General features: G+C 38.1%; 4 protein-coding genes and 1 long non-coding RNA gene across 6 annotated transcripts; all 5 read right to left on the reverse strand.

Moving 5' to 3' along the window:
• Nucleotides 1-1318: 1318 nt before the first annotated feature.
• On the reverse strand, nucleotides 1319-36478 carry LOC124160441 (protein MMS22-like). Of its 2 annotated transcripts, XM_046536295.1 has the most exons (22): nucleotides 36101-36477; nucleotides 35790-36011; nucleotides 35408-35554; nucleotides 35199-35331; nucleotides 32320-32550; nucleotides 29318-29431; nucleotides 29020-29238; nucleotides 23257-23510; nucleotides 22083-22186; nucleotides 21797-21996; nucleotides 19137-19491; nucleotides 17929-18123; nucleotides 16812-17013; nucleotides 16599-16706; nucleotides 14655-14844; nucleotides 13860-14030; nucleotides 10050-10172; nucleotides 9533-9682; nucleotides 6033-6149; nucleotides 5380-5606; nucleotides 2890-3183; nucleotides 1319-2634 (listed from the first exon to the last, which is right to left on the reverse strand). In XM_046536295.1, exons 2-22 carry the CDS (start codon nucleotides 36008-36010, stop codon nucleotides 2571-2573), a joined length of 3819 nt encoding a protein of 1272 aa, XP_046392251.1. In that variant the 5' UTR covers nucleotide 36011; nucleotides 36101-36477; the 3' UTR covers nucleotides 1319-2570. The 2 variants fall into 2 exon arrangements, with proteins under 2 accessions (XP_046392251.1, XP_046392252.1); XM_046536296.1 differs by having other exon boundaries at nucleotides 35790-36478.
• Nucleotides 36479-45167: 8689 nt separating this feature from the next.
• Nucleotides 45168-51528, reverse strand: LOC124160709. The gene is made up of 3 exons (XR_006865229.1): nucleotides 51438-51528; nucleotides 46094-46409; nucleotides 45168-45344 (listed from the first exon to the last, which is right to left on the reverse strand). It is a non-coding gene; the product is annotated as an uncharacterized LOC124160709 (long non-coding RNA).
• An 11765-nt stretch (nucleotides 51529-63293) lies between these two features.
• Nucleotides 63294-83577, reverse strand: LOC124160354 (phospholipase B1, membrane-associated-like). Its single transcript, XM_046536195.1, has 7 exons — nucleotides 83402-83577; nucleotides 80317-80584; nucleotides 79094-79320; nucleotides 78050-78209; nucleotides 77539-77693; nucleotides 65129-65315; nucleotides 63294-63521 (listed from the first exon to the last, which is right to left on the reverse strand). The coding sequence occupies exons 1-7, from the start codon at nucleotides 83528-83530 to the stop codon at nucleotides 63361-63363; spliced, it is 1287 nt and encodes a 428-aa protein (XP_046392151.1). The 5' UTR covers nucleotides 83531-83577; the 3' UTR covers nucleotides 63294-63360.
• Nucleotides 83578-102506: 18929 nt separating this feature from the next.
• Nucleotides 102507-114709, reverse strand: LOC124160355 (phospholipase B1, membrane-associated-like). The gene is made up of 7 exons (XM_046536197.1): nucleotides 114544-114709; nucleotides 111343-111610; nucleotides 108098-108324; nucleotides 107284-107443; nucleotides 106567-106721; nucleotides 104003-104189; nucleotides 102507-102734 (listed from the first exon to the last, which is right to left on the reverse strand). Exons 1-7 carry the CDS (start codon nucleotides 114604-114606, stop codon nucleotides 102574-102576), a joined length of 1221 nt encoding a protein of 406 aa, XP_046392153.1. The 5' UTR covers nucleotides 114607-114709; the 3' UTR covers nucleotides 102507-102573.
• Nucleotides 114710-121607: 6898 nt separating this feature from the next.
• LOC124160555 (phospholipase B1, membrane-associated-like) lies at nucleotides 121608-140573 on the reverse strand. The gene is made up of 7 exons (XM_046536420.1): nucleotides 140211-140573; nucleotides 129180-129450; nucleotides 126647-126873; nucleotides 124190-124349; nucleotides 123831-123985; nucleotides 122883-123069; nucleotides 121608-122744 (listed from the first exon to the last, which is right to left on the reverse strand). Exons 1-7 carry the CDS (start codon nucleotides 140397-140399, stop codon nucleotides 122584-122586), a joined length of 1350 nt encoding a protein of 449 aa, XP_046392376.1. The 5' UTR covers nucleotides 140400-140573; the 3' UTR covers nucleotides 121608-122583.
• Nucleotides 140574-143391: the final 2818 nt, after the last annotated feature.

Consider the following 143391-nt stretch of genomic DNA (forward strand, 5'->3'; position numbering starts at 1 on the left):
GACTATCAATAAGCCTCAATATCACGTTTGTTTACATCGAGATTCAATATGGCAGCCCCCAGTTCATTTGCTCAGAAAAACAGGCTACACCAGCGCCTCTATGTTGGGTAGGCCGTTGGACCACTGGGGCTCCGGAAAAATCGTATCGAAAGAGGTTTTCTATACGATATATCGCAGTTCTGTCGCCCCCTTGCTAATATGACTGGCTCGAATTCACCTCTTTCCTTTTAAAAACGCTCGGGCATGGTCGTTGGCGATGCTCTTTTTTTTAGGCGCCGGGGAATTCGAAAGGGAAGGCTTGGAGGTTTCTATGTGATCAATTTCTGCCAGATCCTCGTTTAGTATTTGAATGAGTGTTTTATCACAAAAATATCCTCGTGTATCCAAAATACCATTTTATTTTTATGGAGGGAGTAAATCAAATTTATTCTATTTGATATTTCTATTGGCTAGGGAGTTTTTTGATAATATATTGTGTCTTATGCAGCAAGATTTCTATAAAAGATATATGGCGCGTCAACAAGAACGTACGTCACGTAGGACTCATTCAGGTCCTTTTAACATTAATTAATGAAATACCTATTGGCAACATCTTTTATATAAAAAACAAGATTGATACGAACAAAAAATTGCATATGTGTATGTGTTGACAAACTCTTAAGAACTAAACTTTTTATAAATGGGGGTTTTTAAACTAAGTTATCCCTAATGCGCCCCGAGTAATACAGTTTGTTAATAGAAACTCTTAAAGGTTTGTCTTCTGGAGGCCAGAACTTTTCATTTCCAAATCCAAGGATATATAATCTATTGAAAAGCCAAATTAAATTAAAAAGAACTTTGTGCTTTCACATTAATATTTATTCACAAAGTTCTTCTTTTTAATTTAATTATGAATCGCTTTCACCAATGCCATTAACTCTTCATAAACTCAATAACTTACCCTTTAGCTGCTTGCATTCAATCCTAGGCATTTCCAGTTGTGTAGTATAAGGAATGAGTTGTTGAACATTTGAGAGTAATAATCTAAGAAATGTATCTCATGTGTTCTCCTGGTCCTTTATGTAGTCTTTCATTTTCACACCTCAATTTTCAAAAGGCATATATATAAGATTCTTGTTCTTGCATTACAAAAACTATATCTTCCACTAAGTATCTGCATTCCATAAAATCATATAGTATTCAATGTAAATTATGCTCAAGCATTTTCAAATTTAGCTTATGTTCAGATTCAAAGCTTCAGATACAGGTAGAAACAACCCATCCTAGAGGCCCAACGGATATAGAAATAAAAACGTAGATTGGGCATGCAACATAAAAATTCAACTTTCAAAATAATTTATTACAGAAATATCATTTACACAGATTTTGATGGACACACTTAAAATAATTGCATTTATGTGTTTCAGTTTTATCATTCTACACAAAACTGTAGGTATAAAAATGAGGAAGCCAAATGGTAACAATACAGTGAGAGAAATTAAAAATGGTCATTTTTCACTTTTATTATCTTTAATTTATGAATAACAGAAGAAAGTAAAAAAATATTTACAAGTGATGTCCGTATTACTAACTTCTATGAACCTAATTTATCATAAGTCTTGGGGATTAAAAATTTACATTTTGGAATATATAACAACAAACAATGAAACATCTGCTAGGAAATCTAAAACTTGTATAAAATGTGATAAGCAGCAGCGGCTCTTCATTGTACTTTTTATTAAAAAAATAGTTTTTTACTTTTCAGTTAACTTTCAATCTTTCCTCGAGTGATTGGTTAAGGCAGTATTGATGCTGTCATCAAGAGGGCCGAAAATCCCTAAGTCACATGATGTATCTATAAATAATAATGGGTGCACCATTGTCATTCTCTTCAACCACAAAATAGAAGAAACATTTTAGAGAGATCAAGGTTACTGTCAAAAATGTGGCAGAAGAGAATAATTTACCATTTGAATTCGAGATTCCTACCATTACAGAGAGAATTAAATGTAACATAGCACCAAAATAAAAACAAAGTCCTTGCACCACTATTATAAAAAAAGGATATTGTTGGAGTTAAGGAGAATCAGTATCCTGCAGCAGGAATTATTCCAGCAGTGCATGACATGGAAACTAAACTACAGGATATACAGGAAGCATCTATACATCTTAATCCTTCATGAGGAGCAACGGCAAAGGAGAATTATAAGCTCCATGACTGTTTTCGGAAGACATATTTTATGGATATTAAATTAATGGACAGATACAATAAATCATTGCAACAAAGATATTGAAAAGAAATGTGCTCTTGCTACAGGGACTTCGTTACATCTGGGGACATGGGGACAACTAATCTTTATAATACATTTAAAAAATTGCTATTCAATATTCTGTTCACTTTCAGTCTTTCCTGAATCCATTTCTTAAGGCAGCTTGAATCAATGTGACTAAGTAATCATGAGGAGGCACACATTGATCATTTTCTACAACCACAAAATAGAAGAAATATTACCAAGAGATCAATTGATTTCCAGAAGAATTAAATGTTTATCAAAGAATGTGACCAACTGAAATATAAAACAACACAATATTCATCTCAAAATACTGCTTTTCTTCACTGCTTCCAACGATGTCTGTAGTTTTTGCAAACATGACCTGAAAATGGAAAGTTGGAATTGATTAAGTAACTAAGAGTTTCACTGAAAATGCTTCTCCAAATATGTACTAAATTTATACACCAGCAAAATGCCACATTAATAAAAATATGTATAGCCAGATGTAGTGGATTTGAATAAATTATTCAGGTAATTATGACTAAGAAAAAACTTTTCCTCCCAAATATGTTAGAAGCATATGTGTATAGGCTCCGTGAAATCTGTTACACTTCCGAATGAAAATCATTGTTTTTACCTAATTAAAGGGTCATTTCCTGAGCCTCTCACTCTCTCCACCTCCTTAGCTTCATACATTAAATGCTTATGTGCCAACATCACTACACATGGATTAGATCGAATAAAATGGTGCATTATTCGAAAAAGGGCAGATGTAGAAAAAGCCATATTCTGCTTGCATAGCCTTTGGGTGGCAGCAGAGATCACTTCAGCCCAATGGTCACCACAACTGGATCTTATATCTTCACCGAAACTGTCAACTTTTGCACAACTTTCTGCATAACCATTGTCTGATAACAAAGGGTCATTGGCACTGAAAATAGACAAAATTAATTAATTCAAATGCAAGCTACACAATTCAGGAGTAATCAACAAAAATACATAAGAACTTGAATTTTCATCTCGTAAAAATACAATTACATATAAATGATAACTAAAAGTATTTTCAGGAGAACCCCCTTTATATCTTTCCAGATTTTACATATTTTTGCAGTTTCTCAAGTTTGCATCAGAATTATCTCTCATTTTACTTTCCTCATATTTTCATCTACATTTAGTTATTTTGTATGTGTGCTTTCTTTCTCTCCCTAAATCAAGAATAATAATTATAGCTCTTGCCGACTCAGTAGCCCTTTCTACATTTTGAGGCTCACTATATTATCTATTGAGGCATATATACTGCCGTGAACAACTTCACTCCCACAATAATGGGAATCGACCCATGGGTGAACAACTTCACTCCCACAATAATGGGAATCGATAGTGCGACCCATGGTGTGACAAGGGGAGATGCGACTAGCATTGGGTTAACATAAGGTCTCCTCTTTACTCTACTGATTTTTCAGGTCTCTGGCTAGCTGCTTCAATGGCTTTCCCGTTGCAATTATGGCTATTACTGACTCCTCCTGTGGGAATTGTTTCTTAGGGAATCATAAGGGTGGTGACCAAGTACACCTGCTTCCATATAATCTTTGCATTGCAGCATTTTATCTCCAAAATAATTTACTTGTACGTACAAAATCTATCAGAAAAGGGTAGAATTTAAAAATCGACATTTGAATAAAAAATGAAAAATCTAGTGATCTGTGACCAACACTATTTGTGCTATCAATATGAAACTCTTGTACTTCTTGGGGGCATGTGTAATCCCTATTAGTTCTTTGAGAGAGGTACAATAAGTGATTTCAGCATCCCTCAGGCTTATACATACTTGCAAACAACTTATTTCTCCCCTTCATCTGTCAACTATTAGAGGAAACTTCAAAGGACAAACCCACAGGCAGGGTCTGAATCTAATTGGTTTTGTTTGGATCTGGATGATGTCACATGACTGACTGATAGAATTCCTTCTTTATTTCTGAGCATGCCATCTTGTGAAAGTGAGTTCATTCCCAATTCTGGTCCTTCCTCATCACGTCATATAGGATTGTAGTCAACTGTGTGAGCCTGAGGTGGAATTTCAAATATAAATTAATCATCACCAAGAGAGATTTAATTTGTTTTTTGCTCTTTGGATGGGTATTATCTTTTATTTACTCATACTTTTCCTGCACACCTTCGAGTACCCGCTTTGATATTGTGTATCCTATGAATTCTATCCTTTTCTGGCCAGAAAACTGATTTCTTGAAGTTGATTGTTGTACCTGAATCCTACAGTCTCCCAATTACTATCACTAAGTATTGTACATGCTCCTCAAAGGTAATCAAGATAATTAGGAGGTTGTCCACAACATGAAGACAATATTCTTCCACTTTGTATCTAAAAACATGTTCAAGTGTGTCACTAATGCACTGCTGCTGATCAGCATCCCAATGGAATGAGTTAGAATTCAGCTTTGCAAACTGATTCATGCACAAGCATGAATTGAATTCATTCAAAGAAATAATTGGGCCAAATTTACAGCATTACATACATTTATGCATCAACAGATCGAAATATTCACGGATAATTGGACAAGAATGGAGAAAAATTACATATTTAAATTTTTTAAACAAAATTTCTCAGTTCTTTTTTGAACTTATTGTGATCTGGAATCATGTATGTATTGACATGGATGTTCTTGATAGCCTCAGGATCTCCTTTCTCAAAGCCGAGCCGGAGCTTGCCCTCATAACTGCTTTCCTACTGCACCTTTTGTTTATACTCTAACACCACCAACCTTTTTTCCTCAATTTTACCTTTGGCTACCATTTCTCTTTCTCATCTCCCATTCTCTTTCTCTTAACTTGTACTTCTTTTCCGTCTCCTGTTCTGTAGAGCATAAAATCTTTCCCTTTTTGTTTTTCCTTCCTCTATTCTTGCTTATTGCTTAGCCAGCTGTAATGCTTACTTACTGGTGTTTAACATGTTCCAACTGCCAGTTGTTACCAAACATATGATAACACCATACTTTCCTTCTTATCACTTTTTTTTAGGGACCTCAGAAAAAATGCAGCAGTTATCGTGTGGCAAACTATCTATGTAAATGTAAATGAACAACAGTTAAAAAATTTGAAGACCAAGAAATACCTTTGATGAAAAGATTCCTTTGAGCCTCCAGCCTCCTTCAGCACCATAATGAGAGAGTTTGTGGTGTTGAATGCTAGTTTCCATTCTGGAGCATCTTCGCTGACATTTATAAGGAATTCCATGAGGGGAAAGAGAACTGCAGAAGCAACCTGAATGATGAGTTTTTTACTCCTATTTTTAGGCTTCCTTCGAGCTATTTCTGAGATTTGTTGTAATAAACCCAAACACTGAAAATAATTTAAAGTAATTTCTGATTCATTAAGAAATACCATTTCACAATAAAGAGGCAAAGAGAATACATTAAAAATATCAGTAATTTATACAGAATTTAAGTCACTTAGTTTTACATGCACCAAGGGGGTAAGGTTATTGTGACAGGTCTACAAAAATTTCACAAGAATATCTCCTTCTATTCTACAATTAACATTCTAATTCTACAAATAACACTCCTTAAATGATACACTTGATGTAAAATCTACATCACTTGAACTTAATTCACACCTTGAAGAGTGCTGACCAAGAATTCTCACAAATTTCAAGAAAATTGGAAAATTATTATGTAATTGAATCCTTGATATGATAAAAATTAAGGACTCTTAACATTCCCAACCTGAGAAGAGTACACTATCTAAACATATATGCCCATTGCTTACCTTAACAGCCAGTATGTTTATCTGTCGTCCCCTTGTTGACTGGAGGACAGATGCTATTATTTCAACAATTATATTGCGCAAAAAGTCATTCTGATCATCTGAGTTTTCAAAGCTTTCCTGTAAATAGAAACATAATAAAGCAATTTGAAATTAAATCCGAAGCAGGCTTGTTAATAGTCAACAGCGAGAATTGGTTCAGGAGCAAAAAAATGCTTTCCAAATCATAACTAGAATATACAAAGCAACAAATATTCCATCAATTACCTACAGAAAATTATCAATTATCAAATTGTATTTATACACTATGCGCCAGCAGGGTTATTCCACTAATCGTATGGCCGGGCCATAAGTCGAAATCGACCATAACTACGGCCTTGAGACATACGTATGGCTTCAAGCGATTCTACTCTGAGCGAAAGGCCATAAGTCAAGCGGTAGTTATGGCCTAAAGGCCGTAATACTATGGCCTGCCTAGGAGGCCGTCATAACACGGGCCACACGAAATAACATTTCTAGCCTAAGGAGTTATAAAAGAAACTTACGAAGTGTCATCGATTACATAGCGATTGTTTCAAGAAATATATGAATATTGTGGGGGAGCACATACGGATTCAATGGGCATTGGCTAGATATATGAAAGAAAGACGTTGATTTCATAAGGAGGATATGGGATAGGTGTAGGTAATCGGTTCGCATACGATGATGATATTTTCATTAAATATTTCCGTGCGTCAAAAGTTGTTACTTACTTTTTAAGTAGATATAGTGGATGAACTAAAAGTTCGCATGTAGTTAAAAAGTTAGAAATACATTTTTAATGGATGCTCTGTTAAAGTGAACGGAGGAACGGGCTTTTATTTGCTTTCTGTGCTACATTTGCTAGCAGATTTCTTACTTGTTTTGAAAAGCTGTGGGTAGCTTGAAATACCCGCTATTAAATGTTTTATACTTTAAGATTCACGTAGCATTACGGTTCATGAGGGAGGATATCCAAGAAACATAGGGCAAGACATTTTTTATGGCAGTAAGGCAATCTTCAGTAAGTCGATGCATGACGGACAAATGTCGTCCACAAATCAAGGAAAGAATGATAGTCTCATATTGATGTTTTAATTTTATACAGCTACCTAAACATAAGCCTGTGATAATAAAATTAATGAAACTTAAAGTTTCAATTTCATCTTTAGATTTCGTGCATTGGCTGGATTTCTAAGGCTTTTGGGGGCAAATTATTGCAGCCATGAGACAAGAGTTAACCATTGGAAGGAGAGGAAGGGGATTAGAACTACAATAGGATGTCATGTTCTGACTCTATCCATTACATGCACTATTCACGAATATTATAATACTGTACGGTACAAACCGTGTACAAATTTCTTCTGCTTCTTCTCGTCCGTGATTTGCATTCTTCACTTTTTTTTTAAGATCTCCAGCGTCTGCCGCCAGATCAGTGTTTAAAGAAAATCCAAATTTATCCTTTAATAAGAGTCGATTTCGGTTAAGGAACATAGAATTAATTTTTTATTCACGTTGGAACAAACTTCCTTCTCAAAAAATGACTAGTGTTTAAAAAAGTGAACCCAACTTATCGTAACAATTACGATTCTCATACTTGCCTGCAGAAAGGGCATTAAGACTTTTGGCCGGGACGTATGATATGGCCCCCTGAGAGTGGAATCGGTATAGGCCGTAATTTCGGGTCTGGCCATAAGATACTTAAGTCTGGCCTTACGTATGGCCCCGTTTAGTAGAATAGCCCTGCAGGATGCAAAGCTCAATATATGTTTTTTACATTTTACAGATGTTGCTGTTTAAGTGGGGTGTATGCAAGTTATCAAAATCCAGACTTTTAGGGCATGCGTAAAACCACACGCGTTCTGTCTAATACCATAGACCCTCATCCATGAATACAGAGAGTAGATTACCGTCTTGGTAATAAAAGGAATAAAAACATAATAGTGGGGGTCTACGTGAGGATAAGACTGGTAAATACATACTACAAAGTAAAACATTTTACACAATATGCATGAGACATTGGCAAACTATAACAGGAGTGGGTGGACAATGGATTAGGGGGCATCCATTAACTACGCGAGGTGTTTAGTAGGGGGATGGGGTCAAGCCCATTCTTACCCAATCTCACACTATGGAGAGGGGGGGATCTTGGTAAGTATCATTAATTTATTTCCGCAAGAAACAGTGTAAAATTGCGATCTTAGTAATGTTAAATACTAGTCTTAACCAATCTTAAATAAAAATAACCAACCAAATTGTTTACTATTTTAACAATCCAATGCAATGAAGCATAGATTAGCATATTCACTAGTTTTAAAGTATACCAGGACTAGCCGCGGTGATAACTTTTACGGGAGTCACCCGCAATGCACAATCGTGCGAAAGATCCACAGAGAAAAAAATTATTCGCCTTGACCGGGATTCGAACCCGGATCAAGTGCTTTAGCCAGCTCGACAGGAAATCGGGGGATCTGGGTTCGAATCCCGATCAAGGCGAATGATTTTTTTCTCTGTGGATCTTTTAGCATATTCACACTGAAAATACGCATTTTGAACAATCTCACGTGAGATTAAAGGGAGATGGCTGAGCTAAATCCCACAATATCTCACTCCAGGGGAGGGGGAGTAAAAAAAAAAGTCAAAATAATTAAATAGAGATTAATGGACATGATTGTGGTGATAGGTCAGTTGTGACTGCTTTTTTGATTCTTGTTTATGAAGTATGTTTATAAATTACCAAGTAGAAAATTTGTAAGATATATGCAATCATTATTTTTAGTCTATAAATATTTATTAGACTCAATGCATCTGCAGTTTCTTCAGGTTTCCCTGAATGCACAAGTAAAATCTGTGTGTGTTTAGATTCAGAAAAAAAGACTTACTATACAAACAAAATTTATGAAAATAACTGCTAACATAATGAGTTACTAGGCATACACTTTTACGAAAGGGTGTTCTGGAACTCATTAAGCACTTAAGATGTTCCTCAATGCCAATAACAGTATCACAAGCTATGAATTGCAAATATTCACCACATTGGGATGACAGTAAATTTGCATTGTGTACCCACTTGTGTTACAGAAGAGGATATGTCAGGATGAAGATTAACATGAGTTTGCCCACAACTTCAAGCTTATGCACCAGTTGGAGTGTGAAGTTGCTAGTAACTAGTTTAAAGTATTGCTACTAACAAGGTAGATTGGAATGCCTGTAATTGCTTCATTATCACACTCACATTGGTTACTAATCATCAAATGAAATAATCATACGTGACATAATTACCAAAATGCAGTGACTAACTTTGGCTTAAGCAATAAAAACATAAGCACATTTAAATCAACGATAAATTGTGGTATCATGGCACCACAAAAGACTATATTTAAAAAGGAGAACATAAGACTAATTAATCGTGCAGAAATAAGGACACCATTTCAAGCAAACCAAGTTCTGTTTATGCATAACTCAAAAATTAGCATTCAGCTTACCAAAATGGGATGAAATGTGATGTGAGACATAGATGTAGTACCAGGATTCTTTTCATACAGCCGAGGAATATAATGTTTGATTACATCCTGGATGCATCTCTTGATGTAGGGGTTACTATTAGGAGAAAGTTTGGAGAGTCCACGAAGATACTGCAAAAAGAATGAGAAACAATAAATAATGTAATCAAATTTTAATTTAAAATATAGAAATAATCAAGGTAAAATAACAAAATTTTAAATGAAGTGGATCAGAATATAAAGTAGCTAAAAATGTAACACAGATCAAAAAGACAGGCAATGACTATACATACTGCATTTACACAGCACATACATACTACATTTGAACCACCAAAATAAACTCTAAGGGGAATATTAAAACTGCTTATCCAGGATGGATTTTAAAAATCTATCTATGAGCCTCATCAGAATATTTCATTCTGAAAAATTTAATACAAGCCAAGAGATAAAGCAAGAAATAAGATGTACATAATACCATGAAAAGAGTAATCATAATTACCAAATTGATGCTCCTTTTAACTGCGCTTAAGAGGTACTTGTGTATGCTAGCTTCAGGGTTGTATATGTGAGGCGGCAATAAAAGAAGGCTAATAATTGACGGCAGAAGACAATTAGGTTTTCCCTGAAGAATAAGAAAGAAGAAATTACAAATGAAAGCACAAAAATGAAAATGCTTATGTGACAATATATTTTATTACATATTACCATTTTCCTCCGAATAGAGTCCCCCCCCCCCCCTTAATTTTTAGCCCTGAGTTTCGGGAAAAAAATTTAAAAAATGGGTTTCAGTATAGCCCCCCTTAACTTTTATCACAGGCATTTTGGGAAAAAAGGTGGGACTATATTCAGACAAATACGGTATTTGTTTCTTGAAGCATTCTACCTGGAAAGATGGAGCATTTTGCCATTCACCCCAGCCTGTCTCCCCTACCAACATGTAGATCCCCCTTCAATACAAGAAAGGAACCACTGCATTTCATCCTATCAAAAATCCTATTTTCTTCCTTCCCCTCCTTCAGTTACCCAACATTCTCCTTTTCAACTCTGTTTTCAACATCCTCTTAGTACATACTCGCTCAGTCCAAAATCTTTGTCTCCACCGTATCTAATCAAGAAGCTTCCTATCCTCACCCACCATGTCCAGCACTTGTCAGTCCCATTCCTCTTAAACCAATTTACCTTATCTATTCCTCTCCACACTCACATCTTGAATGCCTTCAGCCTTCTCTCCTTCTCTTTCCCAAGTGTCAATGTTCAGCATTGCAAAGCACTTCACCGCACATCCTTCACAAGCCTTTTCTTTAAATCCTTGTATAACAATCCTTTCACCAGCTCCCTCCTGTTCACACACACCTCCTTTGAATCCACAATTCTCTTCCTGGAGTCCTTTCTTCTGAATCCTTTCTCCTCTAATGTGCCACCAAAGCAGTTGAATTACTCTAACTGCTCAAGTTTTTTGGCACCAACTTTTATCTTCAGCTTCACATTCCTTGCTTGCAGTACTTCACAAAACCCCATAACCTTGGTCTTCTTATGATTAATCCTCATGCTATATTCTTCACAACTCTTATCTAAAGGCCATTTTACATGGGATACATCATTGTGCAAGTTAGCACCACAAACATGTTGAAATTGCGAGAATGTGAGCTTGGAATTAGAGCAGGGGATATTTTGCCATCTCGCATTCACACATTTTCACATGTGCTTTAGCAATTCACCACATTGCACAATGCAATTTCAACTGCGCCTTTGTACATATATGTCAGATTGCGAAATGATATCACCTGTTAAAATGGCCTCAGCACATTCACTAGAGCCTGCAGCCGTCTAACCAACTAGCAAATCAACGCTTGATCATCCATGAACCTCAATAATTTCAACATCATTCCACCCATTTTTCCTTCTACATACTTCCAACTCTTCCCACGTCTCTCTCACCATCTCCTCAGAGTACATGGTAAAAAGCAATGGTGACAGATGGTGATAGTGGACAGCCTTGCCTCACTCCTCGGCCAATGCTAGTCAATCATGATTCTCCATATCGATGGCAAAGTTCTAACAACTCGTATCTCAAATATAGCAACTTTTCAGGAGAGAGAAAAAACAATTATTTTTTTACTTGTAAACTGAAATTAAAAACCAAAAGCTCATAAAACTGAAAAAGAAGCATTCATTTGCAAACAAAGAGTTGTTTTTTTATGTATTTTATTTTTTAAATTTTATTTCACTTTGTTGAGGATACCTGTCTCAAACCGGCCGAATTTGAGATACATGTTGTTATAACTTAGCCATCGACATGCTACCCTCAATTGTCTAGTCTGGGCCAGATAAATATTACAAATTAATCACCTATCCTTTCAACCCATGCCTACATTATTAAGAACATCAATTAATTTTACTCAGTTCACTAGATCAAATGCTTTTTCAAAATTCAAGAAGCAGGTACCTATGTATGTATACAGGTCCTCTTCACAAGGGTCCTCATAGCTGCTATCACGTCACCACATTGATTTTCCTTTTCTGAAACCAAACTGATAGCACTAACTGACTACAGCACCATTTGCCACATGAGATATTTGACAAATTGTGCTGTAGTCCCCCCATTTCTGCTTTTTAGGTAGAGGAATGAGAAACATTTTCGCAAAATCCTCTGGCCAAGACCCTTCCTCATAGATCATGCAGACTAATTCGGAAAACCTTCTCCTACAAACCACCTCTAGATTATTCAGATGCTCACTTGGCATATTGCCCTCACCCACCAATCTTTTAATCTTTATTTCATAAAGAGCTCTATAGATTTCCAATCCTGGCCGAAGATTATTCTCCTCCACTACATTGTCCTCTTTTGTGACCCATCGTTCTGGACTGTTCTAGTAGTCATGCATACTTTCACAAGTAATGACGCAAGTACAGGTGAGAGTGAGGAGGAATCAGGAGACGTCGATGAGGTGGATTTATTAGTAATTTATGCCATTAAAATGATGGATGTGAGGGGATCTCTGGCATTGAAGCCACGGATTCTCACTTATGTGGAAAATGTGATAGGGAGTTACAGTAAACTAATGTTCTTAAGCCATTTCAAATATTGTGATTGATAAGTCTGATCTTTTTTAAAATAATAAATCAATTGTGTGGCGGGCAATGCAGCTACCGTCCATGACGTGCGGGTGTTAAAAAATTCACGACTCTCTTACTTTTTGAGCCATCAAGAGGAATTCTTTCCCAATGATACCCACATCATTGCAGTCTCTGTTTATGGAATCAATGAACATTAGATGGTACCATTCAGAGAGAACAGGTCTTTATGCGAAACGAAGAGATGAACTACACTATGGGATGACTATTTTTAATGAACTCCTCGATTATTACATCGACTCGTCTCTTCTTTAGCATTGCTTGGAAAAAATTAATGGATAGAGATTACCACAGGAAATAATGTTGCTCTAGGGACGTCTAAGCTAATTAATTCAATAAACTAAAGTATCGTCACAGTAAACACACTATTAAAAGGAAACATAATCAATCACTACAACGCTTAAGTCATTAATATCGCTTGAAATAATTCAGCGTTTGCATTCACTTACTTTATGCAGATTGTGACGGCCCTTCTCGGCACCGCAGCTTCCTTTAACCGATTGGGCATGCACATTGAATAATAATTTTCTCTCAATTGCTTTGGATTTTTAACCAAAACCTTTTCTCAACTACGAGGGTATTGTCTTCTATTCCACAGTTTTATTTATTTATCTCACCAGTGCATAGTAACCGTGATAATATCATAGGAAATTGGCACAATTTCTCGAATGATTGCAAACGATATATCGCATTCGCTCCAAACACTTCACGTAAATGCTAGGGCATTTGGAGCTATCAAACTTGATAATTTACGCTCGCTCCCGGGCCCCACCTTATGTGCTTCAGAGCCCTCCAAAGCGTGAAACGGACCGGCCTGAGGCGCTTGAAGTGGCTTGAAGCATGAAACGGACCGCGACCCTACTTTGACCTCGGGTTGCTCAGTTACCATCCCTTTAGCCTTAATTTTTGACATGACTTGCCCTCTCCTGCCAGATGATAGGGACTTTAGCTTAGCATACAGGAAGCCCACTTCTCCTTCCTCCTGAAACTTTTCCATGTCCTGACACTGTCTATTCTACCAAGCTTCCCTTGCCCTCATGGTTACCCAACAAAATCAATATCAACACAAGATAAAATTTTCATGCAGGATAATCAATGATTTACTAAATTATAAATAAAATAAAATATATAAATTAAATGTCCATATTAAAAATTAATGGCTTATTATATTTACCTTTATGTAAATTATGTTGCCACAATGTAACACCAACAAGCCACAACAATGGTATATACTTTTTATGACATCTTCTGATGATGGTGTTCGCACAGCTGGTCCAATTATTTTATCTAATTTATTGAAAAACACAGAACAGCTTTCTCTGAAGGTGGATTTCTCCATTATAGACTACAGAAAAGATGATACAAAAATCATAAAACAATTAAAGAAATTTATAAAGAATTTAATAATCAAGTCAAATCAAAAAAGTTTAAAAAAATGAATGGTTTATTCCACAAAAGTAGTGTTCAGTGCAATCACTTTATGAGCTAACAATGCCAAAATGCATTTAGAAGATTCTTATAGCATTTTCCCAAAATTGCAACCATGAATGTTTAGTTTGGTAAATATTTAGTTTGGTTTTACAAGGGAAATTTGAACAAATCAAGATCAAACCATGCGATCATTTAAAGAATGACTCATATGATACCCAAAATACTATAATTAAATCATTATTCTCCGAGAAAACTAACGCTTTCTGCAACCTTACAACATTTCTTTAGAAGAGGGTAGCGGAGGGGGGATGGCATGCCTTGCCTATCAAGCTACTTCATGAGCTACTAAAATGGGTAGAAATTTATCCAAACAGTAAATTCCAAGGGTAGAAGAAGGAAGGGCACAACACTTACAATATCAAGTTTTCTAAAAGGATTAGAGGATTATCAATAGAAAACAATTAAGAGCCCTAATCTATCATAATGCTTGAACATGAAGGCATTTTAATAAATTCAAAAAGAAATGAAAATCACTTACAGGCAATGATTCATATTTTTCACCAATAGCCTTTAAAAATTGCTCTAAAGATTTGATTTGCACTGGACGGCTATTTGACGAACTAATCTGGCTACTCAGCAGGTGTGAAATCTTGGACATTTTGGAGACATATCCTGCCAGTTCTTCTAATTCCCCAAAAGCAGATTCCTCAACTGATAGCAGTGAAGTCCTGAAAAGGGAATATGTTGAAGCCATGTCAATATAAACAATTATATTCATACAAGGCTTCACTAAATAGAAAGAAGCATTAAATTAAAAATGATGATTCAATGGCAAAGAAAAAAACAGCATTACAATTTTGCAAAATATGAACAGAAGTACCTCTAATCAGGAGATTTAGCCAGTTCAATGCTTGCCATGATTTTGGGCAATGAAGAACCAATATTACATGTACTCAAACAACAGAATGTAACTACAGTAGGCTCTCTTTACTGCGAACAACTTTATTACGAAGTTCTCGTTTTCACATCGCTAATCGTTGGTCCCAACAAAAATGCTAATTCAATCAACAGTAAAAGAAATTACAATTATTAAGAAATTTTCCTTATTATGAATCTCAGTTCCGGTCCTGGGGGTTATAAAGTGAAATTTATTACTAAGTTTCACAGATAAGCAACGGCATTTATACACTAACTAAAGGTGTTTTATAACATACTAATAGCGTTTTCAAAGGTAGATACAAACTGCGCTACGTTTAAGTTCTCTTCGTGCAATGTGCCCACGAGCTTCAATTACAGTTCTTTCTTCAGTAGGAGAAACATCAGTATCCACGCAACATCATGATATAAGGTTCATTGCTGTGGAATCATGGTGATCCACTGATAACTGCTCATAAATTACGATCAGTATGTCCCCTTCTTCCGAACATTCGATTTACCAACTTTACAAGACACGAACATTAAAAAAATTGAAGCGTGCCTAAAGTTTCAAATTTGGTGCCTTTGGAGTAGCCCGATGCAATGCAGCTCGGCATAAAGGAACTTGCACTTGGGGCACTGTCTGAATGAAGTGTCAATTAAATCTGTTGCGAAGTCAGTAACTGTTCAGCATTTTGCCCATTCTTCCATCCTGCAGACAGCGCATTCCACTAAATCTGTGTCGCACTCGCAGCTATATCAGTTCGTCACAATCGTGAGTTAACTCACCATTGTGATGCAGTGCTGCATTCTGCAAGATAGCAACATTTTTCGAAGCCTTGCATAGGTTTATCAACTTATCAATAAGCTCTCGGGACGCATCTTGTTCATATGTCGAAGCCTTACTATATTTGTACGTAATTTAATCGCGTATATCACACTCTGAAGCTATTCTGCAGACCAAGCATAAGTACAGGAGATTGAAGAACCAAGGAATTTTGGCAAGGTATTTTTTTTTTAATAATTCCTGAAAGAAATGCTTTTATGAAGTTCATTATTACGAACTTCTAACTTTTCGCTCCCATGAACTTCGTAGTAATAAGACATTTTATAAGGGACAAACTTTTGCATAGCGATCCTCTCAGAAGCTCCTTCCTGTTCATGAACACCTCTTTTGCTATTGAAATTCGCTTCCTGATGTCCTTGCTACTGTGTCCGTTTTCCTCTAATGTGCTGCCCAAATAGTTGAATTGCTCTACTTGCTCAAGTTTTTCCCCAACTACTTTCATCTTGAGTCTCACATTCCTTGCTCGCGATGCTTTACAAAACCGCATTACCTTAGTCTTCTTGTGATAAATCCTCATCCCATACTCCTCGCACCGCTCGTCTAAAGAATTGAAATGATGCCAAAAAAAAAACAGCCAAAGAAGGTAGAGATAGTTTGAAAAAAAATTAGCATCCTAACGAAGAAAGACTGATAAACTTTCTCACTAATTGAAAAGTGGCAATGGAATAATTAGAGATAGGCAGAGGGGTCTAGTAAAAGAGAAAGAAGTAAACCACAAACCTTATCCAAGCCTGAATAATTAAATCCTGGAAGCCATTGAGTTTCTGGCTCATGGCATCCATAAACCTTTGGTGGGACATTATTTGACACAAATATCTTCGGCTTATCCTGGAAAGATTTGGTAAAGACACAAATATATATCGTGATTAAAAAAATACATTTAAATGAGAATAAAGCAATTTTAATAACAGAGAAATGAAAAAAATGTCCCACCTATGGTTGACTGTATCAGACCCGACAAAGAATAGGAAGAGCTGAGTGTAACTATCCCCATCACCACTGAAGGCAGACAGAGTGAATGAAACAGCCAAGTCAGCAGCTTGAAATGGAGGGTTTGTCCCAAGACAATGGTTTCGGACGGATGGTAAAACATGCTCTGTTAATGCTGCATCCATTTTATTCCACTGTTCTTTCACTGCAAGAAAGAATTTTTCTCACTGAATAAAAAGCAAGTGTCATAAAAAATAGATTTTAAAAATACCCTTTTCAAAGTAATCAATCAACAGTCCACAATTTATATCGTGCACTGCTCTTACTGCAAACAAATAATTTCTCTTGGGTAACAAACATTGCATTCATTGGTAAAGAGTTCTCGGGATCGCCACCGGGTCAGGAACTCCATATCTGCCAACGTTTCGATGTCCGACTCGGTCATCGTCCTCAGGGCTGTGAAGCCAAGCAATGAATTCTAGAGAAAATGGATTCCTCAACAGATACATACTTAGATATGGTTATCTCATTTCTTAAAGCCAAGGGCAAATCTGATTTGGTTAAGCATGACAAAGTTTATGTCACATTTGATAAAGTTCCATCATACCTATTAAAGAAAATTCTGAGAGCGCCAACCGGGAACTTAATTCCATAATGTCATTCAATCCTTCCGTGAAAAGAGAGAGAAGCTTGCGAATTCCTTCAGTGTTCTGTGATTCCATTTCACAGCCCTGAGGACGATGACCGAGTCGGACATCGAAACGTTGGCAGATATGGAGTTCCTGACCCGGTGGCGATCCCGAGAACTCTTTACCAAGTCCATTCGCCGGGAAAGCACGAAATCTTTCTTCATTGCATTCATTGGAAAACTAAAAACATTTTGATACCACTTCAGGACAGACAGGATATGAAAAATTGGTTCATCAATACTTCATAAAAATCGAACACAAAATAATCTAGCGAAAATTACCAAAATATAATGGATTGAGAACCAAACTATATAAAACCTCAGCAATTTCAACAATATGCAGTGGCTTCATAAATTTCACACACGGAGGCAGTTAAAAGACCTTCCTCAAAACAATCAAAGCTGTTCTTGGTCATCTAAAAGCACACTTACATGAAATATTCTCTCCACCATCGTAAAACACATCCAAGTCATCCGAATCTCCCCATAGATCATTTAGGCTATCACTCTGATTTGTCAAACTTTGCCTCAATTTTCTCAATTTGTCCACAACAGCAAGAAGAGTATCCATCAATCTACGGGCGGCAGATAATGAGCAAAGACTAAACCACTGTGGTAACCAAGGACCTTAAAAAAGAAAACCAAGTTCATCATGCACATTAAAGGCTTATCTGCACTAGTGTCATATGACTGAAAATGAAGTAAAACTAGGCATTTTTCATCAATTTTATGATTAACTAATAAGCTGGTAATTAAAGATAATGCACACACCAAGTGGAGACTTATGCTAAAATTATAGCTGTGAAAATGAATAGTGAGGGTAAATTTCTGCATTCATCTAGAGGAAAAAACAGACACCAAACTTGTCAAGTGATTGTAAGATATGTATTCATCTTTCCAACTTTCTGAGTAAAAAGGATTCATCCAACTACCAGAAGAAAAATGCTCTAATTTTGCACCAATAAGATAAGTTACTATGGAATATTGAAAATCAATTCACATGGATGCAATCACTATATTTTTAAGACAAAGACAATTTTAAGCTAAGTAACTCTAACATGCTTAGTAATTTACTGACTAAATCATTTTTTAGATAAAGCGTCAGTCCAAAAAACAAGCAGAAATTATCTTATTCCATTGCAGGGTACCAAGATAACTAAGTAGTTATATTAGGAACTAAATTTGGATTGGATTCACCTTAAGACTATGAAAACACATAGTTAACCTTTTCTTGATTGAAGCTTTTGTGGCTCATGGTGATTTAAGAGAGACAAATGGGTGCATGCCGTGTGGTGTATTGGAATTGCCCCGACGTTTCCCGACCGACTGCTGGCCACTTCTTCAAGGAAATGGTGCTGAAGTTGGGGTTCTGCTGCCTTTTTATGGCTACCATCGGGTCACCGGGGAAAAGTCGGGGCAACTCCGATACATCATGAGGCATGCACCCATATGTCTCCCTTTAATCACATTTTTAACCTTTTAAAAAAATAAAAAAAGCCAAGCAATAAATTCTAGAGAAAATGGATTCCTCAATAAATACATACTTAGATTTGGTTATCTCATTTCTTAAAGCCAAGGGCAAATCTGATTTGGTTAAGCATGACAAAGTTTATGTCACATTTGATAAAGTTCCATCATACCTATTAAAGAAAATTCTGAGAGCGCCAACCGGGAACTTAATTCCATAATGTCATTCAATCCTTCCGTGAAAAGAGAGAGAAGCTTGCGAATTCCTTCAGTGTTCTGTGATTCCATTTTCCATGAATCCAAAGATGAAGAGCTAGAATTTGATTTTGACAGTCTGCCTAATTCATTGCAAGCTGCTTGAACATCTTCCATTAGTGGGCCAGCAATTTGGGCTATGTCCAGTTCACGCTCAACATGTAAGCAGATAAGGCATATGTAAGCTTGCCACACTAATTCTCTTTTTGGAAAATCGCGACCAGATGGATCCCATGGACGCAACATGCCTAACATATCCAGCATCTTCTTCCCCTAAATATGAAAAAAAAAATAATGAGAACAACAGAAAAATAAGGAATAAAAATTCACTATAAATTCTTAAGGGTAGCTCACAAATAATCAAAGAGGGCAATCACTGGCCGAGGAATGAGACGACTTTCAGCTGTGCCCTAGCAGTTTAACAAATATGAAGTGGAAATGGTATGGGAGGAATAGGAAGAGTTAAGGAAAAAGTAAAATTGATGCTTAATGCTTAAATCAGTAAGGTTTGCGGGTGATCAGGCTAAGTTTAGCCAGTTTCAAAAGCAGTTGCAGGCACTGGTTGTGTCAATTCTTGTTGAAAACATGAGAGAACAATGAGTTACGTCATGAAGGACAAAAATTCTTGTAGAGGAGGCAAAAAAATGGGAGTCATATAATGGTGACTAATAGTGTTTGATTGTACGCGCTGCCGCTCCTGATTTCTCTTCATGAGGACTTATTCAGGACAATTGTGTTTCTGATTTGTGTCAACTTGATTTGCGAAGAAAAGGTGTAATATTTCATGGTTGATGCATCAGGTAGACAGAGTGAACAATTTGGCATGAAGATGAATTACAAGTAAACTAGAGTAAAGCAATTTTGTAGGCCATTGAGAGCAAAGAATGTGAGGGTTAGCATAAAAGTAAATGCACACAAACTTGGGAAAGTGAAGCAATTGACATAATAATTTCTGTAGCAATTTTCAAGAAAATAGACATGGTAGTAAACACAATAAGAAAAGAATTGCATTAGTAAAGGAGGTTTCATGAATCGGAAAGATCTGATGTGAGGATTGTTGTACATGAAAGTAAGGGAAAGCCTAGTACAGAGTCAGATCTGGAGTAGAAAGCTTCACAGTGCAGCAATGTGAACACTTAGGAAAGAGAATGAGAGTAAGAGTAGAGGCCCTATAGATATGGGCAAGGGAAAATAGATAAAAAGGAAAAAAGAAGAAACTTCTAAGGATGTGGAGGAGACTAAGGTTAAGAATAGAGTGAGTACTACAATCGAGACGGCCTCAGCTATCCCATGATAGAAGGTAGGAGATAGAGAAAACTAGTGACTCCACATGTTGCTTGGCCAATCACTATCAGTGGCAGAGTTCTATCTGGGGTCGAATTACACACTAGATAAAATCCAAATTTTTGAGGTTGCCTTTTTAGTACAAAAGTTTAGTTTTAGTAGTATTTTCGATACATTTAACTCCTTTAATGAATTGAAATACAAATTACCTCTAAACTTAGGGCCTATTTTACATGCTTTTGGTACGTTAAAATACAGAGTCAAATCCAAAGATGGCCGAGAGAGGGTTATAGCCCTCTCCTTCGTTATCCAATATACATTAGATAGAATGGTAATTTTGTTCGGATTCCCACTACTGCTGGGAGCTTACCACTCCTTAGTCCCCCCTTGTCTCCATCCTGCATCCGCCACTGATCACTACCACTTGTTTACAATCTACACCCTCATGCCATCCTACATAACTCCATCACTCGGACACGAAACATCAGGAATACCTGAGACAACCAATTCTTTCATAATCTTTCATTAGCGTGTACCTTTCTGGGCAGAAAATTTTTATTTCTGATGGAGCATTTTCCTTTCTTACAAGGAAACATTGACCCACCCCTCCCTGAACTATTCTGCCTGTCAAGGGATAACTATAGCTGGTTTGACAGTAAGCAGTGAAGCGACTGGTTTAAACCATAAGAGAGGGAAAATGTAGAGAAAAAGGGGAGGGGAGGAAGAGAATAGATTTTCTAGAAATAATATAAAGGAATTTGATAGGAAATCAATGAGGAAGGGGGGACAGGCTAGGATCGTTAGCAAAATGATTCAAACATAACTACTCTTATAGGGCAAAATACCTTTTTAAATGATTTTCAAAGATCACAGACATACTCAACAGCAATTCATGATATAATGACAGCAGAAATGAAATACAACGATTACCTAGGGTAGGGAAGATTTCAAATGTGTTTAACTGACTGTTATAGAATATTTTTAATGCCATTCTCATTTAATTTAGCTTTATAAAATATGTTAATAAAAATTACATCAATCAAACTTATTAGCACTCAGGCAGAATAAGGCATCACTTAATATGTCACAAATTGAATATTACTACAATACTATTCTATCAACAAATACACTCAATACGCACACTAGCACCAGCAACTAAGCACATCATGATAGGCAAACAAGATGATAAAAACTAGAGTCAGTAAGAGAGGTACATAATCCATAACATGACTTATGAGACAATAGGCTCATTAAGTCTTTCATCTAATAAGAAACTACCTACAAATATACTAACCACTTCTTTCACATCAGCCGTCATGCTCAGCATTAAGAATAAATTAATTAGCCGGTAAAGTCCAATATGAGACAATGCTTTGACTTTGGCTGGCCCTAGTTTAGAATATATTCGTCCTCGTATTTGCTGCCATTGACGGAAAATGCCTGAATCATCCTCCAGGGTATTTTCTTCCTCTTTGCAGCGAATCAAATAAATTCCTGAAATATGATTTAGATTAAAATTAACTACAATGTTAAAATATTTCATGTATTACCATAACAAGCCGTTTGCAACAGGTACTTACCTAAAAATTTCATGAAGAAAAAGAAACTGTCAAAATTACTATCACTACCACTTTCAGAGGATAAACTTTTCCGTATCCTTTCCAGCATGCCAACAGACGATTTGCTAAATGTAAAAAATAAATAGTATAATAAAAAAGCCCGACAAAAGGTAAATATCATGCGAGTTCATAATGAAAAAATTACATTTTATTTTTTAAATTATGAGAATAGATACACAATATTGGTGTAATAAATTTCATTTCTAGCAGTAGAGCATAAGCAATAATTTGAAATGGTGATTTTATTTAAAAATTTGAATTTGCTAGTGTATGAAGATAATCCTCCAGCATTAATGACACCATTTAATTCATCATAAAATGCATCAAGAAGGCTAAAGGCTAAAGCAACTCATGAAATGAAGTCATAAAAATTTCAACCACACATACTTCCTTCAGGAGATTTTGGTTGGACAAAACATTAGACTTCAACATCTCACACAGTTTTTGGAATTCAAATGAAGTTGCTTTGACATTGTACATTTGATGTATGGTACATGATGCAGTGCTGCTCAGTCATACGAGAGACAATTTCAAGTTACATTATTCCTCATTATTTCATGCTTACAATCATGGAGTTTCAATTAGCAATCGAATTTCCTAAAATTTTCCATTAACATTAATTAATAAGAGTTAAACACAAAAAATTCCTGGTTTAAAGATAAAGTTCCAGGATTATTCCAAGTTTTGAAGGAATTCCTGAAGGCATACATCATGAATATGGTAAATGAGAATTTATTTATGATGCATTTTCAAAAGGGCCAATAATCAAATTGGATTGATTTCGAGTTTCATTTCTGACAAAGGACAGTGATACCATATGGCAATTTAGGAACTATCTCTAACAGAGGAGTCATCTACTGGTCGTTGCCACATTAAAAAAAAAAAGAGCATGAATTTCAAATAGAAACCATAGTACCAAAGTTATGACATACTTAATACATTACTACAAATAACTGCTAGCTTTCTCCTCTGTTGGAGGTAGCTCGTACATTATCATAAGAGACTATTGTCCTTTGTCATCAAGTGAACTCAAAATCAAGTTAACTTTATTATTGGTGCTTATGAAAATGCCGATGGAAACTATTATTTAACAAAGAACAAGTAAAGACTCCCACAACTGCCACCAATGCACTACCTCATGATTGGAAGTGCAGCAGGACTTGTTCCAGGGATCAACAGAGATGCACTGAGCCTCCGATGAAAGTACTCCCAGAAGATCATGACCGGCTCCCCCCTCATTGGTTCCCACCACCTTCCTAAGCAAATTTCGGATGCCAATAATATATACAGCCTCATCTGGCGCTCCACTTGTGATTCACTGCTGTTCTGAGCTGCAAGACTTACAGCACTCGAAAGTATCTTTTCCAGATAAATGAAGTTATTCTTCACCTGCAAAGAAATAATTCGTAAAATGCACCATTGACACACATGAAATACTGCTTGTAATAAAAAATCGCGAAGAGGAAGATCATGAATGCGGCTAAACTTTGATAATCCATCCAAAGAGAAATTTTTCGAAAACCTTTGGTAGAAGGTGGGACAAGATTGAGAACTCAATTCCGATTATCCGGCTGCGGTATATCCGTGTTGCGGATTATCCGTGCATGATTTTCACTCTCGCTCAATATTTTCCGCGATCCTTATAAAAAAATAAAATTGGATGCAAAATCATCGGAATTAATGCTAGGATACACAGGGCTTATTATTTCCAAAAGAATCCCCTTCATAAAACGGAAGCGATTTTGCAATAGCTGTATTCACGGGAGCATCGTGTTCCTATTTTACAAGCCTCGCAGTGCGCAACTGCACTCTGTGATCACGGATACACGTCCTTCAGCTGTTGAATCCCGGCCAACTTCCAAAGAGAAATTTCTTAGAAGGATACAACACGCCGGAGCCAGGACACAGTAACTTAACTGATATGCCCATGCTACTGGGGAGGGAAGTGGAATGGGAAGGAAAAAGGATGGAGGCGCCGCCGTGATAGGAGCCCGTCGAGGCCTCTGGGGTAGGGATACGGTTGGAAGGGTGGGATAGGGTAATACCCTCACTGCTATGAAGATGGGACAGCTTAAATGACCACATCATGAGACACCATGGTCAGGTGAAAATTACCTTTGAAGGACAGGTGGAAGGGAAGATCAACAGAGGAAAGCTTGAATGCGATAAATACAGCTGGTGATAAATAATGTAGAGCAGAAGAATTATACAAGTGTTCAAATATAAGCTCATAGAATTCAGTCGAGAGCTATGTCAAACCAATCCTTGGATTTATGATAACGAATGGATGGATACATTACCCTGTAGAGGGAGATCAATTGCATTGTTAGGTGTCCCGCCACTTGGACTGTAGTGCCAACCCAACATTCTGCCTGCCACTTTCTGATAGCAGACAAAAAAATTAGCAACACGGTTAAAGTATGATATGAATAATCACCCATCCAACCTTATTCCGCACCCAACAGCACTCATTAGAAGAGACCGATACAATCCATGAGATCATTTCTTAACAATGTTCTCTTTGGTTCAAGTACCATGCTTGATCTGCATTTTACGTGCACATTCCATTGAAAGATAGCGGTTTTAAGGCGGAGAAGGATATGAAATGAGGAATAAAGGAGGTTAGAAAAGGGACAGTATGAGAGTGTTTAGAGGGACCAGTAGGGGAAGTGATATGTAGATAATCCAACCAACGGCAAATCCTTTGAGTGCCAACCAATTTTCTAGGTACAGTAGAATCTTGATTTAAGGTTTTTCAGGGGGGACAAAATTTAAAACACTAAATGCGGACAAACACTAAATGAGGACTTGCCATTTCTTTCAGGTTTTAGGGTATGTAATGATTGGAATAGGTTTTTATGAATTAAAAAATATTATTTTAAGTAACTGAAAGGTGCTGCATGCAGCAAAAATTCATTGATTAAATATTCTCTGCCCAATGAAGGTTGGATAATACTTTTCAGGAATCAGCTAAAAAAATGGATAGTAAAAATAAGTAATGAGAGGATGACGGTTGTTTTAATGAAATATTTTAAGAAAATTATAATATACAACAACTTAAAAGCATTCCCACACGGAATATTATTATGGACATTAGTGATTCCATTTTTATGCATATTTCAGAGGTCTTGATGAAACTTTAAAAATTTTTATGTAAAAGTGACATGTAGGTGACTCTAGCATTTCTAATATAATAAGAAAAGGTGTAAGTAGGTACTCGAAAAATCATTGCATTAATAAAGATGAGTGAAATAAAGAGACAGCAGAAGATTGCTAATCCCGAAATCTAAACTACCGAATATCTAGTAAAAGGGAGGTTTTCTGGGATTTTGGCAAGTTAACGTTTTTTGTTGCCTCGGCGAAACGAGGGATTTATGAGCCTTTAAAAAGCCTCCTGTGCGCACATTTTGGATTTCGAGGTCATCCAAAAAAGGAGAATCTTAATTCTGGTATGCCTACAAGTCGATGGTGATTCAACTCGACGATAACACCAGATTTGTTGTTATATATCCGCGGCCTCATGCAGGTCGAATTGAGCCGGGAGAAGTTGCTTACTTGGCGAGCTGATCACCTTAACTCCGACTCACCTTGTTTCTCGGCAGCTTTTAATAAAATTTGGTTGGACCTTGAATAGTGATTAGCTAAACTCTGTTAAGTGAAAAGGTTTAATCCTCAACAGAACTGGATTTCATCTGACAAATTGTCAGTGCCTCTGGAGTTTGGCAACTTCGTCCGAGTTATGATGTCGAAGTCAACCACCAAGGGATACCTGGTGGATTTTTGCATTTTTATCTTTTTTACCGTGATTATGCGGTGATTTTTTTCCAGCATGAGCGATTTATTTAGAGTTACCGACCGTGATAGTTCGTCAAAACTCCGATTGTCATTCTCTTTTGACATATAATAGCCCCAGATAAATATCTTTGAATCGACAGCGATGTCAACCAACCGCACGTCGGTAAATGGGCTCCGGGATATCTAAATTACGATGTAAAACAATGTTGTTCCGTAGGGAAAGAATGCTCTCACTCACCATCATGAAAGGGGAAATGCTTCCTCGGTTCTTTCGCTGTTCCTCCGTGGAAACTGACCTTGGAATGGATTATAGAAAGAATCATCAGGTGAACTGCGCAACTGATAATGGGCCTCCTCTTTTGAAAAGAGAAAGTAGCCGACTGTAAAAATATTGGGCTAACAATGGACTTCCCATGGAGAGTAGAGTTGAAAGGGGCATAAGCCATCAAGTGAAAGCATTACGAGAAAACCGTTATTGTAGCGGCCCTCGGAGAATAACTCGTGTCATCAGTGGTCACGTATCATCGAAGTCAAGTTCAAGAAGAGAAGGATATGGTAGTTAGAGGATATTAAGGGATGACTTAGCTCCATTAGATCGCACCTGACACAAAAAGTGCCTGGTGTCTGGATCAGAAGGGGAGCGAATATTACGAGAAGACAAATCACCTAGCTTCCGAGTTGAAGGTCCCAACGCTGCACTCGCGGAAGAAAGCAGTTGAAGAAACGTTCCCCGGTTGATTCTATTGACTCTTGGTAAACTTTTATGGGACTCTTCTTGTTGACGAGCAGAAATTTGAAGATTTGGATAATCTTTTGAATGAACCATCATGAAAAACTTTAAATCGGGCAAAAAATCTTGTGCGGGAAAATTTTTTACGACCATAAATGCGGAAAAACGCAAAACGTGGAAACACTATATGCGGATTATTTTTACATTATTCTAATAGGGAATGAATCGGGACCCCAAAAAATAAACGCTAAATGCGGAAAAACGTTAAATGCGAAGACCTTAAATCCGGATCCGACTGTACCTACTATGCTGAGAGTGCTGAGGCATAATTTCTGATTTTGAAGTAGTTTACGGAAAAAAAATTAGACATCAAAAACAATTAAAGGTTTATATTCAAAAGCTTTAGGAAATCTTAATACTTAATTTTAAAATAAAATGAATATTGACTATTGAATGATTAGTGAACTATCAGCATCTAAAAGTGACACTGCTGGGGGAGTGCTATCTTGCTCCTGGCACTTTTTGCGAGACAAAGGAGGAGCACGAAAGCACTCCCCTGCACTCTAAGGCTTAATCAAATACAGTACACTGCCAATTATCCAGGCTAATGATGGGGAGAGATGGCACGAATGATCAGAAAACACTGATAACCCGAACTTTCACTTTAATATCTTGCAATGTTCATAATTTACATAAAACAAGCAGTATATTTTTATTTATGCCATTATTCTGTTATTTAAGAGTGCTTCCCGGACTCGATGAGAGCTTTCCTTGCCAGTTCACAATCTTTTTGTTGGCGATAACATTGTTGTAATCGTATTATTAATGCTCCATGTGAGGCCTGGTTTCGAAAACCACATATCCATGGCTGTGTGATCACGGATATGGAAAAGTGGTACAAAAAACGTCGGAAACTGCACTGTCAGGCACTACATCAAGTAGTCGCATCTCACACAAGTTGCCCGGGTTTCAACTGCTGAGGGACGTGTATCCGTGATCACAGAGTGCAGTCGCGCGATGCGAGGCTTGGAAAACAGGAATACGGTGCCTCCGTGAATACAACTATCGCACGATCGCTTCTATCTTATGAAGGGGATTCCAACAGAAATAATAAGCCCCGTATATCCTAGCATTAATGCAGTAATTCCGATGATTTTGCGTCCAATTTTATTTTTAAAAATATAGATCGCGGAAAATATTGAGCGAGAGTGAAAATCATGCACGGATAATCCGCAACATGGATATAACGCAGCCAGATAATCTGGAGTCGGCTGTACATCAAATGATGGATTAGTGAAATTGAAGTACAGGCAGTCCCCGACTTTCGTACACAATGCGTTCCCGAAAACTTGTACGAAAGTCGAATGTACGAAAGTCGAACCATTGACTTCCATACTAATTAGGGGTTACGTTCCAAAAGAGCGGAATATACGTACTAAAACTTTTTTTTTCACGGAATTCATTTCAATTGACTTAATTTTAATAATATGTTAATAAAACTCCTCAAATCATCTAATTTCTTTCGAAAATAGGCAGAAAGTGCAAATAAAAGTTTAAAAAACAAGAACTCCGTTGGCTATCGAGTGAAACTTCCTCTTGGCGTCTAAGTTGACATTCCACTTATTACGTCCACTATAAATAAAAGGACATATCAAGAAGCATAACAAAATGTATTTGTTGAACCCGCACTCTGGATACCTTTTAATTTTTACACCAAAATTCGATATTTGGCAGGTGACATTCGTGATCGCGTATATTCCGCATGTGATTCAAAAAAGACAAACGGAATTCGGGTGATATTTCGTGCAATATCGTTGCTGAAGGTTTACATGAATTAAACAGCACTCAAACGAAAAAACACAATTAGAAAGGTCTTACTAGTTTTATTGAAAGCTATTCGATGATGTCTAGTCAACTTCTTTTGAAAAATATCTTCAATGAAGGCTTTCTTCTTCTCTTGATAAAGGAGCCTATAGCAGGCAGTCTCTCTCCCAAATAAATCACCTAGATTAGAGTCTATTACCAACAATTCCCTTCATTATATACGTTCGTATTGTTCGTATATACTGCCGATACTGACATTTGAAACAATTGAATGTTGGGATGCGCAATAAACATCGCGGGAATTTTAAAAAAATTACAGACCAACGTCCGAAAGTCCGAATTTAGCATACGAAAGTCGAGTAAAAGGTGTCAATTTTGAATGTACGAAAGTGCGAATTGTACGAAAGTCGAGTGTACGAAAGTCGAGGACCGCCTGTAGCATAATAAAATATCTAGGAAAACTGGAGAGAACAGCCTTGGGAGACTGATGTTAAGATAATGACCTCAATCAAAAAATAGAAGAGGTGTAAAGAATCAATTCATACAAACCCGCTTGCTTTTTTTTCCAAGATAGATGCCCTGATCACTATATCCATATAGTTGACTGAGATTGAGGAGCATCCAAAGGGAAAAAGAAACTGGATCTGAACAATGAAATGTTTCTTTTTCTTTGGTTCCTCTTGAATGCTGCTCATCTGATCCTAGACCAGGCGGTGAAGTGATGGGTTGAACTCTGTCAAGAAGAGAATTCACCTGTTCCCAGAAAGACTGAAAAAAAAAAACAAAACGTGATAATTATTCATTAGCATTTGATAAAAATTTTATTGATATAATTAATATACTTTACCTTTCCAGTTCCATTCTCTTCCTGACCATCACACAAAAGCTGAAGTAAAAGCCACAGCTCTCTAACACAGGTACATGCAAAAGGAGTCTCCGTAAATAGGTCATCAGGATTTGCCTGAAAATGAAGAATATTTTCAATGATACGAGAAAAATGAAATGGCATATAAGCAGATCAACAAGACACGTGAGACCACTGCTTTTTGATGAATTTAGAACCTACTGTGGATGCTTAAAGTCAGAAAGGGCATTTCAACTGAACTTTTAATCTCGTAATTTACAATACCTGTTGAAAGTAGTATAGATGAAAATAGTATTTAAATGATTTGATACCAGGACACTTTAACATCTATTACTGAGTACATTGCTGCAGGTGTACATAATATGATAAATCGATGCCTTGATCTAATGCTGGCTCACTTTATACTGCAACTCACATTATGAACACTCCTGTAGCATGAATCACCATTGCAGAGAATGGGTCAACAGCATAACAGCAAAGGTCTTCAAAATATAATCAAGTAGCTCAATTTATATACTGATTAAAATTTCATACAGATGCATGCCAATAGATACGACCATCCAAATGCAAGGAAACTCAGAGAGGATATTAATAAAAAGAAATATAATTATTTATTTCTATTAGTGAAATTTTTTCTTCTCTAGTGCAATTTAAAAAATTGAACAAGTATTGAGAAAAATTAGCAATATTGTTACTAACAGAAGGAGATGAATGTGCAATTTTTTAGAGTACTTTTTCACATACAGCTGTGACGCCAATTTACAGTGAAATTTTTTTAACAATGACATTAATTAGACACAATGCATAACAATATAAAAACTAACAAAGGATTAACCAGCAGAGAAAGGAAAACATTCAATTGGCAGACAGATGAGACGGAGCTTGTGTGGTGAATTTCTTGCATGACAGGTAAAAAGGATCGACGGAAAGAAGGAGCAAATTTAGAAGGGAAGAGAGGCAATATAAAAGTGAGTGCTTGGTCAGGCAGATTCTGGGAATAGGCAGATGAAGTAGGGAGAGCAAGTGGATGGAATGAGTCGCTATTCTAAAATTCAACAGAGAGAGGAGTTCAGGGCAGTCAGAAGTCAAGTTTAAGATATTGTGTAGAAAGTTGAAGTTCGTTTTAAGTCTGAGATTCTGAAGATTAGACAAGGAAAGAGAAGACAATACAGCATCAGAGGACATATTGCGTAAATGAGGGACTCTATGTTTAACTATTTTGGCAAAGAAGGGTAGGATGCAATCAGGGGATTTTAGGTTAGTCAGGGCTGATATGGACCAAATTGGAGAGCAATATAAAACTATGAAAAGGACAATCATTGGGAAATAGGAGTGGAGTGCATTGGGCTCTTTAATTCACGTGAAGCAGTAAAGAAGGCCTAACAGAGACATGGCTTTCATATTTATTGTCTGAACGTGGTCGGAGTAGTTCAGTTTGGGGTTGGTTATAACGCCCAAGTCTTTCATAGTCATAATTCTGGTCAAGGGAGATGAATTAATGGTGAAGTTGAAAGTGATGGGTTGTGTTTTTAATGCAATAGTCATGATGCTGCAATTTTTATGGTTTAGCTATGGTTTCCAAGTACCACACCACAGGGAAGCTTGATTTAGGCCATTTTGAAGATCTCTGAAGTCAGAGGTGTTTTTTTATTTCCTTGTAGATCTTGCAATCATCAGCATACAGAAGAGTATATGTTTACAAGGACAGAAGGTGGACTGAAGATCATTAATATACATATGTATATATCGAAAAAATAAGGCCCAAGGACACTGCCCCGAGGAACTCCTGACGTCAGAAGAGACCAAGAAGAAGAGCTACCAGCGAGTATTACACACTGGGTTCTGTGGGACAGAAAGCCTGAGAGAAGGCCAAGGAATCTACCATGTAAGCCAAAGCGTTGGCTTAGATTATGAAGGAGGAGTTGATGATGAGGTGTGTCAAAAGCTTCGGAGAAGTTAAGATAGATGGCATCAAGTTAATGAGAGTTTTCTATTGCATTGACAAGATAGTGGTTCTGGAAGACAGCAAGATTTGTTAGGCATGATCTTCCCAGAAGGAAACCATTCCGCTGGGGGGATAAAAAGGGAGAGGTGAAATAGAAAATATGTACTGTTGAAGATTATGTGCTTACAGATGGGAGAAAGTATTGGAAGCAAAGATATGGGGCGATAGTTTGAGATGTCACTTTTTTTACCCACTTTGAGTATGGCAATAACATTGGCGCATTTCCATAGAGGAGGTAAGGTTCCCAAAGAAAAGCAGTGATTAAACAAAAGGGTTAGAGGTTGTACAAGTGAAGAGGCACAGTTGCTAATGAGTTTAGGGCTGAGAACATCAGGGGTGCGTGAGCAGTAAAGGGGTTTTTGCAAAGGTATTCATAAACTTCCCTGGAATCTGTCTGTATGAATGGTAGAGAATCACTAGACAGAGGTAGGATGGACTGAGGAGGGGTTACTTTGTGGTAGGAAGTAGGCAATTGGAAAAGAATTTCAGAAAGAGATTAGGTCTCTCTGAGCCTGACTCATGGTCCGACTCCAAAATATTTCGGCCGTGGATGACTGCCTCAGGCACCATGGTTGAGAGCAAGAAGTCCAGGGTTGCTGTATTGCGAGTGCTCTGAAGACAATGTTGGGAGAGTTGGAGAGCATTAGTTAAATGCTCAATGAAATATCTATCATGGGGATTGAGTAATATGTAATAATCTATAGAAGTGGTTTTCAAGTCGGAAAAAAGAATATCATTAAGGTGGGCAACATTCAAGTACTCCCAATGACTATAAAAATGAGACTTATATTTCAAACAGTTATCTAGTGAACTATTGGTAAAACATTTGGACATACACTTAACACAGCCATTTAATATTATAAAAAGGTATATTGGAAAATTAAATTTTCTAGAATTCCTTCCTGACACCATACATACAATTATACACCACAATGCAGGATGATGTGTATTTTTTAACAGCAAGTGGTTAAATACTAACCTTTTCAAACCTTGCTACGGCAAGAAAAGTGAGCTCACTCAATAGTGAACGAACAGAACATTCTAACTGTCCAGTTTCTCGAACTCTATTTGATGCTATGATAAATCCCATTCCTGACTCCAAATCATTACTTGAAGACTCAGCATAATATTTTATAACTTGAAGAACACTGATATAGTACCACCGTACATCTAAATTCAAGTGAAAAAAGTGGTAGAAACCTCTTGAACCCTATAAAAGAAAAATAAGTTGTAATTAATAATTTTACTAGGAAAATTTCTCCACTCAACTCTTTATCAGGCAGTAAGAGAAATAATGCAAGTTGAAACATACATTTTCATATAAAATAGGTATAATTGGAAAAAAAAAACTAAATTTGCTTTAAAAGGGGACCCATTAATTATAGTTATGCATAAGTCAATAAATATACAAAGAATGATGCAAAATGAATAAGTCGCTTGATGCCATATGCACAATATTTCCAAAATATACTTGAAATTTACGGCTTTCAAACTAACCATGAAGAATTTAATTTAATATTTCTATCTAAGTGTTCTCAAAAGATATAACTCCTGATAGCAGAAATATTAAATGTAAATATGTATATTTATTATCCAACAACACATTATTCACTCAAAAAAATGAATACAAAATCTTTGGAAGCAACATTTTAACTGTACCTTGATAATGGTGAAAGTATCTCCCATTATTATAATCAATGGCTTTGAATGACATTCAGACAGCAAAAAAAAACAAACAGATTTTTCGGAACATAAATTACTTTCTGTAGAAAAAACGTATTAAATGTAATATACACGTTAAATTCTGTAACTGGATATAAACCTTGAACTTGATCTTGATAGAAAAACAAATTTGTGATTAACTGGTCAAATAATTACTGTACCATAACTGACTTCAATGCTTTGATTTTGCTGCATTGCATACAAGGTGCGTTCCTTAAGTAATGCGAACAAATTTTTCCTTTTGCAACAATATGCCACTGCATGTTCTAATCTTCTGGGCTAGGTGGAGGTGGCTGTTAGATTCAAAACATGCTCAGTCTCATTTAGCTGCGAGCTGTTAGGGATTCAGGACATGCATTCCTGTGTGAGCTCCATTTTGAGTTTATGTAACACGATACAATGCATTGTTCCGTGGAGCAACAGTACGCTTTCAAAATTTGCTTTTAACTTGGAAAGTCCACCGAAACATTTCCATTAATTCAGCAGACGTATGGGAGTTGTTGCTCGTCCAAATCACAAGTTTTCTGATGGCAAAAGTTGTTCATGAAGGGCTGAGAAGAGATCGCCAACAAATCTCAGAGTAGATGGCCATCAACCTCAAATCCATGGATTCAAGCATGGTAGAGACTGAAATTTTTTCCTGGGAGAGCCTTAATCTTTTAATTTGATGCCAAATTTTATCGGAGGCACATGGCAACTTCTCCACAGTATATCCTGTAGTTCTGCAATTATTAAATTATTTGAAATAATTATTTTTTGGATTAGGGTGGTTTCCTATTTTTTTTAATGCCTAAATCGAAAGATAATTAGTCCTGGAGTACATATTTCACTCCCTAAGATTGTTAAGTGACGATATATATTTTTCACAATTAAATGAAAAGTGAAAATTTTCAAGAGCGCGAAAACACAACAGCTAAGTATGAATGCTGGGAAAAGATCGTGTGACATCATTCTGGTTCCAGCTGCCATGGTTACAGGCCACTTTTATGCGATGATATGAGCGCCGCTAAGATGCAGGCTGCTAACAGGTAGCAGAGTACCCTGCTGGCAGGTGACTCTTGGCTTAAATAAGGATTATTAATGCCCTATCATATGATGGAAACTTTCTGACGACATGAAATTTTAATAATTGATTATTATGAGATGTTTCCCTGAGCTCTGTGCCACATGCATGCATTGGTAATGTCAGACAATGTAAAACTCCTGACTACTCTTATAGCATCTAGGTCCCTGTGACATCACGTGGAGTGGCATCGTATGGGCGCCAATCTGGCCTTTTTCAAATGAGATTAAAATTGACCACTAACATTTGTCTAAACTGGGATTTCTAAAACCAAATAATTTGTATATTATGAATACACTAATGGTGGGTAACGAATCGTAATCAATGGCTTTCATTTCCTTTGATGAAAGAAGTAACCTTATTGACAAAATAGTCAAATTCTTAAATCAATCACAGTTTGCAGCATCTCAATTTGAAAATTTAATCAAGTCAATCCTCTGCTTGGTTGAAGTACTCTAATAAAATATGCTAACACTTCACCCCAATGATGGCCTGGAGTTAGTTTGAGAGCACAATGAGCAATGCTATAAGATCCATGCCACCTCTACCTCCTGAGTTCAGTCAGCCACATGCATGTCAGGTTTTTGTGAGCTAAGGCCTGTTGAGAAGTGCTCCAGCTGAAGATTTTTTCTTAGTTTTCAGCAACTTTAAATGGTATGAACCAGTTTTCAGCACAAAGAGAAAACGCTTGAAAGAGGAGAAACTTCATTTTCCTGCCAGAGTAAAATATTCATGGCACAATTTCATAAAATTAGAGTCTGCAAAGATCAACACATTCGACATCTGATATTGTTGATTAATATAATGACAGAATTGAAATAAAACGGTTTCTCCCATCAAATAATTGTTAAAGAGCAGTTTCAAATTGCTTCCAAATGAATGCAATTTGTATTTCCCCACTGGTTCTATTTTTTTCTTGGCTAAGAAACTCTAATTCAATGCAAATGGCAAGCATATACCAGGATTGAAAGGTAGCATGAGCAATTTCTAAAATATTAAGTAAACCGTAGAGAATATGCGAATTAACGTACGCAAAGATTGACAAAATGCAGATTCATTAATCACGTACTAACCTTTTTAAAGAAGTGCGTGTGATGAATTAAAGGTAACGATATCAACTTCGGTAAACATTTACGAAAGGAAGATAGCGCTGGCATGAGGGTACTTTTGAGATGGTCCATTAATATCTTACTTTCCAAAGGCACACTGCAAAATATAACAGGTCCATTAAATTAGAAATATCAAAGAACAGTCACACAGCTAGCAGTCTAAAAAAACTTACCAGGACAAAAACATTCTTATGTATGACAGCAATTCACAGATGTTTTTCCTTATTTGTAAACATTCCTCTTCAGTCATGTCACTATTTGCAGAGCTTCCTCCCTCCATAGCAAACGGAAATGAGTTTTCTAACATTTTAAATTCCTTCCTATAATTAAAATCATATATAAAAACACTTCTTGAGTAAAAGTAGAAATATTTAGATAGAAACGACGGAAGCCCATATCTAAATGTAGTCTAAAATCTGGTGCAAGATTTACCACACATACTATTGATGTAAAAGATATTTTACAATGACAACATGTATATAAAATGACAGGATAACTTATACGCAGTAATGACTTGCTTTCAATAACAATGAGGGAGGAAGGCTGTCCTCATACCTGGCCATTTGAAATAGCATTCTGCTTTGGTGAATCGCAGAACCTTTATCAAACGTTCTTCCAAATAGTAAAATATCACTTTGGTACTTAGCATCTTCATTTTTGTAGGTTCCCAAGAGAAACTCCTTTTCCCAGCAACCAAGGAATGAGCGAGCACTAATCGTTTCATCATTACCGGCGGCACCAGAACATTCAAACCATCTAAAACCTTCTATACTCATTCTATCGCATGAAGAAATAAGGAGATTAATGTATGTGAGCACTCATTTCAATAAAAGAATAAGCCATTACATAATTGAGGTCAACTATACCGAAGTATTAATTCCGTATCTACACCACAACTATGACCTTAAATATTAAAGTATTTATTCCCGCCATTTAGTAAACATCACGAATTTCTTTTCTCACTTATTTACAAGGAAAGTCCCATCATTTTAACGTAGATGTCACTACTGTCGAATTAACGCTGCGCCGCGTAGTTTGTTTTGAAATGAAGAGTACAATTTTTAAGAAGTGGCCTTTCAGTATTTCACTTCGCTTTGGCAGAATCTTGTGATACACAGAATTTTTGATTGAGTCACCATGAATTAGTGTATAGTCCTGTGAATTGTCGTGATCACAATTGTTGAAGTGTTGAACCGGTTCCAACAGGCATTTGACACCTGAATGGTAAGTAACTTTGCTTATTGTTTGCGCTCGCACAAATGTGTTCTTTTACAGTTTATAGATTTATAAGAGTCAATCATACGGAATAATAAGGTTAAAACTGCAGCTAATATTTATCCCATTTTTATAGACTCCTGCTGTAATCCTATCCAATTTCCCCGTTTTGCAGTGGGAAAAGAAACACGAATTTATGCGTTTTCAGGGATTTGTGAGGTAATTAGGTGCAGGCATAGCAATAAAATTAGCTTCTTTGCTGCTGTACATTGCAAGGACAGACTCAGTTCCGTCTACTTTCCGGAAAACCCAAGTATCACTGTACTGAAAGCTCAAGCTTTAAAATGAGTTAATGAAATTTATTTGGTTGCTGAAGGCTTGGAATTAGAATCCTTTAACTCCTAAAAATTCAAATTCGTATGCATATCTGCGTGATCGGTTGGAATAGAACTTGAACTATTGCAAGGATCAAATTAAATGAGGCTCGATCTTTTCGGACCGTATTTTCACAAGTGGTTCTAGTGACATTGGAATTTCTTGCATTCATTCTTGAATTTATGGGTTCGCACATTAGCTTAAGTACGTGTTAACAAAGCAGTAAACCAGGCCGTAGACTTTTATATTCGGAGTGACTAATGTGTGAGAGACTGCTCTTAAGGAGGTTCAATATTGATATCAATTACATAAACTACTCAATATGATTACTTCATGCATATTTTGCATGGAAAAGTTTTGGGAAAATTGATCTTTATATTTTTAATCAAACAGATTTTCTTATGCTGTGTGGTTGAGCTGTTGAATTATTTTTTTGTTGCTGACACAATTTGACTTCAAATGCAACATTCATTGTTATTAATCCAAATGGAAAGCAAACTTTGTACCAGTCATTCTCACAAGTACATATAAAATAAATTGTTATAGTAATTATAATTTTTTCTATGCTAGCATAGCCTCACGGTAAGTACCTAAAAATTTTTATTCTCAAATGTAATTATTGGGAATATTGCAACACAACCTAATTTTTCTTATTGTCCATTGATTTAGTAGTGATTTCTAAAGTGTATTTAGATTTTTCATGGGAATGACATTTCCTTCAAATCTTAGTGGAATCTTTTTACAGAAGAAAATACCATCCCCTGAAATAATAAAGCAGTGATTGTGTGCATAGAAGACAGCCCTAGGGCTTATTCCAAAACTTGTCGATTAAAGTTTTCTGCAAAAGGGCTTTAAACTTGCTTTTGAAAACTTATTATGAATTGGAAGAAATATTGTGTTATAATTGAAGTGGTAGTGACATAATTGTGAAAATCATCATGTACATGTAAGGGTTCAAGGATTCTTCCTGTCTGAGAAGTTTTAGAAATTTCCAGTTTAATTTTTGATTTTTTAATGAATTTTTAAAACTTTGTGGTAACACTGATCTAGCTAACACTGAGCTAGCCAATTAAGCCAAATCGTGGTTGGAAGAAATATCCCTCAGATGCAGTACTATAAAATTTATTATATACTGAATTACCTGATTTAAGTTAATATTTTTTCTTTTTAAAAAGGAAGTAAGGAATTATTAAGGATACTTTTATGAAAAAGAAACTGGTTAATGTTAAACTGACTCTATAAGGTTGCATTTGCCTACACGTGCCATATATTAACAATTTATTTATTATTACCCACACAGCACATCGTTGCCAGAGGACGTCCGCTGTGCGTCCGTCGCGTCCTCTCAGTGTCCGCGGATTTTCAGGACAGCCAGAGGACATCCGCCGGCTGTCCTGGCCATCCGTCCGCACACTGTCCTATCTCGGATGTCCAGCGGACGTCCAGCTAGTGTCCCATTACGCAGGGTTTGGGAGTTTTGGTTTCCTCTTAAAATACTCACCTCCTCAAGGAGGAACTCCGAGAGAAAGTCTCGTGATCCTCCTCCGAGTAGGGAGTATAGGAGAAGGGAGAAAGAAAAAAAAACTCTCTCTCGTTTCTGAAGCCAGAATACTTCCTCACGATCGAGGAAGAGGAAATTTTTCGTGGAGGAAGAGATATTTTGAGGATTATTTTAGGTAACCAAATGTAATCCTCTTGTTGGAGTGTGGACTCGGAGGAAATTATAAACTATTTAACGAAAAAAAAATTGACATTTTTACCGCTTCTATAGTTTAAGAACAACAAATGTACGCTATTTTTAAGTTTTATATTGTTTATAACAATTAATTAAGTTTAAACAAAGTTAGCAACAATTTAAGTAACATTTACGAGCGTTAAAAATTTCTACATGCCTCACGGGTTAAACAACAACAATTGAACGAACAATTGAACTCTCTACATTATTTATAACAATTTTTAAAGTTTAAATAAATTTAGCAACAATTTTAGAAACTTTCAAAAAATTAAAAATTTCCGCATGTTGTACGGTTGAGAAGCGTTGGATGAACAATAAACCCGTACTTTTCATGATTATAAAAATTACTTAAATTTAAACAAATTTAGCAACTTTTACAAAAATTAACAACAGGAATAATGGAATTTATCGATTTTTACTGAAATTTTATATTATGTACCAATGTCCTGCGGACGTCGCGTAGCCGTCTCGGGGACATTCCATTCCTACAGGTTAAATGAACTCTTTCAACTTATTGATTAATTAATATTTACTCTCAAGGGATTAAAAAATCTCAGAGGCGATTGATTGGAAAGTATTTTAATGAAACATAACGCTTTAAATTCATTTTAATTTTTAATGGTAAGAATTCTCCTAAAATTATCACGGCATCGATGGCCTCATTCCCAGATTAGAAATTGTAATTGTCCAATTTAAGGATAGGCAAGTAGAAGAAGTAGTAGAAGATAGAAGGTAAGTACTGCCGTACCTTTACTTTATATCGAAATTCTAGTTTTTTTGGTGGCGAACGAATTTTGAATCTACCGCTACCATGGTTCTCCACATTCCTCCGTTCCTCCTTTCCAACAGAGGAACTGGAACGGAACACCGGAGACAGCATGGTGGTTTGGCGGTTACAAAGATGCTGCTGCAAGTAAGTTTGATGTGACTTCTAAATAATTTTTTCTTGGCGTTCACTGGCGGCAGTATAGTGTTTCCGCATGCTCCTTATATTTCTTATAACTCAGCCTGTAACATCTCGAGGAAAAATATGGCTCTGCTTGGAACAACATTACCGTCTTGGTAAAACCGTTACTTGGCAACTAAAGGTAGCGTCTTTTTCCGTTGTTCATGGTGAAATTTTCGCTTTTGTTCCTTGTTTACATGATATAATTTAAAGTGGAAGTTCTTGTACTATAGTCTCTGTACGCGAGAACGTATAGGAAATAATGTAAGTGCTAGCGCATAAAATAGAACCTGTTATTTTGATAGCGTAGGCTACGGCTGAATTTGTTGGAAGTCCCAACGGTCCGTTTGGTTCCGTTCCTAAATCAAATCAAGTAGGGTTCTTGGCAATAAATATAACTAGGAATTGTACTTACGTGTAACCGGGGGATTTTGCAACACGCATGTATGATTAATAGGTTTCACGTAAATTATTAATTCTTTGAAATCGGACTACACCGTGTGATTTCTTTCGATATGTATAGTTACGCACGCATCGAAAAAGAACAATAATGTTATGATAGGATAACCACCAATGTTTAGCCTTTTTACAAAAAGTTTTTATACTCTTTATATGTTTGATGGAACTAGGTTAATAATTAAAAACTTTAGGTCCTAAATAAATAAATGATCTATTATGTCAGTAAAGATAAGGCTTAGGGATTGAAAAATTACAATGCCGACGTAACTTTTATAGCGTTTATTATATTTTTTCTGCCAAACTTTGCTAACCTAATAAAATATAAACTAATTTAACTACAAACTAAGTAACTGTGCTATTAGTCATCCATGCATTTAATTTAGTGGAAACTATAGGACGACTGTAAGAAATTCGGGATGAATCTAAACAAGGTCTAATTGTAAGTGATATATTGTGTAAACAAACCTTAAGGCTATGTTTTATGGTTCATTTATTTGCTCAAACTGCTGCATGAAATCTTATACCCAGAAAATAGAACTTGTGCATCTTTTCGTACAGCCATCGGTACACATTTTGGTGTAGAGTATCGTGAACCTGATATATTTACCTGGAGGCATTTACTGACTATAGCTTTCATGTAGTGGAGTTGAATAAAAATAGTTCATCTGTATTTTTATTTATTTCCTATCTCTATTTATAAGTTTGTATGTCTCTCTTCTTATAATTGTCTGTATACTTATTTGTCTTCATTCTTTACAGATGTTGCATTTAACCAGGACGATACAGCCACCAATTCTAGTGTGGAAGTTACAGTGAAGAGTTGGCTGGAACATGCTTAAGCGAGGCATGTGAGAGAGGTGTAAGTATTCGTTTGATTATTATATAGGTTTGAGCAAGGAGGAATAATTTTGGTCTGGATACTTTTTTGGCAAGTTGCTCCTGTAAAGGGAGCTCATATAAAGTAAATTTAAATAATTATTAAACATCTTGTAATACAAGGTTCACCCTTCCATGCTAAAGGTAGAGAAAATAGTATTGTTATGTATTATTTTCAGATGCAGATTCCACTACCAAGTAATTCAAACATTTGAAAACAATTTTTGTTCTGCATATGGGAGGTATAATTACCAAAAACGTGGTTGAAAAGGATCTCATGCTCTATAAAAGTTCGATGTATAGCACCTGTAGAACTTAAGAATGGGATAACTTGTTCAACAGGGATAGTAGTTGCACAGTACTACAGAAGCTACTATTTTCTAGTAGCTCTAGCTAACTAAGATGTTTTGAAGTAGGTGTTTTTGTAGGAGCTATAGAAATTTCAGTAGCTCACAGCAGGCCTTAGCTGCTATTCCCCTGTTATGTCTCTGTCGAAATGTGAATATTGCCAGTGAGCTAGGTTGTCACTTTTGCCTTGATACCAGACTACATTAGAAGATCTATTTTAATTATTAAGATTGGAAGAATTCGGAGATCTAAATCATGGAATGGCCTTAACTACAGCAAGTTTTTGCTAGTTTTTCAAAGTTTCTATTTTTTTAAGTTGCATCTCGGCCAATGCAGCTAAGTGGTTTGTGTGCCAAATCAGTGTGGCTGTTTTCACACTAATCCCAAGAGATCTAGTTCACTTAAACTTCCTCCTTTAAATTTTCTAGTTTCCTTTACTCCTATATCATATTCAGCTCTTCTGCATTAGTCTTCCTTAGCTCCAGCTTATGTAACACTTTTCTTCACCTCCACAATTCACTCTAGTGTAGTCATAATCTTCAAGGGGAGACCAATTGTTCAGAAATATTATCCTCCATTTGAATGCTTTTTCCAATATCTTTTTCGAGACCTCTACTAAGCTGTCTGGCAAGGATGGATCAAAGAATTTTTTTCTACATGGTGCACCAGGGTCTAACAGGCAACAGTCTTCTCATATTTGGGATTAAAATCTAGTTCAACAATTGTTCTATGAAAAATGTTCTTAATCATAATATATACATTACTAACACATTAATAATTTTACTCAAAATCTTTTCTTATTTAAGAACAAGAAAAAGTCAAAGAAAAGTTTGTAAAATGTATTCAGCCTGTAATGGACAGGTTTCCTAATTTTGAAACCTTAAGAATGTTAAACACGTGACTAATAAGACTGTAGCGTCCTGTCTTATGTAATCTGCTTGTTGCGTACAAGATACAATTTCTTGCTACAATGAAATGTTTATATACTTCATTATTACAGGAGCAGTGCAGGAGAGCAAGACAGCCCCTGAAAAGGATGTGGAGGTTGCCATCCAAAGCTGGCTAAGGCACGCCAAGGAGAGGTTACAGGGGAAGAAGAAAGTTAAATAAATCGTATGTAGTTTCTGGCATTGTACTGTTTTAAGAAGCCAAATAAATATTGTGCATGAAATTGATGCCTTATTTATTTAAATTCTTGTCTGGACCTATTATTTATTAGTATCGAACAAAATGCAATCCTAACCTAAACGTGTCCTGAAGGTGTCCAGAGCGGACAATTTCAGGTCGTCCATAGGCCACCTTTTTTACTGACATGCGGACTTGCAGCGGACATCATTTTGTATGAATTCGGCTGTCCGTAGGATGTCCATAGGCCACTTGGCGGACAATCACCGGATGTCCGAAAGGTGTCCGTGTGCTGTGTGGGTATTAGGTTAAAAAAATCACTGTAGCGTAAAGAAGAAGCCTAATTCTTATAATGAATTTAGTTGGGGTAAAGAATAGCCAAAAATATGCATCTGTAATATTTAAAGCTCCCTTGCATACTCCAATTTTGCTAAAAATCCATATTCCACAGTGGATGCAGTTCAGAGATTCTGACAATTCGTGTCAAATTTCCTTCTCTAACAAATGTCCAAAATTATGGCTTACCGCTCTAAATAACTCATACTAACAATTCCCTTGAGGAAGTCATTATCCCACAGGGCATATACTAATCATATTCTTCCTCATTTAATCTTTATTTTCAACAATAAATTGCATCCAGCTGAAATTACCATATTTCCTTAGGGTTCCCAAACAGCATAGTTATATCTTTTGAAGCCATTTTATGCCACAGTTCATATCTTATGTGTCGAATATTATAAGATTACCTATTTTGTCTCCAGAGTGATAATTACCAGCTTTATCATTTTGATCTAGATTAAGTATCGCTTGATACCTTTTTGGATCAAAGTTTTGGTACCACTTATATTTAAAAAAGAATTCATTGCATCATTAAATTCTGAAAACTTCTTTTGCATGCATGTACGAGAAGTATTAACTGATCAAAGTTTGGCTTGGAACTACTAATTTACAAGGTGATATTTTTTGCTATCCTTTTTACATCGATAGCCGTGAAACCAAAGTGTAATACTCAGGGTTATTATTTTTACATCAATTTGATTTGCCATCATTAGCTAAGTTATCAAATTTTGGCACCCAATGCGATATTGTACCTAATCCCTGCAGCGCGTGACCGTCTGGTAGGTCATATCTGACTTGTGCCTCTCGTGATAGCAAATTTACTATTTTTCTTAATTTTTTGGTCGTCAACATGTTGCCAAAGGTGAAGGTAGAGCCACAAAATTTGATTTGTCTATTTTTTACATGGTAATCTATGTGATATGATTGGAAGTTAGGTGTAACTCATGTGAATGGTAAAGCTGCCCATGATGAAATTCGATGCATTCGCGGTGCAGAGCACGACCCAACTGTTGGTCAACTGTGGGTTGGATGATGCTGCCCTAAATGGCCAAAGGAACGTATGATTAAGGGGAAAATGTCTGCATCCAATTTTTGCATACAAAGCAGAAATTCAACTTGTTACATGCCCCTTATGCTGAGGTCACTTCAGAATACAGTTTGAGAGCAAAAGTTGCAAAATATTATCGGCATTGGCACCAACTGTGTGGTATCACCAGGAGGCCATGTCTGTCACCGGTTTCAGTCTTATGCCTAAGTGCCTACAGATTTATTAGAAACTACATAGCAGGCTACCTGGTGTTGCTCGGGAAGGATAGTACCCAGAGAAGTGAGAAACTTGGAATTCAAGGTCACATGGCAGGATTTTTAGGTAAAGGAACAAAGCAGGCTGTGTTACATATGTAACAGCAAACAATGGAAAAAACAATTTCCGTATGCCGTACATGGGATCAGCTTGTACCTCACTACTTAACAGTGATTCTTATGTGTGTTTGTGTGTCTGCAGACCATGAACTTCATGTGAACGCATACTCCTGCAAAAAGGTTTGCACCAAGAGGATAGGATCCTTTGAGTAATGATTTCCCTTTGAGTGTGTCAAGAGATGTGCCTACCCAGAAGGAGGTCAAACCGCAGAAGCTGTATGACGTAATGTAACAAGCTGTAATGAGAAAACTACTCAAAGGACTCATCAGACACAACCAGAAGTGGTACTATGGGATTTAGGAGCATGAGGTGCACCCAAGTATCAACTTTGGCCGGAATCCGAGCTGCCATATGGAAATACAAGGAGACAGAAAAACAGACATCCTCTTTTTATACATTCAGATCAGGGAGGGATACACGTATGAGTGTATTGATGATGTAAAATTGATGTCTTTTAGAATGAAGAATGACTTATGATGCTGCTTGTATTTTCATAGCACATAAGCTTTTTAATAAAAATGCTCTGACTGATCACTCTAATGTGGTAGTCTGGCTTATTATCACGAGGGTCCAGGTTCCTATCCTGGCAGTGGCAGTTGTTCTGGGTTACAAGGGTAATGGGTAACCCCATCTTGAAGTTGTGCATGGAGGTTACTTTGAGGGCTGCAGTCTTGGTTCGTCAGATACATAATACAATATGTATAATATTATTTAACACAAGATGAAAAAGAACAATGCATAGTTAAAATTTGAAATAAACATAATTATTTTGTATATTAGGTGAAAATAGCTTCTGTTTTTGCAAATGTAGTTATTGTTTTACTAAATGTCAGTTTGATTGCTTTGAATTTTGGAGAAGTCATTGTGGTCAGAGTGAAAACAATCAGGTCTACTCCAAAATTTATCAACTGGCTCTAGAAAAAAATTGAAAATAAAATTGTTTATACATAGGGATGTGATTATCTTCTCCTCTTTTCTTGATGGTTGCACTTATCCAATCCTTTATTTGGGTCGACTCACTAAATACATTGCAACTTTTGCTGATTCAGATCATTTCTTATCTATTGATGTTACTTGTTAAATGTCTTTTTCCTTATGAACACAGTCTTTCCTTCTCTGTCTGCAGCACTCCTCATTTCGCTTGTGGGTCATCTTCTTAATTCCTCTGTATTTCCTTTCTTGGAATCTAGCATTGGTGTCCTGTTGTCCTCATCAGCATTCACTTATTGGGGTGATATCAATGGTATTCAGTTTGAGGATCTTGGGTCGCTGTAAAATGATATGAGATATATGATATGTTGAGAGGTTAAGGAAGTGACACATTACCTTTACTAAGAATGGTAACTGCACGACATGGAAATACCTGAAATTCCTTGTTGGTATTGAGTAATGTATATTTTTGGCTAAGTAACAGGAACTATTTAGGGGTACAATGTGACTTAAACTGTTAAGGCCGTTTTACATGAGGCACGGAATTGCGCAGGTTAGAGCTGCATTAATTTCTAAAATGGCGTTGAATTGCACGAATGCATGAACGAAATAAGAACAGGGGCTATTTTGCCGTCTCGCATCCACGCATTCTCGCATGTGTTCTAGCAATTCACCGCTTTACACGATGCAATTTTGATTGCGCCTTCGCACGTACGTCAGTTTGCGCAATTCCGTGTACCGTGCAAAACGGCCTTTAGAATTCGTCTAGAAGCATAAGTATGAATTTAATTTGGTTTTTCATGAACTTTGACATCTTTTTCATTGGAAGAATGGGGGATTTTATGTGCATGCTCTTATCTATCCCTGGCAGAAAAGGGATTAAATTTGTGCCTTTTTTGTATAAATAATATTTTTTTTCCTAGGGTATAATTCAAAGGAATTCTTTTTAGGCTTTTCACACAGTCAGATTCTCCAATGGCAAATTTTGGGTATGAGCCTGACTAATTATTTATCTTAAAATTTCCAAGCTGGAATGATATTTTTGGATTATTCTTAGTAGTTTTCTTAATCTTTATATATCAGCTTACCTTTATGTGTATGCTGTATAATATGGTGTTGACATTGGAGTAGATTGTGGAGTAGTAGTTGCTGTTGATGTACAATTTTGATCTTCTATACATTGAGAGGTGGATGGCTGAAATCCTGTTCCATCTGGGCAGGGCATGAATTGGGCTGTATTGTCGTAACAAATGCAATAGCCACACTCATTTGTAGGACTTGGGTACAAGCCAGTTGAATTGGGAGGGCATGCATCAGTCGGGCAGAACTGATCAGTGGATTGATTAGATGAAACTAAGATGAATGAGCAAACTAGTAATCCCACCAGAGTAATCAGCAGCTGACCTGTGATAAGGAAAGAAATTTTTATTGAAAGTATCAATAATGAATTCATTATACATATTGTGTGCATCATCTTGTATATACTATTGGTCAAATCAGTTTCCCTATAGATGGAGTAGCACTACAATTGTTATTGTTGAAAATTCAACTTTATCTATCATGTTCCATATCCTTTGGCTACAACCTTATGGTGGTGGAAAGGCTTGCATATTCCTAAAGCAGCAGTGACGGAATCAATACTTTATTACTCTTGTTAGGGCAACCCATGCTAGATAGGTCAAAGGGTAGGAGCCAGATGAAAGGTAGTCTACGTGACAGTGTCTGTAAAAATAATGTTGGAATGGAAGTAGGAAACCCTGCCAAATGTGTATCTATTCCCTGAAGACATGGAGTAACGTCAAATGAGCCTCAGAAACTCATCAAACAGAACACACCCTTCCGCAAAGGGTAGGTGTTGAAGGTCAGAAGGATGTATAGGATAATAAATATGTACATAATTGATTATGGTGGGAAACAAAGAGAGCAAGATTGGCTAGGTGGCAAAGAGAGTGTGAGGACATGGAAAAGTTTCAGAAGGAAGGAGAGATAGGCACGCTGTAAGCCAAGATAAAGTTGCTATCCGACGGCAAGCCATGTAAAAATTAAGGCTAAAGATTGAAGGATGCTAACTGAGAAACTCGTTTTCAGAGTTGATGGAAGGGGTATGTGGAGGATCTGTGAGATAAAAACTGACTGGGTAGATTTAACATAGAGGAGGAAAGTACAGTGGAGGAGGATAATCTTGGGCCAGGGTATGAAGGCTAGGAAAGAGTTGGGGGACAATTTCCTGTGTGAACTGCTAGGCAAGGCATACGAGAGAAGGTTTTTCAAACTAGTGTGCAGGATCTATTGGGAGGGGTCTTGGCCAGAGGATTTCGTGAAAATGAATCTAATTCCGCTGCTGAAAAAGAAGATTTCATTCATTCATCAAGCTGTAGAATGTGGAGGTGATAGGACCATCAGCCTAATAAAAAGATGGCAAAAGAGGTGCTGAGGATGTTAAACAGATGAATGGAGGCAAACGCTGATGAGTGTTTGAGTGACGATCAGTTTGATTTCAGAAAAGGAAAGTCAACCTGGTGACGTCATAGCAGCTATGAGGGCCTGTGTGGAGATTAACGTAGATTAATTAGCCAGGACCTGTATAGCTGCTTTGTGGATTTTGGGAAATCATTCAATCTAGTGAACTTAGTGAAGTTAATAGATACTCTTAACCCTTAACCGGTGACGTGGGATCTGAGAGGTTTCTAAAATTATGAATATTTTCAAAATTACTACAATTTTGAAATACATATCTATAATCCTCGTGAGCGTCTTAATGTTCTATAATAAGGACATATCACTCTTAAAATTTAGTGTTCTTAATATTCATTTCCGAAAATTTGTAACTGAATTTGATAAGCGGTCTGTGAAACCTCACGTCACGAAATTGGAAAAACCAATAAACGTAATGCTGGTGGGAATGATTCAAAAGGTTGTTAAAAACAATTCCTAGTGATTTTTCAAGAAAAATAATAATTATTGATTTGTAAGGAAGCATTTTAGTGGCATTATGTACGTGTATAATTAAGTACTTAATTTAGAAAAGTACGATGATAATAACTCGAGTTTTTTGATATCAGTTTTTTGATCCTGTTTCAAAATAACGATTTTTATTGAAAAATTGGTATCGGGAATGCATAATATTAAATATAAGTTTCAGAATAGTTAATCAGTCAAAGAAATATTAAACTAAGCAAGAAAAATGAATTTGCAACGTTTTATGAATTTTTGTTTTATTGCAGTTTCCTGGACCGCACGTCACTGGTAGTGTAACAAGAATTGCATGTCACTGGTTAAAGGTTAAGAAAGTGGGCGCTGGTTGGGAGGATAGGCGACTCATTTGTAATCCATAAATGGACCAGACTGCACAAGTGAATATTGAACTCCATGAAATTAAGAGTGCAAAAATGATTAAACGTGGAGTTTGCAGTGGCGCAGCCAGGGGGGGGGGGGTTCAGAGGGGCACGTGCCCTCCCAAACTTAATTTTAGCAGAAAAATATTAACATGTAAAAAAATTTATTCGACTCCACTGATCCAATATGTTTTAGCAAAACATTGCCCCGATGACCCATGAGTTGTGTAATTTTTAGTGCCAAAATATCATAAAATGTTATTTCTGGAGATGATAATGTTCGCATTTTTCCCAGAGGGTGATTCCACCCCCCTGGCCCTCCGGGTCGTGCCCCCACCCCCAACACATCATCCTGGCTACGCCAATGAGAGCACGAATATTACAAAAGAGGATCCTCAAGTCTGCCTCTAAATGTGTTGTCATCCGACGTGCATTAAAATGTGTTTACTAAACTCGCCCCACGCGTCGCTGGCGGACGAAGTGATCCTAGTTTCAGGGTGAAAAGAGGTGTAATTAGGAGTGTCAATGAAATTTATTGAAATGATGATGTGGGATATCAAATGCATAAAAGCTTTATGATATTCTTCGCAATTATTAACTCTATACTGCAAGATATTGGAAATATTTGTATCGCACGACCAAGGGTGCCCACTTACAAAAAATATTGGGGGGGCCCAAACCGAGGACCTTGCCCCAGTAAATTTTATAAGTAGTGAATTCTAAGTTTTTAAGCATTTTAGAGGAGTCATATAATCAACATTAGAACCCTGATCACTCGAATCTCGATATCTGGACACTCCGGGGAAAATCGACAAGCCTGGCACATTTTTTCCTCTCATCTGTAACGAATTTTTGGGGGGGGCTCGGGCCCCCTCAGGCCCCATGAAGTCGGCGCCACTGCGTACGACACTCATCACCGCGCCGCGGACATATTTGAAAACCGATTTAAATGCGACCGAATTGGCAACAGAAATCAGCCTTCTATGGGATAGAATTGGGCCGCCTCTATGCAATCCCCTTGCCTGAGAGTATGCATCCAAGTACTGAATCAAGTACTCAGTGGCTCAACCAAAATGTTGGTTTTGATAGTTGCGGGTAGAGTTCACCCCAGGCTAAGTCACGGTCGAGTGAATATCACACATTCAGGGGAAAGGGTCCAGTTCCTCTCCCCGGGCACCCTTGCACCCGAACGTTTTAAACCAATGCCCCTTGATCAGCAACCAAGCAATGGCCAAGCTTTCTACCTGCTAGGCTACAACGTTCATCCAGGACAGGCGCGCACTAGCGCGACCATGACCACGACCTGCGGCACACGACCAGTTTTAGCATTGCAACTAATGGAGCGACGCGCACTAGGCCAAGTGCGACTGGTTGGTCGGACCCGAGTCGTCCGACCAAAATTTTTGAATTTGGACGTCCCCGACTCAGCGGTCGTTGCGGCCAGAAATTACACACATTCTTATGGCGCGCCGCGCACTGACTCCGGCTTCACTCCGACCCGACCATACGAACTGAGCAAGTGGACGGTGAATGTGTTTTGCTATCGCGGGTGTGGTCGTGCTCTGGTCGGAAGGTGTGCGACAGAGATCTGCCGTGGTCGCGCTAGTGCGCGCCTGCCCTTATTATTGATACTGATTGTTAGTAAATGTTGGGAACTCCGCAGTATTCTGACGGCACGCCAATGAGCGGATTCGGCGCCGGCGGCTTGATGTTCACTAATTTTCGGCGGTCTATTGTGTATTGTGTATTTCGGCGGTCTATAGGACCCTGGGAAAGCGCCTCAATAGTCAACGCAGTTTAATGAATATATACAGCTCGTGGACATTATGTTTCCCTTGTTTATAGACACAATGAACATGAGTAATGTGAAAGCGGTCTTTTGACGGTACGCCGATGGGCAGATTCGGAGCCGGCGGCGTTTTGGTTACTAGTTTTCGGGGGTGTAACGTGCTAGTTAGAGCCCCTGGAAAGCGCCTCAATTTTCAACGCAGTTTTATGAATATACTCATAGGCGGATCCAGGGGGGGGGGGGGGGGGGGGGGCACGGGGGCACGTGCCCCCCCAGCCCCTCAAAAATATGCAAGATTTTTAATACGGTCCCATTATCATTGCATTCGTTTTGTATTGCGAGGTATCCATGTGCCCCACCCAGAACAAAATCCTGGATACGGCCTTGCTTGTGCCCCTCCCAGAAAAAAATCCTGGATCCGCCCCTGAATATACTGGGTGTTTAAGGAGGAATCTGCAATACTTCGGGAAGTGGTTGGGATACTATTAAGCATTTTTTGTCCATAAAATAGGGTCGCAGCATCTTAATTAGTTACTGAGCCATAGCAACGCAAATATTTTTTTGAATTCACTTTGCAGTTACCTACCATGACAACGGGTTTTCATGGGTATCCATCCTATTCGACATTTTATTTCATACTCAGGATTTTTTAGGACATAAAATAATTAAGGTTGAGCGAAAACGTTCGCTTATAAATATCTGAAACACTCAGTCTCAAAATGGGTGAGATTTCGCAATCGTATTGTTAGTACTAACTCAAAGCTCTCGTTTGATTAAGCTCAAAGATTAATTGTTTGAGACGATTATAATCGCACATTTTCGTCCAATCTTAAATATTAAATCCTTTAAAATCCAGGGTACCTATTCTATAAATTGTCGAATAGGCTGTTTACCCAAGAAAAACAGTTTTTACGGTAACTGTAGCGTGCATCCAAAAAAATGCGTGAATACTGAAGATCGGGATCGCCACCGGGTCACGAACTGCAGAAACTTGACGATCTCGAGAACTCTTCACGCTGTCAATTCGCTGGGAAAGGACTAAATCTCCCTTTGTCCAAAAACATGTTTTCGTTGCCAGAGCTCATTGACTAAGGAGTTGTGATCCCATGTTTATGGACAAAAAATTCTTAAAATTGTCTACAGACAATTTTAAGCATTTTTTATACCCTACAGCTTTCAGATTTAAGTATTTTAGATTCCTCCCGCAACAACCTGTATATACTGCTCATAGACATAAAGCTACCTTTGTTTACGCACATCATAGGAAAACTATTTTGGTCCGCAATGCCTATTATTGATCGCACTTACCTTTCATGGTGGATTGTGAGTCGTTGACTTGGCTGGCTTTGAGAAGGTTTTGAGCAGCAAGCGCTCCCCTTGCTCTACTTTATAAAGCTTTTGTTGAAGATAACGATGCCTTTATCTTTTATCTCTTGTCTTTTTCGGGTAACATTAGGATTAAAGGTATGATTATCACATAGTAAAGGAACTCTCCTCTTCTGAATTTGTCAATTTATGGTTGATCATATCAAGTAGATGATATCAATTTATAGCACTGTGCTGATACCCACCGAATTGATCCTGAATTCACTATCAAGAGCCGCTCACGCTCGCATTTACATGACACTTATATTCAATCAAAAATTGATTTTTTATAGAGTACGCATTTCTGAGCTAAGTGCAAATTTCTACCAACTCCTTCGTTGAGCACGTCAGTGGAAACAGAGGTGCTGTATCTCATCATCATCACTGGTCAACAATCCTAAGATTGGTTTGACGCAGTTCTCCGCTCAATTCGCATATCAGCTAATCTTTTCACACCTACGTGTTTCTTCTCCTTCACATCCTTCTTTTCCTGTTCCATATACCTATTTTGTTTGAGGTATTCCTTTCCCGTTCTTGCCATCCACTTGTCCTTCAACTATTGTCTTCATCAGGCCATCATGTCTCAAAACATATATATCATTACAGGTAGAAGGACAACTTTGATTCACAAATCATCACCGCATAAGTTTTTAAGAAAGTAATGATACAGATAAAAGATACAGAAAGGTTTTTCCCTGTGAAAGAAAGGTTTCCATTGAAATACCGAGGGGGAAAGCTTCATTTGGATGTTACACACCTGTTTTAATTTTGGTTTCCTCTGGCTGCAAAAATTTTGTATATTTAATATTCTCCATACTCATTTAATTCTTTATGGTGTCACTAACTTTAAAAATGTTAAACTCATTGTCCTTTATTTGTTAATGTATGTTAGAAAGTATAAATTACATTGCTGTCTTTTCGATTACGTCCACGCATTTTGGTGTCTGGTGGACGATAGTTTTGCTAGCCATGACACAAGCATAATAACTATTCGTTATATGTCGCACGCGTATAACTTTATCTTTCATATGCTTTTAGTCTTGCTAAGGAACTTATCCTATCTATACCTTATCTATAACTTGGCCTATCTGTTTTATTTTTTGTGATTGTTTTCACTATCCTATCGACGCATATTTTAACCGCAATTAGCGTGTATATACAGGGCAGACTCATGGCACAATACTTACGCGGGCAAACTGTAGAATGTGTCGCCCCCCTACCGGGGGGTTTGGTATGGAATACCCCCAATTGGACGCGTTTTGGACGTTTGGTCGCCCCTCCCTAGCTACATCGCCCGGGTTCCTCGTCCCTGTGTATTTATCCCACCTGGTTTCTGAAACGATTCGTTTTGGAGTGGACTAGTTTCTGTAAAACATATCATTGTTTAAAAGCCACTTGCATACGTAATGCTGTGTTGTCAGTGCCTGTGGGTGTTTGTATCTTTCTCATGTATGATATTGCCGAGGAAGCGGTGTGGAAAATCATTGGGGAAGAAGAGACAGCTGATGAGATCAGTGGCGCAGCGAGGGGGGATTAATATTGGTTATAGAATAGTGTGAGGATTAATAAAGTATCCCTCAGAAGGCCGTAAAAATCACCATTTTGAACCATTTGTCTTAATTTTTTCCGGCGGAGGGCCTCCGCACCTCCCAATTACCCTGGCGGGTATGCAATACCCCAAGCCCCTCAGTATTAGTTGCGCCTGAAACCCCCCCTAGCCTTAATTCCTAGCGGCGCCCCTGGATGAGATGGTATGGATGTACTCAGCGCAAAACAGTGGCGTAACTGTGAATATGCTTTAGGGGGGATGGGATGGCCTGAGGTGGCGACCCTCCCCTGGCAACGAGGGGTCCGGGAAAATATAATATTTGAAAAATGACATGCCTAGAAATACAATTTACATTATTTTGGCCCTAAAAATTTATCTTTCAGCAGGTGCAGTTCTGCTGTCAAAACTAGACAATAGTTTTAAATATTTTTTTATTTCTCTGAGGCTTTGGGGGGAGGGAGAGGGGTCTATCCCATCATCCCCCCTATAGTTAGGCCACTGGCACAAAATGAAATAAATTGTTGAACTCAACCGGCACGGTTAAAATTTGATCAATTAACTGTGTTCTACTGTTAAAAAGTCCTCTCTTTTAACAGAAAATTAAACACTACCCCACCCCTCACTGTAAGTAAATATAATAAGTAAATATCCATAGCACTCACGGCGGCACAAAGTTTTTTTGGAGCTATCATACAGACTTCGCTTTGGAACTCCGTGGAATCTTCCACCGCTCATTTCTTATATGCTTTGGAAGAGTTTTATCGCAAAGGATGATATAAAAAAACTTTCTGCTAAGAATCGTATGTTAAATTCTAAGCATTATGCAGTCTTTGGCACAGCAATAAACAGTTATATTGATAGGAGGAAGAGTTCTCGGGTTTCCAGCCGGGTCCAAGGGTTTTTCAGCACCGACGTTTCGAGGGCGAAGACTGTCATCGTCTTCAGGGTGAATGGCAGACTTCGCCCTCGAAACGTCGGTGCTGAAAAACCCATAGACCCGGCTGGAAACCCGAAAACTCTTCCTCCAGTCTATTTCGCCGGGAAAACCTTAGATCCTTCAGTTGTATTGATAATTTGTTCGTCATAATCTGTGCTGTAATTGAGCTTCTAGCATGGAAGGAACATACATACACTCGCAGGCTCTGAACACGTGGCATGCTGATTTTTGAGCAGGCTTAGAACAATGATATCTCTCAGTCAAGTATCCCTCCTCAGCGATAAGGTGCCTCTTCATACATCACTTGGTTCTTATTTTTCTCTTACAGGTTTGCATCTTGGGAGGACTAACATATATAGCAATCTTAACTTTTCAGTCGATTATACAATGTATGTATATATGTATATAATATACATCCCTGTTTCGGAGCTGTCCTAGTTCTCTGCGCTCTCGCTTCCACAATTTAGCGTACGTGCGAGTGATTCATATCTTAAACGATAAATTATTAATAATCAGTTCCTCACTATTCCAATGGCGGAGTTTGAATCAGAATGGTGCTTTAATTGGGATGTTATACCCTTCAAGAAATGAAATCCTGTTTTTGATATAATTTATCTAATAACAGCAAATGTATAAGAAGAAGTCAAGACTAGCATTAAACTAGGCACAAAACTGGTAGAGATGAATGAATTCTATTATTTGGGAAACAAGATAACTAGCTACGGGAAAAGCAGGATAGAAATTATCAACAGAATAGCCCAAGTGGAGAGAGAATTCCACGGAAAGAAAGATTTACTTACAGAGGGAGATTTAATCATAGAAGTAAGGAAAACGATTACATGAACTTACATTTGGAATATTCCTCTCTACGGAAGTATGCCAAGAACAATGACTGCAGCGGAGAAAGCAAGGGTTGAGGCCTTCGCAATGTGGTGTTCCAGTAGAATAGTAGGTTTTCCAGTAGGTTTTCCGCTTCGTGTTCCTTCCCGCACGACGAGGTCGAGTGACCTATTTCATTGTTTCACCCCCCGCCTTTCTGTTTCTAAACGTTCTTTTCTATTCAGACTTCCTTCTTCCATTAACTCATACGCCAAATGTGTTCCAAATTTTGATCCTTTTTTTCATCCCACACCCAACTTGCACTATCACTATCGTAATTTTCCCCCTATTCCTCGCACCACCCGATGACTATTCTTTGTTATTATTTGTAAATACTGTTGAATATTTTTTGTTTTTGTTGGTTACGTTGCTTAATGTTATGTAATTATTTCTCCTGTTATTGTAGTCCTCTGTAATTGGCCTCGTGCTGTTTTTGGACTAAATAAATAAATAAATGATGTGGGTCAAATGGATCGACCGAGTTAGTTTTCAGGAAGTCCTAAGAAGAGTAGGAGAGAAAAGAAGCTTCATGAAAATCTTGATAAGAAGACGGAACAACCTAGGCCTAATCTTGGGACATGATGGTCTGATGAAGAGAATCGTGGAGGGACAAGTGGATGGCAAGAACGGAAAAGTAAGACCTCGAAAAAAGAGTACGAAGCAGGTAAAAAGGATGTGAAAGAGAAGAAATATGCAGGTGTGAAAAGATTAGCTGATGGCAGAATTGAGTGGAGAGCTGTGTAAAACTAATCTTAGGATTCGTGACCGGTGATTATGATGTGCGAACTTATCCGTTAATCAGTCAGCTAACAGTGCGTCATAAATCTCGTATCTTATCTTTGGAAAGAATAAATTCATGTCTTACCTTGATAATTAATTTTAAATAGATAATTTGAGGTGCGAAATATCACCCAAACCTTGTTGTTCTCTTTTAATTAATATAAATGTTCAGCTAGTGAGCTCGCCTACGGTTAAACTTAATCAGTTATCTCCTTTTTTGGTTATTTTTTTTCTAGAGAGTTAATAAACAATGCTAATTGTTTCCATTAAATTTTACCTGGTTGTGAATTATTAATTTATAATTTGTTTAAATCAGAGTTCGCTGAGAGTATAAGTGCGAAGATTGAGGTCTCTTGATCACGTGACTTGTTTGGTTCTTAGGTTATACGAGCAAAAATTTTAGAACACTAGCGAAGTAACCAACGATAATTGTGTAAGAAAAACGAGATTCAGGTCAGCAACAGCATGTACGAAATAACATTTTATTAATTAGGAAATTTAGTGCAGTGTGTATACAAATGCTAATGTTCGAAGCTCCATATTTCTAAAAATAGTCGTAAATTACCTACAGATAGTTACCTCTTTCTACCCACTCAATGGCACCAGTGGCCTGTGGCGATTTTATCTCAATGCAACTAATCCCATTGCATAATTATAAACAATGAGCTATTTTTAATTGGGGTTGTCATTATCTTTCTTCTTACTTCGGAATTTCCTATAGACCAACGTGGTGGACTTCGATCCAGATATGAGGTGATACTTAATCCTTTATGCATTCCACTCAACACACTTTGATAATTTCCATTTTCTGCCGCTGATAATCATATGATTTTTTTGTTCTCAAAGGTTTTTCCCAATATTAATAATCAGTTTCCTCATTCTTGCACTCTCTTCATTATGTGTTGTGCGCTCAGGATGTAAGCTTTATTTCGAGAGTGGAATTTTTCTTGATTATGCTTTCTTTGTTCTTGTTTTAATTTATGTTGCTTTTTCCTCTCAACGAGTTGACTCCTTCCCTTTGTGTTGCAACCCTATCGCGGTTGAAAGGCTTGGGAGTTCCAATGACCTCTAAAACTGCACTGAGCTGGGGTAATTTTTAATTACTGCTGGCACAGGGGCCCGAACCAGGTAGGTCGAAGGAGACGGACGAAAAGTAATCCATGGGATAGTATCGCGTCATGTGTTAATTTTTTGAATGGACATTTGAAAAGCTACCATCTCCCTCATCCCTTAAAGCATGGAGTTTGAATTGAACGAGTCTCGGAAACTCATTTATAAAAATCTTTCCCTTTAGGTTTTAAGTAAAAAAGTGGTATACGATGTCGAATCTGGAGCCCTTTGCTTGGGAGATAAGAAGCTGCTACACCAATCTTACTCAAATTTTAATCGTCTTAGAACTGATATTTCAGTAAACTCTTGCCACCTGTAACTTTATGTATAACTTAAATGTTTCACGGACTTACCTTTTCGCTATGCTCTTTAGATCAAGCTCACAACTCTTTTTCTCCATTCGTCAGACTTAAATTTGTGTTCACGGTAGTTTCGTCCGTGGCGAATGTTATCTCATTGACTGTAGGAAAATTTTTATCGCTGCCTTGGAAAAATTCGCAAGGAAAAGATAGAAATTCACTCGTTAGCAATCCAGTTTCCGAACTGATCAAACATGATTTTGATGGACATTTATCTTTCAACTCCTATTTCATAATCAGACGGTCAGATGAAAGTTTTTTTTTAGCGTAAAATCGAAATTTACGGAGTCATATGACTGAATGTTTTCCAAATGTTAAACCGAATTTGAACGACCTAACTTGTACGAATTTCTCAAGGAAATAACAGCGAACCAGCAATTTGCGAACCTTAGCGGAGTAGCCCATGTTTGCACTTGAAGTGCTAAAATTCCACAGAGAACAAATTTTCCTTGATTGGAATTCGAACCAGGGTATCACGAATTCGCGACCTAAGGTCTACCACTTGAAAAACGATGGTGGATTTTCCCATGTGGTTTGCTGCGGAATCTTACGTATTGTTTAAATGTTGATATTTCACCGTTGAAGAAAAATCACTATCAATATTGTGCGTTTTTTTCTAACGCTGAATTGGAGATTTTTACAGCTGGTAGAGTCCTAGAATCCATCAACCTTACGTCATCACAAGTGCATATTTTCACACACAAGGTGACAACTCCATATGACGTTTAAGGCATCCTGTTGTCTGGATCAGATAAAAATGGTTCGATAAAAATGTTTTATCTTAATCGGCGATGAATTACTCTTGATATCAGATTATTATATTGTGGAAAACTTGCTATTCTGAGAAAATCTTTATCTTGGTCCTGTATGCCCTCGTAACTCTTTTTACCTCAACAAACTAGTTGGTGAAATAGATGAAAATTATCTTATTCTCATTATCTCAAGTAAACGAAATGTAATTGTGTCGCGCTACACCCAGTAGGTATATTTGAAAAGAATTCCGCGGTTGGCATTATCTTTGTTATCGGTCTGAATGATTATAAACATGTTTTAAACGGCCAATCGCGCATAAAATGACACAGATCAAATGACCCGTCGAGTTCTTGCAAGAATTTATTATATTCAAAAGTCTAAGCCAATATTGAAAATAATGATAGTCTTTACCTGAAGTTTTGATGGCACCAACGTCTGAGTTTTGATTGCTCTAACTTATATACACCTTCATCTGCTTTCAAACACAATGTGTGTTTTTGTTTTAGAGTCTTAGCTTGTGGAAATAATTTTGCCACGCCGCCTACTGGAGCCTCTTAGTATCCTAATTACTTAGGTATTTACTTGGTTAGGTACTTTAAGTATTCGATAGGCGGAGCCTAGCCTTGGGGAAATTCAGTCGCTTTCAGACCTCCGTTGTGTTCACTTCGTGAGTTAGTTAGCTGTTTTGCCTAGTGGGAACAGTGTTTTTGACACTGTCTTTCGTTTCTGTGCACTGGCCATAAATTTTTATGTAAGCGCTATGGAACCGACAGAGACTTTTTTGAAAAAATCGCAAATTCCGCGTCTCTCTCTCCTCATCCCTAGAGTCGCAGGTCCCACCTCCTGCCGCGACCAAGCTCGAAACATTCCGAGGAAGTTACACGACTGGGCCAGAAGAATAGATATTTGAAAGGGATGATAATTCTTTAAATATATGTGTAATGCTTTCTGTACGCCCGCAGAAGTTTTTGACGAAACGCGCAGATTGCCTTTTTATTTCATCAAGTTCACGGATTAAGTCGTTCTGAGCCGGACCCTATATGCTCGCTGCATATTCAATGAATATTATTCATTGGGTGGCTGGACGATGGGAAATAACATATATTCATCATCTGCCACTCTGCCAGAAATATTTCTTGTATGCGTTCCCCGCGATAGGTACGAAGTTACCGTAACTCCCATGTACTTTTCTTCATCTGCCGTCTTTATGTTCATCTACATCTACATAATACCCTGCGAGCCACCTCTAGGGTGTTTGGCAGGGGGTGATCAATCACCAGCATGCATTTGGACTCCCACATGCACACCACACCGTCCAAAAAACGTCCCGTATAATAACAAACTATACTACTATATGCTGTTAGAAATAGAATATAGAATAGAAATTCAGAAACATGCTTTAAGTTTTACATAGGTTAGTAGGCTACACTACAAGTCATGCAATCTATTTACTAGGTCTATTGCTGCCGTTATAATCTCTTATTGATCGAGGAAAAAATGACATTCGGAATCTGTCTGTTCTGCAATCTATCTCTCTTATTTTATTTATATGATCTGATCTTCCGTAGTACGTTGGCGTCCGCAAGATATGGTTAACTTCGTCAGAAAAGACACTGCTCTTGAATTTATCTAAAAGGTTTAGTCTATTTTTCAATCTACGGGCCGACAGAGATTCCCATCCGAGTTTATCTAAGAGGTCAGTTACACTAACAAGACTATCGTAACGACCTTTCACATACCTGGCAGCTCTCCTTTGCACGCGTTCTAACTCTGTTATTAAGCCTTTTTCATGAGGGTCCCAAACACTGGCAGCGTATTCCAAATGTGGTCTAACGAGGGAAAAGTAGCTAATTTCTCTCACTTTGTCTTCGCACTTTCCTAATATTCTTTTAACAAAACCCATTTTACGGTTAGCTTGACCGGTTATTTCTCGAATATGTTTATTCCACGATAGATCATTATTGAGTCTTACCCCTAGATATTTCACGGATTCAATGTTAACAACATTCACAACATATAAATGGAGATATTTGGACGACCTACGTATGAAATGTACCGCCAGTATTTGCTCAAATTAAGTTATAGACCCCTCTCTGGGCTACATGCGTGAAAGTTTTGCCAATCCGATGATAGAATTTTTAAGTTCTAAGAAGTAATCACTGATTTCGCAATGTATGATAGCACCGTTAGCAAATAATCGTATTTTACTGCTAATTCGGGAGCAGAGGTCATTTATATATGCAATGAACAAAAAGGGCAGAGTACGCTTCCTTGTGGGACACCTGATGTCGCTTACACTACATCCGAGCCAATTCCGTCAGCAATACTTTTTGCTTACGATCACTCGGAAAGTGGCGTATCCAGTTTATTGCTATTTCATTTAGCCCATATGTCTGTAATTTGTATAAAAGGTTATTGTGAGGTACCTACCGAGTGGAAAGCTTTCTTAAATTTAGAATTAATGCGTCAACTTGTCTTTTCTATTCACCAGGTTTGAGAACAGGTAAGGGGGAAGTTACGGCTGTCCAGGAAAGTCATGGTATTCCTAACGATAATATATTCGAATATCATAATTTTTGGTTTTTTCCCGGCGAATAATTGCGGTGAAGTTTTCTCGGGTTTCGCACCGGGTCAGATCCTCCATTTCTCCTTACAACGTTTCGATGGACAACTCGCCCATCGTCATCAGGGATTCAGGAATCAGTGGGCGAGTTGTCCATGGAAACGTTGGAAGGAGAAATTGAGGACCTGACTCGGCGCGAAACCCGAGAAAGCTTCACTGCAATTATTCGCCGGGAAAAAACCAAAAATTATATTACCGAGTAAAATTTCTAAATACTTTCCGTGACCTAGACGAGAGATTGAGTGTAGTGAAATATCTAAAAAAAATCATCACATAATATTCTTCCAACTTTATCACGTAATAAAGAATTTAAAATTCTCAATAATGCTAAATAAATTAAATGCTAGGGAGGCTATTATAACGTCTAAACCATTTTTCCCACGTGGCTTTCGTGGAAAATTAAGATACGGTAAACCGAATGATACATCTTAAGAGAAAACTAATAGCTAACAAAATCATTACGACACGATCACCCCAAAGAAATCACTTTTCAACACGATGGGATAGCTAAACATTCACAATCAATAATAATTAATAAATCACCGGTTAGGGAGGGAATACCCGCACGCGTCCTCGAGGATTTAGCATCACAGATTGCACCATTGTTAGAGATAATATTCAAGAAGTCATTGTCAGAGGGAAAGATACAAATAGACTGGAAAATTACAAACTTTACACTGATAATCAAAAAGGAATAAGACATGATCCAGGCAATTATCGACCAGTTTCATTAACATTAATTTTAGAAAAAGTAATCGAATACGCAGTGAAGTTTTCTCGGGTTTCGCACCGGGTCAGGTCCTCCATTTCTCCTTCCGACGTTTCGATGAAAAACTCGCCTATTTTCATCAGGGATCCAGGAATCCATGGTCATTTTCTCCAAGCCTCGCGGTGTGTAAACAGAAATCCGTGGACAACTCGCCCATCGTCATCAGGGATTCAGGAATCCAATGAGGAGGATCTGACTGGATCTGACCTGGTGCGAAACCCGAGAAAACTTCACTGCAATTTTACTCGGTGATTCTATCCGTCAACCAGCTGGTTCGTTAACCGGTATCGTCCAGTGTGATGTGGGCCGGCTAATTCTTAGGTCCAGGTCACTTCCAGGGACGCCTCTGATCTGAATATTTTTTTTCAAGAACGAATGAGTCAGCGTTGGCCTCTCATGCGGCGGTTTGGCAACGTAACTTGCCCGCCCACATCTGCGGTGGGATTTCGTCGCTATTTTCTAAATCCGGGGAGTTGAGCCTTTGAGATGCGGTGGGCCTTGTTCACGGACTTTCTCGATCACCTTCACTGAATTAGGTAGACAACAAACTTAATTTGAAAATTTGAAAGAGGTGGTGGTCTCAGGACTGTTATTGGCGTTGCTCGTGTACATCGTCATCTTTAGCATCTGGGATCCTTTACGCAATATTCGTAAAGAAAGGAAAAAAGGAAAGGAAGAAACAGTCTTCATTAAAACTATAATGAGAAAATCACAATAAAAATAATAGATAGGCTGAAATACGAGACTGATGTATTTTTTAAGACCTCAGTTAACAGGCTGGACTAAATAATTTATGTAATTCAGATAGATTCTCGGGATGGTACTGAGGTCATACTTTTTTCTACGTACTTATTGGGATTAAAACATAGCCACAGCACAAGAAATATATCTACATAAAAGAAGGATCCCTGCAGGACTTGTGACTAGAACGGTTCCACTTCATATGTGATGGAATATTATGATTTTAGTACTCTATACCTCTTACTTTGCATCACAAAATTTCTCACATTTCGCAAATCGGGTGTTGCGGTTGTAACTTCTGCCACCCCTCCAAGCAGAGGTTGGCTGTATAGTGCTTATGCATGCGCTTACAATTAGATTCTTCTTCTCCGAGTTGAAAACTGTATATATCATCCAGAATTGAAGTTTAATTGAAGAAGCCGTTGATTAGTCTCAGAATTCAACTATGACTGACGTAGATTGGGGTACTTTGCCCTCCGGGGAAATATTTATTTAGAGATATCGTGGTAGTGCATGAATACTTGACCTAATATATCCTTGGACGCCATTTTAATTCAGATACTCTCTTCCCATTCCCTTATACTGTATTTTGTCTCTGCTTTTTTGTGTTATGGGTTGAGGATATTGACTATTCTTTCCCTAATCGAATTTGATAATTGTTTCGTAAAATGATTTTGAATGTGGGATACATCGGGCAGTGGCATAAAGAAACTCGAATCGCCTACTGGTTTTTGTCGTTTTTAGTGAGTGCTTCCTTTTTTATGCTTTCATTATTTTAATTTAATATTTGATCGCATATACGGAGATATTTTATTATGTATTGTGTTGTATCGTCCAAACTTACCTCATTGATGTCCTGTGAATGCTCAAGGCATTGAAGGAAAATATTATAATCAGTATTCATCCCCATTCTGCGTCCTTTTCTCACTTCACAGTATTTTCAATTTGATGTCCCAAAGTTTATTCTTTTTTTCCTGTTTAATTTCGCGCACTTAACAAACCTGTTGTGCTTTCTCAGTTCTTGGAGTTTTTAGTGTTGAATTGTATAGGAGAAACATTCTTCGTGAATATAAAAAATGTCAAAGTTGGAGTCATTATCATTATTTTACAAAATCCTAGGATTTCAATTCAATGAAAAGTAGAATTATACCACTCAACGTGTAGGTTAGCCTTATAAAAATTTATATTTAAAGCTACATCAGTTGTGATGACCCCTCGAAATTACTTATTTTTACATGTTAGAAAGAATAAAATATGCGCGTGTCATGAATACACCACCCCAAATAATTCAATGCGAAATCATTATTAACCTTTTATTTACGCTGTACATTTTGATGAGATGCTCATTGGTATTCTGATATAGGACTCACTGATGACCTTCATTGAGAAATATTTCTGAATTCTTTTTGGTGAAAAAGTAGGGCTTATCCTCTGTCGGGCAAAAATATTGCTTGAGCCTTACATCCTCAATTTTTTCCGTTTTATTTCCCACGGGCTGTAGCATGTTGTTCCAAAGTTGAATGGCCACTGAAAAGGAAAGGTATCCGTGATAAAAAATTATAAAATTTTATCATGCGAGGAATATTTGCAGAATACACTTTGGTATTTGGAAGATACATTAATGGGAACTTTGCCGAAAACACATATCATTTACGTTTCTCACATCTTCGTTCATTTAGTTAAAGTCACAATTGGTATTGATTGGAATCCTTTCTTGGGCTTTGCCGTAATCAATAAATTACTGCACGCCTATTACTTCAATTTACGACTCTTGCTTTTTAGACAATCATGAGTTGAACGAAGTGCAAGTAAAAATAAGGGAGTAAATTTAGTTTTTATGTGTTGATTGTAGAGTACTGCGCGAAACAGGTGACTTTGTACGCAGTCACACGCACGGGTGCATGTTTATAAACACTAAAGATGAAGTTTGACATGAAAAAATATTTGGCTTAGCCGGGATTTTCCTATTGCAGGTCAGGGGCGTTAGCTAGTTATACCACCTCTCTCAGAAGCCAACTTTCCTGACCGGCAAACAGGAAACCGGGTTCGAATCCCGTCTAAGCCTAATATTTTTTCATGGCGAACTTCATCCTCGGTGAATGTGTGTTGATATTGCTGATTTATCGGGGGTAAATTTTTCTGTTCTCGCTCATTTGAGGTCTACTCTTTCGTTGTGATTTTACTGTATCAGTGAGATACGAACATTTTTTTGGCTTGAAAGGATCCTTTTAAGTGATTTTATTCCTTGAAATGGAGTAGTTTTTAAGTTAAAATATTGCCTGCTGTATTGATCCAATTTTTTAATGAAATGTGAGTAGACTGCTTGTCCGTGATGCAATAACCGGGCGCGAAAATGGGCATTCATTTATTACGTGAGGTGTTTGGAGGAGGTAGGGGGTTAAATCGGTCTCACCCTATCTCACATGGGGGAAAGAGGTCCTGGAAAGTATCATGTAAAGTGTGTGCACCGTAGAGCGGCGCACGAGCCCGCCAGCTACCTGAGTCGGTCCGCGAGCGCCGGAGGGAGGATAGGAGCGACCATAAAGGCCGTTTTACACGGTACACGGAATTGCGCAGGCTAGAGCTGCATTCATTTCTAAAATGGCGTGGAATTGCGAGAATGCATGAACGAAATTAGAACAGGGGTTATTTTGCCGTCTCGCATCCACGCATTCTCGCATGTGTTCTAGCAATTCACCGCTTTACACGACGCAATTTTGATTGCGCCTTCGCACGTACGTGAGATTGCGCAATTCCGTGTACCGTGTAAAACGGCCTTAAGAACTATGGGACCGACTAAGGTAGCCGGCGGGCCCGTGCGCTACCCTAACGTATACAAAGTATAATTTTCTTCCGCAAGAAACAGTGTAAAATTGCAATCTTAGTAATCATAAATACTAGTCTTAAGGAATCATAAATTAATGTAACTAAACCTATGGTTTAAAAAAATAAATAAAGCGCAATTAAGCATAGGTTAACGCATTTACACTGAAAATACGCATGCTGAACAATCTCAAGGGGGATAAGAGAGAGTGGGTCGTGTCAAATATCACGACATTTCAAGTGGGGAGGGAGGTGTCCAAATCACGTAATTGATGCACGCCCCCAAAAGAATTTCCCTTGTAAAAAATCACCTTGTGCATTTCCTCTTTGGCTGAAATGGAAGCAGTCCGGTGTCCATATCGTGGATATATTCTGTATCAGTTCCTTGAGGACTGGGCTGTCCACCTCGCCCTCTTCTATGGGTCCATTGAGCACCCTTGAGAAGGGCTGTAATTCCACTGTGAAATCTTCTCTGCCGTCGTATCGTCCGCTGAATACCTGGAAAAACATAAACTATGTTGCATTTATTATTTTCCGAGTAATCTCGCGTGTAACGGTTGTTGTATATTTTGCCAATCATTCAGGCCTACCGGGTAGGCCCTACCCCCTGCACCTTGTTTAAAGCATGAATGTGCCTCGCTCCATGCTAGATCATTCGCCTTTTCATTACACTGTTACACTGCATGTCCTCATCGACACCTTCCTATACATGAATACGCCATTCTAATGTTTACGCCGCCTTGTCCGTTTTTTATTTTTATTTCATATAACTTTTGGTATCTGTATTAAAGTGCCATAGGAAGGCTTTTCAAGTGTCCTCTATATTTATCTCTTTTACCGAGTACACAAAGTAAAATGGGCGCAACGATAACGGGACCGTATGTCATCGTCTCTAATCTAAATATTAAGTATTTTTTAGGCGTCTTGGAGGAGGGGAAGGGCACATACCCCCAGATAAATTCGCGTATTCCTCTTCTCGTTTATGACTATATAGCTTTTATACCTAGCCTCCAGTTCCTTGCTGTCGAAGTTATGCTGTGGTTTTACTCAACCACTTGCCTTTGGTATTCTTGTGGTTTTACCTTCATTCCATATTAATGCCCATTGACCTAAAGAATATTTTAAATACGCAGACATAAAAAACTTCATTCGTACCTTCTACGTAAAAAAAACAGTAATTAAGTATGCAAAAAATGAACTTGTGACGCTGTTGTTCAGTATTATTTTTTTGTCTCAGAGTACACAAAAAATATTCTGAAACGAATTCTTTTGCTGTTTTGTTATTGATTTATCATTCATTCATGGTGAAATTGGTGCTCCTAGGGGTATTGTGCCCAGAGTTAGTAAATATTGTGATTATTATTAGGGATGTGCGAGTACTCTAAAATTTGAGTCGAGTCGAGTAGTTAATTTAGTTTTTCTACGCTGTCATATCTCAAATTTGAATTGCTGGAACACTACGACAAGCAGATTGTTATCACACGACGGCGTAGAACGTAGTTTGGGAAAGAATATTTTAGCAATTCAGTAAAATTCGCTTTTAACGAATTTCAGGAGACTATCATTATATTTTGTTTTAAACGGAATTTTGAAATGTCCTTAATAAAGGATTTTGCCTTGATGGATAAAGGATTTTGAATTTGCCTAGGATTTCCGGATAAAATCCATAAATCGTTTTCATTCAAGCAACAGATCCGTTACAATCGTCCCACCTTTTCCACCAAATGGCTGTAAGGGAACGGAATTTTAAGATCAACAGTAGATATATGTGGTGATAGCCACACGTGAGAGCAACTGATGTTAAGGGAAGGCTCGGTTAAGTAGCGAAGATGGCCATAATTTCTTTATAAAAGAAGATAAAATTATCCAAGGGACTATAGAATAGTTCGTAATAGCGCGGATTTCGTATCCTCCGAACCCGTTATTTGCGGAAAAAATTACATTTGCGATCATAGGAAAGTCAAAGGGACCTGTAACTCCCATCTCTATTTGCGGGATTTCGTTATATTCATGATCGTTACAAGAGAGTTTTACTGTAGGTACATTTAAATTACTCTGAAAATAAGATACAGGTTAAGTACATTTATATGTAATCCATTACCTCCCACCGCAGTCATATGGCTACATCTCACCATACTTCACATATGAAGCTCTTAAGGAAAACGCGCCCTCCTTTTTGCTGTCAAATTGTCACAAATGTGCTGTTGAATCTTGCAATAACTTTATCCACTAATTAATAAATTTTTGAAGTCGATCGAAATAAGCCCAAAGACGGATGCGAAACTGAAATTCAGTATGAACGCGTACTGTCTCTAAATCACGTTCTACCTTCATAACAGTAAACAGGAAATGGCATTTTATAGATTATTCTTACTTTACTTCGTCCAAAAATATGCTTGCCCTTAAGATTCATACTTTCTATCAAGGTCACTCATAGAAATTGAACAGCATTAGATTCTGATCTCTTTACCACCCAGGGTATCTCTATGGCTACGGGTCATTCTTAAGAAACAAGTAGATGTATCACTAAAATATTTCACTGGATTACTGAAGACAATTATGGGGGCAACGTACCTAAGTATCCTCACTATCGCTAGCAGAGAACTTTCTGGGAGAAAATGGGTTAAGCATTCTCTTAAATGTGCGGTGTTTCAAACATATGAGCTAGCTTTGCCCAATTGGGTAACGGAAAATAGTTTGGAGAAGTTGATGACCACGTTCGACAATCATGAACAGGGTCGTGTACTCTTACCCCGAATTCTCATTATAATTCAATAGTTTAGCACATAGTTATGAATACTCCGCCAATAAATTTCTCTACACTTACTCACTCGCAAATCAATAAAATGAAAATATATCTTCGAAAGTTGCCACCCACTCCTAAGGTCAACCTGGTCATCAGCGTCACTCTTCATTGCGCATTTCAATAAGATGCACCTTAGAGTGAGTTTGAGTTTAAATAGATGAGAGCATAATGCCTGATATCTACTCCTTTTTCCCAAAAATACAACATAATGTATCTCACTGAGATCGAATAAAAACGTAGGTTAAAGTGCGTTTGGTGGGGACATGGAGCAGGTAGTCCGAAGATGGGCGTGGTACACCCTCCGTTGGGTCCTTAATCCTCAACCCTTTCCTCGACGCGTTCGCCCTCGCTGGCTCGTGTCTTGGACCCTCCCGGCGGGGCGCCCCCCTCCCTAAAAGTGACCGCTATGACTGCAATTTGGAAATCAATCAATCAATCCAATTATCAAAAAATGATTGTTAGCATAGTATTCCTGTCAATTGTGCGATCAAGTACGTCTTTGAAGCGTGATTCTGCGATGAAAAATAACGATTTTGTTAACTTTGCTAAACACGTGGCTGCAGACCACCGGAAAATGGCAACAGCGCTTAGGAATGGGCAAAGTAGCGGGCTGTTTGAATGAGTTACGAGCATGATTTGGCCATCTGGTACCGCTCATTTGCACGCCAAGGCTTCAGTTAACTTAACTTTAGTTTCACATAGTCTCCGATTAGATAACCTGCGTCGAGATAAAGGTTCAATTATTCTCTAAGTCGGATATTGAAGGGTTAAAGCAGTCGAACTACTTCAAAAAGTCGAAAAATACCCGAAAGGTGGATAGGTTGTGTGAATTTTAGACGGTGACTGCGAGTCCCTTTACGTATTATATTATTACGCAAAATACACCTACCAGGGGTAACAACAACCTTGACCTCTTGGCAGTGAGTGCGAAATCAGAACTGAGGCTGTTATTATCTACATCTACATCTACATAATACCCTGCGAGCAACCTCTAGGGTGTTTGGCAGGGGGTGATCAATCACCAGCATGCAGCATGCATTTGGACTCCCACATGCATTAAGTTTTACATAGGTTAGTAGGCTACTCTACAAGTCATGCAATCTATTTACGAGTTCTATTGCTGCCATTATAATCTCTTATTGATCGTGGAAAAAATGACATTCGGAATCTGTCTGTTCTACAATCTATCTCTCTTATTTTATTTATATGATCTGATCTTCCGTAGTTGTTGGCGTCCGTAAGATATGGTTAACTTCGTCAGAAAAGACACTGCTCTTGAATTTATCTAGAAGGTTTAGTCTATTTTTCAATCTACGGTCCGACAGAGATTCCCATCCGAGTTTAGCCAAGAGGTCAGTTACACTAACAAGAATATCGTAACGACCTTTCACATACCTGGCAGCTCTTCTTTGCACGCGTTCTAACTCTGTTATTAAGCCTTTTTCATGAGGGTCCCAAACACTGGCAGCGTATTCCAAATGTGGTCTAACGAGGGAAAAGTAGCTAATTTCTCTCACTTTGTCGTCGCACTTCCCCAATATTCTTTTAACAAAACCCATTTTACGATTAGCTATACCGGTTATATCTCGAATATGTTTATTCCACGATAGATCATTATTGAGTCTAACCCCTAGATATTTCACGGATTCAACTGCCTTTAACTGGGTGCCTCGAATGATATAGTTACGCTGTAGGGAGTTATTCTTCTTCCAGAAATTCATTACGACGCATTTTTCGAAATTTAATTCTAACTGCCAAGCATCGCACCAAGCTTGGATAGCAGCAAGGTCATTCGTTAGTTCATCTATATCTTTGCTGGAACGGATTTCTCTGTAAACTACAGCGTCGTCTGCAAATAATCGTAACTTACTGTGTACTACTTCACCAATGTCGTTTATATAAAGAAGGAAGAGGAGTGGGCCTATGACACTACCCTGAGGAACGCCAGAAGTGACTCTAACCTCATTGGAGACTGCACCGTCTAATACTACTCTTTGGAAGCGGTCGCTCAAAAATTCTCTAATCCAGGAAATCACATCTTCGTCTAGACCATAAGATTTCAGTTTTATTATTAACTTTCCGTGGGGTAATTTATCAAATGCCTTTTTGAAATCAAGAAAAATCGCGTCTGCTGGAATGTTGTCTTCCCCGGAGACTAAAATGTCGTGGGCGAAACGTGCTAACTGAGTTTCGCGCGATCTGCTTTTCCTGAATCCATGTTGAGTTCCCATTAATAAGTTTTGCGCGTCTAGGTGTTTCATTAACGAGCTGACTACGATGTGTTCAAGGACTTTGCAAGAGATGGACGTTAAAGATATCGGCCTGTAGTTATAAGGCTGTTCCTTGTCTCCAATTTTAAATATTGGCGTTACATTAGCGGTTTTCCAGTCATTAGGTACTTTGTGTTGCGTGATGGATTTACTGAATATTAACTGCAAGTAGGGGGCAATTTCTGAGGCTAGTTCTTTATATACGCGAGAAGGGATTTCGTCTGGACCAGGTGATTTATTTGGACTAAGCGATTTCAATATATTTTCTATTCCGAGCGTACTAATGTCAATAGCTCTCATCTTATGTATACAGGGATTGTCATCGGTCTCGGGTGAGTTTTCGGAAGGCTCCGTGAACACGCTCTTGAAGTAGGAATTTAATAAATTGGCTTAATCGTAACTGCTTGTCAACACATCTCCATTGTCGTTTCTCAGCGAACATACGGTAGATCGTTTACCTTGAACTTCCCTAACATATGGCCAAAATGCTTTTGGGTTATCCTGTAACTGCTCTACTAGTGTTTTCTTTTAAAATTCGTGAACGGATTCCTGAACGCTTCCTTCGTGGCGGCTTTAGTCATCTTATATTTTTTAATTAAGTATTAGTTCGCTTTCATTAGCGGATAAATCCGTGCTGACTTTTTTTCATTTTAGCATGACATGCTCTCTGTCGCTTCAATGATCTTCTCATTTCCGCGTCGTACCATCTCGGTTCGCTGCCTTCTTTTACTGTTTTACTAGGGATGTAGCTATTTATTCCCGAAGTTACGTGCGAAAGAAAAGCTTTCCAAGTATTCTCTACATTTAACTTTAATACTGATTCTTGTAACTCGGGGAAAGCATTTCTCAGATGACTCTTAAAACCATCAAAATCAGCTCTTTTAAAAATGAAAACTTTACGCTCTTTTTTAAAGTTTACAGCGGTATTTAGAGAAAACTTCGCAGTTACTACCCTATGGTCACTTATTTCTTCGACAGTGCCAACGTTTATTACCTGATGTGGTATATTTGTCGCTAATAAATCAAGAATGTTTTCTCCTCTGTTTGGTGCGGATGCTATTTGAAACAATGAATTAGATGTAAAAGTGTGTAATAAAGCCTCGCAGATCACTTTATCCCTCCCACCAGGAATGAAGCTATAAGTCTCCCAATCTATAGAAGGTACGTTGAAATATCCACCTACAATCAAGTTTCTTTCAGGATACTTGGATGCTACGCTGTTTATTTGATTTTGACAAACCAACATTGACGTTATATCTGAGTTAGGTGGTCTGTAATGCGAACATAATAAAATAGTTTTGAATTTTGGACATTTAATTAAACACCACTCAGATTCAACGCTGGTCTCAGTTACGGTTATCGCTTGGCTGACGAATGAATTCTTTACAGCTATAAAAACTCCGCCCCCAACTCGATTAATTCTATCTTTCCGATAAACAGTGAACGATTTTGGGACGATCTCATTGTCCGAATCATTATTGACCACAAGGCATATATTTCATACTACATAGTTCATCTACATCTACATAATACCCCGCAAGCTGCCTAAAAGGCGTGTGGAAGGTGGTGTCAGGACACCAGCCGTCTACGTATAAAAAATGAAGTGCTCTACAAAGTTGTGACTAGCATTTATTTAAGTCTTTTATGGTCCGGGGGAAAAACGAATTCCTATATCTATCCGTTCGGTAAAACATCTCTCTTAATTTATCGCTTCTATCGGGTCTGGAAATATAGTTTGGCTTTGATATTTTGTTCTCCGTGTCACCCCTAAAGACATCCATTCTCAAATTTTCAAGCAATCTAAGCTTAGTGCGCAGCCAACGAGTCTCCAGCGGCTCCCAGTATAATTAGCTTAACATCTGCGAAACGCTGTCTGTACGTCCGTAGCAGTTTTTGACGAAATGCGTAGCCTTCCTTTGTATTTTATTCAGTTCGCGCATTAAGTCTTTCGGTACCGGATCCCATACACTCGCTGCATATTCAAGGTGCGGACGTACGATTGCGAAATAGCAAATTTCTTTCACTTGCTCATCCGAAAATATTCCCACAATACGCTTGATGAATCCTAATGTCTTCCGGACCATGCCACAGATATTCCTTAAACGAGTTCTCCACGAGAGGTTCAAGGTTATAGTAACTCGCAGGTACTTCAATTCGTCTGTTGTCTTTAGGTTAATACCATGCATAGAATAAACATGGTTATAGTTTGTCGAATTCCGCAAGAAATGTACCGACATGGATTTGTTCAGATTAAGTTAAAATTTAGAAATAATGCGTCAACTTGTCTTTTCGATTCACCAGATTTTAGAACATCGTTAAGAAATAGCGCGAGCTGTGTTTCGCATGATCTACCTTTTCTGAATCCGTGCTGGCAGTCATGGAGGAAGTTACGTCTGTCCAAGAAAGTCATGATAATGCTAACGACGATATGCTAAAGTATCTTGCCTATGATCGATGTTACTGAAATTGGACGGTAGTTGCCTGGGTCATGTCAGTTTCCCTTTTTAAATATGGGTGTAACGCTTGCAATGTTCCAGTCTAGCGATAACTTTCCTTCTGATAGGGATTTCTTGATATTATCTCTTAATAAGGAGTGATCTGTGGAGCTAACTCCTTAGTTATTGAGCGTTGTGGAGCGTAAATTTCTTTAGCTTCAAGTTCCTTCAATTTATTACATGACGTAATGGACTTTTTGTACGTTGTATAAATTTCTCTGCTTCCTAAGTTCCCTTCTGACATCGTTCTTGAATTTATTATTTAATAAATGTATTTTTGGTTTTGAATTTCAGTTTACAATTAAAAATATGAATAGTGTCTTTTGCTCTCCCGAAAGCTGCTATTTTTGAGATACTTGTTTGTAGAACCTAGCCATCGCTCTACATAAGTTAGTAAGCAACAATACAAGTCATCTAATCATTTTGTGAGTTTTAACACTGCCGTTATAGTCTCTATTCGATCGTGGAAAAGAAGATATTTTGAATCAGACTGGTCTACAGCCTATCTCACTTAATTTATTTATATAATCCGATTTCCTGTAGTATGTTGGCGCTCGTAATATATGGCTAACTTCGTCGGAAAATACACTGCTCTTTAATTTATCATACATTATTATAGTATTCTCCCGATTAAGGTAGGTTTCCATGGAGTACTAAAGAAGTGATTTGGGAGCCTCACTTTCCGTCGAGCGCTGCCTTCTTCAATTCACTGTATGGCTTACTCCCGTTAAATCTATCTAAAAATCCTTTTCTTTTTCTTCCCTCCTCGTTTCCCTAGCATTCTACCCTGTAACACCATTTTCAACATCCCCTCCCCGCTAAGTATTCGCTCCATCCATACATTCTGACTCCTCCGTACCTCGTCTAAAAGCTGCCTCTCCTCGCCAACCATATCCAGCACTTCGTCGTTCCTTTTCCTCTCCGTCCATTTTACCTTCTCCATTCTTCTCCATATCCACATCGTATGTGAAGTATGCAACAGTCACCAAGACTCTCGTAACGACTTTTCACGTACCTGGTAGCTCCTCTTTGCACGCGTTCTCTGTTTTTTAAGCATATTTCACGAGGATCCCAAACACTGGCAGCGTATTCTAAATGGAGTGTAATGAGGGAGAAGTAGCTAATTTCTCTCACAAAAATGAAAAAGACACGTGTAGATCTTTCTTCTGTGAAAATAAAATAAATGCGGGACAATTATTAAAATCGAAAAATGATACAAAGGAAACTCTTCTGGGGGCATCGAATGAATTCAAACGAAAAATATTGGGCAAATACATAGACGTTAACCCTATGGCTTTCTGATTATTCGTAAGAGAGGTACAGGTAAATAGCACTGTAATAATAACGCTATAGCATATAATGGTTGAAAACCACCTGCCAAACACCCTAGAGGTGGTTAGGCTGCGTGAGTTTTAGACGGTGATTGCGAGGCCCTTTATATATTCTCCCCAGAGAAAGGAAAGAAATTTTTTTTAAGAATACGTTAACTATCGCACTGACAGGTATTCTTTGAATTTGTCTCACATAAATGCTCACATATACTACTCAGTCCTCTTTCAGCCATTGCAGCAAAGTTCTTTGTAGATATGGACTCTAAAGCGCTAAGAAAATACACCCCATTAATGACCATCCAAAATGTCGTGCGATTTGCATTATACAGGGAGGGTAGCAGGAATGAAGGCAATGTCGGAAATTCCGATATGGACTCTCAGCCTGATGAAAGTCGGTCAGGACTAGCTTGTGTTTCGAGAAGGTAGCAAAAAATTAGCTAGTCTTAAGAATAACTCCAAAGCATACATAATTTTTCCGTGGGCATATCAGACAGCAATTCATACAATGAACTTAAACCGTCCTTGCCGATATTCTGAGCATTAATCGGGACAGTACAATAGTATCAACACTGTGCAATTTTATTTCATTTCTCTTGAAAAAATACGTAAAGGGACTGGCGGTCACCGTCTAAAATTCACACAACCTATCCACCTTTCGGGTATTTTTCGACTTTTTGAAGTAGTTCGACTGCTTTAACCCTTCAATATCCGACTTAGAGAATAATTGAACCTTTATCTCGACGCAGGTTATCTAATCGGAGACTATGTGAAACTAAAGTTAAGTTAACTGAAGCCTTGGCGTGCAAATGAGCGGTACCAGATGGCCAAATCATGCTCGTAACTCATTCAAACAGCCCGCTACTTTGCCCATTCCTAAGCGCTGTTGCCATTTTCCGGTGGTCCGCAGCCACGTGTTTAGCAAAGTTAACAAAATCGTTATTTTTCATCGCAGAATCACGCTTCAAAGACGTACTTGATCGCACAATTGACAGGAGTACTATTCAAACAATCATTTTTTGATAATTGGATTGATTGATTGATTTCCAAATTGCAGTCATAGCGGTCACTTTTAGGGAGGAGGGCGCCCCGCTGGGAGGGTTCAAGACACGAGCCAGCGAGGGCGAACGCGTCGAGGAAAGGGTTGGGGATTAAGGACCCAACGGAGGGTGTACCACGCCCATCTTCGGACTACCTGCTCCATGTCCCCACCAAACGCACTTTAACCAAAACGTATTTAACTAGACATTCCAGAGTTTACGACATCTTAAGGGAAGTGAAGTAAGTAAGTTTGAACTTAAGTTAAGTAAGCGACCAGTGCTGAGGGCATGGGCCTGATCCGAATTATGAAGAATCTTAAAACTTTCTTTTGGGCGTAGACACTTCTAGTTTATTTGTGCTGATAGAGTAGTCTGAAACTTAAGATGTCGTAAACTCTGGAACATCTAGTTAAATACCCTGCGTAATTCCTGCGTAGGTTTCCGCGGCGATGATCATGGTGCGTATGGTGATCATGGTGCGTACGTTTGGCGATGATCATGGTGCGTACGTTTTTATTCGATCTTAGTGAGATACATTATGTTTGAATTTTTGGGAATAAGGAGTAGATCTCAGCCATTATGCTCTCATCTCTTTAAAGAGAAGTCATGGTAAATTATCATTGTGGTTGTGCATATTCATAAAAAAAATCGAAAAAGGAGGCATGCTATTACGGAGGCTTCAGCGGTGATTAAATTGATGATTGGTTTCCGGGTTAATTCCGCGTCGACTCACTTTTGGCGGACAACAGTTGCGGGCGCGTTCCAGCTTGTTAAAAGAAGCCAAGATTTCGGAAGATGATCTCCTTGTTAGTTTTGACGTGGTGCCCTTGTTCACCAAAATACCTATTAAAGATGCCATCGAAGTCATTAAGACTGACAGAAAAAGGCCTTCCGAAAGATATTCCGAAAATGGTGGAGTTTTGCCTTCGTAGTTGCTATTTCTCATGGGGTGGGAATTATATGAACAAAAGGAAGGGGCATCCGTGGGTTCTCCTTTATCACATGTCGTCGCGGATCTTCTCATGGAAGAATTTAAACGAAAAGCCCTGGATTCTTTCCCTAAGAAGCCGAAACTCTTTGTGAGATATGTCGACGACACCTTCGTCACATGGCCTCACGGGACTGATGAACTGAAAAGATCCCTTGAAAACCTTAATAGCCAAAATAGTTCCATTCAGTTCACAATGGAAATGGAATAAAATAACCAACTTCCCTTCTTGGACGTTCTCGTCATGAAAAAAGCTGATGGCACATTAAGAAATTCAGTTTATCATAGGAAAACGCATGCTGATCGCTATTTGAATGCCAAAGCACACTATCATTCTAGGCAAAAAGCACCAGTCATCATAACCCTATATCATAGCGCATATGCCATATCGGATGCCGATTCGCTCGCACTGCAAGGGAATGGATACGATCGGGAATTGATTCGGAAAATCGCGCGCAAGGACGAAGAAAAACGAGATGTGGCCTCGGAGACTGCGAGGAAAGACCAGCAGAAGGCAAAGGGCACATGCTCTCTTGCCATACGCCGCAGGAACTTCAGAGAGAATCGCTCTAGTTCTCGCCAAACACGACGTTTTGACGAGATTCAAAGGCTTAAAGAAAATCTCTGACCTCCTCCGGAGTGAAAGAAATCGTCACTCAACCGATATCTATGAAGGAGTGTATGAAGTAATATGTTCTTGTGGTCAATCATACATCGGGCGAAAAACATAGTTCCCTCAAATGGAGAATAGATGAACATCGTGAGGCTGCCGAAAAGAAAAACTGCCGCCTTTCTGCGGTTGCGGCGCACGCATGGTCGGAACCTGGGCACGTCATTCCATTCCAAGAATCAAAAATCATCGCAAGAGAGACTAAATATTTCCCTTAAAAAAAAGACCTGGAGATGCGGAATTAGCCCGGAAACCAATCATCAAGGAGACATGCTGTTTGGCGTAAAGGTTTTCTTTTACCTGAGGGTGGTTTCCTATTATTTTTTTATTGCCTTAATCGAAAGATTATTACTCTTGGAGTACGTATTTCACGCTTTTAGATTTTTAAATGTCAATATCTATTTTTCACGATTAAATGAAAAGTGAAAAATTTCAAGCGCGCGAAAACACGACGCTTAAGTATGAATGCCGGGAAATATCTCCGTACGTCGTATTTCTGGTTCCCCCACCCGCCCGGTGAGGTGACCTTGAGGCGAGGCTTAGCGCTGATACGTCGCAGGCGGCTAGCGGGTAGCTGAGTACCTTGCTGGATGGTAGCGCTTGGCTTAAAAAAGGTTTATTAATACCTTTTCAAACGAAGAAAACTTTCCGACCTAAGCCAGTTTTAATAGGTGTTATTAAGACATGTTTCCCTGAGCTCTGTGCCTCATGCATGCATTGGTAACCTCAGACGATGTATAACTCCTATCCTCTCGTGTAGAAACTAGGTCCCTGTGACGTCATGTGGAGTGGAATCGCATGGGCGCCAATCTGGCCTTTTTCAAATGAGGATAAAATTTGACCCTTGCCATTCGTCTAAACCGGTATTTCAAAAAACCAAATAATTTGTGTATTATGAATACAGTAATGGTGGGTAACGAATCGTAATCAATGCCTTTCGTTTTCTCTGATGAAGGAAACTACCCTATTGAAAAATATATATTATAATCCGTATTTAAAGCAGCGTAGTATATGCGAAATACACTCAACCAGAAAGAAAGTGATAACGTTATGGGCGTTTTAAGTTGTTTAAGAATTAAGGAGACACCATTAATGTAAATATTTTGTGGGGATGTAATTCTCACCAATTCCTCTTCGGCTTTTTGGTAGTTGCGCACTACTCTGGATAGCCGGAGCATGCCTTCTTTCAAGTCATTTGCCGAATGCATGCATACACAGCCAGCTCGTGATAAGAACTGGCATGTTAAACTTATAGGTAACCTTTGCTGGATAGTAGGATCTGAAAATAAGAATACGTGTAAATCCTTTAATTCTCAATTATTATAATTCCCTGGCGCAGAGAGCTAATAGAGAGTGTGTTCCTTGCTTATCATTGAAAAGAAATAAACTCATTTGGAAGATCCTCAATGAACACTTATTGTGTTCATTACTTTTTATCAATAATCATTGCCGAGTTATTTGTTCACATCAATATTACAACTAAATATGCGGTCGTTAATAGTGACGTAAATTAATTGCTTTGAATTATTTGTCACATTTATTTGGAAATTCATTCTAGGTGAAACACCACCAATAGCTATAATGGGATATGCAAAGAGGATTTTACGTGCATTTCTGTACTCTGGAGTTGCTTACCAAGGATATTTACGATGTTTACATAGACCCTTGGAACCTTGTCATACAAATAATCCAGTGCTTTTTGTAGATGGGCTTTGTGAAGCTCGGGTGAGTTGTTTTCTTTGTCATTGCATTCAAACGAACAAATATTATTATGTCCGATGAAAATAGTCACCAACTGTAAAAATGGAAGAAAAAATATTTCAGCAATTTTTAATATGCATCGGGTGGTTCTATGGACATGTATGGAGTATTTTACCGCTAGATGAATGCTCCTTGATGAGCATTAGAATTTAGGAGTGAAAATGACTTCTTCACGGCTTCATGATTCTAACATCTGCGTTTCTATTTATGGTTATATTTATATTGAAAATATTTGCTCAAATCTTATGGCCAAGCGTTACGACATTGAAAGGAATGAGAAAAAGGCCAAAAGTTGATATTCATAGTCACCCCCTCAATTGCATTCGGACTTTTCAACATTTTAGCGATGAGAAGGCAATGATAGAGAATATTAGAGCATATTTTTAAGCGTCATAGTTTATTGATTGAAATATTTGAAAGTTGCAATTCTGAAATTTACAGAATACTTGGCATACTGGATGGAAATGAAGGGCATCATTTGATTTAGCCCTGAAAATATAAAGCAATAAATTATCATAAGTTAAAGGTAAGACATCGTATACTAGTATAATTTGCCTAATTACCCACGGAAACATGTTTATTGTAGAGATGGCTAAAATACCCGATTCTCTAAGGATGATGTAGTCAAAATGGTTTGACGGTAAAAAAATGGGAAATCTTAAGTTTTTTTTTAAATTATGAACTGAGAATTAATTTCATGAAATTTGACAGATTTTGAGTCAATAGCGACAAAAAAGAATTATATTGTTGTTTTTTATTGTAAGTCTGAAAATTATGTTTACTTCACTCGGGTTCTGATTGAACATAATAAACCACAGAGATGGGAAGAAATCGAAACTTCTCCAAGACTATTCATTTGTCAAAACTATATTTGGATGGACTAATATGGTGGAAATCAATACTAAATTCGTCATATACCTTCCAATCACGTTCAAAATCTATTCTTCGGTCCCTTCTCATCTTAAAGATGAACATCTTGACCTGGTGTATGAGTTCACTGTCCAGGGATCCAGGGACGGCGACATTCAATTGGGCATTATAAGAGAAGAAGTCACCTCGTCCTAGGGCTTGCCCTATCAAATTAGGATTAAACACTTTGATGATGTTTGGCAGGGTAGTTATCTCTCGCCACGTTGCCTGGCCACCTGTGAAATATCAATGCGTTTTAGTTATCTTCAAGGCTTTTTATTTGCCTAAGTGGTTGTATTACTTACGAGAGATATTCCTAATTGATTTTTTTTGGTACCATGAAAAACATGAAGTAGAATCAATAATGAGAAACTTAGGGGCAAAATGATAAGTATTTGATTGGTAATTTTGGAAATAATTACAGCTTTGTTCACCTCTCCACTGAAGTATTGTCGTCATTCTTTTAGTTTTATTGTTCAATGGATGGTGCCTGTTCTGAGGGAAATTTCCCCCTCAGCTTGCCTGCAAGAGTCATTAAAATTGCTTGTGAAGTTTTGTCAGCAGTGGCTATGTGGAAGTTTAAATGTATTTAGAATAAGTAAAACGCTTCCTTTTTTTAAACAAGAACTACTTCCATTCAATGAGTCGTAGGCGCGGCAAAGGATGTAGTGTTTCCAAGGGATTTTTGCTACGTCATTGTTTAAAAAAATGTAGCCGGCTGAGGTGGAGCATATTTTAGCACCACTGAACCAATAACAGTGACGCAAAATGGGGTTATCATGGTTTTAACGCGATGGTAAGTAAATATTCTCCCTTTAGGGAATCTTTTCATTTATGAAGTCCTTAGAGTTTTCTATGATCGTAGCGGTTAACTTAACACATTAGATTTAGGAGGAACTTCATTACTTATTACTTTAAATGCTTTGCCTGAATTTACCTTTGCCTTTATTCAGAGCATTCGGCAACTGGGAAAACTAGCGGCCTATCGGAGCGCTTGGGTTAAAGTTTCTGTAGTTTAAAAATGGTGCGTTTTCGACCCGAATATAATTCGTAATTTTGGTTCATAATAGCATCAGCTATCCAGAGTTAAAATTTCGTGACGCAGTTTTACTCCACCCTGCCTGTACATGAACGGATTAGTCGATAGGATGGCAGAGTGGAGGGCTGCGTCAGACCAATCTTCGGATTGTTGACACGTTGTAAGAAGTTTTCCATATTCTATTCGCACTTACCTCCCGAGAAAGCGACCCCTCTGTCTGAGATCAGGAGACCCCAAGCGCTTCTTTCCCTGGCCGCGTTGCCACTGGCGATGGAATCTCCCATGCTGGAAACTACGTCGATATCCCCCGGTCGTAGTTTGTGGACGCTCGTTGGCTTGGTGTCCGATCTCCATTTCGGTCTGTTCTCTGCCACTTCGCAAGAAAAAGGCGTGGACAGCGGCACCCTTACCTGCACGACCGTGTGGAAATCCTCGGGCGGGTATGTGATCGACTCCGCTTCCTGTGTTCGAATAAATAATAGAGATAAAACAACAGAATGTAGAAGAATAATCTGGTGAGAATAAACTGAGAAATAAAAGTATAAACTGATGCGATGGAATGCCCGAGAACTGCTCATTTGACTGAATTTAGTTTAAATGACGATGGGCAGAGTGTCAGCTGGCCTTTAAATATAGGTAGTTTTTCCACGTATTACAATGTTAATACGTCTTTAACTGTTTGAGTAGCTTGAAAACGTCCGTTTTGAAGAGGGGTGCCTGCAGCATCTAAAATAAATACCTTTGGCTTATATTGTTAACAAACCATCTTTATATATCCCAGTAGAAAAGTTGAATTTACTACTGCAGTTTTCCAGATATTTAGCGTGGAAAGCACAAATTTCGAGCGTCAGTCGGTGTATTAAAATAGAAAGGACAGGTTTCGAAAGTTCGGTATTTTTGAGTGTTTTTCTATTCCAGAGGACGAAGGTAAAGTTGAAGCTTACTTTAGAAACAGTAATAATATTCAAGTGTAGCAAATAGCTTTTTTTATTAATGATTCTCATTTCCCTAGTACGTATGAAATTTCATGAACGCATGAAATTCATTCCTTTTATTTCGTTTTAGCTTACATGGAATATTTTTCAGCGTGAGGGACCTAAATTAAACCAACCACGTATAATTTTAGGGTTTCTCTCCATGATGAGGCGGTGAAATGTTTTCCTGGAATTTTTATCAAATAAATATGCCTGGGAAAAAAATTAAAGTTCCAGATTCCGGAAAAAAGCATTTAACTCAATGCACGCATGCGATTTTAGAGTTTTCGATGTGATTTCGTCAAAGTTTTGAACTTTTTGCAACTGGCAAACCACAAATTATCAAAAATGCCTGAAGTGGAAATTAGTAGCTTTTTATCACGCCTCTCAAACCAAATATTTTAAAAGCAAGAATTTCTTTTTATTATCTTTATATTTTATTAATACCATTATGGAAGTCATAGTAATAATTTTTCATTAACAAAATGGCTTATTTATTATGTATTCTTATGCATGCTTATTCGTTTCAAAATAATGCGTGGAAATTGGTGAAATCTTTACATTTAGGGCTCTGGGAAAAATTTTTACTATTATTAGATAAAGAAATCGTACTTATATGAAACCTTGATATGATACATATACCCTGGTATACCACTGCTCAGAGTAAATTTGATCCCATAATTAAGTCATTTTTCGGCCCACTTTAAATAAAAAGGGAAGTGTAGTCTTCAGTGGGCATAGCGGTTGGCTGATGATCAAAAGTACCCGGTGTAAGACCTCAGGTGAAGCCTTGGGACACCCCAGAATTAATCCTAGAAGTGTGAGGTGGGAAGTAAGCCCTAGGGAAGAAACTCCTCGTACCCTGAATATTTGCTTTGTTACACACCTGTTGCTAAGCCCGGGGTGAGATTTACCCTCCCCTGCCAAAGCCAGCATTGGCATGAATCATTGAGTTTTGGCATGAATTGCGAGAGTGAGCGACCATACATTATTATTATTATTATTATTAAAGTATTTTACCGATGAAGGTAGGTAGTAGGTTTGCATGACGTATTTAAGATGTACTCTAGCAATCTCCCCTACCTTCATGGACTTCCCTCTTCAATTCATAATAAAGGACTTTCTCTTTCATTCTGTCCATGAATCCTGTTCTCTTCCTTCCTCTTCCTCGTTTATCCATCATTCTAGGTTCCATCTTACATTCTACTACTGTTTTCAACATCCCCTCCTCGCTAAATACTCGCTCCATCCATACCTTCTTTCTCCTATTATCACAACCAGAAACAGTCTCTCCTCACTCACGATGTCCAGCACTTCGTCGCTCCTCCTCCTCTCCGTCCAATTCACTTAATCCATTTTTTCTCTACTCCCACATCTTGAACGCCTCCAGTTTTTTCTCGTCCTCCTTTCTAAGCGTCAATGTTTCCGTATCGTTAAGCGCTACTTTCAAAATCAGACTCTTTACCAACCTTTTATTTAAACTCATACATAACAATTCTCTCATAAGCTCCTTCCTGTACATGAATGGCTGCTTTTCTTACGCAGTTCTCTTCCTGATATCATTACTGATGTATCCGTTTCCCTCTAATGTGTTGCCTAAATAGTTGAATTACTCTACCTGCTCAAGTTTTTCCTCACCTACTTTTACCTTGAGATTCACATACCGTAATAGCGATGCTTTTCATAACCGCATAACCCTGGTCTTCTTGTGATTTATCCTCTTCCTATATTCCTCGCAACACCTGTGTAACGCAACCACTTGAGGCTACAGCCCCGTCGCTGACTGGCTAATGAATGCCTGATAATCTGCGAACCTCACTGATTTTAACATCAGTCCTCTCACTTTTACTCCAGCCTCCAACTCATGCCACGCTTCTATCACCATCTCATGTCACGCTTCTATCACCATCTCCTCAGCATACACGTTAAACACCAGAGGAGATAGAGGACATCCTTGCCTCACTCCGCGGTTAATGCTTGCCTACGTTGATTCTCCGTTTGCTAACCTCACTTGCGTAGTCTGGGCCACAAATAGATTACGAATGAGTCGCCTAACCCTCCAATCAACTCTTATTTTCTTGAGAATGTCCATTAACTTTACCCAGTCCACCCAATCAAATACCTTTTCAAAATCCACGAATTAGCTATACCTACACGTTCTTGTCATATTCTAAGTTCCTCTCCGCCAGGAACCTCATCGTCGCTTTAATATCACGAGTTGACTTTCCACTTTGGTCCTTACTGGTCATCTTGTGATTAATCCTCATGTCCTATTTGAATAGTTTATTTCTGGATCGGACTTACCTTAACTACGAGATCAATTTTCTTGAGGGAGAAGAGGTCATCCGTTGCGATTCCCGACTGCATGTAGTTCTGCGCCGTGGCTCGTCCTATCAGCAGCAGAAAGGCGAAGCCAAATCGGAGCGGCAGCATTTTGCCCTTCGCACTCCGCGGGGCGATCCCGCACGAGCCTTTCTCCATGGTGGAATTCAGCGACTGACGACTTCGCTCGAAAATCCGCCCGAAGTTTATTTAGAAGTTAACCTTGTGCTGCGGGATGCTGTATAGCAGTAGCCAAATGGCCATCGCCGATGAGGAAAGTGGGACACGACCGAAGGCCTCCACGTTTTCGGCAGGAAATATCGATAATGTGCCGATAATTATGGCATAATGCTACAGGATCTACTGACGGATCAATTACGTAATTAAAGACTTCTTAATATGACACTATATTTGTATGAACGAAGGGTTAATATTATTTTCCACAAAATGTTTCATCCCGAATTTTGAACTCCATTTCTCCATATTCTTTATTACGAAAGTTTTTTGAAGAAACTTGTCCTCAAAAATGTCCTTTTTTCTTTTTTGCCTAGAAAATTTTCTCATTAAGTTGAAACGGCTTTACGAGCCTCAGACGCGGAACGTATCAAATAACAGGGAAATTAAGGAATGACAGTGCTTTAAGGACGTAACGTTTTCCAGATGAATCACTTGGAGTTTAGCGCAATTTATATATAGATATATCTAGACTAGGAATTTTGGAATGTATTATTAAATGTCTCGCTGAATAAAATGGAGGACGATATATTTAATTGCATACATTTTAGTTTTTATCGTATCTTACTCCTTGTAGTGATTGCGTCATATTATGGATTTACCAGGGATGTTTTTTAAGTAAGGGCCGTTTTGCCGTACACTGCAAATCCACGCCGTCCATAGCACAGCAGTTCGCACGCCGTCCGTAGCGAGTGTGCACGCTGCCTTCCGGCATTCCTTGCGAACAACCACATGTCAGTTGCAGTTCTGTATCTAACCTTTACCTTTTACTGTGGATCTTTAAAATGTTTAAGATTATTGAATCGCCCGCCGCATGTCAGATTCGGTCAGTCATACAATTTTTGATTGCAAGAAACATGTCGGCTGCAGACTTTCACCCTCAGCTTTGTGAAGTGTAAGCTGCTAATGCAATGAGCGAAGTTAAAGTGCGGTAATGGGTCGGAGAAAATAAAGATGGCCGCGAAAATGTTCACGATGACGACGATTTTCGCTCTGGCCAGGCTCCGACGCGCCATTCAGAGCAAAAGACGCGGCATCTCGCGTGAACTCTTGGCTGTCAGGGCAGGCGGCAAACTTCTTTAAAGAGTGGTTTCAAAACTTAGTTTTAAGGTATGATAAGTGCCTAAACAAACAAGGTAACTACGTGGAAATATAAAAAAGTATGAAAATTCTAAAAATAAAAGATATTTGAAAAAAATAATTTTGGTTTATTTTATATAAAAAACGACCCTTACTTAAAAAACAACCCTCGTATGTTTGGTATTTCGTATTATGAATTCGAATGGTGTGTTAAAATAATGGACTTAAGGAAGGATATCGGCCTGTTCCCATTCCAAAATTGAACATTCATCTTTCATCTATGTGGGTTTAAAACGATTAGCTGATAGGAGTTTTGAGTGGAGAGATGCGTCAAACTTTTTTCTGACGTTCTGACTTTTGTTGAAGATTTTTTGCGCGGTGTGGTCAAGTACGGCCGATGAAAAAAATGCTCTTTCACTACTTCAATTACTTTGATAGCAAGTCAGTACTTAACAAGCGAGTACTTACCTAGTAGATACCAAGAAAGAAAATATCATAAATTTAAATATTTGTTTATATTACTCGCCTATGGAGACCAGCTGCCTGCCCCACTCATGGTTTAGCGAGGCGAGCGCTAACAAATTTTCTCAACATATACGGCTCTTGGTACGTCGAATAATAAATTATGCGATTCTACATTTTAACATTTACGCGCTATATTTATTTAACTTGCCATCGTTACAACAATACCAGAGAATAATTTACTTTGAAAGAAGTTGAACTTTAATTAAAGCGGCAATATTCGCTGGAAAACTTTTTTGAAGGAAAGTAAATTGCTTATGCCATTGGAATACTAAACATGACTTGAATTAATTATCTGTTGGAAGGGATTATATCTTTTTTAATGAGTGTCTTATGTGGCTAATTTTGGTTTACAATCTTGATGCAAAAGGAGAGTATTTTCCTCTTTTCCTGCTCGAAAAACGTAGCAATGACCTCTGGTAGGGTTTGGGCATTTCATGAGTTACTCCATAGGCGTCAAGGAGAAATCTCAGATTGTTCGGGAAAAATCGTGACCTCTTCAGGAGTGTTGTCGGTATGTTCGGCAGCAATATAGGTTTGTATAGTAGCAATCTTTTCCTCCTCGAGGTCAATCTCGGTTTGTTCGGTAGCTTTTTCTCTTTGTTCAGGAGGAATTCCGGCTTTATCAGGAGCCATATTAGTTTGTTCTGGAGCAATCTCGTATTTTTGAGGAGCAATCTTGGTTTTTTCAATAACAACCACTGTTTTTTCGAGTGCAATATCGCTAGGGTACTTGTGAAAAGCTACCTGTGAAGCTAGCGTGTGAACATTACTTTGGATTGTTCATATAAGTTGTGATTTATGCCAATTATGAATGATATTGTCAGTTGACGCAACAGCGTACATGCCTCTTACACTCACCATTGCATACCACGAATTAGCTTTGGAGTCTCGCTTCTATCTGCATAGCGTCACAATGTTTTTGATCAGGTAGATGACATAATAAAGGTAGAAATATTTATTATCTATAGAGTATAAAGCTATAGGTTTATTCGAAAAGGGAAAGAAATGGTAAATGCCATTTTCTACTTCGATTTTAAGCCTTCACTGCATTTTGTTTCATATATGATACACTAAACGCTGTTCCGGTTATTTCTGAAGGGCACATCCTCTCTAACGCATGGTGTATCAGGTATAATACATCCCGCCTCTTTACCAAGTGGTTCGCGATGCAGTCAGTAGGTATTATAGGTGATCAAATTCTCATTACGTAGAAGGAAGTCCACTCTCCGCATGACAACCGGAAGATTATTCCAACCCATCCCTAGATTAATCAGTGTAACTATATTAATACTATGAGAAAGTAATAAGTAAAGGTGCGGTCTCCATTGAGTTAGTATAACTATATTAATATTAAGAGAATGTAATTAGTAAAGGACCTGGCGCAAATGAGAAGTTTTCAATTAGTATGTTTATCATATGTGATGAATATACATTTAATGAATAAATTGATTAAACCATTATTTATCATATTTGATAGATATTCAAATTTTACAAAAAATAAAAAAATAGTAGTAAAAGTTAATAAAATGTAGTCATTTCAGCGATTATGGAGATATTTTAAGAGAACATTTTTTTGGTACGTATTTAGAAATTCATGCCTTTGAGAGTTAAAAGCATGGAGTTCACAATTTTGTTTCATTATGAAAAATATCCCTCGAAGATTTTCTCTGCCTAGCTATTATCGTATCTATAAATCCCCTCTATTATCTCGTATTTTTTTTCTTTTTATCGATGTCACTAAAGCGCAAGGAAGAGCATGGGACAAATAATAGGAAGAATATTCTCAATGCTGAAATTTCTAACTGTGTTCTCTATAACCTACACTAGTGTTGCTTGGGTGTTCAGCTTGTTATTTCCATTTTATTTTGCTTGTTTTCTTTCAACCAGTTCATCATCTTATGCTTCAAATCAACATCTAATGTACTACCTGCTATACTAATAACCCAGTAGTTAATAAAAATCCTTGAAACGTTACGAGTGGCAAAATATTCCAGTCGCCAGAATTTAGTGATAATCAAGTATCATGTTGCGGGAAACATTCATCTCCCTTAGTTCCCTTTGAAGTTTCCGAGGAGATTCCGGCAATTAAAGAAGCTATAAAAGTCTTGCGATAAAGAACTTTATTTTTTACTGGCGTTTCGGGTTGTCATAAATATTTTATGTTTTTTTTCTTGTACGAGGTGATAAAAGTTCAACCTTCGAACAATTGGTTATTATAATTGTTATATTTACTCACGTGGAAGTTATTTGAAGCTCATGGTGAACGTTATTTGGATGTATATTCTATCTGTTGTCGTAGTTTTGATTCCAATTTTAGGTACATAGTTCAATCGGAGCATATTGATTGCTATTTCCTATTTAGATTATGTAAAATATTCATTTAGGTTGAGTGCATAACATAGTTTCCTATATTTTATAAATGCATGAATGAGCATCGCCTACTCAAGTCTTTTTGTTTACCCAAAGACGCGTTACAGGACCACCTGTGATGATTTGATCTTATTTGTCGCACTTCTCCCCCAGTTTTTCTGTTTTTTTTAGAATCATACCAGTCTCATTAACTTGAGCGTTTTATTATTCGGAAAAGGTTGTATTACCGATTACGTTTTACGTCTTCTTTTTATGTATTGGATCACCAATAGGGTGGTTTCCTTCATCAAAGAAAACGAAAGGTATTGATTGCGATTCGTTACCCACCAATAGTGTATTCATAATATACAAATTATTTTGTTTTAGAAATACCGGGTTAGACGAATGGCAATGGTCCATTTTTATCCTCATTTGAAAAGGGCCAGATTGGCGCCCATGCGATGCCACTCCACGTGACGTCACAGGGACCTAGTTTCTATAGGATAAGATAGGAGTTATACATCGTCTGAGGATACCAATGCATGCATGAGGCGCAGAGCTCAGGGAAACAGGTCTCAACAATCACTTATTAAAACTGGCTAAGGTTGGAAAGTTTTCCTCGTTTGATAAGTTATTAATAATCCTTATTTAAGCCAAGCGCTACCAGCCAGCAGGGTACTAGGCTACCCGCTAGCAGCCTGCGTCGTATCAGCGCTAAGCCTCGCGTCAAGGTCACCTCGCAGGGCGGCAACGGGAACCAGAAATACGTCACGCGGAGAGACTTCCCTGCATTCATACTTAAGCGTCGCGTTTTCGCGCGCTTGAAAAGTTTCACTTTTCATTTAATCGCGAATAATAGATATCGTCATTTAAAAATCTAAAAGCGTGAAATACGTACTCCAGGAGTAATAATCTTTCGATTTAGGCAATAAAAAATGATAGGAAACCACCCTATTGGGTTTTAACAATTCCCGATAGCCATCAGTCCCTTGTTGAGCTTTCCTTAAAAGTTTTAAAGATTAATAATATATCTATAAAGCAGACCATGAATTTGGATTTCCATGAGAGAAAACATTCTCTATTTCCATAATATTTTAGGGTTATTCTTTCGTTGTGAATCTTATTCGGTGAGGGATGAGCTTTAACTATATTCGCTGAGGGCACGACCTACTGCAGAGAAGTCTAGAGTGGATGCATTCTAAATGTGGTGCTACGAAGAGTTATGAAGTTAAATTGGATCGACGGAGTAAGTGATGAGGAAGTCCGTAGAAGAGTGGGAGAAAAGAGAAGCCTCCTAAGACCCTTAAGCGGAAGGTGGGACTTAGTTGGCCACATGAGAATTGATGGCCTGATGGAAACAATGGTAAAAGGACATATTGAAGGTTAGAAGGGCAAGGAACGGCCCTGAATGAGTTTCATTGGACATGTTATAAAGGATACAAAATAGAATAAATACGTCGCTATGAAAAGGCTAGTGGATATGAGAGAGGAATGGAGTGCTGCGTCAAACCAATCCTAGGGTTATGTAAGATTTAACACTTTCCCGGCGAACAACATGTAAAAACTCTTCTCGGGATACCGCGCGGGTAAGATTATGTGAGAGCGCCGACGTTTTGGGTAGCGAGTCGGTACCCGAAACGTCGGCGCTCTCATATAATCTTACCCGCGCGGTATCCCGAGAAGTTTTTTTTTAACCCTAGGGTTGTTGACTAGTGATGACAATGAGAGTGCAACCCTCTGTTTACGGCTATATTTCCCTAATAGGGACAAAATCACGATTTCATAGAAGTTTGAATAGAAATGATGCATGAGTATTACTTCATTCGGTCCACCCTGTTCGTGACCTCTTGTGTGTGCGAATTGAAATACTTGACGAAACACTGTGATCCAAATTCTTTTTCTTGCAATGTCATTGAAAGGGAAAAAAGAATTTGTTTCGTGAATGTTTACTTTCAATCATCAATTACTTGCTAACCTTGGAGCGACCTTGTGTGTTCGTGTTCATTCATTCTCGGGGAACTGTTAATCGCTCAAAAATTGTTATTCACCACGCCAATTGCCTCAGAGCGGATTTGAAAGTTTCCAAAGTGCCGCGATCATAAAATTAGGAATCCATAGTTTGGTGTCCCCCTCATTACCATTAAAAACCTTTTTCAGATGAGTGTTCCAAATTGAAATTAAGTTTGAATTATTCTTTAGTCGCCAAAAATTTTGCTATTGGTTAAGATGCGTTTCGTGGGGCCATGGAGCAGATAGTCCCAGGATGGGCATGGTACACTCTTCGAAGGGTAGCCAATCCGGAACCCTTTCCTAGATGCGCTCACCCGCGCTGGCCAGTCTCCTCGACCCTACGAAAGGTCTCAAAGGTCAAAGGCCTCCCATCCGAAAGGTGACGGCTCTGATTGCAATTTGAAAACCAATCAATCAATCCAATCATAAAGAAATGATTTTTTGCATCGCACTCCCAATTTGCATGCCAATCATGCGATCAAGTACGTATTTGAACCTGTAAATTATTTGTTTATAATTTTGTTATATCCGAGGTCGCTGATAGTATTGGTACGTATATTGAGGTCTCCTGATCACGTGACTTGTTTGGTCCTTGGGTTATACGAGCAAAAATTTTAGATCACTGCCGAGGTAACCAGCGATAATAGGGTAGTTTCCTTCATCAAAGAAAACGAAAGTCATTGATTGCATTTCGTTACCCACCATTACTGTATTCATAATATACAAATTATTTCGTTTTAGAAATACCGGTTTAGACGAATGGCAATGGTCCATTTTTATCCTCATTTGAAAAGGGCCAGATTGGCGCCCATGCGATGCCACTCCACGTGACGTCACAGGGACCTAGTTTCTATACGAGAAGATAGGAGTTATACGTCGTTTGAGGTTACCAATGCATGCATGAGGCGCAGAGCTCAGGGAAACATGTCTTAATAATCACTTATTAAAACTGGCTAAGGTCGGAAAGTTTTCTTCATTTGATAAGGCATTAATAATCCTTATTTAAGCCAAGCGCTACCAGCCAGCAGGGTACTCAGCTACCCGCTAGCAGCCTGCGTCGTATCAGCGCTCAACTCGCCTCAAGGTCACCTCACAAGGCGGCAGTGGAAACCAGAATGGCGTAACACAGTCTTTTCCCGGCATTCATACTTAGCCGTCGCGTTTTCGCGCGCTTGAAAATTTTCACTTTTCATTTAATCGCGAAAAATATATATCGTATTAAAAAAATCTAAAAGCGTGAAATACGTACTCCAGGAGTAATTATCTTTCGATATAGGCAATAAATAATAATAGGAAACCACCCTATTGTGTAGGAAAAACGAAATTCACACCAGCAACAGCATATACGAAATAATATTTTATTATTTGGGAATTTGATTGCAGTATGTATTCTAATGCTTATGTTCGAAGCTCCGTATTTCTAAAAATAGTCGTAAATTACATACAGGAAGTTTACTTTCTACCCACCCAATGGACTTGTGACCTGAGGCGCTGTTATCTCAAAAACTAACTACTACAACTAACCCCAGTGCATAAATATAAATAATGAGCCGTTTTTTATTAAGGTTGTCATTATCTTTCTCCTTACTTCGGAATTTCCTATGGACCAACGTGGTGGTCTTTGATCCAGATATGGAGAGTTATTTAAGGCCATATTTCGTGAAACTATTGTTTCATCGCCGTCTTGAGTCTTCTACATAATCCTTTATGCATTCAACCCAACACACACTAACAATTTCCGTCTTCTGCCGCGGATAATCAAATAGGTTTTTCCCAATATTAATAATAAGTTTCCTCATCCGTGCACTCTCTTCATTACGTGATGTGCGCTTCATTTAGTGAATGGAATTTTTCTTGCTTATGCTTTCTTTGGTCTTTTTTAAATTTATGTTGCTTTTGCCTCTCAACGAGTTGACTCCTTCCCTTTGTGTTGCAACCCTCTCGCGGTTGAAAGGCTTGGGAGTTTCAATGACCTCTAAAACTGCACTGAGCTGGGGTAATTTTCAATTATTGGTGGCACAGGGGCCCGAACCAGGTAGGTCGAAGGAGACCGACGAAAGGTAATCCATGGGATAGTATCACGTCATGTGTCAATTTTTTGAATGGACGTTTGAAAAGCTACCTACTTCCTCATCCCTGAAAGCATGGCGTTTGAATTGAACGAGTCTCGGAAACTCAGTTATAAAAATCTTTCCCTTTAGGTTTTAAGTAAAGAAATGCTGTACGATTTCAAATCTGGAGCCCTTTGCTTGGGAGATAAGAAGCTGCTACACCAAACTAACTCAAACTTAAATCGTCGTAATTTTAATCCATGGGATGGTGTCAAGACATGTGCCAATTTTTTGAATGGGCGTTTGAAAAGCTTTCTACTCCCTCATCCATGAAAACATGGAGTATATTTTAATGAGAATCGGAAACTCAGTCATAAAAATCTTTCCCTTTAGGTTATAAGTAAAGAAATGCTATACGATTTCGAACCTTGGGGCCTATGGTTGGGAGATTAGAAACTACTACGCCAAAATAACTCAACTTTTAATCGTCTTAGAACTGATATCTCAGTAATCTCTTGCCACCTGTAACTTTATGTATAACTTAAATGTTTCACGGACTTACCTTTTCGCTATGCTTGTTAGATCAAGCTCACAACTCTTTTTCTCCATTCGTCAGACTTAAATTTGTGTTCATGGTAGTTTAGTCCATGGCGAATGTTATCTTATTGAAGGCAGGAAAATATTTACCGCTGCCTTGGAAAAATTAGTGAGGAAAAGATAGGAATTCACTCGTTAACAATCCAGTTTCCGAGCTGGTTTAACACGATTTTGATTGAAATTTATCTTTCAAATCTTATTTCATCATCAGACGGTAAGATTAAAGTTTTTTTTAGCGTGAAATCGAAATTTACGGAGTCATATGACTGAAAATTTTCCATGTATTAAACACCGTTTGAACGATTAAAGTTGTACGAATTTCTTAAGGAAATAACTGCGAACCAGCAATTGGCGAACTTTTTCGGAGTCACCCGCAATTGCACTTATGCTAAAATTTCACAGAGAAGAAATCATTTTCCTTGATTGGAATTCGAACTCGGATATCCCAAATTCGCGACCTAAGTTTTACCACTTGAAAAACCATGGTCGATTTTCACCTGCGGGTTGCTGCGGATTCTTACGTATTGTTTAAACGTTGATATATCCCCTGTGACGTTACGTCGTAAATCTAGTTGAATGTTCACGTAAGTCCAGACATATTGAAATACTCCAACCGTCGGTCACAAGCTGGATCAGGGAAAAACTCCACAAACAAGAAAAACAGCTCACAAGAAAAAGGTAGCAAAAAATAATTTACTAGTTATTACCGTTCGATATCTATTCAAAATAGAGTATTCAAAAATCAGAAGTATTACAGAAAACAATGATAGTAATTCATGATGCCAAAGGAAACATTACCAGCTAAATACCAGCAGAATAATTGCTCTAAATTTGCCATGTCTCACTAGACATGTGTCGCCGACCAGGGCACAAGCAGAAGAGAGATTGCCTGTTCAGGACAAGACAGGATTTGAGGGGAGGGATTCTTCCAGGGAGTGGAGGGGTAGCCAGGCGAATTCAACTACTGCTCCACTGATGCGTCACTGCCCCTGCAGAAACGGCCGCTCCGCAAAACAGCATTCCCTGGTTTTGAGACAACAGCATACCAGCCAGAATTTTCCCCTCAACTTCTGGGTTGGAGACATCAGTCGAATCAGAGGGATATTCATTGGAACACATGGAGGGGAAGGAGATACTGGGGTGAGGTGTTGGAGGGAGAGAGAGATGTGATAGGACAATGGTAAAACTTCTCACTCCAAGTGCAATACTAAGGCCTTAGCACCGATTTCCCCTTGCTTGCCAAGGAGTAAGTATTTCTCCGCAGTAGTCCTATATAAGTCTTGCATTGCAGGTAGGTTGGTTCGGGGTTGGTTCGGGGTTGTTTCGGGGCTGTTTCAGAGGCTGATTCCAGAGGCTGAGTTTCCAGAGGCAGGGTTTCCAGAGACAGGATTTTCCAGAGACAGGATTTTGCGAGACAGTGCATTTTGCTACAAGGGCCTTTTGCGCGAAAAATCCTTTGCGCGAAAAATCCTTTGCGCGAAAAAACCTTGGCGGGAGAAGTTCTGCGGATAAGTTCGGAGGAAGTTCGAGGAATTTCTGGGGGGGGGGGACACTAAAAAATGCCACACCCCATTGAATAAAAAACACTTAATATTGTGCGTTTCTAACGCTGAATTAAAGATTTTTACAGCTGAAATAGTATAGTCCTTAAATCCATCAACCTTATGTTATCAGCAGTGCATATTTTCACACATTAGCTGACAACTCCATATGACGTTTAAGGCATCCTGTTGTCTGGATCAGATAAAAATGGTTCGATAAAAATGTTTTATCTTAATCGGCGATGAATTACTCTTGATATCAGATTAATATAATGTGGAACACTAGCTATTCTGAGAAAATCTTTAACTAGGTCCTGTATGCCCTCGTAACTCTTATTACCCCAACAAACCAGATGATTAAATAGATGAAAATAATATTATTCTCACTATCTCAAGTAAACGAAATGTAATTGTGTCGCGCTACACCCAGTAGGTATATTCGAAAAGAATTCCGCGGTAGGTATTATCTGACTTTTTTATCGGCCTGACTGATTCAATGCATGTTTTAAACGGCCAGTCGCCTATAAAATGACACAGCTCAAATGGCCCGTCGAGTTCTTGCAAGAACTTATTACATTCAAAAGTGTAAGCCGATTTTGACAATGATGATAGTTGTTACCTTTATCTCAAGTTTTGATGGCACCAATTTCTGAGTTTAATTGCTCTACCTTATATGCACCTTCATCTGCTTTCAAACGCAATGTGTGTTTTTGTTTTAGCTTGTTGAAGTCGTTTTGCCACGCAGCCAACTGGAGCCTCTTGGTAGCCTAAGGTAGCAAAATTCGTTAGGCGGAGTCTAGCCTTGGGGAAATTCAGTCGCTTTCAGACCTCCGTGGTGTACACTTCGTGAGTTAGTTTTGCCAATTGGGAACAGTGTTTTTGACACATTCTTTATTATTAAGATTTTATTCAATTCTAAGGTCAATTATGACTGTATGGACGAAAGTGGAGTGTACAAATGGAAGTGTGAGGTCTGTGGTTTGTGTTATGTTGGCCAGATCGGTAGAAGATTTAATGGCTGAGTGAAGGAACATAGAAGAAGTTTTATATATAATGACGGAAAATCTTGTTTTGCAAATCATTTATGCCTGAACAACCATTTTAGCAATTTTGTCCTAGATATTTTACATTTTATTGACAAAGGGCTTAAATTAGAATTTATGGAAAAATTTGAAATTGCTAACAGCCCGGATGGACTTTGTAATGATGTTTTATTTTGTACGGACTCACCTTTGTTAAAGTGAAGCTTGGTGACTATGCAAAGGTTCGCCAATTTGCTGGTTCACAGTTATTTCGTTGAGTGAGTCGTACAAATTAGGTCGTTCAAACTCGGTTAATTACTGGGAAAACTTTCAGTCATAAGACTCAGTAATTTTCAATTTTACGCTAAAAAAATTTAATCTGACCGTCTGATGATAGAATAAGGGCCGGTTTAATAATGTCTGGTTAAACCTCACGTTAAGTTGACGTGGAGATTACGGTAACGTGGAGTTTAACGAGAGGTTGTGTTTTATAAAGCAAATCCTACCGCCGGTTGGCTGATGGGAACTTTAACGAGAGGAAAGCGCAGCTACTGTAATTCTCATACCAACAATTGATCGCGAAAAGTGAAACAGACGAAAGTCAAAATTGAAAAAAATCGAGTTGGAGAGTGGTGAAAGAATTGTTTACGTTTGTTTTGAAGTGATGGTTAGCTTTGAAAACGAAGATGACGCCAATATTTTCGGTTTTAATCGTTGACGATCTTATGGTCAATCATCAGTGTGTCGTTAAAATAAAAATACTCGCCTCGATCTGTGAATATTTGGCAAGTACAAGTGTTAATTGTGTAAACCATAAATTACACGGAGATAATGAATTACTATTTGTTAATGGATTGAATCAAGGTGGAGTCCCTTTGCAAGAAATAGTGGTAGATTAACCTTGTTTGTGCTTATTATTCGAGAACGAAGATTCTCATTTGTATTGTGAAACCAATTGAAATGGTTTTCTATTGAGTACGCCACCAGAGCGATTTTAGGAACATTTTGAGGCTACAATTTAATCATAATGACGATAAATTTTAATCATACTTTTGCAGTAAGATATATCTTCTTAGCGTTAGTATGGCCCCTACGCTAATTTATTATCATCTCTGCGTTCCCTACGGAATTAGGAACAGCCTGCAAGTTGTGAATAATCAAAGCCTTTCCCGTTTTCAAAGTACTCACCATGGCCATAATTTAAATAACAGAATTTATAACCAACCACCGTCTAATAGAAAAATTCATCAGTGTTCATTAAAACGATAACGAGGCTTCTGTCACAATGATGTCATTGTTATGATCAATTCATGGTAATTCCTTTGATGATTTTTGTGTTTTTATAGAGCATTTTCAGTTTTATTAAAATTTTCACAATGAGGAGGTATATTCAGCCATGTGCCACTCGTGTTACAGACACGAAAATAATTGAGCCATATAATTGTCAGCTAGCAGCAGATATTTCATAACTTTAAATTATCTCATCTTTTTTATGATTATATATATACATATACTGTTAAGAAGCAATATGTTTCATGAAATCCATAATCTCTGGCAAATAAATTTTCAATAAGGGACAGAACTAAGTTTAAATTTCTTCATTAGAGATACCAAAATCTATTGCATGACACCAAGTAGCCCTTACCATTGAAGTATAAAGTGAAACATATTTTGATACTGGCTGTCAATAGTGTAGTTGATATTGTAATAGGGATGACTGTGAGTCTTTATGGTAATGCCATTGAGAATGTATTCATTGCCATTTTAAATTGAATGGATGTTCAGAAATCACTGATTATGAACATAGCTTCACAGTCAAAAATTATAATTAGAGAAGAATGAATAAAGTTTGAATAACTTATGCATAACCCTACCACAGTTACTTCAAGGGCTCCTGCTATCCAATTATTAAATAAATGTACAGTTTGCAGCAAACCTTTCATACTTTACAAGTAGGCTGCATGTTGTTATAAAAATATGCATCTGTAACAAATATTGCAACTCTTTTTGGCTCTTAGCTTGGGATGGGGGATCTATTCTTTATGTTAATACTATTTTTGCAAACCTTGTGTAAGAATAAGTTTTAAGTGCTAACATAACTAACTTCATATCTAATCAACAGCAAAGGCTTGTGTTGTATTTAAGATTCAAGGGAAAGAGATGGGGTGCAAAGATATTAAAGTTTCTGGGTTCAATTTATAAAAAATCTGTCAAAAAACATATCTAATCAGAATGAAAGCATTAATTTTCAACTCTCAGTGGTGTTTATGAATACTATACTATATATGTGATAGATATTTTCTTTTATTCTCAGCCCACAAAATATGAAGCTTTCATTGAACATGTTTTAAATATTTAGCAGATTACTAAATTATACAAAGACAGTAGTGGATCCAGGATAGGGACAAGGGGGTGGGCTAGGTGAGGTTAAAATTCCAGCTGTAGTGGGAGTCGGAAATAAACCACCATTCTATCTAGTGTAAAGTGGATACCCAAGGGGAGTAAATTGGATACCCTCCTTAGCCCCCCCCCCCCTCCATGGATCCGTCACAGTACAAAGATACAGTTATTTATACAGCATTTAAAGAATTTATTTGTATCAAAACCAAAGCATAAGGACTCCATCATGATGACTCCTTCATTGCAACTGTCTTTTGGGATATGAGTTTTCAATAGAATTATGTTGTTACATGTAGTCACAGTAAGTAATTTTTTTTACTACCTACTTCTGGGGTAATCCATTTGATTGCTGTACCAAGTCATCTCTGAATGCACCACACTGACATCACTCACTTATAATTAATGTATGTGCTTCCACTATCATAAATGCAATAGTATGACTTCCTCACAGAATTTTACCGTACCATGTTCTATTTATGAAGTGATCATAGAAGCAATTTCCCTTACATCCACTCCACTTCCATAAATCTATTAAGAAAATTTGCCTATGTGACATGAACATAGACTGTTTCTCATTACATACGTTGCAGCTATGCATGTTAAAATATATCTTTAGTGATGCAGATCGCAGCGAGACAGAGATAATCCTTGGAATAAATAAAAAGAGGAGAATTAATGGGAAAATCATAGGACCAAAGTGCAAATAGAAGTCTGGTTAAGATATATGGAGTAAGGTTTGCTATGGAACTGGTATTTTTGACCCAGAAGGAGGATAAGAATGTATAGATACAGGAATGTATAGATAAGATTGACAGAGGAAAAGGAAGTAGGAAGTGCTAGACGAGATAAATGAGGCAAGGGAATTAATGCAGGAGATGAATGTGAAGTGTTCATCAAGCTTGAAATGCCGACAACAGGGATTAAGGTAAGGATTTTGAGTAACAAGCAAGGGCAGGGAGACAATGGTTCTGGAATAAATGGAATAACCATGTATGTTACTAAGAAATATGTCAACCTTAATGAGTAAATCACTTATAACAGTAAGGAATGAAATGAGATATCAAGTCATGCATGATTGTAAGTGTTTATGATGTTATACCTAATCGATTTTTTGAACATATGTACTCATTAGTGACAGTTCAATGGATGGAGCATGAAAAAATTAATAAAAGCTACGTATGGGATTGAAATCCCAAGAAACTAACGAGTGTACCAGATATGTGATGTAAATTGGCTGTTATAGGAATATGTCTTCACTTATCCTTTGAAGACTTATTAAACATATTAGTTAATTAAACGTCGACAAGTAGTAAGGAAGAAACCATACCAAGGATCCCACTTAAGACTTTGATAGAGTCATTAGTAAAATTAGACATTGCAATACTTCCACTGATTTTATTATAATAAAAATCAGTGGACATACTGCAATGTTTTATTTTACTAATATGAAGAACTTCCACCATATCTTGCTCAATATCATACAAGGTACTTTGAAAGAGCTTATCGATGAAAAAATTTCAGTGGTCACTGATAAGCATAGAAAATAATGAATGGAATGGTGGTGAATGCAGTCATTTCCTGTAAATTCATCCTCATGAGCAAATACATATGTACACAGACAACAGCTTTCCCCAATAGCAAGCAAGAGTAGCCCAGCTGGCTCAATATTGTAAGAAATACAACTGACTCTGATTGTTTCAAACATTCCCTTAGCAGACAATGCTTGAGAACCTCAATAAATATATTCCCTTAGCAGACAATGCTTAAGAACCTTAAAATAATATTTATTTGATTGATCTGGCTTTGATATCATATATTCCATATTTTCCATGAGTCTTCAGGTACAAGGGTCCAAATTCTCTTGAATTAAGGCTCAAATGTATGGAATAAAATTAAACTTTTTCTGGATAAGTATCGAATTGTTTATTTTCACCATATTAAAACATTCAAGCCTGAAATAAGATAAGTATTGGTAACCAAATTGGCACTCTTATATTTTAACATGAGATATCTAGATGGGCAACACTGATTCTATGGCTCTGAAGCTACTTTTGATGGCAGATGCACCACTGATTCTATAGCTCTGCAGCTACTTTCGATGGTAGATAATTTGCTAGGAGGTTTTAATTGTACATAACCTGTGTTTGGCTACGAACAGCACTTAGGCAATAAAGTCGCAATTTTTTCCGTTGAAGGCTACACATTAGAACGCTCAGAGAAGAGAAGACTTTTCTTGCTTAAGGTGCCTTTCCAAATCTTTTTCTATCAAAAGGATAAGAGGTCATTACTTTAGTCACAAAACGTACAATAATTAGTAAACTTCCACACTCCAAAGGCTCATTTGCCTCACAAATTCATTGATATATCATACCATCTTATGAGCAAATCAGTCATTCTTACTTTTTTACCCACACGAGCTGTATTGGTTGTATCAATTTGCCTTTCTCAGCTTCCAAAGAAAACTCAAACAGTATCTTGTATACATTACGTACGAAACGTGCTAAATACTTTCTTTTTCACGCAATATTTCACTTGCCTCACTTATTCCTATATATTTATCTCCAAGAAATACCAAGCCGTACACCAAATATTGTTAATGGACTTACCTACAATTTTTATAGTAGTACTTTGACAAACATCCTTTGGAAAAGGAAATACGAAAATACTTTCACCTCATAACATATATCCTCAGAAGTAATTATGAATTCTATAGTGACATCACATGCTAGTAAATCAGAATGCAATCAGTAGATACGATCTTTTTCTCTCTTTCGATTGCCAAATACGAAACTTGGCTGTTCTTCTAATTCAAACTGTCTTTGTAAACACCGACACATTTTGAAATCGTTGATGAAGTCAGCAAAACCAGGTAATAACAGATTTCTATACCTACACTCCTGTTACACCTCCTTCCTTCCCTCCGATATGTAATTCTAGTATTTTTCATCAACTCACTTGGCTGGCACAAATCATAACAAACTCCTACGCCGGCACAAATATTGCATAACTTCAACATTTTCAGGGGTTTAGCACACGATCTCCGACTGCAGTCCATAGAATAGACAATATTATTTATTGGATGGTGATTATTATCAAACTTGAGATGTTTGTAAGGATTTCGTAGCGAATACCGTAGAATAGTGGTCCGTTCCGGATATATCACCGGTCTTATGGAAATATTTCACTTATTACATTGCTATTGTGGTGCTAAAAATATTGGAAATTGATTGCTGATATCGTAGATACGGATAAAAACGGAGGATGCTGCGCTTGGTCGATTATTTCTTCCGTATATTATCGTAGGGTTCTTCAGCATTTCAAAACATCCGCCATTTTCAACAATTTAAACTTCACGTTAACTTTTTACCCGAGGGAAATCCATGGTTTAGCTTGACTACCACTTTAACGCTCAGATTTGGCTTAACCATCGATTATAAAACAGAATTCTGGGACTTAACCGACGCTTAGCTTAAACTCCAGTTTAACCAGACATTATAAAACCGGCCCTAAGAGTTGAAAGAAAAATTTCCATCAAAATCGTGTTTAATCAGCTCGGAAACTGTTCAAAAATTCACCTAGCGATCACTGGAGTGATCACTCACAAATGATCTTCGCCGGCAATGGGGTAGTTTCCTTCATCAAAGTAAACCAAAGGCATTGATTGCGATTCGTTACCCACCATTAGTGTATTCATAATATACAAATTGTGTGGTTTTAGAAATATCAGTCTAGAGGAATGTTAAAGGTCACTTTTTAACCTCATTTGAAAAAGGCCAGATTGGCGCCCATGCGATGCCACTCCACGTGACGTCACAGGGACCTAGTTTTCTATACGAGGAGATAGGAGTTTTACAGCGTCTGAGGTTATCAATGCATGCATGAGGCACAGATCTCAGGGAAACATGTCTTTATAATCACCTATTAAAACTGGCGAAGGTCGGAAAGTTTTCCTCGTTTGATAAAGTATTAATAATCCTTATTTAAGCCAAGCGCTACCTGCTAGCAGAGTACTCTGCTATCTGCGCCGTATCATCGCTCAAAGCCTCGCCCCAAGGTCACCAAACTTGCGGCAGCGGGAACTAGAATGACATCACACGGGCTTTTCCCAGCACTCATACTTAGCCGTCGCGTTTTCGCGCGCTTGAAAATTTTCACTTTTCATTTAATCGCGAATAATAGATATCGTGATTAAAAAATCTAAAAGCGTGAAATACGTACTCCAGGACTAATAATCTTTCGATTTAGGCAATAAAAAATAATAGGAAACCACCCTATTGTTTTTCGCGATCACGATCGCGATGAGGATTCCCATCACTATTTTTCATCACTCCTCCGGTCGCTTTTTCCGTCACTAAAACCGTCACTAAAACCCCATATAAGCCAATCAGAACGCATTCCCGTATGGACCGGTACAGCGCAACGTTTAACAAACATGGGAATGACATAGATAAACAAACACGCTATATATTTTCGTTGTGCGGGTCCTATGACAATGAGCTGTGAAATGGGAAGTGATGCGAAAGGCGACGGCGGGAGGGACCGTGTGATTCAGAAAAATGATCACTAGAGCGATCACTTTTCCCGTCGCGAAAAGCGATCGCTCTAGTGATCACTTTTCGCGACGAAAGAAAATGATCGTGTGATTCAGGTTTAACCATAGTAAGTTCGGCAGGTTTAGGTACTAAGGCCTACCATGGTAACTCTGCGCGTTTACACGACGTTTGGAGGCTACGCGGGCACCGATCGAGGTCGGTACGTGCGTAGTGTAAACGGGGTAATAAAGAAATTCGAATCGTCTACTCGTTTTTGTCGTTTTTTAGTCAGTGATTCCTTATTTATGCTTTCATAACTTTAATTTTATATTTGATCGCATACGCGGAGATATTTTGTATTGCATTGTGTTGTATCGTCCAAACTTACCTCATTGATGTCCTGAGAATGATCAAGGCGTTGAAGGGAAACATTGTAATCAGTATTCCTCCTCATTACGCGTCCTTTTCTCACTTCACAGTATTCTCAGTCTGATGATCCAAAGTTTATTCTTTATTCCTGTTTAATTTCTCGCTTAACAAACTAGTTTTGCTTTGTCAGTTCTTGTATTTCTAGTGTAGAATTGTATAGGAGAAACATTCTACGTGAATATAAAAATTGTCAAAGTTGGAGTCATTATCATTATTTTTTCAAAAACCTAGGATTTCAATTCAATGAAAAGTAGAATTATACAATAAGTAGAATACAAAAAATAGAAATACAAAAAGTAGAATAATTCAATGCGAAATCATTATTATCCTTTTATTTACGCTGTATATTTTGATGAAATGCTCATTGATATTCTGTTCTAGGACTCACTGATGACCTTCTTTGAGAAATATTTCTGAATTCTTTTTGGTGAAAAAGTAGGGCTTCTCCTCTGTCGGGCATAAATATTGCTTGAGCCTTACATCCTCAATTTTTTCCGTTTTATTTCCCACAGGCTGTAGCATGTTGTTCCAAAGTTGAATGGCCACTGAAAAGGAAAGGTATCCGTGATGAAAACTTATAACACTGTATCATGCGAGGAATATTTGTAGAATACTATTTCGTGTTTGGGAGGTACATTAATAGGAACTTTGCCGATAACACACATCATATAGGTTTCTTATGTCTTCGTTCATTTAGTTGAAATCGTAATTGGTAATACGTGGAATCCTTTCGTACGCAATTCCATGATCAAAGTATTACTGCACGCCTTTCCCTTCAATTAGCGACTCTTGATTTTTATGCCATCATAAGTTGAACGAAGTACAAGTGAAATTAAGGGAAAAATTTAGTTGTACTGTGTCGATTGTAAAGTGCTGCATAAAACAATTGACTTTGTCCGCAGTCACGCGCACGGTTGCAAATTTATATACACCAAGGGTGAAGTTAGCCATGAATAAATATTTGGCCTTGTCGGGATTCGAACCCAGATTTCCCTATTGCCGGTCAGACGTGTTATTCAGTTACACCAACACGAATACACCAAAAAGTGGAGTCTGAAGTGGTCCTCTAAGTGAGTTGTCATTCGTCGCGCATATAGATGGGTTTGCAAACGTCGCAACTGACGGAAAAACTATTCCGAGATTCAGGGGGCAATAAGGTGAATTAGGGGTGTCAGCCGATATTCATATACATATATAATAATGTGATCAATCAAATGGATAACTTTTCAATGCTAGTACCTGCAATTACAAACATTGTTCTGCAAAATTTGGAAAAAAAAGTGGATAGCATTGCACTCATAACCGCGCCGCGGACATTTTTTAAAACGGATTAAAATGCGACTGAAGTGGCGACAGAAATCAGCCTTCTGTGGGATGGGATTGGACCTTCTCTATGCAGTTTCCTTGTACACCACCAAGCAAACTTCTCAGAAGCTATCTTTCCTGACCGGCAAACAAGAAATCCGGGTTCGAATCCCGGCTAAGACAAATATTTTTTCGTGGCGAAATTCATCCTCGGTGAATGTTTTTTGATTTTCCTGATTTTTTGGGAGTAAATTATTCTGTTTTCAGTCATTAGAGGTCTGCTCTTTCGATGTGATTTTACTGTATCATTACCGTTGGATGCAAGCATTGTTTTTGCTTGAAAGGATCCTTGAAATGATTTTATTCTGGGAATGGATTAGTTTATAAGTTTGAATATTGCCTGTCGGATGGATCCAATTTTTCAATGGAATGTGATTAAATTGCTATTCACAGATGAAATAAGCATCGTCAATCGTGCACGCAAATAATTTCCCTTGTTAAAAATCACCTTCTGCATTTCCTCTTTGGCTGAGATGGTGGCAGTCCGGTGTCCATATCGTGGATATATTCTGTATCAATTCCTTGAGGACTGGGCTTTCAGCCTCGCCCTCTTCTATGGGTCCATTGAGCACCCTTGAGAAGGGCTGTAATTCCACTGTGAAATATTCTCTGCCGTCGTATCGTCCGCTGAATACCTGGAAAAACATTAAGTACATTGCATTTATTATTTTCCGAGTAATCTTGCGTGTAACGGTTGTTTTACATGGTATATTTTGCCAATCACTGGAGCCTACCCCCTTCACCTTGTTGAAAGCATGAATGTGACTCGCTCCATGCTAGATCCTTCGCCTTTTCATAACACCGTTACACAGCATGATATATATATATATATAAATAGTTCAAGTTAATATCGATAAACACAGAGACACAAAGAAGAAACACTCACTTTCCTCACCATTCATACTTCAGCTGAAGAAGAAGCCTGAAGTGCTTCGATAGCTTCGAGTTTATTTATTCAATATTCAATTCAAGAAAATTTTCCCCTCTCTTCCACGGATCACGTATAAGAGACCACCTAACCTCAGCACCATCTTCAAAGCCACCCGCCCCCTTCAAAAATTGAATTCAGTCCCCACTACCCCACCCTCGCCGTGCAACCGTCCTAGATGTAAAACCTGTAAAATTTTCTCTCCACCCCCAGCCTCTTTCCTCTCCAAACTTAAATTCCTCCCGATATCTCCTTCCACCACCTGTACCTCCACCAACATCATATACCTCCTTCAATGCAACTTCTGCCCCGCTTTTTATATAGGCCAATGCTCCACCCCCCTCAACCTCAGAATAAATAATCACCGCGCCTCCTGTTGTCCGTCGTCTCCACACGCATCTCTCCCGGTCCCCACACATTGTTTTTCGCATGATTCCATCTTTAATCTATGTTTCAAAGTTTCTATCGTTGCCTCCCTGTCACCCACTGACTCGCCCCTCAATCTCCACACCCTCGAATTGGCATGCATCTGGCGTTTGCAAGCCAACAAGCACCCTGGTCTGAATGTATCTTGTTGAGTTAGCCCCGCCCCAATACACCCCTCCCCTCTTCCCCCCACCTTTCCCCTTTTTCCAACACACTCCTTCCCCACTCATTCTCTCCTTGACTGATGAAGTAGCTACAACTACGAAAGTCTTTCATTTTGATTTTTCGTGTGAGTGTTTCCTTTTTTTGTGTCTATGTTTAGTGACTGTGTTTTGAACATTCATTACTGTTGTTGCCTCAAAGCTGTGGAACGATTTGCCGAAACAGGTAAAAGACAGTGCATCACAGGAAATATTTAAGAAAAGGATTGTCACCCACTTACTTTCTGGCGACCCATGAATACTGATTATGTAATTCATTTATCTGCTCATTGATATGATTAATACCCATTGTTGTGTGAGAAGTATCAATTAAGTTCTTATATCAGTTGTTAAGCTAAATTTCCTTTTTTAAAGTTGTGTATTTGTTTCTTGGTATGTTTAATGCTCGTTTTTCTGCTAGCAAAAGAAATTGTTCTTTTCCAGTTCATTGTTAAATGATTGTAACATTGTATATGTCTATTGGTAGCAATGCATATGACCACTTCCTTATTTGTTTTCAGATTGGTTTATTACCATGTTAATTGACCTGCGCACCACTTTAATAATTTCTTTATTCCAAAGGAGTTCACTTCTAGAACAATAAATGAGTTAATTATTATTAATTACTATTATTATTAAAGGACACTTGACAGCAGGCCTTTGCATTGGTATGGGAGGCTGGGAAGAGGAAGGCAAGATCATGGACGACTTTCGCCTAAAATGAGAGTTTGTTTGTTCATAAAAGAGTCCCTTTCCCCACTTAAAGCACAGAATGGAAGTGCATTCTCCTTTCAACTCACAACTTTCTTTTAGGCGTAAGTTCTTCTAGCTTATTTTTGCTGATAAAGTAGTCTTAAACTTCATCATCATTAGTAAACAATCCTAGGATTGGTTTGACTCAGCTCTCCATTTCTCTCTCCTATCCTCTAACCTTTTCATAGCTACATATTTCTTCCCTTTTACATCCTTTATAACCTGTCCTATGTAACTCATTCGGGGCCGTCCCTTGCCCTTTTTCCCTTCCACTTGCCCTTCAACGATTGCCTTCATCAGACCATTGTGCCTCAAAATGTGGCCAGCTTAAGGTGTCATAAACTCTGGTACATCTTGTTAAATACAATTTTATTCGATCTTAGAGAGATGCCTTAATGTATGTATTTTTGGGAATAAGGAGTAGGTCTCAGGCTGCTATCATCTCATTTAAAAAAGTCATGGCAAATTCTCATTTTGGTTATGCATTTTCATAACATCGAAAAAGGAAGCATGCTGTTTGGAGTAAAATTTTTTTTCATGGGTGAGGCATTATTGAAAATATATTAAAATCCGTATTTAAAGCAGCATGGTATATGCGTAATACTATCATTTAGAAAAAAAGCGATTAGGTTACAGGCGTTTTAAGCTTTTAAAAAATTAGGCGACGCCAATAATGTTAATATTTTGTAGGGATATAATTCTCACCAATTCCTCTTCGGCTTTTTGGTAGCTACGCACAACTCTGGATAGCCGGAGCATGCTTTCTTTCACGTCATTTGCCGAATACATGCATGCACAGAAAGCTCGTGATAAGAACTGGCATGTTAAACTTATGGGTAACTTTAGCTGGATCGTAGGATCTGAAAATAAGAGTTTGTGCAATTCCTTTAATTCTCAATTATTATAATTCCCTGGCGCAGAGAGCTGATAAAGGGTCTGTTCTTTGCTTGTCATTGATAGCAAATTAATTCATTTGGGAGATCCTCGTTGAACACTTATTGTATATTCATTACTATTTATCAATAATCATAGCAGAATTATTTGTACAAGTCATTATTTCAAGTAAGTATCCAGTCGTTAAAAAGTAACTTTCGAAATTTCCCTTCCCATCCTGAAAAATGCAGGAAAACCTAAAAAATAGGGGTCATTCAATTTTTTTAGAGTTACCATACATACAAATATCTAATTTCTCAGAAAAAATAAACTTTAATTAGAAAAAACAAATTACATATTAATAAAAATAGGGTGAAGAATTCTTAAACGAAAAGCAAAACTAGTAATTTGCTAAGTGGTAACGTAAATTATTTACTTTTAATTATTTGTACACTTTGGAAATTCATTCAAGGCGAAACACCACCAATAGCTACAATGGAATATGTAAACAGGATTTTGCGTGCATTTTTGTACTCTGGAGTTGCTTACCTAGGATATTTATGATGTTTACAAAGACCCTTGGAACATTGTCATACAAATAATCCAGTGCTTTTTGTAGATGGGCTTTGTGAATCTCGGGTGAGTTCTTTTCTTTGTCATTGCATTCATACGTACAAATATTATTATGTCCGATGAACATAGTCACCAACTGTAAAAATGGAAGAAAAAAATATTGCAGCAATAATTAATATGCATCCGGTCCGGCGATTCTATGGACATGAATGAAATATTTAACCGCTAGATGAATGCTCCTTGATGACCATTAGAATTTAGGAGCGAAAATTACTTATTCACGGCTTCGTGATTCTTGCATCAGCTTTTCTATGCATGGTTATATTTATGTAATTAATCGTATATTATGCCCAAGCATTATAAAATTGCTGAAAGGTCAAGGTAATTGATTACTTACTTTATAGTTTTCTATGCTTGTATAATTTGTTTAATTACCCGCGGAAAATGTGTTTGTTATAGAAATGGATAAAATACCCGATTTTCTCAGGGCGATGTAGTCGAAATGGTTTGACGGTAAAAACATAGGAAATCTTAAGTTTTTTTTTAATTATGAACTGAGAATTAATTTCATGAAATTTGACAGATTTTGAGTCAATAACGGCAAAAAATAATTATATAGCTGTTTTTTATTGTAAGTCTGAGAATTATGTTTACTTCACTCGGGTTCTGATTGAACATTATAAGCCACAGAGATGGGAAGAAATCGAAACTTCTCCAAGACTATTCATCAGGCAAAACTATATTTGGCTGGACTAATATGGTGGAAATTAATACTAAATTCGTCATATACCTTCCAATCACGTTCAAAATCTATTCTTCGGTCCCTTCTCATCTTAAAGATGAACATCTTGACCTGGTGTATGATTTCACTGTCCAGGGATCCAGGGACGGCGACATTCAATTGGGCATTATAAGAGAAGAAGTCACCTCGTCCTAGGGCTTGCCCTACCAATTTAGGATTAAACACTTTGATGATGTTTGGCAGGGTAGTTATCTCTCGCCACGTTGCCTGGCCACCTGTGAAAGATCAATGCGTTTTAGTTATCTTCAAGGCTTTTTATTTGCCGAAATGGTTGTAAAATTTACGAGAGATATTCCTTATTTGTGTTTTTTGGTCCCTCGAAAAAATGACTTAGAATGAATGAAGTGATGCTTCGAGGCAAAATGATAAGTATTTGTTTGGTAATTTTACAAATGATTACAGCATTTTTCACCTCCCACCTGAATAATTGTCGTTATATTTTTATTTACTTATCATGGAATGATACCTTCTCTGAGGCGAATTCCCGTCTCAGCTTGCTTGCTATAGTCATTATATGCTAGTGAAGTTTTATGAGCAGTACCTCTTCGGCAGTTTAAATTTTTTTGGAATAAGTATGACGATTTTTGTTTTAAAATGAGAACTTCTTCCATACATTGAGTGAAAGGCGTGGCCTAGAATGTAGTATAAATAAATTGCTAAGAAAAACTCCCCTGGACCGGGAATCGAACCACGGACTTTTGGATTTCCGGGCCAATGCGCAGTCCACTACAATATCAAGGTTCACGATCTCCCATGGTTATTTTAAGGAGCCTCATGGCACCAAGTGGTAGCTGGAGGATGTACTTAGTATTTTAAATGGAATTTTGCTTCGTCATCCTTAAAACAGATATAGCCGGCTGGGGTGGAGAATATTTTAACACCATTCAACCATTACAAGTGGCGCAGAAAGGGTTATCATGGTTATAACGCGATTGTTGAGAAACGGCTACTCATTCCCGCGTTTTTAGGAAATTAAATATTATCAGGGCTGGATTTACCGTAAGGCAAAATAGGCACGTGCCTAGGGGCATCGCAGCCTTCTGTTTTGTAACCGGCAATGAACTGTACTGCAGGCACCTCGAAGGACACCGCCGTCAGCAGCCTTATGTATATGGATGCATATATTTATTTTGAAATGAATTTGAAAGGGGGGGATACCAATCTTTAGATAACGCAAGTAATATGTCCAGCGAATATTCCGGGTTGCAAGCTCGAATGGCGACATTGAATCCCTTATCTCTATTTGCACCATGCTCACCCCATTCATTACATTTGGTTGGAACTCATGCCACTGAATCTTGTATAGAATCTGAAAGGTATTTTTACAGCTGAAGAACTGGACAAATTTTTCAATGCTTCGACCTACCGATGGAAAATTCTAAAGAAATATATTGCGCGGGTACTAAAAAGCCTGTCAGTGACTCGGTGATCGGCACGATATGACGCTTATCAAGCTCTGAGGGAAGGCTGGTGTGGCATCGTGGCAGATCTTGAGAGTATACACGAAGACAGAAATCAAAGGGCAAACACTCGAAGTGGAGCCAAAGGCATCTTATGCTTCCTAGTTGTTTTCTAGATTATCATTCTAAAAACATTTAATACTGTCAGCCAGAATGTCCAAAAACTTAGCACTAATTAGAACACTTGGGTAGATGCTTACGCTTCATGAGCGAAATTTGTGCAAAGTTTAAGAGATAATTTCGACGTCTATGAGAAAGAAGCCTAAGAATTGAGAGGTATTGCTCAATATTCCTACGACATAAGTCCGCGACTGGAGCGAACGAATAGGTATGATGAGACCAAGCAAGGAGAATATGTACCGTCAGATGACACAGAAAACTTTCGCGTCAATATATTTTATTTCATTCTGGATGCATGCAAAGTCCTCCATAAGAGGTTTTATTTTCTTGAAAACCTGTTAGACCAAGATGGATCAATGATTTAAAAAATCGCTGACGATCTCTCAGAAATGTATGTGGATGACTTAGAAAGTGCACTAGCTAACGAGTGCTTGCATGTAAAGGAATATTTAAAAATTGCAGTTTTTAAAGATAAGTCAGCCCCTGGGCTCTTTCCTTCATGAAAAAGATTCACAAGATATGTACGTACCCGAACGTAAAAATTGCTTAACAAGTACTTCTCACCAATCCAGTGACCAATTGCTCTGGAGAAAGATCATTTTCGTTACTGGATCGCGTCAAGAACTATTTGCGGTCAGTCACTTAAGAAGAAAGGTTAAAATCTACTGCACTCCTAGCAATTGAAAAAGATGTGACGAAAAACTTGATCTACGATGCCATAATTAATGAATTTGCCGAAAAGAAGACAAGAAGGAAACCTTTGAAGTAGTTCTCGTTGTGCTTGAGGCAGGCCCCGTTATGTCTTCCAAAATTCTTAATTTGCACTTTAATTTCTCTTGAAGATATTGCAGGAAGATATGAAGTTCACCGTATTCCTTTTTTAGATGCTTTGTTAAATTTAACATTTCGTTCGTACCACTGCTGTTCATGCGTTTCAAAATAAGTGTGTGTTCTACTATTTTTTATACTTTACTAGCCGACTCGGCGAACTTCGTACCGCCTAACAATCACAGTATAGTTACACCATTAATAAATAAATAAAGAGCGGCTGTACCGTTTTTAAACATATTTGACTTATTATAATAAAATAAGGAAACAAATTCAATTAAACTACGAAAATTCTATGTTTTCCCTGCGTAAAATTCAAGCTGTCAGCCACATGTCTGTTTATTCCTTTTTTAGAACCTTACCTCCTGCGAAGGGCTATGCCTTATCATAAAAATCGGGGATGAAGGGGGGTCAAATGAGGAGGGGCGCTCAATGGAGTGGTGCCTATAGCGTAAATTTCGGTAAATACGGACCTGAATAATCTCCCTTTAAGGTATCCTTTCATTTACAAAGTCCTTAGAGCTTTCCATAATCGTAGCGCTGGAAAGGACAGACCCAGTCTCCAGAGCAAACTCGCGGCCACTCGGAGCGCTTGACTTGAAGTTTCTGTAGTTTAAAAATGGTGGGTTTTCGATGTGAACGGAATCCGTAATTTTGGTTCGTAGTGGAATCAGCGATCTAGGGTAAAAATTCGTGTCGCAATTTTTCTCCACCGTGTACATGAACACATTAGTCGATAGGAGAGTAGAGTGGAGAGCTGCGTCAGACCAATCTTCGGATTGTTGACTCGTTGTAAGAAGATTTCCATATTCTATTCGCACTTACCGCCCGAGAACACCACTCCTCTGTCTGAGATTATGAGACCCCAAGTGCTTCTTTCCCTGGCCGCGTTGCCACTGGCGATGGAATCTCCCATGGCTGACACCACGTCGATATCCCCCGGTCGTAGTTTGTGGACGCTCGTTGGCTTGGTGTCCGATCTCCATTTCGGTCTGTTCTCTGCCACTTCGCAAGGAAAAGGCGTGGACAGCGGCACCCTTTCCTGCACGACCGTGTGGAAATCCTCGGGTGGATATGTCATCGACTCCGCTTCCTGTGTTCGAAAAATAATAGAAATAAGCAACAGAATGTAGAAGAATAATCTGGTGTTTTCCCGTCGTATAAATGGAATGAAATATTCTTGGTTCGTACACCAGGTGAGTTTCTTACTTTCTATTGGAATTTCGACCACCGATTGGTTGGTCTTCATAAGAATTTCTTATTCCATTCGCTGTATTTATCCGATTGAGAGTACGTTACTAAGAGTTCTTTGAACAAAGCGTAGAGTACCTTATCCGGACAAGTCAAGCTCATGGTATTCAGAAATCTTGACGACCAACAATTTCGTGGTTGAAACGTCGATACAAATGGAAAAAATGAAGCGATGGAATGCCCGAGAACTGCTAATTTAACTGAATTTAGTTGGAATGATGAATGGGAGAGTGTCAGCTGGTTTTTAAATATAGGTAGTTTTTCCACGCATTACAATTAAAATACATCTTAACTGTTTGAGGAGCTTGAAAACGTTCGTTTTGAAGAGGGGTGCCTGCAGCATCTAAAATAAATTTGGCTTGTAATGTTAACCTTTGGCTTGTTATGTTAACAAACCATCTTCATATATCCCAGTAGTTAATTTAAATTTACTGTTGCAGTTTTTTTTAAGCGTGGAATGCTCAAATTTCGAGCGTCAGTCAGTGTAATACAATAGTAAGGACAGGGAGATTTCAAAGGTTCGGTATTTTTGGGTGTTTTTCTGTTTCAGAGGACGAAGGGAAAATTGAATTCTACTTTAGAAACAATAATAATATTCCAATGTAGCAAATACATTTTTTTATAATTGATTCTCATCTCCTAAGTACCTATAAAATTTCATGTAGGTATGGATTAAGTCAACCACGCAAATTTTCAGGGTTTCTCTCCATGATGAGGCGGTGAAATGTTTTGCTGGAATTTTTATTAAATAAATATGCCTGGGAAAAAAATTAAGGTTCCAGATTCCGGAAAAAAGCATTTAACTCAACGCACGCATGAGATTTTAGAGTTTTCGATGTTATTTCGACAAAGTTTTGAACTTTTTTTGCAACTGGCAACCCACAAATTATCAAAAATGCATGAAGTGGAAATTAGCTTTTTAACACGCCTCTAAACCAAATATTTTAAAAGCAAGCATTTCTTTTGATTATCTTTATATTTTATTAATTATATTATATTAATAATATTATGGAAGTCATAGTACTAATTTTTCATTAACAAAAGGGCTTATTTATTAAGCATTCTTATGCATGGGTATTCGTTTCAAAATTTTGCATTAAAATTGGTTAAATCTAAACGTTTAGGGCTCTGGGAACAATGTTTACTATTACTAAATAAAGAAATTCTGCTTATCTGAAACCCTGCCACTATATACCACTACTCAGAGTAAATTTGATCCGAGAATTAAGTCATTTTTCGGCCCACTTTACACTAAATAGGGAAGTGTTGTCTTAAGTGGGCATAGCGGTTGGCAGATGATCGAAGGGATCCGTTGTAAGACCTCAAGTGAAGCCTTGGGACACCCCAGAATTAATCCTCGAAGCGTGAGGTGGCCCGAGGAAAGAAACTCCTCTAACCCTGAATGTTTGTTATGTTACACATTTGTGGCTAAGTCCGGGGTGAGCTTTACCCTCCCCTATCAAAGTCAACCTTTGGTTTGAATCACTGGGTGAGTGAGCGGCCATGCATTATTATTATTAAAGTATTCTACCAATTAAGGTAGGTTTGCATGGAGTATTTAAGATGTAATCTAACAGTCTCCCTTCATCGACTTCCCTCTTCAATTCATAATTAGGCCTACTCCCTTTCATTCTATCCATGAATCCTGTTCTCTTCCTTCCTCTCCCTCGTTTATCCAACATTCAAGGTACCATCTTACATTCTACTACTGTTTTCAACATCCCCTCCTTGCTAAATACTAGCTCCATCCATACCTTCTTTCTCCTCCATATCTCAACCAGAAACAGTCTCTCCTCACCCACCATGTCCAGCACTTCGTCGCTCCTCCTCCTCTCCGTCCAATTCACTTTATCCATTTTTTCTCAACTCTCACATCTTGAACGCCTCCAGTCTTTTCTCGTCCTCCTTCCTAAGCGTTCATGTGTCCGTATCGTAAAGCACTACTTTCAAAATCAGTCTCTTTGCTAACCTTTTCTTTAAATTTATACATAACAATTCTCTCATAAGATCCTTCCTGTTAATGAAGGGCTGCTTTGCGAACGCAGTTCTCTTTCTGATATCATTACTGCTGTATCCGTTTCCCTCTAATGTGCTTCCTAAATAGATGAATTGTTCTACCTGCTTAAGTTTTTCCCCACCTACTTTTACCTTGAGTCTCATATACCGTGGTCGCGATGCTTTACTTAACCGCATACCCTGGTCTTCTTGTGATTAATCCTCTTCCTATATTCCTCGCAGCACCTGTGTAACGCAACCACTACAGGCCACAGCCCCCTCGCTGACTGGCTAATCAATACATAATCAACCGCGAACCTCACTGGTTTTTACATAATTCCTCGCAATTTTACTCCAGCTACCAGATCATCCCACGTTTCTCTTACCATCTCCTTAGCATACACGTTAAAAACCAGAGGGGATAGAGGACATCCTTGCAGCACTCCGCGGTCAATGCTTGCCTACCTTAATTTTCCGTTTGCTACCCTCACTTGCGCAGTCTGGCCCATAAATAGATTACGAATTAGTCGCCTTATCCTCCAATCAACTCCTATTTTCTTAATAATAGCCATTAATTTTACCGAGTCTACCCAGTAAATAATTTTTCAAAATCCACGAAGCAGGCATACACGTCCCTGTCATATTCCTAAGTTCCTCCCCACCGTGGACCTCATTTTCGCTATAGCATCTCGAGTTGACTTTCCACTTTGGTCCCCCTTGGTCTTCTTGTGATTAATCCTCATGTCATATTTGAATAATTTATTTCTGGATCGGACTTACCTTAACTATGAGATCGATTTTCTTGAGGGAGAAGAGGTCATCCGTTGCGGTTCCCGACTGCATGTAGTTCTGCGCCGTGGCTCGTCCTATCAGCAGCAGAAAGGCGAAGCCAAATCGGAGCGACAACTTTTTGCCCTTCGCATTCGGCGGGGCGATCCCGCAAGAGCTTTTCTCCATGGTGGCATCCAGCGACTGACGACTTCGCTCGAAAACCCGCCCGAAATACAAGTTTACCTTGTGCTGCGGGATGTTGTATTGCAGTGGGCAAGTGGCCACTACGGATGAGGAAATTGGGACACGGCCGAAGGCCTCTACGTTTTCGGCAGGTAATATCGATAATGTGCCGATAATTATGGCAGTGATGCTTCAGGAGGTACTGAGGGATCAACTACGTAATGAACGCCTTTTCAGTTTGACAGTATGTGTGTATGAACGAAGAGTCAATATAATTTTCGACAAAATGTTTCATTTCGAATTTTTAAGTAAATTTCTTTTTATGCTTTATCACAAAATTTTTGGAAGAAACTTGTCCTAAAAAATTTCTTCTTTTCTTATTCGGTGAGAAAATTTTCTCATTGGCTTGAAACGGCTATAGGAGTCTTAGAGGCGGAACGTATCAAATGTCAGGGAAATTAAGGGATTACGGTGCTATAGGGACGATACGTTTTTCCAGATGAATCACTTGGAGTTTAGCGCAATTTATCGCAATTTAGCGAAATTAGACTCAGAATTTTGGGATGTATTATTAAACCTCTCGCTAAATAAAATAAAGAACGATATATTTTATTACATACATTTTAGTTTTTATCTTATCTTTCTCCTTGCAGTGATAGCGACATATTATGGATATATGTTCGATATTTCGTATTTTGAATTCGAATGGTGGGTTAAAATGACGGATTTTAAGGAAGGATATCCGTCTGTTCCCATTCCAAAATTGAACTTTCATCTTTCATCTGTGATGGTGTGAAACGATTAGCTGATAGGAGTATTGATTTGAGAGATGCGTCAAACTATTCTTCTGACTTCTGTTGAAGATTTTTTGCGCGGTGTGGTCAATTACGGCCGATGAAAGAAATATACTTTCACTACTCCACATACTTTGATAGCAGGTCAATACTGAGCAAGCGAGTACTTGCTTACTTAGTAGAAATTAAAAAAGGAAATATTATAAATTTATATTTATACTAGCTGACCCGACAGACTTCGTCCTGTCAAAAAAATTTGTAATGTGGCAGTGTTTTGTTCCTACCTTTTTTATATTCTTTGCAAAAAATTATCCTGAACAGAACCGTCACCCTGGTAATAATTCGGTGTGAATTAAAAATAATTAAATAAAACACTATAAGCATTTAAAAGTAAGTAATTTTAATCATGTAAATCATAATTATTAACAAAAAAAAATCAGTTCTATTTTCATTGTAGTGCTTTGTGATAAACGATGTTTTTTGTTTGATTACCTGGCGCATAGACAAACAAATCTGATGGTTTTCCAATACGGGAACAGGCAACATACAATTGAGAAACATAGGTTTTCCAAATTAATACCACAAACACTTAATGATTGCCCCTGGGACTTGTTTATGGTCATAGCAAAAGCAAGCCTCACTGGAAACTGTAGTCGTTTAAACTCAAATGGCACATCAGTCGGAATCATTGGGATGCGCGGTATGAGAACATCTTCTCCTTTATACTTTCCTTTCAATATAGTTGCTTCTATCACGTTGTTTAGTAGTTTTTTTATCGCTAACCGTGTGCCGTTGCAAAGGCGCGGTTGGTTGATATTTCGCAACATTATAATTACCGATCCAACCTTTAATTGAAGATTGTGAGGTGGCAATCCTGGCAAATCCAGCGAGTTTAAAAATTCCGGTGGATAGTTAACTACATCGTCTTGGTTAGTTGCCGAATCAACTGATTTATATATCCTCGATTCGCCTGTAATTTGTTCTTGAATTTTGAAATTTAATTCATTTACATCAATGTGTTTTGCAGCCAATATAGCTCGTTCGCTTAACCAATCATGGTTTCTGTAATTTTGAGCAACATCTGGAAATACCTTCTGAATGAGTTCTTCTTTTGATTGAGTTAAATGACAAAAACTTTGAGGAAAGTTAATGCATCCAGTCAACATGTCAATAGGAAAATTGCCATTACCAATGTCAATGAGTTGTTTAGAGAATATGTTTCCAGATTGGTCATTTTGCAACTCAACACGCATATTCTTGCTTAAATGAAGTACTTTGACATATTTCCACAAATTGGATGACTTTAGACATGCGTTGAGTTCATCAGCTGGCGTTGATCGTGGAATCACCGGCAATGTTTGACGAAAATCTCCTGCTAATAAAATCATTGCACCACCTAATCGGTTCTGATTGTATGGAATCTGTTCCTATTCCTGAAACCAATGAGTACAATGGCTCTGGTGGTAGATTCAATGGTATTAATTTCACTTTACCATTTGCGCAACACAATCCATTGGCTTCGTTTTTGTATTTTAATGCTTTACAATGTGAGCAAACCGAGTTCATAGAACCAATAACAACACATTGGTAGTTACTGTAGTCAATTGACACATCGTAACTGAAAGCAGCTCGATTCAAATTTGCGCGATTATTAGTTGAAAGTCGTGCTCGCGCTTCACGTGTTTGTGATATCCTAATTCTTTCATGTTCATTTCGGTCGTCACGTTCTTGTGCAGTACGATTAGATCAGTAATTAGCTTGGTTTGTAGCATTTCGTGTTCTTCTACTTAAATTGCCTCGTCTTATAGGAGGCATTATTAAAATATTGTGTCACATGCAATAACTTTTTTTTCATAGGTAGATAACAAAACACTGCAAACAAAACAAAAGCACACTCAGTAGAGTATAACAGAAAATCCAAGAAAAACAACACCGGCAAAGGCGGCAAATCGACATTGACAGTTGTTTTTTTAATTTGTTTTTTTTTTAAATCTGATATGACTTGAAGTCAAATCCTTTAAAGCCATACCAATGTTTTATTTTTTTTTGTCGCCTGCCGAAAGTAAAACAAAAGAAATAATATCGCGAAGCCAACCAAGTTGTTATTATTATATTTTGTGACTATTCAATTTGGTCGGGTCCGCGATCACTATTTTTTAGTTTCGGAACGCGACATTAAATCCTCCAACGACGTATTCTGTGCTCCAACGCACACACGCACACTGTTTTGATAGATATGATTGAATTTGAACTTTGCATAGCGGTAAGAAAGTGCAAATTTACTTTTTGACGTTAGGAACACACCTAAATTTCTTAGATAACAGTGAGTGCTTGTAATTTAATATGAACTTTATATAATAATAACAATAAAGCTCAAATTGATTCTACGTTTTAGTTTGAAAACGTTTGTATGTGAAAAAGAAAAGGGCTGTTTTTAGGGTTTTCCCGGCAATTATTCGATTTTTTCTCGCCGTAAGAACCATCCTTGGACTTCAACGAACATTAAAAAAAAAAGAATTGGCCAAATTGGTCCAGGCGTTGTTGAGTTATGCGCTTACCAACACATTTTGCGATTCATTTTTATATATAAGATATATTTCCATATTTCTCTCCTATGGAAACCAACTGCATGCCCAACTCATGGTTAAGCGAGGCAAGAGTATTTCTAGTGCTAACAAATTTTCTCATTATATACGGCTCTTAGCACATCGAATTGTAGCTTATACGATTATGTATCTAACATTTACGCGCTATTTATTATTTATTTAACTTGCCATCGTTACTAGAATACCGGAGAATAATTTACTTTGAGAGAAGTTGAACTTTCATTAAATAGACAATATTCGCGGGAACACTTTTTTGAATCATAGTACATTGCTTATGCTATGGGAATACTAAATATAAATTGAATTAATAATCTGTTGGAAGGGATTACATTTTTTTCAAGGAGCGTCTTATGAGGCTAATTTTGGTCTACTATCTCGATGCAAAAGGAGAGTATTTTTCTCGTTTCCTGCTCGTGAAGCTTGGCAATGACCATTGTGATAGCTTATTTATCTAATTTTTAATTCACTTTTGAGGGAGTATCAATGAAACATTGAACGTATAAGAAACATATCTTCGTAGATAACTCAAGTAATACATTTCTGCTGGAAAGTTTCATAATAGATGTAGGCACTGCCGACGAGTACACACCGCGCCGCGCCGCCGCTGCCGGCGCAGCTGAAAATAAAGTATGTGTCTAACAGGATATGATTGGTACTATATTAATTATTCAATACTAAATCGTTTTTTTGCACTTCTTAATCCTTGGACCTAAATTTTCAACAGCTGGTGGATGCTAGTCCACGCCACTAAAATTGCCCGCTGGAGCCGCCGCCACACAGTGGTCCGAAATTGGAAAAAGTCGGACAAGAGTCCAAGATGGCTTTTTTTGAGATAGAGACTTAAAAATTAGCGTAAATACTCAAACTCTATTGCCAATTATGGATATACATGCCATTTTTACATAAATTTGATCCGTTGCTGAGATACAGCAGCTCAAACATGAGAATTTTTTTTCAAAAACGCGCGCGATCTCGCTTTTCTCCGAAAATCTTTGAAATTTGAGCTGGTGGTGTTGCGGTGAATCATTTTTATGGAATAAAAAACACAATGTTCCTTTGACCGGATTCTTTGGCTGTATTATCCATTATTTTTGAAGATTTTGGTTCAAATCTACATGGTTTTACAACACAGAATGGCGTACCCATTTTTAGTGTGAAATTTGAAATAAAGTAGACATTATCTTTCGTTTACGAAATATATAACTCGGGAAATTTGTATCACAGTGTAAAGTAGAAATTTCTGAAGAATACTACGAAAAAATCTCGGAAAAAAGTGTGCGACGAAGGAAATGAGGGCAATTTTCGACTGCGCGGCAAGGCAGAGCTACGCGACGCGGGACCTTGAGGCTCGGTAACTAAGGTCGATTTTTTTGAGAGATAATTCTCAAAAATCGTCATTTGAAGCATGGCACATAGTCAGTATTGGCCTAAAAGACTATTACCAGGATAATGTATCGATCTACTTGACCATTTAACGCTCTACTCTAGTGAAGATGGTAGGATAGAATTTTTGTTCGATCCATTTTACGTATAAGAAGTATACTTCGGACATTGAAGTATTGTTAAGATAAGTCGGAATGCGAAAGAAAGAGAGTAATAAAAAGTTTCTGGGAATGGCAGCAACCTTTGCTATCCCTTCCCTACTCTTCTTTTTCTATCCTCGAAGAGGTGGGTCGCGCGGAAAGGAACGTTTTATTACGACGCACAGCCCCAGACGGTATTTGGATTCCTCCACAATGGGTTTCCTTTCCCCGGAAGAAATACATGTCATCTTGCAGTTTCATATCAAATCTTTCCCTAATTAAATTTGTTTATGTTGGATTACCGAAAGAGAAATTTTCCCTTGTCAGGTTAACTTCAAATTTACCATGTTAAAATAATATATGAATTATAAATCCAAAGAGATAATAATTTTCACTCTCATTTTCCTAAAATATTACCATATCGAAGAATATTGGTCAAATGGAAAAAGGATCGGATCAAAATTATGTAAAATGGCGTATACACCCATAATTGGCAATCATTTATGAGTATTTACGCTAAGCTTTAAGTATCTATATCAAAAAAAGCCATTTTGGACTTTTGTCCGGCTTTTCCGATTTCGGAGCACTGTGCGCCGACAAGTTTTTAATGTTGGCGCCTTTATATTTCTTTGACAGCCACATTTAAAAAATGTAGTGCTTAAACCCCACTCGTCGCTTACCTTCGGGCACGGTAAAGTGCACCCTCCCTGTAGGGTAATTCTTATTCCTATTAAAAATGACCACAGTCGGAGAGCTACGAGATCTTCAAATGAATCGTTCATTCAAATATTCATTGCTCTAGGCCAGCGGTTCCCAAAGTGGGGGTCGCGACCCCCAAGGGGGTCGTAGGCCGTTCGGAAAGGGGTCGCGAGATACTAATAATATGGTGAACAATGTACTTAAACTTGGACGACCATTTTTAGGGGGTCGCGGCTAAAAAGAATGAGCTAAAATGGGTCGCGGAAAGAAAAAGTTTGGGAACCGCTGCTCTAGGCAACAACTATGACGCAACGGAAATGAACCGTTCTCATGGAAACGGATCTTTTAAAGTGAGCTGTTACTCGCGCGCTGCTTGCGGCCAGCCACTGCATGACAGACAATGCTCGTATTTGGCTAAATCTGTGACGTCTAAATTCGGAAATACGGAATAAATTGTCCCAATTAGAAGGGTGGTAGGCTGATTCCTCTGAACATCAGGATGCAATTTTTCTATTGCCAATGTAGGTACATGGTAGCCTCCATTCGTCCACTTAAAACTCCACATCCATCTCATTGCCTTTACCTGAGGATAAATATTTTGGTATGAAGGGTTATATGATTAGTGTAAGGGATGATTAAGCGATTTGGAATAACCGTGGAAAAATAGAGGAATTGTTTGCTACGTCTATGAAACATCTGTCAATATGATGGAATCAGAACAGGTATTCTGGCATTTGAATATTATCCTGGTTACTAAATCGACCAAGGTATCTTCACCTGTCATCGGCGATACTTCTCCGCATTTGATATTTTATCCCTTATAGGATATCGAATCACTCTGGAATGATCTAGGTTAGTTTATGTAGAGCACTTTTTTAATTTCTTCTGGTATAATACTGAGTAGTATCTTAATTGCAATAATGGACTTCAACATTATGTCAAGGCAAGATATCTTGGCAAAAAATCTGGGATCGATTAGTCCAAGTCTTAGTGAATATGTTATTACTTCTTTTGAGTGATAGGCTTAAAAGCACTCTAGAGACTCATTCATATTTAACAGAATAGCTTAGATGAAGTATATGCTGGGTTTAACTGATTTAATTGAAAATTGCAGAAGAATGTCTTTGCTTCCAATACTCGCTTGCATGATATGAAAGGTAAATAAAAGACCACTTCTCTTAAAGTTCAATATTTTTATCTGTACACTTAAGTGAATGATTTTTCAGCAGTCATTTATAAATATCATTATCTCTCAAAACATGAATAAGAAAACAGCTGGACTCAAGATCCCTCATTTTCTTCGTGAAAGTAGCTGAAAGTTTGTTTTTTATTTTTCTTGGACACATAGATCGAATGTTTTACAATATACCTTAATCATTAGTATGAGGTGCCATCTTCATGGTTAGAATCTAACCAGCGAAGCATTTCACATTTTATTGTAAATTTACTTTGGTAGATGAAAATATTTTCGCTTGTAACCGATTACGAATAAAGGATAATATTTTTCACTCTTTTAGATTAATTTTATATTTCATGCAGAATAAATGCATGTACAATTAAACGTAATCTGCGTAATGGATAATGTAATCGACGTACAGCTTAAAATTCGCGATCTAGGTTACTAATTTTTGGCGATGATTGTTATTGCCGTTCTAGAATGTATGTAGAAATCCGTGAAAAATATTGTTATGCGATATTTTCAGGAATGGAAATGTTTACATTCCGTTTGGGAAACAACGTATTATATGCTTAGAGTTAACATTTTTCCACAAATAATTGATAATAAATAAATAAATATGAGAATTTTTATTTACAGCAAGAATATAAAAGTTTCCGTTCAATGGCCTATTATGAAAATATTTTTTTAAGGATAGTTTTAATTATTACCTTTTTCGGGTGCAACTTTTCCAGCTTGAGGTGTCTTTGCTGCAAGTCAGTTTAAATCGCTAATTAGATATCAATTGTACTGAGTGTAACCCTGCTCTAACTTGCGAATAATCAACGACACACTCTAGGATAGACATTTCCATATGTTTAGGATATGGAAATCTACTTGGAAGCACTTTATGCGATTGGAGTCTTTGTCTGGAGCTTTTCTGCTATCAATATTTTTACATTTTATTTTTATTTGTTAAGTAAATGTCATTTATTATGTTTATATTTCGTTTGTTTTATACCATTTTGATATATCTTGACTAATTTCTTGCATATATTTTGGATCATGTCTTTTGTGTCTGCTGTAGTTCACTGGTGACCTTCTTTCATGAACGTTTCTGAATTCTTCTTCGTAAATAAGTAGGGATGCTCTTTATTAGGACACCTGTACTGGTTTATGAGAAACCGACTGAAAGTTTCCGATTTGTTGCCGACTGGCTCCATCATATTATTCCATAGCTGAATGGCCACTGAAATAGAAACAACAATCGTTTGCAATGGGAAATTAAAAATCACGGACAATGTAATGTCAAAATTTTGTATAGCTCCCCTTTTTAGACCTAATATTAAGCATGGGATTGGATACCAATTATAATCTGCCTTCTTACTTGTCATATGACCCCTTTGGTTGAAATGAAAGCAGTCCATGGTCCAAATTCTTTCTTCTCTTTTCAATAACCGTAGCAGTACTGGATCCTCTGGGTCACCTATATGCTCTGGAGCGTTGAGTGACCGTATAAAAGGCTGCCATTCAACGGTAAAATCTTCTCTCCCATCATAACGTCCTCCAAAGACCTAATAAACAGGAATATAGTTTTCATTTTGGCATTGTTTAAGGCAACTTCTTTGGTCGCTGTTTTGAAGTAAGCCAAAAATTTTACAATGCCACAGATTACCATTTTTAATAATGTAAATTGGTTATCCGAAATATTGGGGCTATAGACACTCTTTAGCGCCTGCTTAGATCCGCCACTGCTCATAATAATCATTGGGATAGGTTGTGAATATTTAAGTCCAAATGCAGTGGAATCAATTTGACACAAAAGATGGTTCGCGGTTTCCCTTCGTGGAATGTTGACGTGATAGATTTAGTAATAAACGTTGTTACATTCCACACAGTATTTATGGAGAATTACCGGTTTCGATCCTTTTCAGGTCATTATCTTTCAATCAGGTTCTGTTACCTCTTGATAAAGACCTGAAAAGGCCGAAACTGGCAGAGTTATCAATAAATACTCTGTGGAATATTACAACGTTTATTTTTGAATCTGTCAATTTAATACTGTTGAATTTTCTCTGCTTTTGGATAAAAATGTCTAATAACATCTTTCATTCGTTAATTCGCTTAAGGCGTTCGATATGTGGTTGTGAAGGATAATACAGAGGTTGAGTTAGATGGAGAAGAAAATGAAAAAGGAAGTTATTATTGTTTTCATAATTATTGCTTTGCATTGGGAAATATAAATACTAAACGATATAAAGGGAAAGCTGTTTTTGCAGCCAAAACTGGATCCACACGTATGTCGATGAATAGTAAAATAAACAGTAATGCTTACTAGCTCCATTTCTGCCGCCTGGTATTTGCGAACAGTGGTACTCAATTTATGTACTCCTTCTTCATAAGAAGATTCGGTATACATACAGCGACACCCAAGTCTTCGAATAATGCTGCAAACTATTCCTGAAGTTGTTCTCGGGTTTATGGTTGCATCTGTGGCAAAGAGTCTTTTTATTTGATTTTCATAGTGGGCGTATGTATTTTACTAATTAAACTGGATTATAGTTTAAATTATCACGTGAATTTCAATAGTAAACCATAACTTCCTTACCAAATATTCCTCAGAGCCACTGTACTATTTATGTTTAGTCCGTGAGGCTTTGAACCATTTTATTGTGGGCAGGGTCATAAACTTACCTATCACTGGCAATATATTTACATATAGTCGTGGAACATTCTCGTACAGATAATCTAGAGCCTCCTGCAGATCCCTTTTATGAGCTTCTGGAGAGTGCCTCTCTTTTTCATAGCACTCAAATGTACAAACATTATTGTGCCCTGTAAGAATGTTCAGCATCTGTGGAAACACAAAGTATGGATTTGTTATTAATACAATATGAGTTCACATTTTGGATGGTAAGGGTCTGCATAGCAACTCAAATCTTATTATAGTGTTTTTAATCCGTTCTCATTTCCCAGTTAAGAAATATAGTTCCGGTTGCTAGAATTCCTTTCCTCTTTTTTCGGTCCATATATCCTACGTACGTGTAGGACTGAGGCAGTATTCTAGTGTATGTAAATGATTCTATAGGTATCCGGCCGAATTTACATTCGTCTATAATTACATCAAGGCAGATGTAGCTCATGGCTCATAATCCAATGGTCTCAATTGTTGATCCCTTATGCGAATCGAACATAAGTAGCCTATTTCTATTTCTTTTTGCTTAGTTAACGAACATATTGATGTAGGTGACCTGCTGACTTTTTATGACCAGCAATGCCAACGGTTTTAATTGCAATCGACAGTAATGAGGCTTGTAAGTTTAATGGGATGTATTTAAAACGCCTGGTTTCGGAAATTATAAATTTGAATGCGTATTTAACCTATCAATTGATATTTGATTTTGATGTGCAGATATTACTTATCATTTGGCTTGGAATAGCATTCGTATATCACTTATCATTTGGTGAGATACGGATAGTATCGTGGAGGAGGTGATTCAGGCCAGTAAATTTCTTGTAAATAGAAATAGCGAGGCTCAGTGGCCTAAGCTCATCGAATGCTAAAATATGGTATCGCTGAAGTAAAAATGCGGTTTCAATCGGAAAAATGCATCCTCCAGGGCATCAAATATTCTGAGGAGATACGAATTTGGTCGACCGGAAAAATTTGAGACGTGCGATTAAGACGTCAGTACCTATTTTTGGAGAATTATATCACCGAAAATAACATCTCAGAGTTTTAGAAAGTTTATTTTTCGACCCGAAATGACATGAATTTACGAGCATTAACGTCTCGCGTAACTTATCGGACTTAAAATCGTGGCCTATGTATTAGCAGGTGAATATATAACTCCGTTTCCGCAATATATATAGATACAATTGAAATATCATCAGCAAAAAGTCTTATTTCCATGGAATAAATTAGTCAGGAGTTCCGCAATGCTCTCACCGTACAGGTTATTACAGACCTCGTTTCTAAGATTAATAGGCTGCCTCTATATTTATTAAAACGTGCTCAAATCTTGAATTAAACACTTGAACGTCTTTTAAACACATTCTTTTTGGTTATTGGGCCTGAAAGGCTCGGGAAAGTACCAAAACGCGTACACGCCAGACCTGTTCTCGGCCGGAAACAGTTCAACTTAATTAGGACGAATTTTCATAAGTCACTCGACAAACCTTCAACTCTGATTCTATACGTACTCTTTACATTTCTCTGTCACTTACCACACTATTTAATGAATCACTGAATTAAATTCCGAATCTGCCAATATATTTCGTTTCATAATCTTCATAAATTTTCGATCAGACAATGTGTTTTCGAATATTCACATTTACTTAACATTCACATTTCATTACCTGTCATTCACTCATGTGAGAATGTTTAAATGTTTTTGTCATAGTTAAAATACTGTTCAGGTATACATCAGGTTTTATTAGATATGCATGTAATGAATTTATGTTTTGAAGATTAATTTTCAGTAGGCATTATTCTATCTTTTTATGCCCTTTTACTTTGTTGAAGTTAATGGATTAATAAATTGCTAATTTAAATTAAAGAACTAAGCAAAAGGGTTGTTAAGGGTCAAGAGTTGTTGATTAGTTACAGGATAAGATGAATCAGTCAAAGAGACAACAGCGATGTGTATAATTTGTGGTTAATAAGATCATTATTTACATCAATACTGTATCTAATTGTTATTTATGGAGCAAAAGAAGGACTAATTACAATACTACTTTCGCATAAGTCTTCATTTAGCGGCTGCCAATATATTTCGTAGCCAAATATGCGTGAATTTGTGAACAAACATCAAATATGCTTTTAATTCACGTTTATTACGTTCCATTCACGGTCATGTGGGAACGTTTAAATTTTTGTGACAATTTTCTTTTGGGTGAAATCGCAAGTACAGTTAAGAAAATCGTGTCTTTTTAACACAAATCCATCAGTTTTAGCTTTCGTTTTTTATACTTTATGTGGTTAATTTTTTATTTTCTTTTCTACTGTCAAAATTTTTGTTTCAGTTTAGTTTTAATATAACATTCTAAGGATTTATAATGGAGATGCAGAGTTTGTGATTTTCTTTTTGGTCCAGAGGCTTTAACTTCCTAGAAATTATTTCGCCACGACCTTAAAACTAAGCTCCTTACCTTCCAGTCATTTTCAAAATCATAATTATTGTCTTTTTTCATCCTTTGCACGAATAATTTGGACATAAGCAACAAATCGGCAGTTCGGGTTCCTGGTCCAGCCACATTCAATGCACCTTCTCCGTTTGACAAAAGGCCTCTTCCATAGGCATAGCCTCTCAAGTTTGGATTGAACACTTTGATAATGTTTGGTAAGGTCGTAAATTCATGCCATGTACCTTGGCCACCTGCAGCGGAAATGAAATCAGTTTCATTACGTTTCTTAGAAGTCTAAATTTTTATAAGCAAATATTTAGCGCATAATTTGTAGGGAGAGGTAAATGAATTGAGTTATTAGGTGTGAAAAATGGTGATACATTCGTATTATTACGAGTAAACCCGGAAAACCATCACCAAATAAATAACCGCGGAAGCCTCCGTAATAATTCATTCGTATTATTTTTTATTTAGTCCTAATACTTATAGTGGAATGCAAAAAAGCTGTTTATAATCACTGAAAACAAATATAAGTTGTTTAAATAAGTGTTTTAATTATCTTAAACCATAGTTTTCATACATTTATTACGAGAGACTTTTTACTCACCTTAATTTTCAACTACTGAAAGCTATGTCTGAAGATTTTCGCAGCTTCTTTTATGAATCTTGCTGGTTGCTTTTGGGAAATGCTGCGTAGGTAATATTTTCTTACTAGAAGTGTCACTCATCCTCCTGGGAGCGTTTTCAAGAGAATGAGAGAGAAAACGTTCTAGTCCCGATCTTATATAGGTTTCGATAACCCATTGTTGACCAGATTTGATTTTCCTTTGACGAACTTAATAGTCGACGTCAAAATAGCGAAAAGGTTAAAATAGTTTCAATAGGATATATAGTTATAGAAGGGATGGATATAACCTCAGCCGCATATGGAGAGGGATCCTGACCCAATTTAATGGCCAAAGGCTATCGCCTTCCGTGGGAAATTCAAATCGGGTCAACAATGAGGTAACGTAATCTATATAAGACCGGGACGAGAACGTTTTCCCTCTCATTTCCTTGAAAACGCTCCCAGTGGGAGGAGTGAAACGTGGAGTAAGAAAACGTTACCTACGCAGCATTTCCCGAAAGCAAAATGCAAGATTAACTGAAAGCTATATTTCTTTTATGCCGATTTTGAATTTAAAATCAATAGAAAGCCATTTTAATATGCCTACGTAAATGACTTTCTGTTAGAGAAAAATTACACCATTATTACTCTCTCTGAAATAAAATCTGCTCTACATTCATAGTGCCAGTGGCGCCGACTCCATGGGGCTTGAGGGGGCTCGGACCCCCCCAAAAATTCGTTATCGGTGTGAGGAAAAAATGTTTCAGGCTTGCCAATTTTCCCCGGAGTGTCCAGATATCGAGATTCGAGTTATCAGGGTTCTAATTTGGATCATATGACTCTTCTAAAATGCTTAAAAAACTAAAAGTAACTACTTATAAAATTTCCCGGGGCAAGATCCCCGGTTTGGCCCCCCCAATATTTTTTGTAAGTCGGCATCCCTGATTAAAACTAACAGTGAAGTATGTGTGGTAGGTGCAGGCGCATTAATGCATGCAGTACAGAGATGGCTGGAATTAGGAGTACGGTCAGGGGGCAAAGATTATTTTGCCCCCACCTTCTGTTTCCGCCTCCCTCCCTCCCCCAAAACTCAAATATAATACACCCGTGAGATAATTTTTGAAACTATACACCGCATGTCTACTATTGAGAAGCTTTATTACCATTATCGTTTAATAATATATAAATTAATAATTTTTGTTGAATAATTTAATTAGAAAAATTCAAATAACTTTTTGAATAAACTTTTAAAAATTTTCCGCCCCATGAAATACGCCGCCCGGGGCACGTGCCCCCTCTGCCCCACCCTAGTTCCGGAGTAGCCTGAGTACAGGTTTACAAGCGTTTAGTGTGTGCTCATATACATCTACACACTACCTCGCTAGCCACCTTAAAAGGCGTGTAGCAGAGGGAGTTTGGACAACAGCCGTTTAATATTAAAAGCAAATGCTCTAACAAAATGGGGATTGGGTTGATGTGTTGGCTAGATTGTTGGCTTCCTATCCCGTGGGATCGGGTTCAAATCCCGGCAGTAGTAGAGAATTTTCATAGACTGCCCGATCACTGCTTGAATGTAGTGTGGAGGACATTTAAAGCGTAACACTACATCCGTCGGATGGGACGCTAAGCCGTGCTCCTCTTAAGATCAGGCTTATGCCGACGCCTGATTTCTCTCTATCCTTCCTTCCATACCCTTCCCTCATGGAGCAAAAGACCTCAGCTGTCGGTCGCCTCCTCCAAATACAATACCATCGAATAAAGTTTCGAAAACCTTTATTAAAGTCCTTTATGGTTCGGGGGAAAAACGTATTTCCATATATATCCGTTAAGCAAAATATCTCTCTTACTATTTACTAAAGTAATTTATCGCTGTTTTAAGTCGTGTCGTAATGTCATATAGGTTAAATTTAAAGGGTTCATTGCACAATTACATATCCGTGGTCTTCTCACCTCCGAGGAAGGAAACCCCCCTGTCGTCGATGAATATGCCCATAGCGGTCGTCTCCCTCGCTCCGTTCGCCGTCACCAGTGAGTCTCCCATCGCACTGATGACGTCTATGTCTCCGGGACGCAGTCTGTGCACGCTCGTGGGACGGGTTTTCGATCTCATCTCCAGGTTGTCCGAGTTTGCCTCGCAAGGATGTGGCGTTGATGAGGGCACTCTGTCTTGCAGCGTTTTTATGTACCCGTGATCCGGGGGGTATGTGACGTGGGATGCATCCTAGGAAAAAGAAAACAAATCTATTTGCAAAAGCACTCTGTCTGCGTCCCATTTAATGATGAATTTACAGGGATCGAGGAATTGGAAAGAGAGAAAAACTGAAATAGTAATGTGGACATCAGGAGGAGTATTACGGAGGCGGAAGAAGATTATTTTTAACAAATTTTATCCCAATAATCGTCAACTGTGCATGCATGCAGTGCTTTTGAATGTTCTCTAATGGCCTTTTTCCAATCCACTCAGTATGCACTCATTCCCTTGTTCCCTTTCTCCCTTGCACCCTGCTCCCTTACTCAAGGTCAGTAAAAGACTTTTACTGAACTTACCCTTACCATAGAGCTTCTATGGCCCTTACTAATGCTCTACTGGCGCCATAAAGTGTGAACGGAAATAATGCGAACTATTGACAGTAACGAAATGTGACGCGCGGGGTGGTGTTAGCACATCTGGTGGTTGATTTAAGAATCAATTTCACCTTTATACATATATTTTTACATGTGAAGAGCAAGAATTCACAATGCCGACATAATATTACGTAAAAGAGCTCGCATAATAAACACACAATTACTTAAAACTCCAGTTCAAGATTTCTAAGTTTTCCATTGCCACCTCGTCCACTTCCCACGAGGGCACGTTAACGAGGGAGCATCCGCGTTCCCTTGTTCACTTACCCTTCGTTCCCTTGTTCACTTACCCTTCGTTCCCTTGTTCACTTACCCTTCGTTCCCTTGTTCACTTACCCTTCGTTCCCTTGTTCACTTACCCTTCGTTCCCTTGTTCACTTACCCTTCGTTCCCTTGTTCACTTACCCTTCGTTCCCTTGTTCACTTACCCTTCGTTCCCTTGTTCACTTACCCTTCGTTCCCTTGTTCACTTACCCTTCGTTCCCTTGTTCACTTACCCTTCGTTCCCTTGTTCACTTACCCTTCGTTCCCTTGCGCCCTCGTCGTCGACCTGTGGGAAGAACTACATCGGCGAAACAGGCAGATCGGTTAAAACACGTCTAGAGGAGCACGAGAGAGCAATTCGACTGGGGCAGTCAACGAAGTCCGCGGTAGCCGAACACGCAGCGCTGGGCCACACAATCGACCTTAAGGATGCAAAAATTGTTGCGAGACTGAAAGGATTTAAACAGAGACTCGTAAGAGAAGCAATAGAAATATCTAAAGAGGAGAAAAACAACTTCAACAGAGACACTGGCCTCAAAATCAGCCGTACTTGGCAACCTGTAATCGGCAAAAATAATCGACAACCTACTCCTCCTACCTCTCACTCCCCTCCCCCCACCATCTGACACGTATATATATCAATTTTAAATCCCACCTCTTCAGATTCCCTTGAGAAAGCGGCCAGCATCGGTCGGGAAACGTTGGGGCCACCCAAAATCTGACGCGGCGACATAGCCCAAAAGTTTTAATTCAACACAACTCTGTATAAGAAGTTAAAACACGTTAAAAAGGCGTTTCTTGCCACGAAAAATGGTTGAATTTATTCTGAAAAATGCCTACCCTAGAGCCATAAGTTTGAATATTTAATGTAATTTGAGCATTTAATGCCATTGAGCAAACAAATTGGTTAAATCTTTCTTCAAGTATAAAATATCCAATTTTCCACGTACATCTGCCTGTGTTGGAAAGAAGGCTTCCGCGGAGTGGTGTAAATGATTGGCTGTTTTCAGGTTCTCTTCCGCGTCTGTTAGGTCACTTCGGACCTTAAGAAGCAAACTGCAACGTTTGCGAAACATGTCGTCGCCTGAGATTAACGGACGCGGAAGAGAACCTGAAAGCAGCCAATCATGTATCTGCCTATGATTTCCATTCATATTTACTCTATAGCATTCCTACTGATGATTGGCAGTTCACATGAGAGTTTGTTCCGCAGTAGGTGGGGAGTAGGGTATCACTATTTTGACCAAATCCTATTGTTTAAGGTTTTAGTTTACCAGTGGCGTAGCTATTGGGGGGGGGGGGGGGGATGAAGGGGATAGGTGCCCCCAAAGCCTCAGAGAAATAAAAAAAATCTTCAAAACCATTGTCTAGGTTTGACTCATAATAACTTTATCTGGTAAAAGTTGAAGATCATTTATTAATATCATGGCAGTGAGACGAGTCATTGAATACCTACCGGTGACTAACTCCTGGACTCCCCGTTGCCTAGGGGGTCTCCCTCCCAGCCCTCCCCCACCCCCTTCGATCCCCCCATAAAGCATATTCCTAATTACGCCTCTTTAGTTTAATGTAACTTGTTACTGCCACTTTTACCCTCATTTCTCTGTCAGATCACTCCTTTTATTTCAACATTCGTTTCTCCTCCTACCTCCCATATCTTACGCCTCCTCCATATTCTTTCCGCCTACACACATGCCTTTTTCGTGCGGCTCTTAAATCACGTACTGTGTCTCTGTCTGTTTTCATCATATTGACCCAAGTGTCCGTGATCTATTGTTTCTCCATTCATTCATGATATTAATTCGAAATTATAATGGTATATCTTTTTTCTTCAAACGTCTTCGCGACTTTTACTGTTGGGAAATATCACTATATTCCTCTCCGATTCTCTGTGCCTCGGGATTTTTCCGCAATTTTTAATTAACGTTCGAATCGAAAAAGGAAATAAGTTACGACACATCCGTGTCCTTTTCCATTGCTGAATTATTCCCAGCATGATTCTTTTTCTGGTGGTTGCTACCGTCATTGCCTGACAGACTAATCCATATCAAAGGCCTTTCTGTGTGTCTGTATTTGTCGAGAATACTTTTATAGCTCCCCTCAAGGTGAATGACTCTCGTGTGAAATATTTTTGGTTTCTAACTGAACTAAGTTAGCATTGGTATTTATTATAGGTGATCTATTAGTTGAGATAGCTTCAAATGGAAGCATGTTGCCCATGTGTTTTGTTTTTAAATCTGGTGTACCTGCCGGGCCGGTTGTGGACATTTTTCTAGGGTAAGCGAACAACATTCCGCTCCCCCCCCCCCCCCATCAAGAATAACCTGAGAGGTATTAGGGATTCTCTCTGGATACATTTTAAAATTGATACAAATACTTAAGGAATAAGGGTCGAGACTAAAATATCAGCGTAAACGCATTGCGTACTTGCTCGTGCACATTGAATGTGACATTTTTAGAGCTTAAAAAACGATAATACATAAAAATTCAGAGTAAAAATTGTAAATAAAGCAGTAAATACAACAAAAGTCAGCTTTCAAGAAATTCAACCATTTATTTACGCATATATTGCTGAACATTGGACCATTGGCGGCTGGTGGTTATATATCCAGGGGGTGCATTAGAGAAGATATACGATAATGAAAAAGGGCATGAAGTTCATATGAATGCTGCTAAATGGCAATAAATGATTTGACGGACTAGGATCCTGTGCGCAGGTAGTGTAGGTGGCAGCTACACCGCTACATTAGTTACCAGATATGCGCGTGCGCACTCGCGTTGTGTTGAGTCTACTCCCAGTACCCATTTGAACATGGCATGGCCCCCCCAGCTAACCTCGTCCCGCCCGAGCACCCTCAAGCGATCGCATTGACCGAAAATGCGGCCGGCGCGATGCCACGGGATCGCACGTTTGTAGAGCGGTGAATTCGCCAAGGAGATAGCTGTAGCGTTTGGAGCTTCATATTTCATCCATATGATATCCAGGATTTTTATCTATCTCATCGTAAAGGAATGGTTCTCTTTTATAATTCATTAATTTTTGGGTGTGCACTTGCTAACATGCGTATATGCACGCGCCGCCACTGCATTGGACTGAGCGCTTAGGCGATACCTATTGCTTGGCGCTTTACGCGGCCGCGTATTTCGCTTACCGCTTAAACCGGCTCTGTGTATCTCCCGCCTATTTCCAATCATCCTTCACTTCTTTCCATCACTGGATTCAGCATCCTCTCTCCATTCCACCTAAGCCAAACAATTTTTCATGGAGAATTATATACTACTTCATATTAACAGCACTTCAGATCAGGGGCGCAGCCTGGAATTAAGGCTGGGGGAGGTTTAGGTGCAACTAGGTGTGTGGGGGTTTAGTATACCCACCAGGATAAGCGGTAGGTGCGAGATTAGTAAATTGCGGAATTATAATATAAATGGTTCAAAATGGTGAGTTTTACGGCTTTCTGAGGGATACTTTATTAACACTTACGCAATGCTATTAGTATTATCAATCTAATTAAGTAAAATGGATTAAACTTAAAAATTTCTCTGAGCTCTGGGGGGGGGTTTATCCCACAAACCCCCCCTCGCTGCGCCACTGCTTCTGATACCTACTCTTTTCGTTCCCCCCGTTCATCTCTCTTCATTCAAGCACTCCCTCAGTCCCCTTAAAAATTTCTCCTTACCTTTGTACTCACATTTAGAACGCTTGTCTACTCTAACCGCACGCATCAATTCATTCGGGGTTAAAGTTTGATAGCCTGTCCTACCGGAGAGTGGGGTACCTACGCTACATTTTACGTCCAGCATTAACTAATGAATGTAAACTTCCATCCTTAGCATTCGTATAATCGGGTGAAAATATATACTTTTAAAAAAAAACTTGGAAATTTTTCAAATCTCCCGTAAACGTCCTCCCCAAGTTTTTTTTATCTCTGGCTCAGCTTGCGCTGTAGTATTCTTATACAGTGGCACTGTGTGTCAGTGCATGAGAATAATACAGCAATCAAGCAAGACATTTTTGAATATCTCTGAGAAAGATGACCTAACCTAATGTTTCTCCTTTATAGCAAGTGCTTCTGATTTTTCATATTCTGTTGCCCACTTATTGAGAAATCTGGCGTAGCGGAAATTCAGTGCAAATATCAGCAGTGACGAAAAGTTACGTCAAGGCAACGTAATCACAAACCAGTTTCTCGTTTTATTGTCCCGGCTAATTTGTGAGAAAACCGGATTTTTTGGCAGTCTGGGTTAAAAACAGGAAGGTCGAGTGACGCCTTTCACCAAACTTTAATATCTGCTGCTCCTAAAGAAGAGGGAGAAAACAGTTACGTTTCCTTCTCCCTCCTTTTAAGTTTCATTTTTTATTCATGTATGAGAATGAATGGCTTTCTCTGGTTAAAAAAAACCTTCAATGCGAAAAATAGCCAAAATTAACAATTGGCGATTGGCAATAACTGTTGGCGATTGATTACTATGGCTGGAGAGTTCGTGAAATAGTAAAAGAGCAGTTAAACTTAAAACTGAGGCATAATGAAAGGAGCTTGGCCTTGGTTTTCACAGCTTATCAGCAAAAGATGCTAATGAGAATGTCATTAGGGTTATGCCACCTCAATTAAACATACGATTGTCCCTTAAGATCTCGAAATTCGGTAAAAATTTCGCTTACGCATATATTAACCTCAAACTAAGTAAGGCAACGCCGTTTTGACAAAAATCCAGCATATACTATACCACTAAAAATTGGTGTCATTAGCAAAGTCTAGTTTTTAAAAGGAGTTAAAAATCAGATATCTATGGTGATTGAGAACAAAGAAACATGAGATCAAGAAAATTGAATGTAATTTTTTAGGAAGAAATGCTAGTGAAAATGCGCAAAATAAGCATAAGTAATACCTTTAATTTTTAATAACGGTCTTGGATTATTTTTTTGGGGTAAAAACGCCACCATTCAGAAAATTTTATCAAAATTTGAGACTACAAGGGTAAACCGTTTGTTGAATGGATTTGAAATGACGCATTTGAAGTTTGCCTGATTGTAGTGATTTCCATTTCTCTTCTTGGATAGATCTTCCACTTTATTGATGCCCAATTAGGATTGGAGAATGTGAAAGAAACATTCCACATCTACCTGAAAACTTATATGAGTGAATATTTTCAACCTTGGTCATGCCCCCGCAGTTACGGCGTGCACATTTAGAAGGATTAATGGGAAGAATAACTGTCACTCGCCATCGAATAGCAAAAATTTACGCTCCGTCTTTATTATCTTAAATACTTCATGTAACATAGTCTAGTTAAATCAACTCTGTATACCAGGTTATAAACAGCGAAATAAAATTATTATCAAGTAAGTTCAACAGATTCAAGCTTCAATCGGTGGAAGTTGGAGACATATTTATATAAATAAAAGATTGTGGCACTTGTCCACAAAATTTTTTACTGGGCACAACGTGTTTCGGCTCAAAATGCCATAGTCTGGAACAAACAAGATAATCAAAGAATTTTGAATTTATGAAGGGTTCATTAAATTACTCGGGGATTTCCCGTAAGGTAGGATTTACTCGTTACAAGCAAATATTTCAGATTTTTTTACCTTTTACTTGATAGTCTCTCACGGAGTTACATGACACTAGTTCTCTGGAGACCATTTTTTATCCTCGCATCAACAAACCATCTCTACTGATTTGTTCCCCTTCGACCTTTGATTCACACTAACAAAAAATTAAAATCCTGCTAGATCCGTGCTAGGAGGTCATATCTATATTAAAGATCTTTTACTTGATTTTACAACGTAAGTGGATGGAGAATCCGGAGCGATTAACATTGTAATTCAAATTTTCAAGTTGATGCGCGCTTTTTACATAGATTTTCCTAATTATATAGGGTATTCCGGCGGTTTAGCTAGATTCACATGGAGCCATAAAAGATTCACTTTCCAACAACCGTCAAGTACGGTATTCCTGGTAGCCAGCAGACGGCTATACTGTGATGTGCCGAACGGCCGAAAATTCGATCTTAATTTCGGGGTCATAGACGGTCGCGGATCATGTCTTCTCTATAGGTGTTGTTGTATACGTGGTGATAATATCTTGACGTAACTCGTTGACTTTTTTATAATCCTGTATAAACACAGAAATTGGGCGGAAAAAAGGTAAGTATGCCATTTTTTATCGTATCTGTCACAAATACGACAAATAAGCCGTGAAAGTTTATGGGCATTGACAATTACAAACCGTTTAATATAATTAAGAATATTTAGGTTTCATTGCATTACTACAAAAGGTGTGCCGTTAATTTTAATATGCCGAGTTTCGAAAAGAAATCAATTCTGTCAATTTTTGCTTCATTTTTTCAACTTTTTGACGCAATACATTTTTGTTAACAAATGCAACCTGCGAAAAATGGTATACCTCAAAACATGCAATAATATATCGTTAGCGGCTGTGTAGTTTCATCTTTGGTTCTAAAAAAAACATGTTTAAGGTTTTGGCCAGCTTTTTTTTAGATTTCAGCCCACTGTGCACTTGTTCCTCCCACACAAATTGAAATCCTCTCTTCAATTATCAGCAAGATTTATTCCCTCTCATTCTATCTACCAATTCGATCGATGGATTTTTCTTCCTCTTTGGAAAATCCACTAGGATCGGTAGAAAATTAATTGCATATGCTTGGTTTCGCTAATAGTAGGGCCCCCTTCGCTTCTATAGCGTTGGGGTGTTTTTCCCTCGTCCCCTCCCTTCCGCTCCTATCCTTTCCCAGAGGCGTCGGCGGGCTCCCCTCGCGGCGGCGCCTCTTTCCTTTTTCCTACCTCTCCAGCCCCTCCCCGGGTGATCGGGCGTATAAGCCACGGGCTTGGGTCCCGGCCGAGTGCGTTGTATCCTTAAGAGGGTTCACCTAGAACCCTCATAGTCTCTCCCTCTCATTCCATATATTCATTCCTATTCTCTTTATCCCTATTCTCCGCTTGTCTGCCATTTTCCCCACAGTTTCATGTATGTCCCTCTCTGCCTCTATTCGTCTGTCTCATCCGCATGTCCTGTAGAAGTTTCCCACCTTCACCCGCCATGTTAAGCGCTTCATCCTTCCTCTTCATTGAAGTCCACTTCACCTTCCAAACTCTCATAATACCTTCATATCGAGCGCCTCCTGTCTTTACTCGTCCTCTTTCCACAGCGTCCAAGTTTCCCCCCATAGGTGCAAAAATCGTAATCGTCTTCAAAGGAAAATCAGGACTGGATTGAAACGAAAGTTTTCAACTGAATAAAAAAACCACGAATAATGAAATTAGTGTAAGACATGTAACTAAAATAATTTTTTCTGCAAATAATTTTAATAACTAATAAAGCGCTGTTATCGTTTTCTTGAAACGTTGATTTTATTCACTTTTTCCATGCTTAAATGATGCAAATTGACCAACCATGGCTTGCCCCCTCCCCCTAATTTTGATCCTGGGTACGCTCTTGCTACACTCCCAGAATAAACTATTCGCTAAGCTTCACTTAATACTCCCATTTAAATATCCTCTCTTGACCTCAGTTATATTCATGAACGCGCTTAAGATTGCGCAAACCTTTTCTTAACATCCCCGCTATTGTGGAAGTTTCCTTCTAAAGCACTGCTGAAATAGTTGAAGTGCTACATCTCCTCTATTTTGGGCCTATATATTTTCATGCTTAGCTTCTTTAATGTGCGACATATTTCCGTCATAATTTTAGGAACTCTTAAAATCCATTTTTCCGATACTAAGGGAAATGTTAAAGGTCCTATATCCCCGTTTTATTTATCTTAAGTAGTAAACTTCGCTTATTTAATTTGATGAATACAAATTCGTTCCCATTCCCTTACTTGACGGGTGTGCAAAGTTTTCAGAGCTCAGCGAAATCTTTGCAAATCGCTGACACTCAAGAACTCCGCAGTTGATGGAGATGATTGGAAACCAGTAGAATGCCAACTATTTCATCAATGGGGAACGTTCACAGCTTTTTTTAAATTACTATAATAAGACGGTCCCAACCGCAAATGTACTCGCCGAAAATGTGGCGGATTAAAAATGTTTTATCTGAGTTATGAGTCTTTAAAAATTAATATTCATCGGCTACTTGAAAACACGACAACATCGGAGCGTGACGTCACGGTACGGTATCCAATGATGACAGAATGATGAAGTTAATAGAAAATCTGAATATGCAGGGGCTCAAACGCAAATTTGTGCGAAAATAATTGCAACTTTTACTTCGATATCATGCATTCAAGGCTCTACCGCTCTCCTCTTACCAAAGTGAATGGTGTACCGTCCGGTGACGTCAAAAGGCACTTCAGGTCACGTGACTTCAAGCGATATTCAAGCTTTTTTAATTAGCATTTAATTACGTTTGTGAAATACTAGGAGAGTTTTGGATTATATATTTGGGCTCGTGAGAAAATTGTCTATTCAGTGAGATTTCCTTGCATGATGAACAAATTTCATGCATGTTCCCCATTCTAGGCACGTCAGTCGAGGCAGGAGGACAATTGTTGGTGGATTGAGGAAGTACATTCACTGAGCGTTAGCAATCGTGGCCGCAGCGAAAGGTAACGAATTCCATTGTGTTGTCCGATCAAGCCTCCGGCACTATTTCGCTGACTGTTTCGTTGAAATTCATTACGCCTTGCCTTATGTGGGGACAGCAGGGTGGGCTTCTTTTGGTACCAAAATCGGCCAATGGGTGTGTATTGAATTTTTTTGTGCTTACCAGTATTTTAATTCTTGTATTCTTATTTAATTTTAATTCTTTATATATAAGAGAAATGGACACTCAAGAATACCTATCTCATCAAAACGCATGACCATACAATGAAACATGTTGAATTTGAGAATGGATTTATATCAATAAATATCTCTGTGTCTACTCCAAATGATGCCTCTACATATGCTAATACCTAACACCAAGTATCCATTCACGAACTTTGTAGTCAAAAAGTTCAATGAAATCTGTGATGCTGTACTATTAAGAAAATTTCATTACAATCCTACATCCTCGAGAAAATATTGCTTTGCTGCAGATAATATGACTATGAATGAAAGTATGTTTTACTTTTTTATTGCTGCCTTTCATTACGAGATCCTAAATCATAATTGTAAACATTCAAATGCGTAGTCGAAAACGAAACAAAAACTCACTAGTTTCAAAATGACAGTAACAGGAAAATGTTAAACGTGATATGGAGGCATGTGGAAAGAGTAAATTGCAATTTTGGAATGAAAACGCTTAAAATACAATGCAACGTATAGAAACTAGCATTTGGCTGGCCAAACGACATGAAAATAAAGTCTTTACCTACGAAGACCATTGACGCCAATATGAACACATAACTAACCTAAGAGCTGAATAAATAGCTTGTATTCAAAATCAACATAAATTATGCCAACCTGTTCAACCACTTACTGTGCTGTAATTATCACTATCATAAAAATTCCCTAGGTAGTATAACTACCGATACAGTTCAACTGTAGAATTGTAATGGGTCATCTCATCAATAATGACTCGATATATTTTCAGAGAAAAGAGATATATTACGTATCTGGATATTTCTTGAAACGCGCCTGCCTGCTGTTGTGTTCTCGCCAAAAAAAATACTTCCTATTATTTTCCTTAACCCAAATATCTTCATATTTCAACTTCAACAACCGCCGGTGCGGCCTTATTTATTCATCCGTAAAGGACACCTTTGCCCCTAAGTGAGCTCCGGTTGGGCGCTTTAAGGTAAAGTGATGATTCGGCCATTTTTCTCCCAAAGTGGCGTTTATGAAACGGAAAAGGCAGATTTTAGCACATCTGAAGTTTACTTTAACCTAAAGTGCCGTCTATGAATCGCACCCTTAGTCTGAAGTGAGCGTGCAAAGATTCTGCGTCTAACGCACAAAACTACATTCCTGTAGCACTTGGTACGACTGAAATAAACCCTAAATTGTGACTGCGCAAAATGTAGACAGACCGACACGCTACAAAATTAATTTGTATATAGATGGGCGTTTGGGCTCATTATGTACCGGAAATGATCTCGTACGATTCAAACAATCTGGTACGCGACACCACGCCGATGCTGACTACTCACCCAGAATTTGGGGGGCACATTTGATTTGCTCTCGGATCTGATCTGGTTCGCATCGCTGTCTATCCTCCTCGGCGTAGCGGGTGCTGCAACCGGAGCTGCCGCGGATGCGAGAAGTGCAAGGACGAAGCACGTCTCCCACGGTCCATGCTCTCGCCGTGTGCGGTGTCGTGCACGCACCGCGATCTTCATTTCGACTCCCCGTGGCGCAGATTTCCGTCGTCGGTGGATGGATGGATGGCCCGCGTGGCGGCGACGCGGACGGGTGACGCGAACTTTCGTCTCTTGCTACTTGACGGAGTGAGTAACTCCCTTTGGAAGAAGATTAGGTCGAGCCGAGTTGCAAGGCGGTCCTCCGGGAGGAGGTGGTCCCGTAGAAAGTGAAAACGTTATATTCGACGCATTCGCCCGCCTTTCTCCCTCCCCCTTACTCACCGCCGACTGCCGACCGTCTGGTTTTCCTCGGGCGGGTGACTTCATACGTCACACTGTATACGAATTTCGGGAAAAAAACTTCCTGGAAAGTGTTCTTTTTTCCGGTTTTCTATTAGCGGGTGGACTAAATATCCCTGACCTTTCCGTAAAGACGGGCTTGATTCCTATTGCTTAGGTTTGTTTACCGTTACTTACAATGTGGGAATTTAAAAAAATTAATAACGTCAGCACTGGATGAGTTACGCAAATTATTTTGTGATTTCAGACCCTAACGTATCAAAAGGGACATTTGGATCAAGGAATGTGGTAGATACGACTTACCCCAGGGATGTAGCGTGGAATTTCACCTTTAAATTCGATAAAAGTTTCACTACGACATTATTTTTCTTAATGCATGGTTTCATCCTGTGTGCCTCACATAATAACTGATAAATTCAGATCAAAATCACACAGTAAAACTGATAATGAGGGTAATACTGATTTAGGAAATAACTGCTAATTATTTTAAAGTTTCGACGTACAAAGTATCGAAGAATTATGCTGCTTCCAAACTTGTACCGTGTAAAACTACTTTTGAAACTTTTCTTGTTTGAAGCTATCGCGGGTCGTTGTAGCTTTTGCTGATGTTTTATCGGATGTACCCCGCGTATTTTTTCGGTTTTTGCCCGACGTTTCGTGGTCGTTGCTGGTCACTCACTTTTCCATAAGTAATGAACTAAATCCTCCCGTACTTTCCGTAAAAAAAGGATTTGAGTCCAATCGCATAGGCATGTTACCGTCTCTTGCACTGCGAATTTTTTAAATGAATAAAGTCAGCACTGAACGAGTTCAGCAAAATATCTTCTGATTTATCCTCACGTATCAAAAGGAATTTCTGGATCTGGAAATATGGTAGATACAAAATACCCTCGGTAGGTAGCGTGTAAATAGGGTGGTTTCCTATTATTTTTTTATTGCCTAAATCGAAAGATTATTACTTCTGGAGTACGCATTTCATGCTTTCAGATTTTTAAATGACGATATATATTTTTCGCGATTAAATGAAAAGTGAAATTTTCTAGAGCGCGAAAACGCGACGGCTAAGTATGAATGCTCGGAAAAGCCCGTGTGACGTCATTCTGGTTCCCGCGGTCCCGTGTGAGGTGATCTTGGGGCGAGGATATGTACGCCGCTGCGATGCAGGCTGCTAGCAGGTAGCAGAGTACCCGGCTAGCAGGTAGCAATTGGCTTAAATAAGGATTATTAATACCCTATCAAACGAAGGAAACTTTCCGACCATAGGCAATTTTAATAGGTGATCATTAAGTGATGTATCCCTGAGCTCTGTGCCTCATGCATGCATTGGTAATCTCAGGCGATGTAAATCTCCTAATTGCCATTCGTCTAAACTGGGATTTCTAAAACCAAATAATTGTATATTATGAATATAGTAATGGTGGGTAACAAATCGCAATCAATGCCTTTCGTTTTCTTTGATGAAGGAAACTACCCTATTCACCTTCACATTCGATAAAAGTGTTATAACAATATTATATTTCGTAATGCATGGTGTAATCCTCTGTGCGTTTCTATGTGCCTTTAATAATGATTAATATATTCTGATCAAAATCGGACATTAAAACTGATTGTGGTGAGGCGTAACACAATTGGTAACAATTTAAGAAAAAAATGCTACTTTTAGGTGTTAATTATGACTGCTAATAAAAATATTTTTATTTTCATACTTCGGAAAAGTGAAAGTAATTAACAGATGACGTATTGTGCTGGATTCAAACCTGTACTGTCGAAAAATACTATTGAGACTTGAAATTGAGATGTAATTGAACAGGTTTACAGAAGATATCCAGTTTTTCGGGTATAGTCACCAATACTCTCGACGCACTGGACTACCTCAATGTGAGCTCAGTCAACCAGGCCAGTCCACGAAGTTGGGAACCGAGGGAAGATCTTAAGCTACAGTAGCTAGCTGTGAAGAGAGAGAGAGAGAGTAACGCTCTCCTCGTGAGGAATGTGAAGTATAATGGAAGACGGAATGGACCATTATGGAAAAGGAAAATCTTGTGACCTCGCGGGATCTCACCTTTGAGGTCTGGTCTGCAAGTGATGGACATTTACACTCATCATCCGTGAGTTTACTACATAAAGCGTTGTTCATTCCACAACCAGAGTCATAGAGGCCGCTGTATACGGCGAATGATTTCATTCGCATGATCATTCACCGTGTATGATGGAACAATTCGCGAATGATCCGTCATGCGCATGATCATTCAGTGAAAATTAGAACATGTTCTAATTTGCTCGCATGATCCTGTGAATGATCACGTGATCATTCGGCATGATCATGCGCATAATCATTCACTGTGTATGACGTAAAAATTTGCGAATGAACCTTCATGCGCATGCTCATTCAGTGAAAATTAGAACATGTTCTATTTTGCTCGCATGATCCTGTGAATGATCACGTAATCATTCGGCATGGTCATTCGCATGATCATTCACCGTGTATAGCGGCCTTAAGAACTGCTTAGAAGAAACAGTTTATGCCCGAGTTAGAACGAAAAGGGAAACCACCTAACTTGGAATTGTTGGGGAAGCGAGGTTAGTTTTTAAATTTCGTTTATTGACCGCGGTGATATTGGTCTGAATGTCTTATTCAATGTAACCATCTCAAGACTGGTATCAGTGGTTATCCAGTCTGCTATATCTTGCGCCTCGCTTTTCATATGATCATGCTATTTCTTTTTCTTAC

Source organism: Ischnura elegans, chromosome 6 (genome assembly GCF_921293095.1).
Source record: "Ischnura elegans chromosome 6, ioIscEleg1.1, whole genome shotgun sequence".
Taxonomy (NCBI): Eukaryota; Metazoa; Arthropoda; class Insecta; order Odonata; family Coenagrionidae; genus Ischnura; species Ischnura elegans.

Excerpts from the sequence above, each read along its gene's own strand:
- LOC124160441 (XM_046536296.1), bottom strand. The coding sequence starts at position 36,010 with ATGAGTATAGAAGGTTTTAGATGGTTTGAATGTTCTGGTGCCGCCGGT. Across the intron at positions 9,683-10,049 it reads TTAAAAGGAGCATCAATTTG|TATCTTCGTGGACTCTCCAA; the intron begins GTAATTATGATT and ends TTCTTTTTGCAG. Across the intron at positions 2,635-2,889 it reads GGAAATGACCCTTTAATTAG|GTCATGTTTGCAAAAACTAC; the intron begins GTAAAAACAATG and ends TTCCATTTTCAG.
- LOC124160555 (XM_046536420.1), bottom strand. The coding sequence starts at position 140,399 with ATGAAGATCGCGGTGCGTGCACGACACCGCACACGGCGAGAGCATGGA. Across the intron at positions 129,451-140,210 it reads ATGTGCCCCCCAAATTCTGG|GATGCATCCCACGTCACATA; the intron begins GTGAGTAGTCAG and ends TCTTTTTCCTAG. Across the intron at positions 126,874-129,179 it reads GGGGGTTTCCTTCCTCGGAG|GTGGCCAAGGTACATGGCAT; the intron begins GTGAGAAGACCA and ends TTTCCGCTGCAG.
- LOC124160354 (XM_046536195.1), bottom strand. The coding sequence starts at position 83,530 with ATGCTGCCGCTCCGATTTGGCTTCGCCTTTCTGCTGCTGATAGGACGA. Across the intron at positions 78,210-79,093 it reads ATTTTGAACGTGATTGGAAG|TTGGTGACTATTTTCATCGG; the intron begins GTATATGACGAA and ends CCATTTTTACAG. Across the intron at positions 65,316-77,538 it reads AAAAAGCCGAAGAGGAATTG|GTATTCAGCGGACGATACGA; the intron begins GTGAGAATTACA and ends ATGTTTTTCCAG.
- LOC124160355 (XM_046536197.1), bottom strand. The coding sequence starts at position 114,606 with ATGCAGTCGGGAACCGCAACGGATGACCTCTTCTCCCTCAAGAAAATC. Across the intron at positions 111,611-114,543 it reads AAATCGATCTCATAGTTAAG|GAAGCGGAGTCGATGACATA; the intron begins GTAAGTCCGATC and ends TTTCGAACACAG. Across the intron at positions 104,190-106,566 it reads AAAAAGCCGAAGAGGAATTG|GTATTCAGCGGACGATACGA; the intron begins GTGAGAATTATA and ends ATGTTTTTCCAG.